Source organism: Abramis brama, assembly GCF_963993115.1.
Source record: "Abramis brama genome assembly, chromosome: 18".
In the NCBI taxonomy this organism is placed as follows: Eukaryota; Metazoa; Chordata; class Actinopteri; order Cypriniformes; family Leuciscidae; genus Abramis; species Abramis brama.
The window spans coordinates 10820989-10965167 of NC_139980.1; the positions used below are offsets into that span (position 1 = coordinate 10820989).

The 144179-nt window shown below is 38.6% G+C and overlaps 3 protein-coding genes across 12 annotated transcripts; 2 read left to right on the top strand and 1 right to left on the bottom strand.

The window, feature by feature from the left end:
- The first annotated feature begins 18599 nt into the window (after positions 1 to 18599).
- daam1b (dishevelled associated activator of morphogenesis 1b) lies at positions 18600 to 97803 on the top strand. Of its 5 annotated transcripts, none has more exons than XM_084091743.1 (26): positions 18600 to 18741; positions 54384 to 54656; positions 60054 to 60143; positions 74111 to 74182; positions 74494 to 74588; positions 76330 to 76663; positions 76755 to 76865; positions 77063 to 77166; positions 77268 to 77334; positions 77556 to 77673; positions 79217 to 79355; positions 79547 to 79605; positions 80386 to 80573; positions 80663 to 80974; positions 81519 to 81626; positions 82683 to 82712; positions 83764 to 83861; positions 86807 to 86891; positions 87731 to 87837; positions 89825 to 89913; positions 90388 to 90556; positions 90648 to 90755; positions 92739 to 92799; positions 92875 to 93006; positions 95188 to 95358; positions 96495 to 97803. In XM_084091743.1, exons 2-26 carry the CDS (start codon positions 54474 to 54476, stop codon positions 96705 to 96707), a joined length of 3243 nt encoding a protein of 1080 aa, XP_083947869.1. In that variant the 5' UTR covers positions 18600 to 18741; positions 54384 to 54473; the 3' UTR covers positions 96708 to 97803. The 5 variants fall into 5 exon arrangements, with proteins under 5 accessions (XP_083947869.1, XP_083947872.1, XP_083947870.1 ...); XM_084091744.1 differs by lacking the exon at positions 18600 to 18741 and adding an exon at positions 32669 to 32686; XM_084091742.1 differs by lacking the exon at positions 18600 to 18741 and adding an exon at positions 41304 to 41618.
- LOC311068906 (trans-L-3-hydroxyproline dehydratase-like) lies at positions 83857 to 102680 on the bottom strand. 6 transcript variants are annotated; one of them, XM_084091748.1, is made up of 7 exons: positions 102571 to 102680; positions 100743 to 101231; positions 100465 to 100634; positions 99255 to 99377; positions 98974 to 99111; positions 98081 to 98239; positions 83857 to 84021 (listed from the first exon to the last, which is right to left on the bottom strand). In XM_084091748.1, exons 2-6 carry the CDS (start codon positions 101221 to 101223, stop codon positions 98114 to 98116), a joined length of 1038 nt encoding a protein of 345 aa, XP_083947874.1. In that variant the 5' UTR covers positions 101224 to 101231; positions 102571 to 102680; the 3' UTR covers positions 83857 to 84021; positions 98081 to 98113. The 6 variants fall into 6 exon arrangements, with proteins under 6 accessions (XP_083947874.1, XP_083947877.1, XP_083947876.1 ...); XM_084091751.1 differs by lacking the exon at positions 83857 to 84021 and adding an exon at positions 93313 to 93330; XM_084091750.1 differs by lacking the exons at positions 83857 to 84021; positions 102571 to 102680 and adding exons at positions 102242 to 102267; positions 102363 to 102489 and having other exon boundaries at positions 97946 to 98239.
- A 6094-nt stretch (positions 102681 to 108774) lies between these two features.
- Positions 108775 to 121517, top strand: LOC311067984 (uncharacterized protein; the record flags this gene model as incomplete). Its single annotated transcript, XM_084090129.1, has 13 exons — positions 108775 to 108924; positions 109020 to 109118; positions 111331 to 111429; positions 111540 to 111638; positions 111773 to 111874; positions 112132 to 112230; positions 112403 to 112579; positions 112681 to 112779; positions 120327 to 120425; positions 120507 to 120605; positions 120697 to 120874; positions 121145 to 121307; positions 121490 to 121517. Exons 1-13 carry the CDS (start codon positions 108793 to 108795, stop codon positions 121515 to 121517), a joined length of 1473 nt encoding a protein of 490 aa, XP_083946255.1. The 5' UTR covers positions 108775 to 108792.
- Between the last annotated feature and the right edge of the window lie 22662 nt (positions 121518 to 144179).

Sequence of the window (144179 nt, forward strand, 5' to 3'; positions counted from 1 at the left end):
TCAGATAAAGTTAGGAGAATATGGGAAACTGATCTTGGGGTAGAAATACACAAAGCGGATTGGGGAATGGTATGTGTACACCTTATTTAGCAGACAATGCATCCTGGGAAATGTAGTTTAAAATACTGCACAGATTACATATCATTCCGGTTCGCAGACACAAAATGAACCCAATTGCATAGACCAATTTATCCAGTCTATGCAATAAATGCAAGATTGCAGAGGGAACCCTTATGCACTGCTTCTGGGGATGTTTTAAGGTTCAGCAATTCTGGGTGGGGGTTTGTCTAGAAGTGGGTAAAATCTTTTCCTGTTCTTTACAATTAGAGCCTAAGATCTGTTTACTGGGACTTACAGAGGAACTCCCTCATGGTTTTAAGGGTGATCATCTCTTGCAAATATTATTACATTGTGCCCGCAAAAGTATTTTGTTACAATAGATAACTGACATAACCCCATCAGTGGCTCAGTGGATAAATATTGTTAAGGGCTTTATTCCTAATGAAGCCTTTTCCACTGCACTAAGAGATAAACCCTTTAAATTCTACAGGATCTAGGGCCCTTTTCTAAAATACCTAGGTGTAGATGCGGAACATATGCTATCCTTGGGAATTAAAAATTTTGCTTGGAAGGGGTAGAGGTAAAGTTGGGTTGGCTGTAATTTTTCTTTTTTTTTATCTGTGTTTGTATACTTTACAGGTTAAAGACTTAAAGACTTCTTTGACAATTGTGATGTATTCTGTAATGTACCCTGTTTTTTCTTCTTTTTTTTTTCTTTCCAGAGTTTGATGTGCATATGAACAGACTTCCAAGTCAAGGATAACAAATAAGGGATTTAGATGGAGGTTTCATGTTTTGCTTGCATGTTTGACTTGTGATGTGTTCCTCCCTTTGTTCTTTTCTATTTATGTGTTTTGAGAAATCCCTGTAAAGCCTAAAATTGCAATAACATTTTTTTTAAAAACAAGGACGGTGGCTTGAGGCCCTGCATTGATTACCTGATATTAAACCAGATCACATTGAAATTCCAGTATCCACTTCCCCTCATCCCAGCAGCCCTGGAACATCTTAGAGGCGCTAACATCTGTACCAAGCTGGAGTAGGAGTGGTGCTTTCTCAGCAGTTGGGGATGCCTCCTAAACTCTATCTATGTGCCTTTTTAAAAAAAAAAAAAACTTGAAAAGAAATGACATTGGAAACCGAGAACTGCTGGCCATCAAAATGGCACTAGAACAATGGCATCATTGGCTAGAGGGAGCTCATCAACCTTTCATTGTTTATAATGACCATAAGAATTTTGAGAGAAATCTTTGAGAGGCAAAATGCCTGAATCCTCGCCAAACTGGATGGGCACTATTCTTCACCAGATTTAACTTTACCATCTCATACAGACCCTGCTCCAAGAACATCAAGGCAGCGCTCTGTCCCGTCAGTTCACTCCCGATGAGTCCAAGGAATCACCAGAGCCCATTGTTCCCTCTAGCCTGATCATCAGCCCCATCCAGGGGTCTCTTGAGGATCAGCTAGCCGAGACCAAGGCCAATGCTCCGCCGGGGTGTCCCCCAAACCGTACCTATTCCCAGAACTCGCTGTACTCCATTGATCCTCTCAGTTCACTCCTCCCTGGGCACTAGCCACCCAGGGACCTCTCAAACTCTCTCATTGCTGAAAGATCGCTTCTGGTGGCCAGGAATGGCAGGTGACGTAAGAAGGATCATCCAAGGATGCCAGGAATGCGGCATCTTCCAGCAGGTAAACTCCTACCTCTGCCCGTACCTCAATGCTCAAGGTCATACCTAGGAGTGGATTTTATAATGATCGTTCAATCATTTTTTTTCAAGGCATGCATTGTTGAAGAAACTTCCCACAGCCATGGAAACTGCTGAAATTATGTTTAACCACGTGTTTCACAACTTTGGCCTACCTGAAGATATTGTATCAGACCGAGGCCCTCAGTTCATCTCCCGTGTCTGGAAATCCTTCTTCCTCCTAGGTGTAACTGTCAGCCTCTCCTCTGGATACCAGACCAACGGGCAGACGGAGAAGAAGATACAAGAGATTGGTAGCTTCCTGAGAACCTTCTGTCACAGCCACCAGCCTGGAACAGGTTCCTCGCCTGGGCAGAGTATGCCCAGAAATCCATTAGACAACCCACCAACGACCTTATACCTTTTCAATGCATATTCGGCTTCCAGCCCCCTCTGTTCCCGTGGTCTGGGGAACACTCGGACGTCCCCGAAGTCGATTACTGGTTCCGGGAGAGTGAGAGAGTCTGGGACTCAGCTCATCACCATGTCCAACGGGCAGTCTGACGCCAGAAGAGTCATGCTGATGCCCGGTCGACCGGAGCTCCCATCTACCAGCCTGGGCAGAATGTATGGCTCTCCACTAGAGACATCAGTTTTCGACTGCCGTGTAGGAAGCTGAGTCCCAGGTACATTGGTCCCTTCACCATCTGTGAGGTCAACCCGGTCACCTACGAACTTAAGTTACCTTCACACTACAGGATTCACCCCACATTTCATGTATCACTTACCATATCAAAGCCACATCACTCACCTGTGTCTCCCTCTCCGTGGAGAATCCCCCCCTTCCTATGATCGTCGAGGAAGGCACCATCTACGTGGTGCGATAAATACTGGACTCCCGATGGCGTGGCGGCCAACTGGAGTGCCTAGTCGATTGGGAGGGCTATGGACCAGAAAAACGTTCCTGGGTACATAGAGAAGACATTCTAGATCCCACTCTACTCACGTCTTTCCATACCTCACATCCAGATCGTCCAGCCCCCCGATGGAAGAGGCCGACCGCCTCGTCGTCGGGGTCCTCGGCCCTCAGGGCCAAACTGCCTGTTTTGACTCTCTGCTGCATCAATAAACTCGTGTTTAACTATTCTCCCGTTGTCCTCTCTGAGTCTGCATATCATTACAGCCTGAAGCAGAGAATTTGCTTATTTATAAAAGTCAATTTTTCAAATTTCTGCCATACTGCAGTGCTTGTTGTTCCATGTATAATTATTATTATAAGGCATACAGAATTCCTCTCTAATCATCCTGTGGCCACTAATGCACACACTAATTACACTAGTGGCCATTTTTGCTGTGTGCAATTTTGATCTGATTTTAGTCTCTACGAATTGCTTTTCATCTTCCTCATTAATTTTCTGTTTACCACTCACCTCAGTTTTCATTTTTACCAGACATGAAAATTTAGTGGGTTTTACCTGTTAGCTTTGCTTATGATAATGCATTAGAGGAGTAAAAGTTACAAAGTAGGGAAAATAACCCAGTCATTAAAGTTATTATCCAGCCAGTACAAGTGGTTATGATTCTCTCAGTGTCTTTTTCAACATTTCATCACTCAAGCTGAGCCCAGGGGCTTTCTTTGAAATTGCATAACTTACTCAATGTGACAAGTGTCACAGTGTTAGCCATTAAAAAGAATGTTGTCACTTATTTCCCAAGTGGCTACTTCACATCCCTCACCATGAGGTTTTTGTAGGAAAAACCCCACATCTGTTTTCTAAATGATTGTGAAAATAAAGTGTTCTCAGTTTAGTCTGAAATGTAAAATATATATATTCATAAGCTGCTGTGTACTGTAGGTCTCATCAAGATATGTTACACTTTCTTTTGAGGAAGCCACATAAATGAAAATAGCTGCAAGCCACAAAATTGGTACACAAAAGTCTAATATCCTGTCAGTGACCAAACTTCCAAAAGAAATATGAAATAGCTTTTAAAATGGCACTACTTGGTAGAATACCTGTCAAAAATTAGATAAGATAAGATTTTTGTTATAGGTGAGTGTCCATCTCAAACTGAACTAGCAAAAGGTTGTTTGTGTTATTAGTTAAAGGTGCAGTAAACACTATTGAATTTTGTATTCATCAAAACAAACATGCCCCTACCCAAAAGGATCTCACCCCCTATGTTGATACCCCCACCCCCACATTCACATATATGCTATGCAATACAGGCAATGACTATGGTGGAATCTGCTGTGCTTGCCGCTCGAGGGTATGATGTCATCAATTAGTGAAAGCAATTTGTGTTACTATGATAATTCTGGTCAAATGTCTAATTGTTATTTAGCTCCTCTACTTCTTCGATAGCAAAGTCATCCCTTCTTTCCAAAAAAAAAACAGTTTTCATTAAGAGCTCCCTACATAACACGATAGTCCAAGTAACTAAAATATTACAAATGTGACAAGATTAAAGGGCACCTATTATGCCCCTTTTTACAAGATGTAAAATAAGTATTTGATGTCCCCAGAGTGTGTATGTGAAGTTTTAGCACAAAATTCCCCACAGATATTTTTTATAGAATGTTAAAATTGCCACTTTTTGTGTGTGTCCCTTTAAATGCAAATGAGCTGCTGAAGCTCATGCAACAAACAAACAGGACAATGTCATGCACTGAAATGTCAGCGGTGTTCAGTTCGAGTTCAGAGTCGGACAATAATGCCTACAGAGCCAGAGAATTTATGCTGCATGGAGATAGAACAGGTATAGTTTAGTTTAATTCCGGTTATAACTTATGTTGTCACCTTGCTTTTACAGTTCGCAAATATATACAGACTTTATGTCTTTTCGGGGGTGCTTAATAAACTGGTCAACTTTATATACGTAAAACAACTCTGATGAACTGTAATAAAGTGCGCGTTACTGCCGTGACCAGTAACGTTAGGCCTATCACTCCGGAGACTGTAAACTGGATCATAAACATTTTGTACTGATCAATCCTTGAGTGGGATAACTTTTTAGCAAAATCTGTTTTGTATTTGTATTGACCCTCATTCACAAAGCAGTCTGGTGTAAAATGATTTGCGCAAACATAAATGTTTATAAGGAGACGCATTCCCTACAAAAATAATATTAATCCACTGCTCTGGCGTTGAAACAATGGCGGACTGTGTACAGCTCACTCAGCGCGGGTCTAAAAACGGCAGTGTCCATCAGCAGTCGTGGGAGGGGCCTGTACAAAGTGACATCACTTTGCCCAGAATCTGTGAACGGCTTGTTCTGAGACAGTGCTTATGATTTTATGGGATTTAAAAAAAAGCACTTGGTGGATTTTTATCATTATAGGGTGGTTGTGTACACACACTGCCAACACAAATTTATGCTCAAACGCATGTAAAAGTGAATTTTGCATAATAGTCACCCTTTAAGGGGTCATAGCGATCACTAAAAGTTGTGATAGTCTTTTCTTCCCTATTGTGATGCATATCAAGGTGAAACGGCTTCTTGAACAATAAAAAAGGTACAGTAGGACAGGACTTTATTTCCATCAGAAATTGACTGGATGATTGGATTATTGTGGTTTGCCATTACTGTGATCTCATGTGACCAGTAAACACGTCATCACAGAAGACAAGATATGTCACTGCAAGAGGGAGGGTAAGTTATTTTGATTAAAGATTACAAGGGCACATGAATAAAAAAAATAATGATGTGCATATATACCATGCTTGAATTCACTGAGTCTTTAGAATGACCCATTTTTTCCACAAAACTTTGTAAATGCAGACTGCATGGTTAGGTGCTGGATTTTATACACCTGTGGCAATGGGTCTGATTGAAAAACCGGAATTCAATAATTAAGAGGTGTGTCTTAATACTTTTGTCCATATAGTGTTTTTACATGAACACTGATGAGCCAAAACATTGTGACCAGTCATGGGTGAAGCGAATATCATAGATAATCTCTTAAGGCCACATATTAAGGTCTGGGTAGATTAGATGGCAAGCATTCAATCAGTTCTCGTAAACAATGTGTTGGATGCAGGAGAAATGGGAAGGAATAAAGATCTGAGTGACTTTGACAAGGGCCAAATTGTTATGGGAATGCGACTGGGTCAGAGTATCTCTGAAATGGCAAGGCCATTCCTGGTCAGCAGTGGTGAGATTTCCTCCTTTAAAAAAAATATAAGCCCTATATTGGGAGTCATGACAGATTACAGATAAAAATATAAATCATTGATGTGTTCATGATAATATATAATGCTGTCAATCTCATAGCATGCTTTACATTCACGGACTCATATCATGACACTTTGTCAAAAAAATCTGATTTATCCAGTTGTCATCAACGGTACAAATGTCAGCATGCATTATGAAGACACTTTCAATCCTCTATGATGCACATATTCCAGTGTGAAAAGCCATTTAGGAAGATGATGTCGTATGGTCTGACACCTTTCATTTTTGGCCTGTAGACTCCTCACCAGAACAGTTTTTTTGAGTGTTAATTTGAATGCTTTTAAAAAAATTTATTCATAATATCCCAACTACCAAAAGCAAGTCAAGGTATATAGGCCACTGAAGTGATGGATTAGCAATGTGTTTACTTGCCCAAGGGCAGGTGATGCTATGTATCGATTGCAGTAAAGAGTGTTTGCGCTTGGATTTTTTACGACACTTTTTCAACTCCATTGACATGGTGTTGGTGTGTGAATATGACTTTTAATATCCAGCTTATGTTCTCGTAAACAGTCCAAGGGAGAGCAGTATTAAGCAGCAAAAATATCTGTCATTTTTAAAGACAGTTATTTCATAGTTCAAGAGTTTATAAGCAGGTATGCCTCCGAAGTTACCCACAGTCACATGCATATGGTAAAATAACTCATTCAATAAATAAACTCAATAAATTCACTCAACAACCATTTTCTGTCTCTTAACCAGAATGACGATACGGTACACTGAAGAAAAACACAATATAAAAAAACAAAACCATGGTGGAAAAAAAACGTTGAAACCATGAAAACTGATTTATGTCTTCAAATGCGAAACCTGATGTTCATTTTAGGACATATGAAAACAGGCAGAGCAGTGGTTAGAAGAAATTTGATAGATCATGAACAACAATCTTATTTAGCATAATTATAAAAAACTTTTATAACAATAAAAGCACCTACATCTTGAGCATCACTTTAAAATCTTCTGTGCTTAGTCAGTTTTCCTGTGTAAGAAATTAAGCGACATTATTAAATACAGTAATATTTAATACAGTATAAAATTGTATTAATTTAAAAGCTATATTTTATAAATAGAAGTAAGAGGTTCCGGTTAATAAATATTAACAATGTGATCATTCTTCATACATGAAAAAAAGAAAGAATGCTGTCTAAACACATATGCAAACAACAAACTATACAATATACAATACGGTTATCTACATTTGCCTGTACAACAATTGTTGTCATCTGAACATCAACAAGGACTCAAGGGAACACCCTAAAATTTTAAGATTCAGGCTGTACAATTACAAATTTGTTGAGCCTTCTTTTCATCAATTGTGCTTGTAGCATTTGCTCATTTGTTCATAAGAAGAGATGGTCAGCTTTGTAATACAAGCCTTTTCAATGGTTATAACATTATCTAACTGACCCAGCCTCATTACATCCTTATGTTGGTTAAATGACTCTTCATTTTCCTACGCAAATAACCTGGATATTGTATTCAACTATTGTAGCCATCTGCATAATAAGATAAATGTTTTCATGGGCTGTGACAAAACAGCTAAAAACAGCTATTAACTTATGATCTGTCTACAAATGTGGACATAGTACAAAGCATGAAAATAAGCTAAGTAAAATGAAAATGGAAGGAAGACATTAAGTTAATAATGTGGCCAAAAAAAAAAAGCAGCATGCTACATGAACACCATATGTAAACGTTAAAATATTTTATATTGCATTGTATATTATAAAATATTAAAAGTGGCATAATAGTATAGGCCTTAGTTAATTAAAACATTTAAGTTGCTTTTATAAATGTGCCTTAAAAAAAAAAAAACATTACTGGTGTGCATCTTGAGACAAAACAATGGCACTGACACATTTTAAGATATGTTAGAGGAAGTTCAGTTTTAGTTAAGACAACTCAAACAACATGCATTTTAGTCTCTGAAACCGGGCACAAGAGTAAATGATTGAATTATAACAGTAGCTGCTAAATGGCGCCTCTTAGTGGTTGGAGAAATGTACAGCAAGAGTTCGCAAATAAGATGTTTTCAGATCATGTGGAGACCAAACGAATCATCAGAGAAAAGTCAGACGCACTATATTCACTAGAAATCAGTTTTTAACTGTTTATTTAGTTCAAGATGAAATTAAAGAATACTTAAAGTTGTATACTTAAAGCAGTGGTTCTCAATTCCAGTCCTCGGGACCCACTGCTCTGCACATTTTGTATGTCTCCCTTATTTAACACACCTGAACCAGATCATCAGCTCATTTGGAGAGACTCCATGAACTGAACTGAGTGTGTCAGATAAGAGAGACATACAAAATGTGCAGAGCAAGGGGTCCCGAGGACTGGAATTGAGAACCACTGACTTAAAGTAATCTGCTGCCATCAAGAAGTCATAACGTTGTAACGATGGGAATTCGGCTAGCTCGCACATGGTGTTAAAGGCTAATTATTGATAAGATATTGATGGTTAAATCCTCCATATCTGTAAAGATCGTGTAACCATAACTTAGTTGGTAGATAATAGACACAAAAAACACCACACATTTTTAAGTCTCTTGCCCTTTTCTGAAACAAATAGGAATATTCTCTCTCTCTCTCTCTCTCTCTCTCTCTCTCTCTCTCTCTCTCTCTCTCTCTCTCTCACCAGTTTGGTTCTTCCAAATAAATCCATAGCTACATACTCACTTAAAGGGTTAGTTCACCCAAAAATGAAAATTCTGTCATCAATTTCTTACCCTTATGTCATTTCAAACCTGTAAGACTTTCGTTCATCTTCGGAACACAAATGAAGATCTCAGAATGAAATTGAGATATTTCTGTCCCTTCATTGACTGCTACGCAACTGAAACTTTGAGGCTTGAAAATGTTCATAAAGAGATCGCGAAACTAATCCATATGAATAGATTGAGCTGTTTTGTCCAAATTCTCTGAAGAGACCTGATCGCTTTGATGAACAGATCAAATTTTGGCTTTTATTCACATAAACATTTATCAACTCACACATCAGTTGTGGTAAACGCTTGACGTGTGAGCACCAATGAGGTTTATTCTCGTGTTACGCAGCACGTTTGAGCTTCCACAAGAACCAATGAGGTAGGGGTGTGCGATATCACAATTTTTTATCGTGGGTGATTAAAATGTCTCCACGATCTGCTTTTGAAGAAATGTCGTAGTGTCGTGATACAGTGCATTCTATCAGTTGTAGTTCTGGCGCCTCCGTCCCAACATACTGCACAATGCGACGTACATTCACATCACGGTCGAGTTACACTCACGGGATACTGCAATTCACAAAAGTTCATTATTTGCATGTGTTTTAAAGCCTTGCCGGTTACAATTTTCATTTGCGTGTTGATGCTCTGTTCTAACATGGGCTTTTCTGAGCACACATGCACTTAAAGGCCTCTCAAACAGCGCCTGGTTACTGGACTAAGTTATCTTTCGAGTCTTATTTGGTTAATACTGTCAAATACACACAAGGTTTACATAAACACAGTTGGTTGTCTAAAGTGAAAGCAAATATTTGAGAGAAAATGGGGTGCGTGTCATATGCGTGTATGCATGCCGGTCTTAAGTGACAGTAGCCTAATGGTAAACATGCTGCCACTTGTCCTTAAAGGGATAGTTCACCCAAAAATGAAAAGTTTAAACTTTAACATAATATAGGAGCACTTTAACATGCTACAGTATGTGACAGACATTCCAGGTCATGCAGTACCCAATATGACCACAAGAGTGCAATAAAGCATAATTCATTACAGCTTGATAGGGAAAGGAAGTTGCTTAGAAACACGAGCTGGTCTTCAGAAGCAGAATTTTCTCCAAAATTATGTTTATGTCATTATATGCCTTTTCAAACCCATATTCTGTATTTTTCTGTGTAACGCAACTATTTTAGAATAATTATTATGGCGATCTTGCCATAGGCCTACAGTCATAGTTCATAATGACCAAGGGCCATCATGCTCCAAAAAAATACAAAACCCCCCAGAACATGGACTATTTTCCATGGGGAAAAATAACAGCATACAGGTTTTGGATGTCATGAGGGTGATAAAATTATGACAGAATTTTCATTTTTGGGAAAACTTTTCCTTAAGATATTCAGATCTCCATTGGAAATGAATAGCACTATTCCCAATATGTACATTTGTCTTTATAAATAAGTTAAGTGAGCATATGCTTTTTGTAATTTATTTGTAAAAAACAAAAATGCATTCCAGTGGAAGGTGTGGAAGTCTAGGGGCCCTGTCATACACCCTGAGCAATGCGGCGCGATGCAAGTGTTTTTTTTGCTAGTTTCAGCCTGACGCAGTTATCATTTTCACGTCCTTCGCCACATGTTTAAATAGCAAATACATTTTGCGCCCATTTGTGTGCCCATGGGCGCGCTGGTCTGAAACCAATGTGTGTTCAGGCACATTGTTGGTGCGTTGCTATTTTGAGGCAACTGAAATAGACTGCGCCATATTTTTTTGTTTGTTTTATTTAAAGGGCGTATTAGTAATATACGCCTATAGGCGGGTGCACAACGCACGTACACTCAGCTTATTACATACACAGGGCAGCACACAAACATGCCAAATATTAAAAGTAAAAGGATTACAATGTAAAAGATTATTATGTACATCAAGATATGATGGAATCCGCCTTGTCCCGTAGATGGTCTGTTTGCACGCTTTAAGCATGAGCAGATCCGTTTCCTCTCTGGAGAAGCGTTCAGTCTTTCCGCTTGCAAATTCTGCCAATGTAAATAGCAATGCACCATGGCACGAGCGCAACTGGCTTTTTAAAGGGAATGGGAGATGAGACTCTGATTGGTTTATTGCACATTACGCCCAAAACACACCCATTACTATACCCTACAAGAGAATAGGGACAACCGACCATTTTTCCTGTTGTTAAACTAGCAAAAGTGGATTCGGACACGCCCTAACTGCACTTGCGCTGTTCTCTTTAGACCTTGTGCTTATATCTTTAAAATAGGCCCTAGATCTTGTATGTGGGGAACTGGGCATCGGGAAGGATTGGACTTTCCTTAAAGGGGACCCATTATGCAAATTACACTTTTACATGGTGTTTGAACATAAATGTGTGTCAGCAGTGTGTGTACACAACCACCCTAAAATGGTAAAAATCCACCCACTCCTTTTTTTTTAAATCGCCATATATCATAAGCAGCAGTGTCTCAGAACAAGCCATTTGCAGACTGATAGCTTTTTCGACGTCACAAATGCTTAGGCTCCACCCATGCCTGCTGACAGACTTTGAGCCCTGAGTGAGCTGTACACAGTCCGCTATTTTTATCTCCTCACCAGAGCATTTAACAACAGCATTCAAGTAAGAAATGTATTCTTATTAAAGCTGCTAAAGTTAATTCAGTCAAGAGCAGTGAGTGATTTTCTGTTTTTCGTTTGCTGTTTGATTCATATTAAAAGCATAGCAGTAGGTGCTGTATTTTATGCTGCTTTCACTTTAATACAGAGATCTAATATACAAATGCAATTTCTTTACTTACTGTTTACGGACATAACCGACTGTGTTTGTGAACTTTTGACATAACCTTGTGTGTATTTGACAGTTTAAGTGCAATAAGACATGAAAGAGAACTTCGTTTAATACTCACGGGATGCGCCGTCTTACATCCAGCTGTGCTCATACTTCAGATGTGTGTGCTCAGAAAATATTTTATCAGAAGTTTAGAATGATATGGCTTTAAAACAAGCAGAGTATCTGGAAAGCAGTGTGAGGAGCAGCAATTCATTTGCTTTTAAGGATACAAAAAGCAAACACATATTATACATGGTATAATAAATGATCTGTGGGGTATTTTGAGCTGAAACTTTACAGACACATTCTGGGTACACTTAAGACTTATATTACATCTTGTAAAATTGGCAGAATAAGTCCCCTTTAATGGAAGATCCAGTGTGTGCTAGAGAGTACAAACATTCTATACATTTATTCCAATTAATTCCATCAATTAAGCATCTGTTTTTGAGATTTAAATGAAAATAACCATATGCTGGGTGTAACCAAATCTGGCCGTACTCATCATTGAATGTTGCGCTTCAGAGGGATGGAGAAGGCAGATGAATGATTTCTCCAGGGTGGGATGTCCAGCAAGGGGGTGTGGGGCAGAGCGACAGCTGCAGGGAGAGAGTAAATGTGCTTCCCCACCAGTCCATGGCCATCCCTCCAGATGGCCCCATCTTCATGAGCCTCAGAGGTTTACTAATATGTAAAGAGGGGGTTGAATTTGAGGGAAAAATCTGAAGAGATACTGCTGAAAGTCAATTCAGGTGTAACAAAATAGTATAGAGTATAAGAAAATACAATTGATATTTGAGCAAATCAATTTATTACATCCACTACTGTTCAAAAGTTTATGGTCAGTAAGATTTTTTTTATATTTGTGTCTCCTAATAAGCAGTATTTGGTGTAATGCATTAATTACAGTAATTTAATCACTTTTGCCTTGAAATTTTTTCTGCAATTTAATTATAGTTAGCTACTTCTGATGTAATTATGAAATTACCTTCTCCTTTTAAATAATTTAGTCAGTTCAAGAAAAATTGATGCAATTTTATGCAATTTATTTGAAAGAATTAAAAGAGCAGGTTCATGTATCCTTATATTGTTCAATTGGTCGAGGTTGAAATGGGATTTAGAAAGTAATTAGTAATAAGCAATGCATTACTTTTTAGAGAGATCAATTAGTACAGTAATATAATAGCACCATTGAAGATGTAATTAGTAGCTAGTAATTAATTACTTTTTTTAGAGTAACTTACCCAACAATGCTAATAAGTCTCGTATGCTCACCAAGGCTGCATTTATTTGATAAAAAATAAAAAATAAAAATCAGTAATAAAGTTAAATCAGTAATATTGTGATTCATTATTACAATTTTAAAAGTACCATTACTATTTGTGTTTCATAATGGAGCTTAAAACACTCCTTTCCTATGGCAGCTCACTATAACGGAGCAGCAGGGCTTGAACTGCATTTGTGAGCATTCCAGGCCATGGACCGCCTAGAAACATCAATTTCCCAGGAATGACCAGCCTGGGCGATCAGCAGCTGGTGAACAGGGCAGTGTCTTTGTTGTGCATCTCATAGAGATTCACATTACACCCATCGGCAATCAGCCACACCTCAATCACGGAAAGCGCCCTGGGCTGCAAAACTAAATGGTCTGGTGAGTTGTAATTGTACAATCATGCTGCGAATCCCCCCAGCCCTCCTTGAAAGCATGCAGGGCAGTGCATTAAATCCTGCAGAAACTCTTTGCTATAGTGCAAGTCAAGTCACCTTCATTTATATAGCGCTTTTAACAATAGATTTCAAAGCAGCTTTACAGTGATAATAAGAAATTTAAGTCACATAGATCGTTTTGCCTTTACAGCAGCTCTAGAATAAAGTTATTGTCCAGCTAAAGTTCATATTGATTGATTCACTTCCATTGCAAAGATCATTAGTTATTAACTTAGGGGCCGCTTACATGACAACGTTCTAAAAGAAAACCCTTAATGCTCTCCAGCTAAAAAATAGCATCTCCGTGTAAACTTCAAAAACGCAAATCTGTGAAAACGCTGACAGCGTGCACATGCAAATTACATGTTTAGTCTATAAGTATGCGCGTTTGAATATAGCCTATATGTGTGCAAGCATGTTGTCTTTCTTTACAAATTGACCTCACCAAATTACTTGTCTGGCTTTAAAAATTCATAATTTGTCGCTTCCGTTTATACATGTGAACCGGAATCATTTTGACAACATTTTATCTGTACAGAGGTAAAGGGAAGGGAAGGAAGCCTTCACAGGGGAGAGCCTAGTTGACACTTCAGGACTGCGTTGTTGTCGTGTCCAGGCACAGGTCCTTCATCAGATCTGGATACGGCTTGGATCCGGCGGACTGCGGTAAACCTCGGGATAAACAGAGAGACTAATATTAGTGTAGATGTTATGCAATTAGGTTACATCACAGTTATAGCAGAGAAATAATACAGAAGTGTAATCCTAATTCATCTTTAATTTATTGTAATATGACAGATGTGAATATTGAGTTGTGCACAGTTATTTTACAAGAAATTGTACAAATATATTAAATAACAATATTAATATAATATTTCACAGGATGTTTTTGGCACCTGTATATTTTACACAATTATATACAGTATATAATTAACTAATAATGTTATATCAACATAAACACATAAACAATATATATAGACAACTCACCAGGCTTACACAAATGACACAGAAATAATGCAGTAAATACACACAGAAGTGTCAAAACATCCCATTGTACATTAAAAAAAAAAAATATATATTCTTAAAATTAAGGTGAAAAAATTCCAAAATTCTCTGCATGATGAATGATAATTGGATATGTTCTAGTTACTATATAAATATTTAATGTATAATGTATTGTATTGCATTTTCACTATAAATTATACAAGTAGGCTACTTTAAGTAGTTTAATACTTTCACTTTTTAAAGATAAATTAAAGTCATTCACAATTAAGAAATTATTTTTGCATTATTATTATTATTATTATTATTTTTACAGCTTAGTATATAGTTTGATAACCGTGAAGGGATAAGAAATAGGGAGAGAGTTGTTTTAAGACATGCGAGAAATGAGTCCAAATCCTCAGCTCAGCCTGAGAACTGACAGAATGCAGATCACCAATCCAAACGCGCGCGCACACACACACACACACACACACACACACACACACACACACACACACACACACACACACACACACACACACACACACACACACACACACATGAGTGTCCTCCTCATTGGTGAGTGAATGATAACTCAGTCCAGCAGAGGTGGAAAGGTCTCTCTCTGTCTCCCACAAACCCTCTTATCAGTGACCTCTCACACAAGCTATTGCACAAGACTAAAACGTTCATGGAGAAATACAACACATGGAACGGTATGTTAAGTATGTGTCCAACACTCTTTGAGAACACAAGGTGTGGTTTAAACACATGAAATGCCACGTTCAATGAGACTGGGTTGTTCAGCTTGGACTCTAGTTATTTTGGACATTGGCAAAAAACAAACAAAAAAAAACCACACACTGTATATCCGATTACCAGCAGGTCACAACAACTCAATATTTGCAAAGACAAAATTACATTTAAGAGATTGGATGTTTTTAAATCACGTTATGGCAATCACTGCTTTAATTCATGGGTTTTCAAACATAATATTTGTAAAATAGTATTATACATATATATACAGTGTAAATTAACTGCAGACGTGTTTCATTAATATGTACAAAATTCAAATATTGAGCTACAGTAGTAAAATCTGTGGTCACTCTGATTTACAGTGGTAAACATACAATATCAGCTCATATTTTGAGTGATATGGGTCAGGTTTGTTTCATGCAACTTTTATTATTTATGATTAACGATTACACAGAAGGAAATATTTCTTCTTTATATAAGTGCAATGAACATTAAATAAAAGTAGTAATATGGGTCAAGTTTAATTTCACCTTGGAATTAACAGTGGCTTGTCTCGTGGTTGTGAAATATCAGACTCAGATGGATGGCTGGTGGAAATATCAATAAACTTTACTGCAGCAGATTGTAAAAACAGGCAAGCAATTCAGAATATAGCAGTTTGTGAAGATGGTAATAGATCTGATTGTATTGCAGGTGATGGTAAAGTGTTGTCCAATATAGCACACACCTCCTCTTGATGACGGTAAGTAGACTGGTAATCTATTGACTCACACAAATGAACAAACTGAAGACACTAAGGAGGAGAGGAGAAACGCAGGAGCTTTGGGAATGCAGGTAAGTGAGGGTAGGCGAGGTGTTAGCTTATATGTGTGTCTTGATGTGTCGATGACCAATAGCAGGTGTGGTTGATGGCTGAATGAGGGCAGGTGAGAACCAGGAGGGATGCTGGGAAGTGTAGTCCAGAGTGTGAGTGAGGGAGTGTAGCAGGGAAGGAGGACCGGTGCGCTTGTGATAGTGGTAAGCACAATTTCAACACAGCGTTCCTGATGCTAGTATTTATGTGCGCTAATCTTGTTTTTTTCTTCGTCTCTGCTGTGCGCAAACACCTGTCCACAGTGCTGTGAAATGATGGTTTTGGTTCTGTAGTGAGATCCTGCTCTTTGATCTCTCAGACAGGTGTTCTGCCGCACAGATGTGTCTGCTGAAATAGTTTTACTGACAGAAGCACGGCTCGTTTCACATAAACATGCCTCAATTCTTTGAGACATGTAATATTTATTCTATGTCTATTCTGCCGAGTTCTGTTAATAATTTAAATAAAATGAACAATGAGGCAACAGTGCTGTCTGAACAGCTAATACATTATTTGCCTCAAGATTACAGGCTATTACTAAACTCATCATAATTTAATAAACCTGAATCAACAAATCCCATCTGGTGTTTGTGAGTTATTAGCTATTTCCCAGGCCTCACGCTGTTGTAAAAGTTTTGGTTTTGTGTTTAGTCAAAGATTTGACCAATAAACCTTACAAAAGTGTCATGCCACCTAGAGTACAAGCCATAAATCATTCAGTGTATGATGTTAAACTGTCACTGCTAATACATTGTGATTTATTACAACAACTTCTTGACCTCTCGACCTCAGTTCTTCTGGGATTTGACAAACGCGGACTTTTGAGACCCAACGTGAGACCCGGTGTGACTCTGCTTGATGCTGATGGGGAAACACTTAACTGTTGGAACAACCTCAGGGGGGATCTGGTCCATTTAAAGGCAGGTAGGTCTTTTCTTTCTCTCTATATTATATTCCACTAAAGGAGGTAAACACAGCTGCTCAGCGGTCTGAACTGTCAAGTGGACGGCAACAAAAGATACACATCCTCTTTAAATGTAGATCCATCAATTCAATCCATCGATTTAAAGCAGTGCCCTAAACAGCTGACTTTTGGTAATGGAGCCGCTCCCAAGAAATCATAAATTTAGTCCCATCCCTCCTCCTCTCAGTCAGAACTCTGAACCATTCCACTGTAAATATGAGTTTGAACGTCTATACCCAATATACAGTATTTTCCTGTTTTATTCTATGACATAAAATACATCAGTAATACTCTCTTGTAATTTTGATGTTTTTTTTTAGGACTTCAGAGGTTTTCAGGGCTAAATTCCACATGATAATGCTAAAATATCAGCAAGAAAAACTCTACATCTTTACTCTGACTTTTACTCTACCATCTCCATATGCATTGTTTTTCATTCCCTTTTATACTTCATGTGCTGTTCAAGAGAAACCAGGTCCACAAGCCATGACGCTTGATCTGATCTGGGATTTATAAATCAAATAAACATGATAGCCTCTAACTGACTGATTCACTTCATCAACTCATTATCAAAGACCATTAACCTGATAAAAATCTCTCCTTGAACTTTTCATGAAGGCCCTCCTTTAATGTTTGTATTTTAAGAAAAAGCCGAAGACATTCACTGTCTCCTCGGTGTCCTTCTTTTAATATGTGGAAAACCCCTGGCTCCCACGTGTCTTCTTCATGGATTTATCCTGTCCTGAATGCACAAAGGCTGGGATGCGTTGAAGCTCTGGGTGCCTGCATGTCTGGGAGCCATTATCCTTCTGGCCATAAAGAACACAGAAAATAAGAAAAACTATTTAAAGTGTCACATTACTTACACACCAAACTGTGAATGATATGAAAGTGCCTCAAGCATCTGCTTTGTACAATGCATGTGAGAGAGACCATCTTCTTACAGCATCCAGTGATTCACCCTGTAGTGTCTTGTGACCCTGAGAAACAACAGCTCCCTTCCAGTTGAAAATACCCACAACTTCACCCCTTAATTTAATATGGTGAAGGAAGAGGCAGAGCAACAGGAAGGAAAGCCATGGCAAACAAGGTAATCTTGTAGTTAAGAAACAGCCAGGGAAAGAAGAGAGGCATAATTTAATAACAAATGACAAAAAAGAGCTTGTTTCTGACCTTTGCTCATAGAATATGCTCCTAAAGAATGTAACCAAATATTCAGAATATAAATGTTAAAAAATCGATCATCGAAAGGCCATACTGATTGACCCTAATCTGAATATTTATTTCCCATTGACCATGTCTTCCTCACTGGCTATGACAATAACCGTCCTGTATGCTACTTCTTAAAAAGATTAAGCATAGAGTGATGTAAACAATGACTGGAAATGGAATGGAAACGTTTAATGAAATTTATAAGTAAGCCTACTTTTTTTGTACTGTTTTTTTCTGATATAGGCTATACATCACAAAGATAGCCTTTCATTTTTTTATTTATTTTTTAGCATCTGATATTATATATTATAATACATTATAATATAATAATACTGCTAACAGTAACTTTTAAAAGATTTAAATAAAAAAGTTTGCTTTTTTAATGTTTGATTTTATTGTCATAGAGACCATTAAGATATCATTCATTATAGTTTTACATTTTCAAGTGTTTCCTATGAATATATAAATCATACGAAAACTATAAACGTTTACACACTCCAACCAAACTCATCTGACTCGTAGTACCTGACATCACCCATAGCCTACATCTCCCGTTAGACATCAGTACATCTACCTTGTGTGATCATGCGCACTCGCTCGCTCTGGTCGAGTGGAAATAAATGATGACGTCAACTGACTATAGGGTCTGTGCAGTGCTGAGATAAAGCGCATTCATATGTCCAGTCTACCCAAACAGAACAGTGGAGTTTGAATGAATAATGAGAACCACATACGAGGTAAGAACAGACTTTCAGCGGACTTTGTTGATGAATGTGTAAATTGCGCATATGCGCGTGCTTATGGATTATGTTGTGACACGAGATGCGTATTATCACCGCTGTCCGATCAGTGTACGGAAGGGTAATGGTGACTGATGGTTGTATGTACGGTAAACCGTTTATTCAAATGACCCAGTGTCATACAAGACAGGGATGGAGCTGTAATAGGAATCAATGGCTGATCGCACAGACCGGCAGATCTTTAAAACTAATGCGAAACAAAGAGTTGCACACACTTTTACATGTGCTTTTACTTGATTTTTTTTTTCGTTGCTTAGCTTCGAGGATTAAAACGAACGATTTGCATATTATTTGCTTGTGATGTTCTTTCCTCTTAAATAATGACGCCGGTTGGGTTTTTGTCATGTCACTTGTGCTTGATAGTCCAGACAGAGCACAGTGTGCGCGCGTTCATGTAACCGGCTTCCCAACAATGTTTCACCATCAGTGCTTCTTCAGAGCCATTAATTGTCTAGCTATAGACAAAAAACATTTAAGCCATAAAGCTTTTTGCAATTCTTTATTTATATTCTACATCATTATTTATGGCAGATTTTAATGAATAACGGTAGAGTATTTTAATGTAACTTATATTAAGTAATTTTAAGTAATCATGAGGCCCCCTACTGGGCCCTGGACCACTGAGTTATAATTACGAACTTGAAGTTATATATATATATATATATATATATATATATATATATATATATTCTATAAAAATGAAAATCCTCATCCTCATGGTATGCAGATATATATGCTTTTTTTTTCTTCAGCTATACAATGTGCTTAGATCATATATGGGACTCATCATAGAGTCATATAGGTTATCATTGTGATCGCTTTTTGAAGCATCAACTTATGGGTTACTATACCCTTGCATATTATATTATGGACTCACATAGATTTGTTTTGTCTAAAAATATTTGTGTTCATCTGAAGTAACGTTATACTACATCTGGGACGGCATGAGGGAGAGTAAATGATGAGAGAATTTTCATTTTTGGGTGGACTATCCTTCCAATCCCTCCTGATAATGCTGATAATGGATATTGAGGAAATGAGGCTGCAGTCTATTGTTTGGTCACTGTCTTTCACTAATCATGCATTCAAGTGCAAACTAGACCTAAAAGCCTTTTTTTATTTGTCCATCAGCTGACAACCATGTACTGAGTACACATATTCAGTTCTCTTGAGTTCGAAAGCCCATGTCACTCCACATTTTCATCAGTCTCGGCCGGTTCTCTATTACTAGGGCAATATACCCTGTGCGCACTGCGGGGGCATCATGAGTGATGGATTTCCACACTTGACTCGACTTGTTTTCCTCTCAGACTGAGCATATTGTGCCCTCATATGGGGTAGAGGTCCTGCTTTGACTCTTAATATAAGGTGTTTTAACAACAGTTAAATAACAACAGTTGTGCATGATTTCCCTAACAAACAAAGCCTTGATTGCATTTTATGATATTGTAACTGAGATTGTTGTATTAGTCATGTTAGGTATCCCTTTAAGACTGAGGTGAACCTGAACTTTTGCTATTAATATTCTTTCCTGATTTTATTCAGATATCATAACTATGACAATAAATTCAGCCTCACGAGAAACATCTTGTGATTTGGGGATCACCCAACTCTGGGGTCTTAGCAACTGCACATTATGACAAGTTACATGCCACCCCTGTTAGGATCAAACTGCTTAGACTTAAGTATAAATGGATAGTTCACCCAAGAATGAAAATTCTGTCATCATGACCTTATTTCTAGTGTGGAACATAAAAGAAGATATTTTAAAAAAAATTTTGGTCCATATAATATAAGGCAACGGTTACCAAAACGTTTTGGTAACCAACGTTCTTCAAAATATTCTTGTTTATGTTCCACAGACAAAAGAAAGTCATACAAGGTTTGGAATGACATGAGGGTGAGTAAATGATGATAGAATATTTTTGGGTGAACTAAATAAACAACTTAAAATGAAGTCTCAGATTGTAGATTGTTAGGTTTTGTAAGTTGAACTTAAACATGTATTTGTTTGTTATGTTTAATTTTTAAAGAGCTTTGTGATTTAGGAATAGGAGTTACATTGACTGGGATTGAATGAACACAATTCCGGGTAAATAGAGTCTAGCGATAAAGTTCCCATTATTAAGTCTATTGAGCTCTCAGTGAGCATTCAGTAATTGTCCTTAGTGCATAAAACCAGACTGTTTTAAGAGAATAAGTGCCTTCCAGTGCTTCATTTCATTTGTATTTTATCACTGACAGTGTACATTTGTTTTGGCTCTACGGCTCTTGAGTCCAGTCAGGTTTACAGGACTGTCACTCATGTGATGTGTACCCTTAGTAACCACACGAGTGAAAGGTTTGACTTTCTCTTTGTGCTGTATTGTGAATGAAGCATTTCTTTATGTAGTTCGAGATCAGGCTTGGAAATGGCAAAGACATTGAGGGATAATAAACAAGACGTGTGTTAAGCCGTGCTCTGTCCTTCTGTTTATGGTATTCATGGGTGGGTGTGTGTGGCATGTGTTCCCTTTTGTCTGACTGTGCCACAAACAAACCGCCTCTTTTGCAGAGCCACGTGCCTGGGTGCAGGTGAAGGGTGTGTGTGTGTGTGTGTGTGGTGTTTGGCGCAGGGTTACTCCAGCCAGCCAATCAGATGATTGCGGCTGCTGTTTCCTCCACAGCTCATGTTTGTTAACGAGTAGAAAGCTGAGACACAGCTGGGAGTCGTAATTGTTTCCGCTGGTAAAAGGGTGGTCCCGGGACAGCTGGGGGTTACCCCACACCAGCACTGCACATCACACTAGACTGTGTTACTCTGATGCACAATGCAGATCAGTGTTGCCATTTATAAACACTATACCGCTCAAAAGTTTGGAATTGGTAAGATTTTATAATGTTTTTGAAAAAAGTCACTTTTGCTCAACCAAGGCTGCATTTATTGGGTCAAAGGTCATAAAAGATTATTACAATTTAAAATAACCGTTTTCTCTTTTCATTTCATATTCATATTTTAAAATGTGATTAATTCCTGTGATGGCAAAGGAATAATATGCTGAATTGGAACTAAAGAAATGTTATTATCAATGTTGAAAACAGTTGTGCTTCATCATTTAAACCAGGATACTTATTTTCCAGGATTCTTTGATAAAAAGAAACTTTAAAAAAACAGCATTTATCTAAAAAATACAAATCTTGTGAAACATTATAAATGTCTGTTCTGTTCTGTCAATTTAATGCATCCTTGCTGAATAAAAGTAAGTATTTACTAAAAAAAAACAGTAGTGTACAACACCTATGAATTAATGCAGTGAAATTTGTTGAGTTGTTTTATAATAATGTCCATATATAAAATCCATTTTTAAATATTCTAACTGCTGCAATCTTGTTGCAAACCACATCTGATGCAGGTCTAAACATAGTCTGCACTGCAGTCTACATTTCTGGCTTCCCTCCCAGTGTTTCTTCCTCAAAGTTGGGTCATAAACATTGAAGTATTTTCTGTCGTTTTTGTCATGCATCAAAACCAGTTTGCTTCAAACTTTCTAGTCCCCTTCCCATCCTTCCTTTTGGCATATGAACATGGTAACAGTCCAATAACTAGAACTTAAATGCAAGGTTGCTGCACTTCAGAAGATGCTTTTCACCAAAAGATTTGTAAAATACTAAAAACATTTAGCTACCATCATGCCAGATATTTATGTGACAAATAAAACCTTCAAATTTGTCTCTTTATATAAATTCACAGCTGAGGTGCTCAAGCTCAGTGCTAAACCTCAGCATTCGGAAATGTATTGCACACAACTTGGATCTCTGTTGTCTTTTGCAGAATTGGATGAACACTTGGTTAATGGGGCTCGAGAGAGATCGCAGCATGGCAATGCTCTACGAGCCTTTCGGCTCCTGCCAGACCTTGTGAGATTGGACCCCACTCAGCTTGGCCGTAACAATGGGCCTGTGTGACAGTTTGAATGTCCTATTCTCCGAGTGGTGTGGTTCACTTGGATCAGACAATGGCTTCACTTTGCATCGTTTATTTCCAGAGGCCCTGCATGTCACTAGGCCACTCCTGTTCGCTCCGTTCTGAACCAATTGTGCTGCATCTACACACCTTCAGCAATTTTGGATCTGAGATTTGTTTGTTCTGTTGTCAGCCACGCTAAAATGGAAATGACTTGAGTTCGCTTGTAATATGAGCTCTTATTGTCTTTTTGCCACTCAAGTCAGGTATAATCCAGTTTGTATCCTCAAGCTGTCCTTTATCTTGATTCAAAGAAGATTATGTGAATAATAGGGTGACTGTAATTACTTTTGATCTCTTCCGTGCTTCACTTTCATTCCCCTCGGTTTTCTTTTGTGCTTCTCACTCCTTCTGCCCTAAACCCTACTTTGCACAGATAAGGACTTTACATGCTCTTCTTGGTTGGTTAGTGTAGGGTTAAACCTACCTGATAGATCTCTTACTCTTCTCCATGATCCACATAAAGCCGCTTTCCAGGCAACCAAACAAATTTCACTAAAACCTTAATCACAATCACTTGCCGTATTCAGGCCTGGTGAGTTTAAGGGAAAGTTCACTGAAAATGAAAACTCATGTTGTTCCAAACCTGTATGGCTTTCTTCTGCAGAACACAGAAAAAAGAAGATATTTTGTAGAATGTTTCTGTTTTTGTCCGTACAGTGAAAGTCAATAGGGTCCAAAACAACACTAAACCCTGTTGACTTTCACTGTATAGGCAAAATCTTATTTTGCGTTCCAAAAAATTCAGGGTGACATGAGTGACGTGAGTAAATGATGATAGAATTACAATTTTTGGGTAAATAATCCCTTTAAGAGATTGACTTTCTGGAAGCTTTTAACATACTTGCACTCTAGCTGAGAGATGTTGCTGAGGTAAAATCAGTGGCCTTTCTTCAGGGCCTCGGAGCCATGAGGTCTTTCTCCTCTTGAAGGGCCCCTTGACCTTCTTTATTCCCCCCTGAGTTAAGGAACAGGTCATCCTCAGGGTGCCTTTGAATAGTTGTAGTTTTCTTAATTCATTGAGGGTTGCTTGCTGGTGCATTCCACAACTTTGCTCCCAGGATATTGAGAATCTGGACGGTTGGTTGGTGTTTTATTAACTCTTGCTGAGACAAGAAAGCGTGTCCTAAGTTCACTGACATTCTCAAAAAGAGCTCTTTTTAAGTTAAAGGAATATTCCGGCATCAACAAGTCAATCTCAATCACCAGCATTTGTGGCATAATATTGATAACCACAAAAGGGATTTCACCTGGTCCCTCCTTTTCTTTAAAAATGCAAAAATTGTCAGATGTTTAAATCCACTCCTCTTGAATTTATTGTTGATGTTATTATATAAAGTTGGCAGCTCACAGGACTTGTCATTGAGTTCTATGAATTCTGGTGTTGTTACACCGACTGGGTGTAGACAGGTGGTCAACGTTGAAATGCCCTTTTCATATCCTTTCAATAACTCAGCAATTCTCTGAATTCTGTGGCTTCCTGGTAAAGTAAATATTTTAGTAACATTACACCAAGTGCCTCACACCCTTAAGAAATGTGCACTTTTTTTAATTGCTGCCATATACATTTAGCCTCACATGGAAAATCGCACATGCGTAAGGATCAAGATTTTGTGTAAATAAGAACCGTGTTTTTTGTTCTTCGGTGAGCTCGGCATTTATATAAATGCAGTTGTCTACAAGAAGTTTCCTCGTTTGATAGTTTCCCGCTGTTTGACCTCCCTAAAGCAGTTTGATTTGTTGCAGAGATGTCCAGCAGTGTCTATGTTTGGGCCTGTGGTTTAAGTGGCGGTGTGTGCTCTCTCTACAGCGTTGATGTGCTGTTGCTGTCTTTAATGCACTGTAATCTGAGAGTCACAATCTAACTGTGGGAAGGCATATAGACATGGTGCTTCCTCGCCCCCACACTGCTGGCTGGAACAATAAAACAAGGCCAACAGCCAAAACAAACCTTAGCATCATCCTCCCTCACGGCTCTTTAGGGAGGTGAAGTGTGGCTGAGGGTGCTCTGGCCCCCCTTATAATCATTTGAGATGTAAAGAGATTGAGAATGGGGGCAGAGGATAGAAACATGTTTATTACACAGGTATGATTAACGCAGACAGCCTGCTGGCGACACCTGAGTTGTAAAGTTACTTGGTTAGCATTCCTTCCACAAAGAGCTCCTTTAGTGAACTTCTTGTGTAAGTTAAGAGTTAAGTGCACTGCCTTTCTTAAAGGGATAGTGAGTTGAAAACTGAACATTCTGTCATTATTTACACATTTGTGATTCAACATATTATTTAACACCACATTCCACGTCTTCTGAAGTCATACATTAGCTTTGTATGAAGAACAGACCAAAATGTAACTTAGGTAGAGTAGTGCATAGAGTAGTGCATAGAGTAAAATGTGATTTTCTCATGGGGCTGTAGTTTTGATGTGTAATTCATGAATGAATCATTTTGGAGCCAGATTTTTTCAATAAATCGAATGATCTTGTTCACAAGAGTATATGACTCAGTCTGTTCCAAACACAACACTGTTGTTTCTCCAGAAGACGTGTAATAGCACACAAGTCATATGGACCACTTTCAGGTGGTACTTGTCATTTTGGAGCTTGACAACCTCAGTTCTCATTGATTATAGTTAACTTTTTTGTTTTGTTTTGAATGAACAAAGAAAGGGTGGCATATCCCTAACAGTTGTGTTTGTAAAGTAATCTTAAGCCTTGTGCTCACCGGGACGATTATCACGAGTGCTTATCCCCAGTATTTTTCGACGCGCCTTTGCGTTCATACCCAAGTGATTTTCACGGGTGATGCGCTGAGTGAACGTGCAAATTCACTCCCTGAAAGTAGATGTTGCTTATTGAAAAACAGAAATACCTCGGCACATGTGGCGCTGCCCAACTTTACGCTTCTGACACTCGCTTGTCACACAGAAGAAGAGAGACAGTATTTATGTCAATAGAAACTATCTGCAGCCTGCAAGACTTCAAGTTACGCCCCTTCAAGTTACGCCCCTTCAAGTTACGCCCCTTCAAGTTACGCCCCTTCAAGTTACGCCCCTTCAAGTTACGCCCCTTCAAGTTACGCCCCTTCAAGTTACGCCCCTTCAAGTTACGCCCCTTCAAGTTAAGGCCCCTTCAAGTTAAGCCCACTTCAGGTTGCTCACTGTTTTTTTCGACTTAAAGCAGCGCTGCACAGACCGGTCGGTGTATGACATCAAAGTACCGCGATAGCGATTAGAGAACGGACAGTTTCCGTATGCTTTTGAATCGCTCTCGCATGAGTTTAACATAAACTGAACATACTAGAGTTGATTAAACTGACTCTTAGCTGTTCAAGAACCAAAATGCTTATTTTGGTATACAGTAAAGCAAGCTGCAATCTGCATTACTGCCAGGGTACTGATAATGTATTTCAAGAAACCATATTGCAATGTATTGTTTTATCAATTATTCATCCCACCTCAACCAGAGTGTGGAGCATATAATATATCCTTTTGGAATTGGGCTTTATTTCTATTTTTAAATAAATAATTTTAAACATCTTATGATTTCTTTTTGAATGCCTGATTTGCTGATGATTAAACATTTTGACTGATATCAACATCACTAATGAACAGCTAAATGCAGCGTTGACAAACAAATCTTATGATACTTTTGAGACAAATGAACAACAAGCACACCCATAACAAAATCTTTTAATTGAAAGGCAACACAATGAGGGTTTATGCAAACCCAATCTAATATGTTCTGGGCTACTGCTGCAGCATTACATCCAATAGAAAATCTCAGAAAGTGCCCCCAGCCACATAAAAACAGTAGAATCTAATCCTTGTAGTTTTCCCCTCTGTACACATCCCCTGTAGGCTTCACAGTCTTTGTAGAGAGAATTGCATTGAATGCAACAGGAGATTAGATACAGAGTTTTGTAGGTCCTTCTATGCTCCTCTGAAAATATGTTCCAGTTTACCACACCTGTTGACAAAAGAAGAGACGGGTTTATGTGTAAAACATGTTCATTTTTTTTTTTTTATACGAAATTTTCTGGTAGCAGTGTTTCCTCAGTATTCATTTTAGTAGTGGTGTGCCACCACAGCAAGAAAAATGTGAAATTAAAAGAAACACTTATTGTCTAAAACAAGTCTATTGTAAAAGAAAATTAAAGAGGAAACAGTCGTAAACTGGTATAGAAGACAAAAAATTAGACAACATCTATGCATTTACATCTATTAGGTGACATCTTACCCATGCATTTACATAGTGGCAAGTGACCACTCCAGGGCGATCTATACTGTGTTGTGGTGCTAGCATTTGTGGGACACTCAGCGAGACAGATTGACAAGCTCAAAGTTCCAAACTGCCCTTGCTGCAATGTAAAAAGCGGCAATATGACTTATACACTTTGATTTACACGGTTATCTCAGGAAAATATTCTTACCGTTTTCTCTATACGAGCTGGCATCTTGCCGACAACATCTCGTTTTGAGTTTGACATATCGTGTGGTTCTGTGTGATTTGGACAACTTCAAGTTACGCCCCCTTCCTGTCACACCCCTCTCTTGCAGTCCGCAGACAGACCCATTTCATTTATGTGCTTGCCAAAACCATTCACACACTTTTTGCTAACATATTTTTGTAATCGCTGTGGCGTTTGTCATGAATTTCTTTGTGTTCAGACACCAAAGAGACCAGCAGCTCTACATTCATCTTGCCCATAGACAGTATAAGAAATGGACACAGCGACCCCATAGACTTCAACGGAGAAAAGTGAAGTCAATTAGAAGCATTCACTTCCTGATGGCTGAGCGTACTGCGTAGCCTCAAACTGAGCTTGACGACGTAGATGTGACGTGAGCAACTCGTCTGTCTTCTAGTAGCTGTGCCAAGAGAAATCTGAATCATTCCCTTCCGAATCTTGCAGAGACGGAGAGCGTGAGTAGGAGCTGTCCAAGAGCTAGGAGCAGGAGCAACTTTTGGTAAGTATTCTGATTAATTATTTTGTCATTTTGCCTCCACGTCCCCCCGATTGCCTGCGAGCTTCTCCTCCTGTCTATACGGTAATGTCTCTACTGTGCGACAGAGAGTCGCGTGGTTATGACGCAATCATTAGCCTATTTTTAAAAAAACGGCTTCTATGGGGCCATAACGTAAGATACAAGGTAATGGAGCCTTTTATACATTGTCGTGTGTCTTTAGAAATAAACAGTGGTTAAACAGAGTCTTTAAACGCCTCAGAGGTAAAGTTATTCACTGTCAAAGTGACGCCAAAATGAATGGGATTCAATGGAATGCTAACAGCAGGTGATGGCTTGCTAACCAATGGCGGCCCCCAGGGAAGGTACGCTTTCTGGGTGCTGGATTACCCCCTTGATCTTGCCCTGTTGCATCTTCTTCTTCGTCTACTTACTTCCTCTTCTTCTATCAATGTCTATCAACAAAACCGTTTTGTGCTCAAGTTGAGCGCCACCAAGTACTGTAACTTCAGCAGCTCCATGCATGTGACCAAAAGCGGCAATCTCATTGGTCGGCCAGTTTTTAATGCGGCGCGTCAAAGCGGATGATTATTGCGCTCGCTTTTCGTCGACGTTTAACACCTCGTGACTAAACAAAGGGCGCCAATGTGAGCATGCACACCGACGCGCAAAACGCCAAAGACAGCCAAGGAAAAACAGCAAGACTTGCCACACACTTCCATTCCATTCCCTGTGTCAGAACCACTGAAAGGGCTTCAATTAAGTATTTTGTTCTGTGGTGACTGAGTTCTTGTTAGATTCCATCATCGTCCTGTCTGAAAAACACATCCTCCTCATTCATCAGAGAGGCTAAATTTCTGTTTTTAACACGCTGCCGTTCATACACGTTCTTTTGTTACCTGCACAGTCATCCCTGTTTCCATGATGTAGCTTGATCTGGAGGCAAAGAACAGCTGACGCTCCAGGTGTGCTGATAGTGGGTGGGCTAAAACAATAGTATTGCTGCAAAAAAAAAGAACATCAGGAGTATTATCTTAAAAGGCTTACATGGGTACTAAATAAACAACCATCCATAGTGGTGTGGGGTAGAAGCAAAGACAAACTCTAGAGTTGTGTATCTGAGAAGCTTTCAGAAGATGTGTAGAAAGAAATGTTAAAATTTCTAATTGTATCGAGATATATGTGGCACCATGGTGTCTTTTCCTAAATGATGCAGTGCTGGGGTGATCTCGAATATTTAGAGCTCCCTAAGGGTGAAAAAGGGACATTTTAGAGTCAATATGGGCTCGTAAATTGTCATTATGTCTCCTTAACTCAAAGAATGTGTTATAGTGAAGTGAAAAAGTAGACCATAATTCCAATCTTAAAGGGCTAGTTACCCCAACAATGAGGTATGTCATAATTTAAATTTACTCACACTCATGTTCCACCATACAATGTAAGCGAATGGTGACCATGGGCTTTGAAGCTACAGAAAGGGGAAAAAATCACCATAAAATATGACTATGATTTTCTAAGTGTTCTGAAGTCATACAATAGCTTTGAGAACAGACCAAATTGAAGTTGTTATTCACTGGAACATCTCAAAAATCTTGTATCACAGTCAATCGCAGTGTCATTTTAGTATTATTTATATACTTACAGAATTAGTTAACATTTTGAATTTGCTTTTATTTTTATATTTTCAGTTTTCATTTAAGTTTTTGTGTGTTTGTCATTTTATTAGCTTTTCTAATATTTCTATTTTGCTTTATTTTATTTTTATTTCATTTTAGTACTTCAACTTATATGCATTTCAGTTAGTTCCCAAGGCTACATTTTCTAATTTTTGTTTAGTTTTTTTTTTAAGTTCTTTTTTTCATATAATATTTATATTTAATTGTATTATTTCATCTTTATTTCATATGCTCCTTTCAGCCTTTTTGAATAGGATACTGTCTCAAACTTCCCTTATGGAGCCTGGATAGGGCTGTGCTTGTACAGTGACTTGCAAAAGTATATTCATATTCTTATAAGAATATCACAGCATGTCATATTCTTATATTATAATAAGAATATTCATATTCAGATCCTTAATCACTTCCTTTAGGTCTGAAAATGTTTTCAAGGTACTGTTTTACAAGCCTCCTTATGGTCTTAGAAAAATGATAAGTTTACAAATGAATGATAATAACACAAATTTAACAGATTTGCAGATTCGACCATCAGGAGCAATATCTTCTCTCACATGATTACATGCTGTTTGCATAGCCATTCCAGGTTTGACATGTATGTGCATGTATTTTATAAACTGTCTTGTGGTAAGTGCCTGTTTTTGCAGTTGTGGTGTTTACTTCACCTTCACTGAAAATGAATGTCTTCAGACCCAGGTGTACGCAAAAGTTCTGTGTCTTTCTCCTAACTTCTAATACAGATGCAGAACTGGGTTGCTTCTGACCCAGAATCTGTGCTGGATGGAACTCATTGCTGATGTCCCCTGGAGTGTCAGCACTGCCTGTTCTAGTTCTTCAAAATAAGGCCATTTTCTGAGGTTTCACTCCAAGCATCTGCAATGCAAGTTGTTTAGAATAAGGACTTTGAAGGACAAGGTCTTTGGCATGCTTGTTCATTAAAAAGACGCCAATGTGTTTGCAAGTTTTCCAAGGGTCTGTTCAATGTTTTTGTCAAATCCTGCTTTTGTTTTATCCACTTCCTTCCACAATGTGTTTAAGTCCTTTTCTAATTAAATGAATGTGAGCAAAATCTTTAGATCTACTTGTGTGTTTAAGTTTAAGACATTGGGGACCAACCTCTTTGCTTTCTGCCCAATGACAAGCAATGACCTATTTTCCTCAGTCTCCAAACAGCACTGCTAAAACAATATCCTAACCAGATGCAATGCACTACATCGATAAAGAAAACAATGAATTCTATTTTTATATGCAATTAAGAACCACAACGAGCTGCATGACATTTTGTTTATCACTTGGCTTACTGTACTTCCACTGCGTCACACTGTGGAATCTTATTGGTCCCAAATCCTGCTCCACATAACTTTATATCAAACATTAATTATGTTCTGGTTGACTCTGATTGCGTCACATGTGATTTCACTTTAAAGGTGCTGTATGTATTTTTTTATTAATTTTTTTACTGTACTAAAGCATAAAAATAATTGCAGATATTTAGGAAACATGCTAGTTCACATACTTGTTTCTCCGAAAAACAGTGCTAAAGCCAGTTATTCTACTTTGTAATGTGTATTTTTTCCATACTACATTCTGCCTAACATCTTATTTATGTTTCGTGGCATAAAGAAAATAACATAGGGTTGGAAAAACCTTTCTGAGCCAAGGTTCTCCAGACTTGTCAAGTTGGGCTGGTTCTAAATTACTTTGTGTGCTTAATGAACAAGGTGGAGATGGTTGAAACCTGTACAAGCAATACTGCCTCTAAGTGAAACCATATTTAGAAAGGGCGACGCTGCAGTTATTATCAGCTTGAGCGTTTTTTCTCTACTCTACTTTGGCTGGCTTCACCATGTTAGTCTGACTAAGACTCTTCTAAAGACCTCGGCTTGTGTACTTGGCTTTGTGCAGCGGGTCTGGTCTGGTTTAGAGTGAGCAGGCATGGTTATGTGTGTTTCTTGTTTTAAGGTGCATACCTATAAGACAACAAAATGTCCTGTTTCTCACAAACAGGTCAGCTTGTTCAGGCATGTTGATATGGCAGAGGAAGATTCTCTCCTGCTGTGCTTTGCTCTGCAGCCAAGTTCAGTCCACAGGTCATGTTCAGTAGGTGGTCTTGAATGAGCTGATTTGCTTTGATGTTAATACAAAAAAGGGACATAGGTAATTTTCTACCTTGAATTAAATCTTTAAAACTGTAAATGTAAAATAATATGAATTTTTTTTTTTTTTTTTGGTAACTTTAATTTTAGGATAATTTAATTGTGTTGAAATAAAGTCTTGAACTTTATTTCATTTTAGAAATTTCATTTAATTTTAGAAATATTTAATTCATTTTAAGAAATATTTAATTTCTTAAAATAAAATAATTTAAAAATAAATGTCTTAATAAAGACATGTTTAATTTAATTTTAAGATATTTAATGTAATTGCATTAAATGTAATTTGTTGAAAATGTTTTAAGGAGTATGTTTGCAGTGTTATACAAGTTTTTTTTGTGCTTTTGTTGGTATAGGCTACAACACTGTGAAGCATAAGTGACTGTCACACTTTAGTCTCACTAACATCACATGACATTTCTTTACAGTAATCATGACTAGCTGAAGGCTGATCGTCTTACTCAGCAGATGGGTGGAGGAGCATCTGCGTTGTTCACTCGTCTCACCTGGGTTTATCACCACACCTGTTAATATATTATTACAAATTGTTATTGCTGCATTTACCTACTAATTTGTGTGCATTCAGAGGTGTTTTTTCTCCATGTTTTGAGTTAACCATGTGCAGCTGAGCAGGTTTTAAACGCGTAAGAGGATAACCGGATTAGGCAGCACTTTGTGAGTCAGCGGTGGCCAATATGTCTGGGTTAGTTTTCTTTCTCCCAACAGTCACATGATTCTTTTTTTGCCGCACTATGTCTCTCGGCGCTCTTAACAACACACAATCAGAAGCATGCGGTTCTGGTTTGAGATTGGACATGCGAGTGCTAATGGACTTCCCATCACCGTTTGTCGTCACCCGTCCAAGCCTACCACAATCCTGGGATGTTTCAGGCTTTATGAAAAATGCAGGACAGTGTTGGGAATACTGATGCTGATGTTTCACATGGATGGCAGAATAAGAAACCTCTGATCCCCTCATCAGCACAGCCTTTTATTGGCTCTCAGTCCTATCTGAGGATAACGTAGCATGACTGAGCCTTTAGCAGGCCGTTCCCAGCACGAGAACACCAGGGGCGCGTGAGATTGCTGCGGTAAGGTTTCACCGTCAAAAAGAACAGCACACATCTGGGATCAACAAGTTAAACCAGAGTTGTTAACCTTCAGATTCCAGTAATCTGGCGTAAGCATGATTCCAGCTTTCACAACAGCTGCAGAGCAGTGCAGCGAAGAGTTCAAAGTTCCAGAATTTGGCACCATTTGAGTAAAAGTTCTTTTGATAGTTTATCATTAACCCTTTTAAAGCACTGTTCTTAACTTAGACCTAAACTGATTCTGGTCTGTTTTTTTTTTTTTTTTTTTTTTTTTTTTTAAACGGTACCCATAGGCAATTTAGAGTAATGATGATAATGCCAAGTGCTTTCCAGATAGCAGAAACAAGCTTGGGTCAACGTCATTGGCTTGGAATGCACATTGGAAAATGCCTGTCCCTTGTAAACCTAGCAGACCGGAGCTTAGTGAAGTGCTTGATCCCAAATTATGCTTTGGTTTTTACGTGTATGGTTGCTAGTATACGCGTACGGTGCGTGTGATGGGAATTTTGTAATCTGCACGTGAATAGGCCAGTTTTTCTAACTGTACATACTCACATATGTTCTGAGTTTTGCTGCGGCAAAACTGGCCCATTTCGTTATTTCAAAGTTGGCAATAGTTTAAGGTTAGCATATTGCTAAGCAACAAAAAAATCGCACACAAATATTGGGTAAAACAAACAATTTAAGTTACACAAACTAATTTAATTGATACTTCTCAGTAATTAATAAAAAATGAGCAATTATCTTGCCATCTTGAATTTGACTATAGAGTCCTGCAAGGATGAAGTATTTTTGTAGACCAGTCTGAAATTTAGCATCACAGTGTTCCCTCAAAAAAAGTTTTTTTTCCAATGGCTTTTGTATAATTGCAGAGAATAAGCTCTGTGAGCAAGAAAAGTGTATGACTCTGAATATGTTTTATTCATAATGATATGAATTTATCCATAATTTACTTCACTAATGAACACAACTTTTATGATCTTTGAAGCCTAAGATTAAATTGACAGAAGTAAAAATCTAAAGTTAGATACTATAAATGAACCACACCACGGTCGCATGACTTCAATGTCACCATCACTAAGCTTCCGACAACTGTCAGGTTTTATTTAAAGTCTACAAGTTGGATATTTTGAATATTTTGCAAGAGCGTGCACTTAAATACAACGTGCTGTAAAAGCAAACTAGATGACTTTATCTGTTCAGAATCATGACGTTTAATGTCCCTAAGAACTGAGTCTTGCGTAAAAAAAAAAAAAAATAAATAAAAGTCATGTACACAAAAAAATCACAAGGAGTGTTAATGATGTATTTTATGTCATTGAATATAACATGAACATTTCTTGAGCTTGTGTTCACCACAGACCTTATTTCAGACATTTAACCAAAAACCCCATTTAAAAAACTGTTCAACTTAAAGATGATGGAACCGAAAGTGCTAAAATGCTAACTTGTTTCCAGGTTTTAGGACCCATTTCTGCTGCACTCTGTCACTTACTTGATATCCATCTCATTGCGTATTCTGACTAAAATTTGTGTGGTAGCTCAATTTTAAAACTATTCCCTTGTTCTGGTGAGTGAGAGTGATGCTGTAGTTCTTGTAGTAGGACTGGAGGACAGAAGATTACAGGACTGAGTGATCGAGAACAGTCCATGAGAGGTTGATATGATGATGCCACAAGTAATTAGAAGCTTGTTGAGGGTGGGTAGAGCCTTTCTCCAAACATTTAATTTGTGATATGAAGGGGTCTCTCAAGGCAGGGAGAACTGGATCTGCGGTGTCTGTGGGAATAACACATTTTAAATTCGCCATGCCTCTAGAAGATGTGGTTGTCGTGTGTGAGTGTAATTGGTGGGCTGAAACAGCAGCATGCATGCACGGTTTTTCTTAGAGTTTAGATATACTAAAATGTATTCAGAATGAGATTTGCGGCATAAAATGTAAAAAAAATGCCACGTTAAACATTCACAGTACAAAAAAACATTCTGTTCTTGGAGCTCATTATTTTAGAACAGTTTTTGATTTTTATTGGTGGTAGTAGAGGCTGTGTCCGAAAGCTTAAAAATGCTGCCTTCGGAGGCTCCATTCCAATGTAGGAAGGCATCAAGGCATGTCCGAATCCAAGGATAGCTTCACTTCCTGTCTCCTGCGATACCTTCATTAATAAATTTTTTAAGCAAGCATAGATGTGCATAGATGTAGGCAGTCTTCGCTGCCTTTGACATCCCACAATCCTGTACTATTCATTCTGTGAGAGTTGAGCTAAAAGAAGTTGAAATAACAAATACAAACTGAAATTAAATTAAACTTATTTCAACTAGTTGCCAAGGAAACATTTGTCTTCATTTATTTTAACTTGACGTGATAAAATAACTAAAACTGAAACTGAAGTAAAATGAATAAAAACTATACACATTTTTTTTTAAAACTGAATGAAAAACGACAAAAAACATGCAAAAAAATTACTAAAATGAAAATGAAAATGAAAAATATAATGATAAAAACTAATTTGAAATATTAATGAAAATGAATAGTATCTTAAAGAGATACTTCACCGATTAGCATAAAGCTTTGTATCAGTAGAAACCCGGTAGTATTTTCGAATGACCGTGCTTCCCTCCCTCATGTCCCCCTGAGACGAGAGATTTCTGTATTGTGTGTCTGGAAAAAAACTCAGATGACGCAAAAATCTTAATTTTTTCGTCATCGGAGGCTTTTTTGTCCAGAGACTACAGCCAGTAGGAGGAGCTAGTTCCACATGTTTTCAACCCGCCCATAGGGGGTGGGATCTCACGATAAAACGGCGTCTTTTCAGTTTCGAGCCAACTAGTAGCCTAGTTGTATCATTTCTTCCGATACTGTCCTCTGTAACCGGTAGGCGTGGCTTGGGAGTGGCCTCGTAGGGCAGCGAAGCAAGTGCATTCTGGGAGTTGTTGTCTTTCATCCACATGAGCCAAAAATACATTTTCTGGCTTTTCTCAGTCTAGAAGGCACCAACTTCTAAAATAATTTCACATTTCTACTACATAAATGACCCAATTTAAATACACATTCATCTTTCCAGTGAAATATCCCTTTAATGGTGCTAAAATAACTGGTATGATAGCCTTTCGTTATCCATTTGTTTCACATTTTGTGAAAACATAGCTGTGTCTGTGAATAGTGAATAGGCCTTTATCTGCCACATGCAACCACATTTAAATGGTTTTACCACCTTATGAAGTATATTACTCCCAGAGGTCACAAGGTATTACCAGACAGGGTAAAAAAAGTGGTTTGTGCACAGCTCCATCAGATAACTTTTATTCAGCTCACTTACAGGCGGAAACAACTCCATAAAAGTGAAACCGAACGACCCCTCTGTGTCTGCACAGCTGCGGCCCAGACATGGCATTGTGCTGCAGGCGTGCGGGGTGTTCAGATGTCGTCTATCTCTGAGAGAGGAGATTGAGATCTCGTTACGGCTTTGACGGCAAGTCTCCGAGCCTGTTCGGCAGCAAATTTGGCAAAACATGCCACAGATTTTGGCAGCGAACTAGGAACTGAGCTAAATTATCCTTTTCGCTACACTAAATAGACTGTGGTGCATGTTACTATTTGTAATATTAAAATTTTCTGTAGGTGTTCCACTATAATTAAATTGGCCACAGATCTTTAAACCTGAATTCCAAAAGAACCATGGCTATTTCTCCTAGATATTTTGAATTAAAGCGTTATCCTGAATCACATGCTGAATTTTTATGAGGTACAGTGACTTCATCTGAACAAGACAGCAATCCAGCTGTTTGAGGTTATCATGATGATGTGTTTTGTCATCGTTGATAACAGTGTAGTCAACCATGTCGGTCACATAAAATGTATTGTGAAGTGGTTCTGCAACGAGTGCCTCATAATCATATCAGATGGAGCTTGGAGGCATGCACAGGCATCAAGTGCAAGTTGCCCTTCTCTTGGTTGGCTGATTTAAGCAGATTTCCAAAAACAAATCCTTTTCATAGCCACAATAACAGATAATATTCTAAAGTAGCTTAAAATGGGCAGCTTCCTGCTTATTTCAGTGGCTTGATTTAGACCTTACAGTTTTCATCTATAAAATAATTTTCCACTATTCTTGGGTTGCTCAATGTAACCACATTGGTTAATGGACAATATTAGATCTTTTTTTGTGATCATATTTATTGTAAAAATTAATAACTTTTATTTGTTATAAAAAGTAAAAAAAAAAAAAAAAAAAACGAAGCAAAATGTTAAATGGAATCTTTTACAAATCGTAACATTAATATCCATTTTTATTTTAGTATTATGTATATTAATATTACATTTTTATTAATTTTAAATTAGCTTTTATTTTATATTTTCAGGTTTTCAATTTTAGTTACTTCTTAGTAATTTAATGGGTTTTTTATACATTTTATTAGTTTTGTTTTTAAAAGTGTTTCTAAATGGTTTTAATTTATTTTATTTCACTTATTAAAATTAAACTTATTTTAGTTTGTAATATTAGTACTTCAAATTAAACTTAAGTTAGTTGTATTGTTTACTTCAAATAAAACTTTAGTTAAGTTAGTATACACACACACACACACACACATATATATATATATATGAAGAGTTCAGATGCAAAAGCCTCTAAGTGCCATCTGAGATTTTCTTCTAGAATGATCATTTTTATCAAGCTCGTATATTTAAGTTCAATAATTTCACTTAAATGGCAATGCAAATTACCTATTAATTGTCATTTCAGTGAAATTACTTAACTTAAATATACAAGCTTTATACAAATGATCATTCTAGAAGAAAATTTCAGATGGCACTTAGAGGCTTTTGCATCTGAACTCTTCATATATATATATATATATATATATATATATATATATATATATATATATATATATATATATATATATATATATATATATATATATATATATATATATATATATATATATATATATATATATATATATATATATATATATATAATTTTTTTTTTTTTTTTTTAAGCTTTATTTCAATTAAAAACATTTTTTATAATTTGTTTTATTTAACAATAACAACACAATAATGGCTTATTTGTACTAAGCAGAATTTGTAATAATGGTGCATCCCTAGATATCTGTATTGGCCAACATTGTATTCTGTTTTGGGTGGGTTTGTCATGTGTCATTGCACCTGTCATTAATTTCATTGATTAGTTGTCATCTGTATTTAAGCCCTGTGTTTTGTTCAGTTCATATGTCCATTCATACATCACTTCCACATTAAAAGATCTGCACCCTGGCTCAAAAGCTACCAGCCCGATAGCCCATCCTCTCCTCGTCAAGCTTTCTTCCAGTCTCTCTCATGGCTATTCCGATGGGAATGGGGTTCGTCTGTTATTGCAGCTGCCGGCAGTACTTTTGCGAGGGAAGCAGATGCCTGCCATGTTACCGTGTAGTTGATTAAACAGGTGAACTGAGTCTAGCTATTAGCATATTCCTTACACATTGTCAGTTATTAACCAAGCCTTATGAAGTGGAAATAAACAGTAGAGTAAAAGCTTTGCCGGAGGGACCAAATACAATCGTATAAAGTAGGCTGTCTACACTTCCAAAGCCTTGTATGTCTGCAAGTTATATTGTTTAGCAGTGTGTGTTTGTGAATTTCTAGCTTAGAGACTCCTGAACATGTCATGCTTAACTGCCGTAAAAACAGTACTAGCACAGACGGGTAGAGCGCACGATCTTAATTATTAGTTGATTGACAGCTACCACACTCGCTCCACTGTTTTACAGGCTGTCGTCAGTTGATTATCGAGGGTCAGCAGAGGTTGTGGGTACTTCCAGACAAGCTTTCCACAAGCTCCATGGGAGGGTGGCTTCAGTGTTTTGTTCCCTGCTCTCCACTTTTAGTATGTTTGCAGCTGCCACATGGTCTTCTCTGCCAAACACCAACAAAAGATATTATACCCCCTACCATCAGATATTCCCCAATTTGCTATTTAAGCTATTAATCCAATTTTCTGCTTATTGAAGAAGAAAATTGTTGAAGCGTTTGGCATTAAGCTGCAAAGTAGGACAAGTCCGGTCAATAATGGATGCTAGACATGGTGAACTTCACAAAAATTCAAATGCAAGGAGGAGAAAAATTTTGTTTGACGGAGAACTTGAAATTCAGAGCGATTGCTCTGTTAGTGCGGTTAATTTGAACAAGCGTAAACGCTGCCATCTGAACCCTGGTGTGCACCAAACAAGTGGACCAAGACTGCTGAAGAGATGGATCTCAGTCCGCTTCCAAAAGAACTCTGGTGCAGTTCGAATGAAATATGAACGCAACACGGACCAAAGACATGTTAATGAACCAAAATCGGGACATGATGTCACAAAATGCGACCCTAAAAAGGAGAGAATGCTCAAGTATACCTGTTTTTTCTCATGTTGCCCATCACATTTCGGTACAGGCATCAGAACCGCGTTGTCTCACAGCAGATCTTCGTTGACTCCTTTACACATTTTATAAGCTCTTCACAAGTTCTCAGCTGGTCGAAATACCATCATGTATAGGCTATGCACATACAATGAGCACATTTAGCCCAGCACACAGCATTGTTTTGGATGTTCGGCAAGTTCCATCACGAAATATAAATAATAAAAGCCGACCAATCATGTTGTGAACGTATCCTATGCCTTTAGGTTCGGTGTTAAAATGCCAATGTGAACGCTAAACGGACCAGGACTAAATGGTTTTTATTTGTGTACCTGTGTGTGTATATGTGGATATATAAATATATATATAAAAATAAGTTTGTTTTTATTTTGTTTTGCTCCAGTCCAGTACGTCACAGCCTGGGAAACCAAGATGCAACTTGCTAATGCAGTGGCAGGTGGTATTAGGGGGAGGGGACATTGATATTTCCCCTACTTCCTATTTTTGGTCCCTTTCTCTAGAAGAGATTGATTAATTGATACTTTTCCCCTACATAATGTTTTTGTCAGTTCTCTATTTTTCCCCTTTAGCTTGAGTCCTCTGGACACATCTGTTAACATACTCTGAACAAAAGAGTTAAGATGATGCTCAGCCTGCTAAAACCACAGATTCATTGACTCTTTCACTCTCTCTTAAACCGCTCCCCCAGACCCCCACATAGACTCTCTCTCACACTGTTACGTCCCCCTAACCGTCTAGGGGTCGGGAGGGGAGGTAACAAAGGAAAAAAAACATAACATTAAAAAAAAAGAGGAAGGCAAGAACACACTTCAATCCTCTGTCCCAGAGTGAAGATGACACCAGATGATATATATCAAAGAAAGGATTTTATTTACAAAAAAAGGACAGAACATACGTTACTAGGGAGCAATGGCTCAGGGGAGAACAAGGTCTAAAATAACAAACAAAACAGCCCACTAACTAATTTTGGGAGGAGTCCTAACTAACCTAAGAAAAGTTAAAAAGAAATAAACAACATAAAGTTCCCTCAACTCCCTTGCTATACAAAAACAGGGACAAAAACAGTAATAAAAGAAAAAGGCACTCACCACCTACAGCTTCCCTCACAACAGTATATAAACAGGTTAACAAGAACACAATACCTTCTGCTTAATTTTTAGTTGAAGTGAGATCAAGATCACTTAACACAGGTCACTGCTAAACTCAGTTAGCCACTGCTAACTCACAACTGAATGTCAGAAGCAAACATTTCACAACAGAGGTCAATCAGCAGGGGAGAAGTGCGTCTCACTGCTGCAAACACTGGACTGCCCCATTATACTCTAGTCTCAGGCACACTCACAAACCAGTTACAGGTGCTGATGATTAGGCCTGAGAGCGAGTAGAGAGAGAAAGAGAGACCGCAAGCAAACAAAAACACAGGCACACAGCCACGTCCACCCTTTCAGAAGTAAAGTAAATCAAAGAATTTCAGAAGAAAATAATCAATAATAATAATAATAATAATAAATAAATAAATGAATACGTCCTTGGACGTAACACACACTCACACTCACACTCTCTCTCACACACACGTTGTGTTTTCATGTTTTATGGGGACTTTCCATAGACATAATGATTTTTATACTGTACAATCTGTATATTCTATCCCCTGTCGCTAACCCTACCCCTAAACCTACCCATCACACAAAACTTAATGCATTTTTGCATTTTCAAAAATCATCACCTGGTATGATTTATAAGCTTTTTTTCTCATGGGGACCAAAAAATGTCCCCACAAGGATTTCGGATATTATCATCTTTTTGGGGATATTTTGTCTCCATAACTTAGGATTTACCTGAGACACACATACAATCACACACACACAACAAACAAGCTAATCTAAATGGGCACATTCCATAGACATCTATTGTTTTTTATATAGAACTAGTTATAAATAGTAATACTATACTATATAACCTATCCCTAACCCTGACAGAAAACTCTATAAGTAGGCACACACACACACCTGGGCTGTCCATTTCACAGCCCTTCTCTAAACAAACTGTAAACAGTGCTGCAGCAGAACACAAGAAAGAGGGGGGAAGAAGTGAAAAGCAGTGGGTGGAGTCTAAACTCTGTGTCCTATGAGAGGCCTGGGTGTTGAAAAGAGGCATGGCTTGTTGATAGTAACATCTGTGCCTGTGTTCTCAGAGAGAGAGAGAGAAAGGAAAAGACAAGGGGGTGGTGGAGCATTTGTATGAGATAGGCTGTTGAACAGCAGGGAGACGCCGCATGTGTGTTTACCGGTGAGCCGAGGAGGATCGCTCTCGCTGTCTGATATGGAGGCATTCTGGGACTGATCTACAGCACGTTTATGTTCAGAATGACTCCGGTTACCAAAGTGACAACCTTGAATTGACATGCTTTTCAAGCCTTTTAGAGAAGATCCTTTGCTCTCCTGGAGCCAGTCTTGTTTCCTCTTGAGGGATGTAACATTAAACGGACCGTAAGCGAAGGCATAAAGGGTAAGTCAACACAAGCAGAGGTCTTTCCGTCTCATGACATTCTAAATGAACGGTTGTGGTTTGATTTTTGTGATTTTTATTTCCCTGTGTTGTTCTTTAGCTGTGACGGCAGCTGAGCTGTTTTAATAGCTCGTAAAGCCTTGAAGGGCAGGTGTGCGTTTGCTCACTGAGCGGTGTGGACGTGGACGGCTCTGCAGTGCTGATAACATGCTAGCTTGTCCACTGGCTTCAGCCCTTGAGCTCTGGCTGATGTGACAAGGCATGTGGCTGTCCTTTAATCATGCAAATTATACATAAAAATAATAAATGAGGGTCGTAGGCATCCATTTTAATGTGACTGGACTGGGTGAGTGGCGATAAGGAGATTGGTGAGAACAGAGATCACCTTGAAAGCAAACTGCTCTCGTCGCCTTATCACAAATTGTTGAGATTTCCTCACTGTATTGCTTGTCTTGAGTGTGTCTGGCTGCGTACTCTCTCAAGGGTTGTGCTGAAAGGAGAACCAGTTGGTTTTATGCTTTAGTACAGCATAAGTGATACATTTTTACTGTATCTTTTGGTTTAAAATTCTGTTTGGAGCACTACCCCACCCTCAGAGGTATCTAGGTTAAGATTGAGGCTAAGATTATGGTTTCAATGCAGCAGCCTCTGAAGCTTTCTCTCTCGTCCTTTCTTTCACCTTTTTATTCTTTGATAAATTGCCATATTTTGGCTGTAGAGATCTGAGGGGTGTCGTTCGTAATTAATGTGAACATTCGGGCTGATTTCTGCTGACCTATCAACTGTCTCATATGCTAATGGCTCGTTTAAATATTAAATGGTTTTTAATAAGAAGGTGTGGCTCACACTAGGGATTGCTGGATTTCGTTTAATTAAGCTGACAGATTCTTATTTCACTGGCTCATATGAACATTGCTAGGTAGAAGTCATCAGATGTAAATTTATATTGTTTTGTGGTTGTCCTTGGATTAGTGCAAGAAAAAAGGGGTTTAATGCCGGCCGGTAATACATGTGCTGGTTGCCATGGCAACAGCAGGGCAAGGGAGGGACGGATAGCATCCTCAGCGCAACGTTTGTTACACGTGTCAGCTCTGTAACATAATTCTTTGTCATTACTAAATTTATGATTATTTTGTGTCTGTCTTGTGTTGTATTTATGTTGAAAGCGTATAGTGATTTAGTTTTTGGCAAATGGAAGAAGATGGCTAGTAAGTGCATAAAACATTTTTCTCATCATATATCAGAGTGCTTAACTCATCTGTTTCAGCGAAAATTGTGTTTCGTTAAGGATGTCTCTAGTCTTGAGGGAAGTGTACTAGGATCAAATTAATATTCACAGTGGTCAATGGAGTCAGCGAGCCACCATACATCTGAGTCAGGTGTCATATCCTGTCATTCAGTGTTTCAGAGGTCACCGGTATCTCTCTGCTGAACTCCTTCCTTCTCTTATCCAGGACCAACGCAACTCTCATGGCCCCCAGGCCGAGGCAAGTTCAGACTTCCATCTGGAAACATATTGCCTGCTGTTGTTGAGCTCATTGTGGTTGGTTTACATTGACTCACCATTTCAGGGTTTTATGCGTTTAAACCAGAACAGTGAAACATAAAGGGCCCTATTTTAACGATCTGAAACGCAAGTGTCAAGCGCAAAGCGCAAGTAACTTTGTGGGCGGGTCTTGGGCGCTGTTGCTATTTTCCCAGCGGGATAAATGACTCTTGCGCCAGGCGCAAATCTAAAATGGGTTGGTCTGAAGTAGCTTCATTATTCATAGGTTTGGGCGTAACGTGAAATAAACCAATCAGAGCGTCATCTCACATTCCCTTTAAGAGCAGATGCGCTTTTTCCATAGCGGATTGCTATTGTAACGGCGGATTTGCCAGGCGCACGCCAGGAGCGGTTCACAGCCGAGGAGAGCAACGCTCTCGTCACGGCCGTAAAAGAGAGAAGTTACATTGAAATGGAGAAACCCACCCAAATTAACTTCGGTTAAACAGGCGTATGATAATTTGGGTAAATGTGTAAGCTAGATGTATGCTTTTATAATCATTCTTTTATCTATCGTAATAATGTATGATTTGCAAAAATGAAAACTGCTGCTTCTGTGTAGATGAGAGAATCAAAGTGTATGCGTGTTGTGCACACGCTACATTGATTATGGCCAAGCATGCGCCCTTAAAACAGCATATGAATAACATGCGCAACGCGCCACTGACTTTAAACTATTTTTTCCTGGTTAGTGGCGCAATTGTTTTCTAAACCTGCAAAATAGCATGAAGGAACGTTTGCGCCGGAACACGCCTCCTTTTTTGCGCTGAACCGCCCAGGGAGCGCAAGTTCATTCCCTAGTTTAGCGACGTGCTTCTGTGGAGGGAAAGCGCGCTTTGCGCGGGTGCAAAATAGGAATGATACATGCGTCGGTGTACAAAGTCAATTGCGCTGGGTGCAAGATAGGGCCCAAAATCTGAATTTCTCGAAAATGCAAGGTGGGGCATAGGCCTATCAAGGTGGGCTGTTTGGTACCAACAAAAGTGCTAAAAAGTACCACAGTATTTTATCTAAAATTCTGGTCTATACTGATATTTATTTATCAATAACAACACTGCTGATAACCAATAAGTGAATTAAAAATAAAACACTAAAAAATTTAATTGTGAAGTATGAAAAATTGATTTGTTTTGAGATCTGCTAAAGATTGCTTTGTACAGAGTTATTAAATTATAAGTGTTTTAACTTTAAGTATGTAACTTATAGGGTTAGTTCACCCAAAAATGAAAATTTTATCATCAGTTACTCGCCCTCATGTCGTTCCAAATCCGTAAGGCTTTCGGTCAACCTCGGAACACAAATGAAGATATTTTAATGAAATACGAGATATTTCTCTCCCTCCATTGACAGTCTATGCAACTACCAATTTGACGATTCAAAAAGTTCATAAAGAGATCGTAAAACGAATCCATATGAATGGAGAGGTTTAGTCCAAATTTTCTGAAGAGACACAATCACTTTATATGATGAACAGATTTAATTTGGTCTAATCCTTTAAGATTAACTTTAACTGCCTTTACATGACAGTTATCTAAATGGTAAGATAGGAGAAATAAGCATACATCAAATATTGAGTATCAGCATATTAGGGCTGCACAATTAATCGCAATGAAACCGCACGCGATTTGGCAAAGGCTGCGATTATTTTATGCGCAGCTTGTCAGTGCAGCACGGCTGATCGGTAGTAAACGCTGCTCCATCTGAACACCAGAGAGCGCTCTCGCGCAGACACGCCAAATATGCCCCGCTGCAGAAGTACGATAAATGCACATCTTTCCAGGAAATCCCTATCAGGCATCATACTATCTGTAGCTGAATAAACAGAAGATTAAAACGATTTGATTAAACATGACTAATAAACACACAACTGCCTTATTCTGTATAAGAAGCCACATCATCTCACAGAAGGATGCTCAACTGTCGTTATGAAGTGTGTTTGGAGTTTATTAGATATTGTCGTTTGTTGGATAAGAGGTTTGTAAATGCTTCTCATGTTTGGAAAGATGTTAGACGCGTGTTGCTTTTTCAAATGCACGTTATAAGTGACTCAAACTCACAGTGCTTTCAGATGGAGCAACGTTTACAGAACCGTACATCAATGACAAGCTGCGCATAAAAAATAATCACAGCCTTTGCGATTTCAAAATCGCGATAAGCCAAATCGGTTTAAATGTGATTACATGTAAATTGCGATTAATCGTGTAGCCCTACAGCATACATTTTATATCCAATAGTTTATCCAAAACCAATAAATAAATAAAAAACTTTAATTTTGGCCAATAACAGATATTGTGCATCCCGAGGAAAAATAAATATCTAAATTAATATGACCTAGATGCCAGTACATTGAATTTAACTGGTTTTACATAGTTAAGGATTGGTTTTTGGCCAGGGTATAGATAGAGAACCCCTGATAGAATGATCACCATTCTGTTAAACCCAGTTTAGCCTGGTCTCTCAGATGGGAGTGTCGGTGTGGAGAGGAATGCTCATGCTTTTGACTGTTGTGTGTGTGTGTGTGTGTGTGTGTTCTTGTGTATGCCGTTTGTGCAAGTGTCGAGAGGGGGGATGGTGGTCTCATTGTCTGTAGAACATGTTTGACAGGCTGTCTGCAAGGGGGAGCAGCTATTCAACCTCTTCATCTTCTCCTCCTGTTTTTCCTTCTAAATTACCCCTGACAGGAGGGAGTGTGGAATCTGAACCCCAGCTTTAGGTTCAATTCGAAGGAATCCCTGCCTGGCCAACGCCATGAAGCTCTCTCCGCTCTTCCATCCAGATACCGTGTTTATTAAAACATGAGGGGGAGACATAGCAGTTAGCCTGATAGCTACCACCACCCTCATGATTAATAAAGGGCTTTTCTCACAAACGCAATTACTCAACACCTCTTTAGAAAGCTTCAGTCTATATCTCACTCTCAGGTCTGAGAGTCCTCATGCTGGGGAAGCACTCAATGCCAGTCCCCAGTGCTCCTCTCCACAATGTTGATTTAAGAAGCTATTTTAGGTGCGATCAGCATTACGAACTTATCGGTGTGTGAGATGTGTGTTGGACTGAGAAACGTTTTCCACATCCCAAATGACACACTTGATGTGGACTGGCTTCGTGACCTTCACTTTTGCTCATTCATGAAATGCACAAGACCATAGTCTGTTCCATTTGTCATTTTATCTTTCAGAAAAGTGCTCCATTGTGACCCTATTGCTAACTTTTGTGGACTTCACAGCGGAATATTACCCAGCAATCCCATTCATCATAGTGTAGACTTGGAGGATGGCAAGAATTGACATTGTAATTTGGGACATGCCCATTATTTCTCGATTTCTAGGCTTGGTTTGACCTCTTTTCTTTTAATTGAGAATTGTATACAGTATTTATTGACGACAAAAGCTTTTATCAATGATGCATCACTGCTCAATTTGCTGCTCAATAATATCAAGGCATAGTGGCCATTAATGGCTGTTCACACTTACATTGATTTGCAGCAACAAATTGAGTGGAAGCTATTCTTTTTCAATGACAGTGGGTGATTTGTAGTGACATTAGCAACATCAATCATTGACAATGCATCTAAGTTGAGCGGAGGATAACATTATGCAAAATTGCAAATGGCCAATGAATGCAATGACTATTCAGAAATTAATAGGCAATGAAATCAGAAATTGTGTAGCAACTCCTGCTAGCAACCAACAGTATAGCGATCCTGTGACCTTTGCGATTTAATCAGTGTGAATACTCTTTAGTTGTAGAATTGCATTAATAATAACTAAATGCTTCAGACAAGTGAATTGGCATTCTTACAGCCATTAAACCGATTAACACATGGCCAGTACATAGTAAAAAGCTGCTATAACCCTGGATGCCCTGGTGTCAGCATTCTGAGAGAAAATCTGATTTGCTAGTCACTCCCAGAACTGTCCCAGGCCAGGACACAGTGATATCTGCACCCCAGAAATGATCTTGATTATGCTATCTTGACTATAAGTTGGATACAGTGATGTACAGCATCCAGGCAACTGAATGTAAACATTGCCTACAATAATTCACATCTGTGAATTGGTGCAGACACTGTTGGACTGGAATTGCAAGTGCGTATTGTGCTTTAACTGCCACTGCGGCAGTTATTGCAGTGTGTAGTTAATATTTACTATTTTATTTTTTAAAAATTATTCTTATTTTTATAAGAACTGTAAATTGTGGCAGACGTGTCCTCTACTGCATCCTTTGTGTATGATATAGTCTTCCCTAGCTAATCTGGGCATCACTCCAGCCAAGTTATCTGATAAAGTACACTTAGTTTTTGCTGAGTAGGAGGTGAGAAAATAAATGAAAAGATGGATGGAGAGAGAGAGAAAATAGAATGCTGAAACAGTGGGACAGAAATGTTTTTGTTTTGTACAGGCCTTCCTGATGAGGGGAAGACAATCCAGCCTGTCACAGTGGATAAATTAACACCTGATATGTGTATGTGTATATACACATGGCTCTCATTCCTGTCATTCAACTTTTTTTCTTTCATTTCCCTTTAATCCTGATGACCTGGCTGACTGGAAGGATGTTAATGTTGATCTCCAAACCAACAACAGACACTAAATGTCACTGTATCTCCTCCTCCCTTTGTCTGCAGGTGTAGTGTTGCTATAGTTGGTTTAGAATGACTTGGGTGTGTGTGATAATCTCTTTAAGTTAAGTCACAGTACATACAGCAGTATGTAATGAAATATGTAAACGGATACATACAAATAAGAGGCACAAAAACAGCCCTTTTCAGTAAATCTGACTGAACCCAGATGATTTAAGCTGTTTACAGCTAGATTCTATTTTGTGTAGATTAAATGTCGTGTGTATGTATGTACATGCAATCTCCTTCCTCATGTAAATTAGAGAAAATAATTCTCAGTGGGCATTCCTGATAACCATTTTTTATTTATGGCAGTTCAGACTCAATGTAATAGCCAAAATATATCTCTTTTTTTTCATAGAAAGTGCAAAGTAAACTTTCTGTTGCTGTTCTTCTTGTGTGTGTGGTGTGAAACAGCCTTTGTTAAAACAGTATTGTCTTTTACAAGGAAGATGTGACATAAAAACAACAGAGGCAGTCTAATGGGTGTTTGATTCGAACGCAGGCTTGAACCCAATTACCATTAGTGCCCTGAGGACACAGGAAGAGTGACAAGAGTGTGCATGATGAGATGGCAGTGGCGCTGTGCTGAGTTCGGCTGACAATGTGCGGAATGTGGCCTGTCAGGACAGGCCCACGGGGAAGTTAAACCCTCAGCAGGGCCAAAGGTGATCCGAGTTGGAAGATAAATGCAGTTACTGTACCGATCCGAACACCAGTGGGCTTACAGTGGCGATCAACACTAAACTCCTTTGTATAAATCCCTTGATATACCACTCCCCATTTTAATTGTCACAAACAAACAAAAGGTCTGAATTCTTGTGAAAAATGCTTAGTAACATCACACATACTTGTACGTTTTGTCCACTGAAAATGTGCTTTTTGATGATGACAAAGAAAATTATATTTGTTTGATCAGTAATTCAAGTACTTGTGAAATGCTTAAACTTCCTTCTCTGGACAGTGTTGTCAAGAGTTGGGGAAGCTACTGTGAAACTGTAACCTCGCAAGCTATGAGCTATGTGTCACTTTCATTCACAGACCTTTACCTTGACTGTTCCATGCTGGTCTAACTTTTTAAGTGCTCTAACAGGCACTTTTTTATTACTAAATAAAACTAGAAAAAAACTTGAGTCAAAAACAAATAGTCAGACAGCACTTTGCAAAATATTACACTTCAAAGAACATGTAGGCAATGCACAGGGACTCGGGAATTGAATTGGTGAATCATTTATTTGAACCCTTTTCTTGTTAACAAACAAACCGATTCCGAGTGCTGTTTAGCCTAGCTGTGCTTAGCCTTGCTATGTGTGCATGATGAAAAACAGTGAAAAGGTAACTTGGAAAAGCAATATATGTCTGGAGCGTAACAGTAGCTACGCTCATTTTAAAATAGTCTAGCAGTAATAACACTATACTTTTAGCTGTAGTTACTCCTCAAACCATGGTTCAGAGAGCTGTGACGTCATAAAAGTGTTTTTCTCTCTTCACCGACTTCCTGTTTATCTTCTTTGGACTGACTAATTTTTTCTGGTGGCTCATTTATTGTTGACATTCTTTCCATTTAGTTTGAGACATAACAATAGGGTTAATGTTTGAAGGACAAGGTAATCAGATTTTGATTATATTTCTTTTTGAGCTCTGTGTTTTAAGATTACTAAATGGAACAATTAGAGTCAGTCAGTAGATCATTTCTGATTCTCCTGATAGTACCTGTGTGTGAAGTCTCAAATATGTCTCAGTAAATTCTTCAGACTGCTTGTTCCTGCTCATATGTCTTCCAGCTAAGTACACCTTGCACCTCTATGGTAACAACAAGGAAGTGATTTACAGTAACCTCTTGACCCTACTGTACTTCGCTCTAATGCTGCAGGCACATACTATAGGCACATAAATGCAGCCTTTATCGCGTTTTTAGTCTTTTGCATCAGCAGTAATTACTTATTGCTTAATCATTATCCGCCTGTAAAAGATTAAGCGGCGACCCCTGTGGCAGTCACATGGCGGAGTGGTTTGTTTTTTATTTTATGCAAAGCAGTCAGGTCACATGATCGCCTCTGTTTGTTGTGTCAGCTGAATAGGAAGAAAGAAGAGATTATATTGTGTGTCAAGTCATAACTCCTTCGGTTTTAGTTTGTAATCTGGACTGTGAAATTTGGGCTGCTTAAATGGATGCCAAATGTTAAACAGTGATGGAATCAAATATCATATTAGGATGTATGATGACAGGTTATAGCCTCTAGGTTAGATGGTTTGTAGTTTAGGCAAATGCTTTGCAGTTTAGTTCATTTACAGTAATCTAGCATAAAAAGCATATAAGCTCTCTGTTTGTTTCTGTCAGTTTTCTTAATAGTTTGTGACTTTGCACAGATAGAACTAGAAACATGGATTAAAAAATGTTTGTCTTAGTGCTTGTCTGATGACTGTGAGAATGTCAGACTTTGTAACGGTTATCTATTCCACTTTGGTGAAAATGAAGGTAATTTGTATGTGCATTGAATCCTCATTCATTTCATTGTCTCTTACTGTTGCAGTTCCAGCCATAACTACCTTTCTCTGGTCAGGGCCAATTGCAATGCAGCTCTCCAATCACCACTTTGGAATAAACCACAGCATAGATTTCCAAAGACTGGGGAAGACAAAAAACAAAGACAGGCTGGATTGGCCATATCTGACTCGAAAATTCAAAATCCACCCAGTCTGTGTTGACCTACAACACACCACAGTACACACAGACACTTAGGGCCGAGACACACCAAGCCGACAGTCGGCCATTAGCCAATATCGGGCAGTCGGTGAGCGTTGGTTGGCTGATTGAGCATGTTAAATCGCCGTCGGGAAAAGGGATCACTCTGGTTGGCTGTCAGCTTTGTAAACCAGTGCATGAAAAGAAAAAGTGACTAAGCAAGCAAATGACAAAGACGAGGGCACACAAAGAAGGCACTTATAAATTGACCTACATCTTCATCTTTTCGGAGCATTCCAATACGCAAATATTTTCATAACAACATGGTCATATGTAGCCTAAATATTATAAGACAAACTGATCAGCATGATTTATATTCAAAATGGTAAATGAGCACTGCTTTTTTATGGTTTATATATTTGCATTCCTAGTTCAAATTCCCTTTTTTGAATGACGAACACAGACTACTGTCATCTGCTGTTGTGGACAGTTATTATCATTCACACAGGTGCAGAATGTACATGCTTTTGGCCGTCGCTATAGTTTTTGCGGTGTTCAAGTGCAACTTTTTGCAGACTCCGCCTTTCGTCGCCGCTAGTTCTTTGATGTCGGTTTGTTGTCTACCGGCCTTTTTAGAGTTATGGCACAGAGAGGTTTCTCATTTTACAGAGCAATAAATAAATAAATAAATTCTTAATCAGCATTTTTGTAGAAAGTAATATTTAATATTTATTTTAATATTTAACTTATTTTAATAGCATAATCAATTAAATAAATGTAATATTGTATGATACTTTTAAAAAATATTTAAGATTTTTTATATTTATAATTTCTTTAGTAATTTCTTGATGAAATTTGTAAACAACAACTAAAAATACACATAACCCTCATTGCATGAAGCTAGATTCTGTTTAAACAAGAAAAACAATGTTGCTGTGGTAAGAAAAAAATAAGCGTAATTAAACTATAATAAAAATGAATATTAATAAAAAACATTCTCAGAAATAAATTTTTACTGGAAAAAATACAAAATTACTTTAAGTGTGTGAACACAAACCATGTCGATAACTGCGCCTCGATGGCATTCCTCTTATCAGAGACACTGATTACTCACGAGTCCAAATTGTTTTGATGCTAACCTTATGGTCGAATGCTGTTAAAGGTTATTTTATTATCAGCTTGGAGTCAGCCAGAGGTTAGACAAGAATCTGAGCTAGCGCTGTAGCATCGAGTTTCCGGACAGCAGGTTAAAGGAGTCTCGGTGTACTCCAGGGCTACAGGTTTCTAGCACAGGGCACATGTTGTGATATCACACCACAGAGGGGAAGGAATGCGGGGTCTTTCATGGAGTGAGGGATGATCTCAGAGTTCACCCAACCAGATCGCTCCTGTTGGTATGCAGGATGTTAGTAAGTGCAACCAGACGTTGACTGCTGGGTGAGGCGAGTAACGGATCAGCTGGATGAGCTGCTGATGTTCATGGTTGGTCAGTAAGATTTTTAAAAAAAATAATGTTTTTGAAAGAAGTCTAATGCTCGCCAAGGCTGCATTTATCTGATCAAAAATACAGTAAGAACAGTAATGTTGTGAAATAATATTTCAATATTATTTTTTTATTTTAATATATTAGAAAATGTCATTTATTTCTGTGATGGCAAAGCTGAATTTTCAGCAGCCATTACTCCTGTCTTCAGTGTCACATGATCCATATCCAGATTCATACGGTCACTTTTGAACAATTTAATGCATCCTTGCTGAATAGAAGTATTAATTTCTTCTTCTTCAAACTGCATCTTGCATGTTTACCTCCGTTGCATTGCTAAAGTTTTCCTGAGGACGAAACATATAGTATTAACATGTAAAACCGATAGAGATTTAAGTTGTAGTTGGGATTGGAGCGACGCTAATTCCAGGGAGGGGCAGCTGGGAATTCCACTGTGGCAACGGACTGGCGGAGGGGCGTTACGTTCAGCTGTACTCCAGCTGTGTCGATTTATATTGGTGACCGACAGGCGGTGAAGGGGCATCTGTGCCAGACTCGCCCACTCAATGGAAGACTTGGCTAGGAGCATCTATATCTCCACCGAAGTTATTTGAAAACACTTTCTCTCATTCACTTTATTTTTTCTCCTATGTTCCTCATTCCTCGTTTCTTATTTTTTCCTAGAATAATACTAAATCTTCTGTCAGGTTTTTATCTGGAATTGCTGGACCGTTTTCCCACAATACATTTCGCAGTGACCTCAGGGCAGCCATCTGTGATCAGAATCATCTTCCCTGGCCCACAGCCACAGGGCAAACTCACTTTATCTGCGCTGAAATGCCTCACAGGTGTTTGCACACACCTGCACGCCTGTATGCCTCTCGAAGGCGGAGAGTCTTGCTGGTTTAGCTGATTCAAAGTTGTGAGCGTTGTGAATTCGTTGTTCAAACCATGTGTTGTTTATGTTTCCACAAATGCAAAGCCGTTAGGACAGCTGATGGCCCTTCTGCTGCTGGGCTTGAGTGGCAGATGTTGCTACACAGTGGTTCTGTCGTACACACATGGTTCTTATAGCAGTTGTTCATACTGCATTTTTGGAAAGTATGTCAAACATGAGAGGCTAGTCTTGGATTATTGAGTTTATTATAGAATGACAATAGGGTCAATGATATGAAAGTCTTTTCTGGTTTAAATTGATCAATGCATTTAAAAAATACATGTTACTCATGCTGTGTACATATATGACTTGAATACACCTCTTCTTTGATGAGCATGTTCTGAATTAAAATACAGTTAAGTGCAACATGTGCTGTCATATAGGCTATATACATTTATTCTGAGAGTATAATATAAAGAGAGGTGATACTTTTGTTTTTGTAATCAGGCTCTCAAAAATTATATAAAAAATTGGATTTAGATTTATCGGCCAATACATCAGTTATCGGCTTTCAAATATAAAGAATTATCGGTTATCGGTATCGGCCAAAATTTTCATATCGGTGCATCCCTAGCATAAAATCAAAATGTCAGAATGATACATAGGCTACAACTTTCCTGATATCATAATGAAAAAGAAAGGTTGTTAATTTTAATTTTTAAAAAGAAAACCATAATGAATAATTTGTAGAAATTAATAGTAATAATAGTTTATTATTATCAATAGACTGTTGTTGTTGTTGTTGTTGTTATTGTTATTGTTATTGTTATTGTTATATATTTTTTCAAATTCTTTATTAATATTTGGAAAATATATTAGAAATTTGAAATAAAAAGGTTGTCATACAAAGTCATGTGCTCTGACAAACATGCAATAACATGGAAAATATGTTTTCACATATACAATTTTAATATATTATAATAAATCTATTTTTTGTTTTGTTTTTACATTTTACAAAACGATACAAAGATTGCATTTCCAAGATATTTTACATCTTTTAACACTTTTTTTTCTTCTTCATATTATTTATTATAAACACCCATTGACCCAATAAAGTAATTTAACTTGCAGTCTTTGTCCTCTTATTTGTCAAGTTTGGATCTTATGAAAAGCTTTTTATGAAAAGCCCAGGATTGCTTTCTATTGTCCTAAATTTAGATGTGGCCCTACACATGTGGATGCAAGATGTGTTAATTTGCACAGCCTCTATAATCCAATGTAGGGAGTGATGCATTGTGGTCCATAGTCACTCCTGTGATGTGGTTAGTTGGAATGAGCCAATCAGATGATTACATGCACGTTATGAGACTACTTGTGGTGTTGACTAGGCATAGTGGAATCATTCTGTGCTGACGTCTTCATTCAGAGTTTTAGATTAAGCTGTTAGATCATTGGTTTGTTGCCTGGACTTTTTATCAGGGCTAATGATAGTCTTTGTGCTGAGAAAAGATCTCATGGCTTGACCGAAGTTTCTCTTTTTGTCTTCTAACAGGGCTGAGTGACCCAAGCTTTGCTCTCACCTGGGGGAGGACCAGCACTCCCTCATTCCCATCATCCCTTAATCCCCCGCTCTGAAGCAGCCATGGCGCCACGGAAACGCGGAGGCGGAGGGCATGGCGCGTCCTTCTTCTTCTGCTGCTTCCAGAGCAGTGACCACCCAGAGATCACCTACCGTCTGCGGGAGGACTTCGCCCTGCAGGCCATGGAGCCCGCGCTGCCCATCCCCAACTATGACGAGCTGGACGCCATGTTCTCAGAGCTGGTGGTAGGTGCAAACTTTTAACATTTCTGTACAGTTTTTTTCTCTTCAGATTTCTGTCAGTGAAGACCAATGAATCTGACATTTGTTAATTATAATAACAAACTTTAACAAACCTTAATAACAAAAGTTTATTAATTTATTAATAACTTGTTTATTAATCTGCCAGAACTTATCATTTATATTATATTATATTATATTATATTATATTATATTATATTATATTATATTATATTATATTATATTATATTATATTATATTATATTATATTTATATTATATTATATTATATTATATTATATTACCATTTTTTAGGTTTTTGAAAGACGTTACTTAAGCTCTCCAAGGCTGCATTTATCTGATCAAAAATACAGCTAAAAAAAATATGGTAAAATATTCAAATTAAAATAAATCGAGAACTCTGTATAAAATGCCTCCATTTGTTAACTTTAATTAACTTAATTGGTGAACTAACAATGAATAATACATCTTAAGCATTTAATAATCTTAGTTTATGTTCATTTCAGTATTTATTTACTAATACATAATTAAATTCAAAAGTTGTATCTGATAGTATTTTTATTGGACCATTCCTGAGCTAACAATAAAGTCTAAAAGTTCAAAAGTTCAAAAGAACAGCATTTATTTGAAATAGAAATCTTTGTCTTTACTTTCACTTTTGAACAATTTAATGTATTTAATTTAATTTTTTTTAAGTATTGTAAAAATATTATATATTATATTAAATTATATTATTGTCCCATTAATAATAATGATAATAATATATATTTATTTATTTAAGCTGCTATGGATATCATTTTTATATGTTGCAAGTATAGCTAATTAATGAAGAAACAAACCATTATTTTCCATATACTAAGTCCTTCTTTGTTTGCTCTCTAATTTAGGGTAACTAAAGAGCTGTAATTGATTAATCAAAAGTGTCTCTCTCTCTCTCTCTCTCTCTCTCTCTCTCTCTCTCTCTCTCTCTCTCTCTCTCTCTCTCTCTCTCTCTCTCTCTCTCTCTCTCTCTCTCTCTCTCTCTCTCTCTCTCTCTCTCTCTCTCTCTCTCTCGTCTCTTCATCTCTGCCAGCTTCCACTTTGCACATCAATGGGCCCCATTGAGCGGCCTTGTGTCTTGGACTGCACTGCAGAGTAATTGCTTGTTTTTGGTCTGACCCGTTCTTAACCTCTCTTTCCCTGTACTTGGGTTCAAATTGATGTACAACACAAAGCAGCAGCAGTTGCTCTTTTTTTCACAGCCCTCACAGAAAGATTTCATGCTCTCAGCACGTGCCGTTCTGGCAAGTTATTGTTGAATTTGTAAACCGTTGTTGCGTAACTGGCAACCTGCCCTTATTCACATAGTTTTGCATGAAAGTAATATTGTTTTAGTAGAAGATACCTGGCTAATTATTTGAAGTACTGTAGCTGACATTTATTAAGTTTTTTTGGAGGTTATTATGCAAATTTTGCTTCATGTCAGAGCTTGGCGAAGTCTTCTTACAGATTTATCATATTCAGCCCACTGAGGACATTAGAATTACAAAAATACACTCAGAACAAAGGGGCTTTTCAGGATAAAGTGAAAATAATGAGGTACATGGAGGGAGTTTCCATGCGATTTAGCTATGATATGTGTCTTTTTTCAGGAGATTAGATTAGGTCTGTTGTGTTAGAATTGGCCCCAGATACATCATTTGAGTCTCTTCCAAAAATATTGCATTATAATCCTTTTATGACATAGAATTAAAGGGATAGGCTTAGTTCACCCAAAAATGAAAATTCTGTCATCATTTACTCATTCTCAAGTTTTTCTAAACCTGCATGACTTACTTTCTTCTGAACAAAAAAGAGAATTTTAACAGAATGTAGCCTAATGGTAGCTCTTTTCCACACAATTATTATTCCATCAAAAGTTGCGAATTATCTCAATGTACAAAAAATGTAAACATCGCATAAAAAATCTGTGAAAAAGCACCGTTTCCATCTCAAGGAATCGATATCCCAAAATGTGCGTAAAAATAAGTGTATGGACTCAGCTTGTGTAATTGCTTGGAAAAGAGGGACCAGCACATTTTTCCAAAATTCTACTTTTGTGTTCTTTGGATCCAAGAAAGTCATACAGGTTTGGAGTGTAAATAATGACTGACCTTTCATTTTCAGTTGAACTATCCCTTTAACATCTGTTTAAACCATGAAGACAGATAATGAAGTTTATGGCTTCAGTACACCATTATAGTGTAAATTGTATAATAAATGACCCCTTTTACTTAAACTCTTTTCATTGGTGTAATCTGAGAGTTATCCTACTGTATTCTCCATTATAGTGCAAGTTTATTTTAATCAAGAGTTGATTTGACAGCTCAATAACTTACTGTATAGTCTACACTAGAGAGTTCCTGTTCTACAGTGGACGTTTTCTTCATTTTGAGTGCTGAAAGGATTGGTATAGAGCATTGATGGATTGATGCACGTGGCCCAGGCTTTAATGTTTGTTCTGTGACTGGATGCTGGGGCTTGATGTGGCGTGTTGGGTTCAGATAAGGCAAGGTGTGGTTTTCTGCATGAATGGAACATCCTGGTTATAGTCTGGCTGCCCTTGACAGTAATGAGACACTGTATGCGTATTTTCTTCATGCTTATGTGCCGGGGATGTCTAGACTTCTGCTGACTGTGCAGCTCGTTTCCGTTAAAAGCAGGGGGATTCTCAGGAACACGAGAGATAGAAGAGACACCAGGCCGGATGAGAGGAACAGCAGCTCTTCCTCTCTCCTGCATCCCTGTGGAGCATCAGGGACATCACTGTCACCAAGAGCTGCCAGACAGGAAGCCATTACCAGTTTTGGCAGGCAGATCTCTGAGTAGCATTACATGCAGGGATTTACAGTGAGAGATGTCCGCTGAGCAGACTCTTTATTAGCTTCTGCTGCTGAAATGGACTGATCAATGGTGGATCTGTTCCTTGAACGTGGTCCACTTCAGATTGGAGAGCTCAAATTCAATCAACTTTGACTGTTGAAGCTATGTCCTTTTCCACTATAATGTGTGCAGTTGTTGATGTGTGATAGGATTTATATGATAATAAAAATCGCTTTGTAAGTACAGTTCTGTTGGCATCCGTTTTTTTACAATAATTGATCATTCATTTATAATGTTACTAGTGATTCCCAGTTCAAATAAATACGGCTTTCTATTCATCAAAGAATCCTGAAACAATGCATCACGATTTTCTCAAAAATATTAAGCTGTTTTCAACATTGATTATAAGAAATAATTTTCTTGAGCAGTAAATCAACATATTAGAATGATTTCTGAAGGATCATGTGACACTGAAGACTCGAGTAATGATGCTGAAAATTCAGCTTCACAGGAATAAATTACATTATAAAATATATTAAAACAGCAAACAGTCCCTAGTGAAAAAAATGTATACCAAAATATTATTTGAAATACATTTATTTCATACTAAGTATACTACAAATCCATTACAATATTTACTGACATATCTCTGAGACTTGAAAACTTTACATTTCTTAATATTAAGCCTTAAAATGTGATTAATATCATTATTAGTAAGGACAGTATGATCACTGCATAATATTAGTCTTTAAATGCAAGATATTTAAAGTGAACCTAAAGTGTTCCACTTTAGCACAAACAAATATACTTAAGTAAATCTTTAGTTATGCCACTATTTCCGGAAATCTAAAGTGCATTAAGTACAAAATTAGTTGTTCCAATTTAGCAGACTTTAAGTATACCAAGAGTACAATTGCAGGGTATTTATAATAAGTACATAAATATTAAATGTATTTGTAGTATACTTAGCATAAAATAAAGTATTTCAGATACATTTTACATTAGGGGTTATTTTAAAATATGTACAATATTACCGTTCTTACTGTATTTTTGATCAAATAAATGCAACCTTGGTGAAATATAACAGGCTTTTTTCAAAAACATGAATGCACTAATTGTTTTACCTATAACCTTTAATAATTATTTTACATTCACTATAGGAGACTATGGGAAAATCTTGCCATTTGTGTCCCTGGAGGACAAGAGAATGGTGCTTTATGATGGAAACACCCTCATGTCATGAAAGACATGATTGTGTCATGAAAGTGTCTGATTGTACACTGATTCAGTTGCATGTTTCAGTGAATGGATTGCTCTCCTGTATACATTGTAATATGAATATTTTCGTTTGTGTGTGTGTGTGTGTGCAAGTGGAAAATCACAGTGGAATCGTAAGTTCGCATGGGACTCCCATGTCAAGAGCAGCTAACAAACAAACCAGGGCTTTCTTTGTGGAAACCTACACCAACTGTGGAGGACAAACCACAACACAGTGATTGTTGTGGTGTACTGCTATTTCAAGGACAAAACAAAAAGGAAATTACAAGTGGCAGAAGTTTATATGTAGTACTTTCATTGCCAAAGCCGTTGATTGTTCAATCGTCAGTCCTTTAGTATTTCCAACAGGATTGAGCAGAATTCACAATACATTTTGATGAATTTTAATGAAATCAGAGTCCATGACAGAGGAATTTACTGAATTACAATTTACATAAATTCAACAAAATCACAGACTTAAAAAATATAGTAATATTGTGAAATATTATTACAATTTCACATAATTGTTCTCTATTAAAATATGTATTAAAATGTGATTTATTCCTGTGACGGCAAGGCTGAATTTTCAGCATCTTTACTCCAGTCTTCAGTGTCACATGATCCTTCAGAAATCATTCTAATATGATTTGCTGCCAAAGAATTTGTTATTATTATCAATGTTGAAAACAGTTGTGTTGCTTAATATTTTTGTGGAAACGGTGATTCATTTTGTTTTCACAAGAACAAAGAGACGTTAGTGTGTGTACAAATGACTCACAACCCTGGAATGCATGACTATATATAATTTGATTATAAAACAAGCATTGACATTTTCATTAGTTAAGAAAAAACTTCTATTAACTGAGATATATCCAGTGTAATCCATATGATACATATCCTTTGTGTTTTTCAAACTCAAGTCAAGCAAAGTTCAAGTCAACTTTGATTTATTATCATTCCAACCATATACAAGTATACAGTGGAAAGAAATGTCATTTCACCAGGTCTGCAGTGCAAATCACCACTTAGTTTCTATCACAGACGTTTTCTTCTTTTTCTGTCAGTTTCCTCTGTGTCCTCTCTGCTGGAGGATGGGAAGAAAGTATTTGTGGGTAGGGAGAAAGTTGAAAAAAAAAAAACATTCTGTGGTTTCCACATGCTGTTATCATTGGTTTGTGGGTGGATATTGACCCTGCCTCGAGGGATTTACAGTTTGTTTTTGCCATGTCCAGGTTCAAAAATATCTAATCTGTCTTCTCTCTTTCTGTCTTTTTCTTTCATTCAGGATGAGCTGGACCTCACAGAGAAGCACAGAGAGGCCATGTTTGCCTTACCAGCAGAAAAGAAATGGCAGATATACTGCAGCAAGAAGAAGGTTAGACTTCCAACATTAGGCCATTTTGTGTGAGTGTGAGTGTGTGTGTGTTTTCCCAATCATCCTCAGTTGAAAGTTCAGTGCACCAGATTACACTGTCATCCTGTCAGAACGGTGTTTAAACATCTCATATATCAAATAGCTTGACGTAATCACCCCTCTGTCTGAAAGAGAAAGGATTCTGACTTAATGCCCCTTATCTTCACTTTCCCTGCTTTAAAAACGGCTAATCTATTAAATGTTTCCATTTATCTCTTCATTAATTACATGCCAGCAGAACTTTAGGATAAGTGGACATTTAGACTTCTTAAAGACAAGATGAAGAGACTTTCTCTTACGTTAAGTTCTTAGCAGATTCTTTCTTACCAAAGCGACCTGAAACAAAGTACATGCTGCACTTCAGGATATCCAGTTTCACTGTAAAAAATTAAACCGTGATTTTTACGGTAAAAAAACGGCAGCTGTGGTTGCCAGTACTTTACCGTAAAAAATTTGGTAGCAACGTTATTGGTTTTACAGACTTAACTTAAAATTTACAGTAATAAACCGTATTTTATTATCTGATATAATGTGAATTTACCGTCCTATTGAAGTATTAATATCTGTTTTGTACCATTGTAATACACTGATAACCACCAATCACAGCAGTGATGAGTCACATGATCAATCAAAGCTCATCACAAGCAGCTCTTCCACAAGAAAGATAGAAGCTGCACAGTGTCATTCACACACACACACACACACACTAAACACCATCACGGAAACACAAATTAAATTTTAAAAATGCAATAAACATTAATTTAACAACATTAAATGTAACATAAAACGTACTCGGTTACTAACGTAACCTCGGTTCTCTCTAGAAGAGGGAACGAGTACTGCGTTTTATCAAAACGCTACGGGAAAAGTCTCTTTTCACGAAACACTGAAGCAAAAATTATCCTTTAATTTTCATATATGTAAAACGCGTTGCGGCAGCAGCAGACAGCTGAAGCAAGACGGCTTGTCCGCTCATTGGCTGCTCTGCGGCAACTGCATAAGCCTATCGAGCGCAGGCTGATGCAACATCAGACCAATGAGGGCGCTTCGCGCCCTCCTCGCCACTTCCCGCCGAGACAGGCGTGGCTTACCTCTATAAAAGGAGCTCGAGAAGGCTGATTCACTTGATTTTGATCACCGAAGCGAACCAGAGTGAACCAAACGCACGGCAAGGGAACGCAGTACTCGTTCCCTCTTCTAGAGAGAACCGAGGTTACGTTAGTAACCGAGTACGTTCTCTTACGAGAGTTCTCTCGTACTGCGTTTTATCAAAACGCTACGGGAACCCCTTGCAAAACGCCGTGCGTGCTGGGATAAAAACACTGATCACCGGAAGCTATTTCAGGCATACAGTGCATAATCACCAGATAGACTCACACAGAGTCAGGGAATAAGGGGGGGAGCCTTAATTCCCTATACTGTAGCGTCCGCAGGCTTAACATGACCTCACAGGGAGAGTCTAAAGACAGGAGGGGTTTCCTCCGTCCTTATATAGACATGTCCACAGACGCGAATATGACATCACATAGCCAGGGTAGGGAGCCTGCACTAATGTGGGAAAACGTGGGTCTTACACAGTTCTGCCCAGTATAGTCGGTAGCGCGTTGCGCCTGTAAATAGATTACACCGACAAAAGCTTAGCCTGTAAGGCGGGAACCTCTAGGTATAAAACCTGATAAATGTAGACGGAGAGGCCCAGCCTGCCGCCGTACATATATCCTGTAAGGAAATCCCGCTGGACCAAGCCCACGAGGAGGCAACGCCTCTCGTAGAGTGCGCTCTGACTCCCAACGGGCATTGAATGCCCTTGGCAGTATAAGCCAGCGCTATGGCGTCAACTATCCATCTGGATAGACTCTGTTTCGAAACAGCCGTTCCTTTGGAACGTCCGCTGAACGAGACAAAGAGCTGCTCTGTCTGTCTGAAGGCAGCAGAGCGGAACATATAAGTTCTTAAAGCCCTAACAGGGCAAAGAAAACTCGAGTCCCCTTCCTCACTCGACGCCGGCAGGGCAGCCAGGGAAATAACCTGAGCCCGAAAAGGCGTGTTGAGGGATTTCGGCACATAGCCGTGCTTAGGTTTGAGTATGACTTTAGAGTCATTAGGACCAAACTCCAAGCACGTCGGGCTCACAGAGAGCGCGTGCAGATCGCCTATGCGCTTCACTGAAGCGAGAGCCATCAAAAACACTGTTTTGAAAGACAAATGTTTGAGGCTGATAGACTGGATAGGCTCGAAAGGGGCACCTTTCATGGCCGCCAGGACCGTAGAAAGGTCCCACATAGGGACTGAAGGAGGTCTGGGTGGATTCAGTCTCCTAGCTCCCCTGAGGAAGCGGATGACTAAATCATTCCTTCCCAGTGACTGACCCAGCGTTGAACCGGAGAACGCTGAAATAGCCGCCACATACACTTTGAGCGTGGAAGGGAATCTGCCCTTATCCAACAGCTCTTGTAGGAAGGAGAGAACCTCCGCTACCTCACATTCGAGGGGTGAAAGGCTCCGAGCTGTACACCAGCTGGAGAAAACCGACCACTTTGAAGCGTAGAGCCGCCTGGTCGACGGCGCTCTAGCCTCAGTGATGGTATTCATGACTCCCTCTGCGAGACCAACGGGTATCCGTTGAGCGCCCACACATGAAGGGACCACAGTTCCGGGTGTGGGTGCCAAATCGAGCCCCTGGCCTGCGAGAGGAGATCTCTCCTCAACGGCACTGGCCATGGAGCGATGTCTGCTAACTGCATCAGAACTGGGAACCATGCCTGGTTCTTCCAGAACGGTGCTACAAGCAGCACTGGGCATTTTGTTTTCCTGACCCGTTCCAACACCTGTGGCAGGAGGGAAACGGGGGGAAAAGCGTATAGCGGGCAGCGCGGCCACCTTTGGGACAGCGCGCTGTCGGTCTTTGAAAAGAATGCGGGGCAGTGAGCGTTTTCGTGGGACGCGAATAGGTCCACCTCCGCTTTGCCGAATCTCTCCCACAACAGCCGGACTGTTTGTGGGTGTAGAGACCATTCGCCTGTAGGAACGTTGTTCCTGGACAGTCTGTCCGGGCCCACATTCAGAAGCCCGGGTACATGCACTGCTCTCAGCGAGCGTAAGTTGTGCTGAGCCCATAGTAGGAGGCGTTTCGCCAGCCTGTACAGGGATATGGAATTCAGACCGCCCTGGCGATTTATGTAGGACACCACAGCCATGTTGTCCGAACGGACTATGACGTGTTGGTCCTTGATGTGGGGACAAAAACGCGTCAGCGCATTGTGCACTGCCAGCATTTCTAGGCAGTTTATGTGTTGGAGCTTTTCTCGTTCCGACCATAGGCCGAAGAACGGTCTGCCCTCGAGCAGCGCTCCCCATCCCGAGGTGGATGCGTCCGTCGACACCATCCTAACCCTCGAGGAAGTCCCCAGGCTTACACCTGATTGGTACCAGTCGTTCGCCATCCAAGGCACCAGGGCTGTGACACAGTCCTGATTGACCTTGAGGCGTAATTGACCGGACACCCACGCTCTGCGCGGTACCCGCGCTTTCAACCAGAACTGCAGCGGGCGCATGCGGAGCAAGCCCAGCCGGAGAACTGACGATGCTGAGGCCATGAGACCCAGCATCCTTTGAAATTTCCTGAGCGGGGTGAAAGCGCCGCGGCGGAAAGACGCTGAATGTTCAGCACACGCTGTGGCGACAGCTGCGCTGTCATAGACTGTGAGTCCAGAACTATACCCAGAAACGAAATCGTTTGACTGGGGTTCAGTGAACTCTTCGCCCAATTGACCGTGATACCAAGATTCTCGAGGTGATCGAGTAAAATGGCTCTGTGCTCTACGAGCTGAGATCGTGATTGGGCTAGGATCAACCAGTCGTCCAAGTAGTTCAGCACTCGCATGCCTCTGAGTCTGAGAGGAGCGAGCGCTGCATCCATGCATTTCGTAAATGTACGAGGTGCCAGGGACAAGCCGAAAGGCAGGACTGTATACTGGTATGTCTGACCCTCGAAGGCGAATCTCAAGAATCGCCTGTGATGTGACGCTATCTGTATTTGAAAATACGCGTCCTTCAGATCTATCGACATGAACCAGTCTTCCCGGCGAACATGCGCGAGAATTTTGCTGGTCGTGAGCATTTTGAAACGGCGTTTCACTAACACTCTGTTCAGTCGTCTTAGATCCAGAATGGGTCTGATACCGCCGTCCTTTTTGGGGACTAGAAAGTATCTGCTGTATATCCCCTGTTCGCTTTGATCTCGGGGAATAAGCTCTATCGCCCCTTTGCTTATCAGTTTTGATATTTCGGCGCGAAGTAGGTGTGCTACTTTCAGCGGTACCGAAGTTTCGACGCGCGCTGTGAAGCGCGGAGGGCGTCGAAAAAACTGTAGCGAGAAGCCTCTCTTTATAATGCCTAAGACCCAGTCCGAAACCCCTGGAAGCGCTGCCCATGCATCTGCATGGTTGGCTAAGGGCCGGATACAGAGCGCGCTCTGTTCGCCGTGCGACAGAGGTGCTACGGGGCTCACAAACGTAGGCGTTATGCCTGCGGCATTTGAGGCGGGGGGCGCGCTTAATACAGCGGGCGGAGCGCTCGTCCTCGACCTTACAACAGTGCTTGGCTGAGTGAGGGAGGGCTGCGCGAGTCCCGTGGGACTCATGTGTGCGAGTAGATGTGGGCTGGGAGCGGACACATTTACTGCTTTGGGCGCGCTGCCTGTGTAAGCAGCGCGCGCGCTCATAGGTCTCGTTTTTACAGAGAGCCTGTGATCTGATAGACATAGTGTTCGTGGGCACTGAGTAGTGGGCACTTTTACTATGTGGGGAGCGCAATCGACCTGAGTCGATTTTATTTGCGCGAGCCCTAAGTGCAGGGCTGTGCTTGTGTGTAGGGATGGGCACTGAGAAGTGGGCATCGACACTACATTTATAGCACCATCGGCCGTGGCCGGGACACCAGAAATACCGTGAGTAAGTGTGGGCGCGGGAGAGCGGGCACAGTTACTGCAATGAGTGCACTGTCTGTCTGAGCAGAGTGAATGCACACAGGTTTCGTCTTTACAGAAACCACAAGGCATGCAGAACATAGTGTTTGTGGGCACTAGGCAGTGGGCACGTTCACTATGTTGCGTGCGTGATCGACCCGAGTCGAATATATGAGCGCGGGCCCTGTGTGAAGGGCTGTGCTAGTGTGTAGGGATGGGCACTAGCAGTGGGCATCTTCTCTACACATATAGCATCATCGGCCGTGCTCGTGGGCAGCAAAAAACACGTCTGCAGTTGTCTCTCGGGGAACAAACAGAGTGATTTGCATTCGGCGGCATAAATATTTTCTGCCGGCCGGCCTGGGGTTCGAACCTCCAATCCCCGCGCGCAAGTCTAAGAATCTACCACTGGACCACAGTGAAGATACATAGACACGGTCAGCGCGAGTATTATCCGCACTGGCGTTTGCTTGCAGGCATGTACCACGTGCTCGTGGCCAGCAAAAAACACGTCTGCAGTTGCCTCTCGGGGAACAAACAGAGTGATTTGCATTCGGCGGCATAAATATTTTCTGCCGGCCGGCCTGGGGTTCGAACCTCCGATCACCCGCGCGCAAGTCTAAGAATCTACCACTGGACCACAGTAAAGATACATAGACAAAGTCAGCGCGAGTATTATCCACACTGGCGTTTGCTTGCAGGCATGTACCACGTGCTCGTGGCCAGCAAAAAACACGTCTGCAGTTGCCTCTCGGGGAACAGACAGAGTGATTTGCATTTTCAGACGCCTGCAAAATGCCAGAATGTGAGAAGAGTGGAAATCGCCCAGTTTCAGCGGGGCTGAAAACACTCCATTCTCCTTTCGCCAGTGACGCGCGGGAACCGTAGAAACGGTGTTCGGTTGCAGGCAAGCGGGTACTACGCGCTCGCTGGCTGCAAAATGCATCTCTGCAGTCGCCTTCAGGGGACTTACAGAGCAAGCATTGGCGGCATAAATATATATGCCGCTAGACCGGGATCCGAACCCCGGTCTCCCGCGTGGAGAGCCTATAATTCCACCACTGAGCCACAGGGGGATACAGGCTTTGAAAGCGGCGTCAACATGTATTCTTCGGCGTTTGCTGGCAGGCAAGCGTGTAACAGACTCACTTGCTGCAATAATATTTCCAGTCGCCGAACAGGGAACTGAGAAATGTGAGAGAAAAGAGGTCAGACCGACCAACGGTGGGACTAAGAACACTCTTTTCTCCTTCGCCGGTGAATGACGCGTGCAGAGGCAGGGTAGCTTTTCTTGTAACGTAAAGAAAAACTAATCCCGCCATCCGCTTCCAGGAAGGGCAGCCTCGGAAGGATGCCCGGTGAGTCCTCAGAGTCACCTTAGGCAATTGGCTCGGAGTGAAGGCGTTCGCCGTCAGCGAGCGCGAGCGCTGCATGAGAAGGCATCTTGAAAAAGACGCAGCTCTTTTAGGGGTGTGTGTTGCAAAGCGAACACACACACACACACAAACACAAGAACAAGAATGTAAAGGATATGGCGTCGGAAAGCGCAGCAGGTACGGCGGTAGAAGGCGGCGTTGGCCAGCGGCTTCAAGGGCTCGTCCCGCTGAAGTGCTTGCATCAGACGACGCGTGCTTCCTCGTGATCCAGCGATGCGTGCGCTTCGCTGAAGAGATTAAAATCAAGTGAATCAGCCTTCTCGAGCTCCTTTTATAGAGGTAAGCCACGCCTGTCTCGGCGGGAAGTGGCGAGGAGGGCGCGAAGCGCCCTCATTGGTCTGATGTTGCATCAGCCTGCGCTCGATAGGCTTATGCAGTTGCCGCAGAGCAGCCAATGAGCGGACAAGCCGTCTTGCTTCAGCTGTCTGCTGCTGCCGCAACGCGTTTTACATATATGAAAATTAAAGGATAATTTTTGCTTCAGTGTTTCGTGAAAAGAGACTTTTCCCGTAGCGTTTTGATAAAACGCAGTACGAGAGAACTCTCGTAAGAGAACCCTAATGTACATAACTGATTAGAAAAAACGAAGAAAACTATGAAGAAACATAGTTATTTCAACAAAAATACATCAAATGTGAAGTGTCACAGGGAATTGTGGGAATGTCAATTTACGGTTTTCACTGTAAATTATACAATGAGTTGTTCTTTTTCACTTCCAAAAACTATAAATTTAACGGTATTTTACAGTAAAATTACATTAAATGTACCATTAGATCTATCACAGTTATTTACCGTATATAGTACGGTCTTTTACCGTTAAAATTACGATAATTTTTTACAGTGTTGTTACTGCGGAGAGAATTTGGCAGTGTATCAGTCAGTCTGTTTATTTAGGCGTTACTTTCATCATCTGAGAACTAAAAAAAATGGTGACTCACGAGCATTTAAGGTAAATGAGGAGGTATTTTCTGCTTGAGAAATACTTTGTTTTGTTTTGTTAGCCTGGTTTGGCCAGTAAAGCTACCACAATTTGCATTTTAGATGAACGTGCATTTCATTTAACTTTCTTTTCTCAAATGTTATTTACATTATTAGCCTTTTTTATTAAATGCCCAGCCTTCTTTATAAAATAAAGTTAGAACAAATACTATTAGGTTTTTGATTTGCAATAATAGCTGGACATTTTTTTCTGCTGTGTTAATAGATAACTATGATCAACAAAATACTGGTTAACACTAGACATTGGCCTTATGCCATTGAGTCACTGTTAAGCCATGCAAGATGAGTTCACCAACTTCAAGAAAAGGCGTTAGACTTGATTAGTTTGTGATGGGAATGGAGGAATTTACTATGTCCTTGTTGTATTTTGAACATTTGCCATAAACGAGGTCATCACATGGGTCTGCTGTTCCCACCACTTGATTCTGTCAGCTAATGTTTTGTTAAAAAGCAAATCCTATTTTATGAAATCACACTTATTCATTTATACTGGACATCGCTGCGTGTTTAGGAATGCTCGATACGGTGAGGCCAAGTCATACCATTTATCCTCCATGACCTAATGGAGCGCAGAGAGCAGTGAAACGCTGGAGGGATGGGTGGTGTTTAAAATGACATCAAACCCTCCATGATGCCACAAACATAAGTCCTGCCAGCCTGTTCTTCTGATGTGAATCCATGTGTTTAACTGAAGACAGCATGAGCACTGAAACCTGGCGCACATACACAGCCAAAGACAGTGGGTGGTCGGTGGTTACCTGCCAGTGATGTGACAGCAATACAGTCAGGGTGATAGAAAGCACACTGAAGTGGCGAAATCCTGCAGGTCTATAAACTGTTTGTTCTTAGTTAAATGTTCACACTGAAGCGTAAAGACCCATTGCAACTCAGTAAGCAGACTGTAGCTGCATTTGAAACGGGCTATTTTGTGCTGTATTTAATAAAACTGTTTCTAACATCTGTTCTTTAATTATGCGCGTGTAATGAATACACTTAGGACGCACTGTGTTCATGCTGGCATTGTAAATTTCAATGAACAGCAATGTGGCTGACGACATTGTAGGTCACATGACAAATATGACACCTCGACTTGGTTAGTACAGTCACGGTGTTGGTCAGATGTGCACAAGTGTAGAATTATTTAAAGGAATTACATTTAAGGGATAAAAAAAAAAAAAAATTCTAGGTCTAATTGTAGTCGTGAAGAAATCAATTTATTAAATGTTTGGCTACTTGCATCTTACCATGCACTTTTTCACTGTTAAAACTAAAGCATTGCGTTGGAATTAACACTCAGTAAGGGGGAACAGTAAGGCCCCTCGTTTGAGCTGGTTGTCAATTTGTCAATCTCAATCATTTTGACATTGACGAGCACTGTTTGACCTCTGAGGAGACCAGCTTACTTTTAAACCTTTTTTTTTTCATCCAAACAACAAATAGAGCAGTGTGTAATGGAGCGCCGAAGAGCAGCATCAAGAATATTAAATATTGGGTTGGACAATCTGGACATTTATTGTAATGCTGTAATTCTACTATGTGCATGATTTTTTTCTGTTCTCTAGATATGTGATTCTGAGAGATTTTTCTTTTTTCTTTTTTGCTTCAATAAACCATATGATGCATTAAAAGAAAGTGCCCCACTGGGATTTTTCTTAGACGTCCATATCTATGAATTGTAGTGGTTCAAAAGCTGGTATTGGTTACAGGTTGACCATCTGTCTGGCCATTACATCTATTCCTGTATAGCCACATATGCTGTGTCCCAATTACAGACCTAATTCCTCATTGTCATGGGACACTGAGCCGAAAGAGGCCATGACGTGAAGTAGGGCGCTCAAAATTGTCTTTTGACTTCTAGTTATTAAGTGGCGAGAAGGATTTTTATAAATGTTTTGTAAATGACCTGCTTTCTGATCCTGTTTTTTGGAAGCGCAGCAGTTGGCCCGATTGGGATGCCGTTTCTGTGTTTTGATAAGTGTCTGTCAGCCACATTTGATTTAGCTCTACTTGCATCAGGAGGTCATGCTCCACGATCCAACACATGGAACTAATGAAAAAGATTTAAGACGGTGAGCGGATGGATGAGATTAAGGAAGAATATGTCTGTCGTGAGACTGCCCGTGGCTGTGCAGCAGCATTCATGCAGACTCAGCACAGTGCCCAGTCTGGGACTAGTAAAACAGGGACTTGGCGCTCTTCCCCAGGGCTTCGGTCTGGGATAGGAGGGTGGACGGATAAGGGAAGCCGTGGTTGGTCCAAAGCAAACAGGAAGGCCTCCATTTGCAGGTGCAGATTATGTTATCTGCAAAAGCCGGGAGCTTTTGATGGGTCTGTCAACCCTGGGAAATTCACACCAGTCATCTCTTTCATTACCTTCTCTTTCCATGTATAAATAAGGTGTAGACATCTTGATTTTGACACAAACTAGATGTAATTTTAATGTGTTAATACATGACTCATATCTTAAATATTAATTTATGCAGTTAATTCCATAATAAACAATTAATTTATAGAAAATAATTTAGTCTTCGAATCATCTTAGTATAATTTTTTTTTCTCATCAAATAATGATATTAATATTAAAATCAATAAATGTATACCAGCTTTATTACATATTAGTGTTAATTAACACTAGGCTGCATTTATTTGATCAAAGATCCAGTAGTATTGTGAAACATTATTACAATTTAAAATGACTTTTCTATTTAAAATGTAATTTATTCCTGTGGTGGCAGAGCGGAATGTCATTACTCCAGTAATTCAGTGTAACAACATGATCTTTCAGAAGATTTGGTTCTCAAGAAACATTTCTTATTTTTAGCAATGTTGAAAACAGTTGTGCTGCTTAATTTTTTTAAACCACAATATATATTTTTCAGGATTCTTTGATTAATAGAAGAAAAAAACCCAGCAATTTTTGAAATATTTGACTTGTTTGACAGCTCATACTGTATAGGACGTTTATTGGTAGTTATCAGCCAGAGCTGCTAAACCAGTTGCAATCTGATCACAGGTTCAACACTGAGCTTAAAAAGGTGAGTCAGAGGTGACTGTCTGACATCTCTCATATGATATCACATGACGTGACGGAGCACAAACCAGAAAATGTGTTGCAGGACGGGGCTGTAAAAAAAACAAAACATTTTTGTCAAGACAGCAAACCCACATTCCAGGCCAGAGAGCATGTGCGGTTGCTCATTTCAAAACAAATAGTCTGTGTACAGTCTAAGTGTCAGGTTGAGAATGAAAAACCAAATTATGACGCAAAAATCTCCCGGCAACATCAGAGATCATTTACATTTAGTCTTAAAGATAAACCATCATTTAAAAGTTTGGTGTCAAAGTAGCAAATGTTCAAAGTAGCAAACGTATTCAATTCTGAGGGTCAGAGGGATGGCTTAAAAATGGCCGTGCAAATCTATGACTGTGCACTTCAAGGAAAACACAAAATTTATAACTAAAAATGTGTACAAAATGGCCTCTAAGTCATGAAAGTAATTTTTTTTTGTCTCTTAGTGCTTCTGGAAGGGAAGGGTAACAGAAGTATAGGGCTCTTATAACCCCTGTGAAGGGCGAGGACTATTTTAACTTTGATTCCCAAACTGTTTTGCTGACATCTCCTTCTGTACGGTGTGTTGAGTACAGTGATTATTCACCTGCGCCCTGATCTCAATGTCTCAATGCACTCAGGTGCAAGCTCTCCTGGCTCAAGACCAAAGCTCCAGGTACAGTATCAGCTGTCCTGCTCCTGGCAAAGGATCATTAAGAATAGTCAGTGTGGATATTAATCCGAGTTGCCTCAATTGTCCCCATTGTGGAGAAATAAACATTAGTAATCAGAGCTTTCTGATCACTACAAAATAAATGGATGCCATTGTAATCTTACTCTCTTTCTCTTTGCTGAAGCATTCAGTGTTTTTATTTAAAAAAAAATAGTTAATGGTGGATGGACAGAAGAGGAAGAGTCTTGATCTTGTTTTGTTTTTTCTAAGTCAGGGGCTATCAAGCTTTTCGCCTGAGTTCCTTGGGCGGTGATCCAACAAATACATAGACAAGTGGGTTCAAATGAGCAGAGTTAATCTCTGACCCATCGCTGTCTGGCAGATGTGAAAGATTAGACCTGTAGGGCTGAAGTCAACATTGACAGTTTCCCTCTGAATTGTGAATTTAGTCAACAAATCAGAATATTGCAAAAAATGATTTACCAATAAAGCAGCATTTCTATCAAAATTTCCATTTTAATTCACACACACACACTTGCATGCACACATATATGCATGTCTTCTTATCATTGAATAAAATATGTATTTATATTTTTAACTGCATTTTGGATTTGTTTGTGTATTTGGCCTGTGCATATGTTCAGTGCGAAAATTAGTGCAATAAACATTTTCATTTCAATGAATCGCTGTTAATTTGCTTTCAGGCCGACTTTAGTGCTTTTCAACACACTGTGAAAAATCTGGCCAGCCAATAAGATTTGCGCTTTTAGTCACATGCACACACTACTGCTGCTGTTACATAAAACTACAACTTGGTGGCGCTCACGGACAGACTTTTTTTTAAGTGACAGTAAATAGCAGAGGAAGAATCCCGATCTGACTCTCTTGTCTCTATAATTTTGTATTTGGTGGTGTTTGAGGAACACTGTAGTGAATAAAAAAATATAGGGTAATCGGGGTATTTCTACTTTTTTAAAAGCGCCACCTACTGTCAGAGAGTGAAACTTCGCCCGTCTGCTGAATTTTGTACACATTGATCTGAGCAGACAAATTCCTTGCAAAAATCTGACCGAATTTTCATGCAGAACATAATTTTTGGTGGGAGCAGGCCTTTTTTTTGCTGTTTTTATCCAGTATGTGATATCCCAAAATATATGCAGATAACAACCTGGCAATTCTCACTTGAAAGCTATGCAAAAATTGAACAATTCTTGTTCAGGTAATTGTTGGTGCTTATTTTTAGCAATGCAGTTTAAATGCAATCTCACTCAGTTTGTTGATCATTTTTATCTGTTGATATTTGCAGATCTTTACGCTGATTCATCTTCCTCTTAACATATTTCGTGAAATAGTAATTATCTGAACTGAACACATTGAAGCATCGATGGTTCTTAGAAAGAGCGCCTCTCCGAACCGTCCTCAGCCAACAATATCACAGTCGTTATGACATGTCTGTCTGAGAATGAAGTGCTCATGGGAAGAGGGCAGAGGGAAGTCCTTCACAGCATGAGAATGAGTCCTGCCAAAGATCCACGTTGATGCTTTGCTCATTAAGGCCAAATGGTGAGTGGGGAGTTGAGGAGAAATATGCAGGACGGTGGAAGTTCACCGGTCTCCAGGCCGGCATTCAAGACTCCCCGTTTATCCCAACAGATGCCCGTTTGTGAGGTGCCATCATCTCCCAAAAGGCTTGGCAGAGCCGGGTGTAAAACATCCCACGCAGTTGCTGCAAGAAGCTCATTGCTATGCCAGATTTTTTTCCTTTCCAGTGTGTTCGGTGAACACGATATACAATTAAACTACTTATTAGTGGCTGTGCGGGCAGCCCGTGCTTGTTTTGAGAGGGAAGCTGTCACACTTCACAAGTTCCACTCGTTTTTGATTCATTACTCCCTGCGTAGCTCTCTGCTTTCCTGCTTTTCTTCTGAATCTTACTGCGTTTCAGCTATTGTGGCATTGGCTCAATCTGGGAGCTGTGTTGTTTCTCTAGCGTCTGTGATTCTCTGCTGGCCTACTTAAAGCCTGTGCTATTTCTGCCAGTGCTTTGAGCGTGATGTTCTGTTTCAGATCTGCTTTTTCTGAGTCGGTATGTTTGGGAAAGTGTGTACGTGTCGGGGGGAGGTGAGGTTCACCTGGGAATATATGCAGTGTGAATCTTATTGCATGTTTTATCTGCTTTGGTTACATATAATAGTAAGCAATGAATATACAGATACTTTGGTTAAATACCAGCTTCAAACTACAAAGAGAAATTATGCAAAGAAAAAGAAACCAAAGAAATAAGAGGTATTGTCATTGAAAAAAGGTTTAAAAAAATAGCAACATCTAAATGCAGAAGGAACGATAGACTAAATAAATGCCTCGCAGATAAGCCAATTCACACTTTTGTCAGCTGAATATTTGGTTTCACTCAACTGGCCGGTATCAAAATAAGATCATTTTCAAGATAAAGATAATTTTTCATTGCCGCAGAGTTAGGAACGTCTCATTCCCACTGAAGCGTCCAAATTATGTCATTCCCAATAACATTCCGAAACCACGTTTTCCTTCCCAGCTCATTCCCGATATGCTGTTTCACATTCCTCTATTCCCAGTGTCATGTTCCTGTTGTGTGCACTCTGATAGGCATCATGCAGAAGACAGTGTGGATTAATGGTGTGTGCTTGAAGTGAAAACAAGAGCCGTGTTGACGTTGTTTTTCAATAAACTCATGCTGACATGCTTACATAAATGTTTTGAAGACATAATTTAAAGGTAAAGTTTGTTATTTCTGTGCCTTTTAATACATTTGTATTTCTCTCTCAGGAAACAGAGGAGAATAAAGGTGCTACTAGCTGGCCAGAGTACTACATTGACCAGCTCAATTCAATGGCAGCTGTAAGTATGTCATTTTTGACTTTTTCTTTTCTTAAAACAATGGTTATTGGTGCTCTTAGTGGTTACCCTAAGGCTGTGTGTCCACTAAAGTGCTTTAGCCAGCTTGAAAACAATTGTAAAAAAATATGCTAGCCTCGAAAAAAAATAAAATACTTTGGTGGACACACAGCCTAATTATATATTATACATGTTACATTCCAATTCGGCATTGTGGCCTTAAAACACGACATGTATCAGTGCTTAGAGATGTACGTCTTATCTGGCTAACATGTGCTTCTAGTGTAAGCATGGCTTCTCATTTTATTTTGCAGAGGAAGACTCTGTTGGCCTTGGAGAAGGAAGAAGAGGAGGAACGCAACAAGACCATTGAAAGCCTTAAAACGGCACTGCGAACACAACCCATGAGGTCTGCTATGTTTTTTATAATGTCAAGACATTTATATTTACATATGGTTTTAAGTGTAACACTACGGTTTAAAAGTGTGGGGTCAGAAAGAATGAATACTTTTTATTCAGCAAGGATGCATTAAATTGGTCAAAAAGTACATTAAAGATAAAATGTTACAAAATGCTGTTTTCAATTTTGATAACAATAAGAAATGTTTCTTAAGCACAAAATCAGCATGTTAGAATGATTTCTGAAGGATCATGTGACACTGAAGACTGGAGTTATGATGCTGAAAATTCAGATTTAGCATTTAGATTTAGCAGAAATAAATTACCGGTACATTTTAAAATATATTGAAATAGAAAATCGTTATTTTTAATTGTAATAATATTTCACAATATTACTGTTTTTACTGTAATGCAAATTTTATCAAATAAATGCAGCCTTGGTGAGCATAATAAATCTTACAAACCCCACATTTTGAACAGAAGTGTAAATATAAATTTTTGTCCACTTTGTATCTTAAATGGTCCATATTCAATTTCTAAATACATTTTTTTTTTTTTTGGACATTATTGACTTTACTTGAAGCTATGCACAGCTGTCTTAAGGCAATATTTTATTTAACACTTCATTAATTTTTCCATTGGCAAGTACCTCACTCTCTTATTAAACAAACGCTTCCCTTATGGTGTTTTGGTTCTCATTATGCAAATGAGATTACTTTCACCAAACACACATGCTCACAGGCACTTGCGTTTGATCAGTGGTTCCTGCTCTGCCCATTTGATCCGAAGGTCAGGTCATCAGCACTGACCTCTGCAGGGCTCGGGTCAAAACACTCCAGCCCTCTTTGTGCCTAATAACGTTCAGGCTACATATCAAGTCATTCCTTTCACAGTTTTGGCAATTGTATTTAAAGTCAAGTGTTTTATAGGGGCCATAAATCAGTCTAGTTACTGATGTGATATATTTTTTCGCATTCATCACCTCCCTGTGGAGTTGATCATTTTCACATGTACTAATTGTTTTTGAAGACATGGCCTAGCGGTTAGCACACATACTCCAGTCACATTGAGTTGTGGTGTTCATGTTGCAAATTTAATGAGGGTTTGAATCCAGCCCATGTTGTGTGGCAATCCTATTGCACCATCTTCTCCCCATCATTTCCTGTCGCCTCTTTACTTTTGCTTATAAAAAAACAAACAAAAAAACAATATATATTGCAGGTAGCTACAGGTTTTTTTTTTACTGTGCAAAAAATGCATAGAAAAACTAAAAGCTCGCAGGAAAAAGCATACATTGACTAGAGCACAATTATCAGGTATTAATATTTCGTTGTTTCTCTGTTGTTTTTCCATGTGTTAATAATTTCTTTGACTTCCCAAAAATGACGTCTGTACAGTTTTGCATGTTTCATTGTCATATCACAAACAAAACAATTGACTCCAAGCACAACTACGCAATATCACCATATAGGGTGAAGATGTCCATTTTTCTTGGCCAGACATTACTTTTGGTCACTACTTGTTGTTCATAGATCTTTTATAAGTGAAAAACATTACAAATTAAAAAACATTATTAACTTTTGAAAATATTATAAATTGAAAACATAAGTTGACATCTGGGAAAATAAATACATTTTGAAAACATGTATGATATGACACCTTTAAAATGAAAGCGCTTTTTTGTCATTGCTTATAAAATTGAATATGAGTGAGAAAGATCCTTAACGAACAGCTGAATTTATTCCTCATAGGTTTGTAACAAGGTTCATTGATCTGGACGGCCTGACGTGCATCCTGAACTTTTTGAAGAGCATGGATTACGAGACCACCGAGTCTCAGATCCACACTTCCCTCATCGGCTGCATCAAAGCCCTGATGAACAACTCCCAGGGTCGCGCACACGTGCTTTCTCACACCGAGAGCATCAACATCATCGCTCAGAGTCTGGCCACCGAGAACATCAAGACCAAAGTGGCGGTGCTGGAGATCATGGGTGCTGTGTGTTTAGTGCCGGGAGGCCACAAGAAGATTCTGGAGGCCATGCTGCACTATCAGAAGTTCTCTTGTGAGCGCACACGATTTCAGGTGGGCTACTTTGTTTACAACCTTAAAGCCAAGTATCAAGAGAGTACGTATCAGGATAAATGCTAATCCCATGATGTATTTTTTGTCACAGACATTGCTGAATGATCTGGACAAGAGTACAGGGCGGTATAGGGACGAGGTCAGCCTGAAAACGGCCATTATGTCCTTCATCAACGCTGTGTTAAGCCAAGGAGCTGGAGAAGTAAGAGTTTCCACACTCGCCAGTTTTTAACCAATCTTAATTTACTCTTTGACCAGATCTGTGCTTTCCTCTGTAAACATCTACCGAAATAACTCCTATTTGTTCTTAAAGGAATATTTCACCCAATAGTTCACCTTTAAGAAAGTGTTGTGTATAAAAACCCAAGTTCATCAAGTGGTTCTTCAATTATCCTGTAGGCCAGCCTTGAGTTCCGGGTTCATTTGCGATACGAGTTCCTCATGTTGGGGATTCAGCCCATCATTGATAAACTCAGGTCACATGAAAACTCCACATTAGACAGGTAAAGTCCACATTGCTAACTTTACATTTGTTGTTGAGTCTTATCCAGCAAATTTGAGATTTTTGACTTTGCTGCATCTCTTTTTTTGTGTGTGTCCTCAGGCATTTAGATTACTTTGAGATGCTGAGAAATGATGATGAGCTCACGTTATCCAGGCGCTTTGAGTCTGTGAGTAGATCAAAACATAAAAAAAAATAAAAATAAAAAAAAAATATATATATATATAATTTGTTTTATTATATATTATGTATAAATATGATCATTTGTATATTTCTATAATATAATTATTTTTAATAATTATGTATTATTTTAATTCAAAGATGTATATTTAAAATAAAATATCCTGTGACTTAACACTATTGTATGGAATTTGTCTATTTTTTTTCCAGATGCATATAGACACGAAAAGTGCAACACAGGTTTTTGAGCTTGTACGGAAGAAGCTGGCCCACACAGATGCATATCCGCACTTTATGTCTATTCTTCATCATTGCCTGCTCATGCCTCGTGAGTGCTTACCTGTCCCTCCTAATATCATCTCTTTCCCCATTGTGACATAGTGACCGCATTTGTCTTTCATCCTATATTTTTCAAATAGGTCCTATAGCTTACCCACTCTTTCTTGCTGGGAATTTATTGTTTAGACTTATTTAGTTTATGGACCCTATCTTGCACCCAGCGCAATTGACTTTGTACACCGACGCATGTATCATTCCTATTTTGCACCCGCGCACAGTGGACTTTTCCCTCCACAGACGCACGTCGGTAAACTAGGAAATGCATTTGCGCTCCCGGGGGTGGTTCAGCACAAAGAGGAGGCGTGTTCCAGCGCAAACGTCCCCTGGTGCTATTTTGCAGGTTTAGAAAACAATTCCGCCACAGACCAGGAAAAACCTAGTCTAAAGTCAGTGGCTATTCATATGCTATTTTAAGGGCGTATGCTTGGCCATAATCAATGTAGCGTGTGCACAACGCGCATACACTTTGCTTATCTCATCTACACACAGACCCAGCAGTTCTCATTTTTAGAAAACCATACATTATTACAAGGAAAAATATTAACATACGAGGGAAATCATTGTGGTGTCCATGAAGATGTGAAAAAATAGGCATAAATCTAGCTTACACATTTACCCCAATTTTTATACGCCTGTTTAACCGAAGCTAATTTGGGTGGGTTTCTCCCATCCCCATACAATGTCACTTCTCCATCTTTTACGGCCCTGAAGAGAACGTCTCCTCGGCTGTGAACCGCTCCTGGCGTGCGCCTGGCAAATCCGCCGTTATAATAGCAATCCGCCTTGGAACAAGCGTGCCTGCTCTTAAAGGGAATGTGAGATGTCGCTCTGATTGGATTATTTCACGTTACACCCAAACCACACCTATGAATAATGAAGCTACTTCAGACCCATTTTAGATTTGCGTCGGGCGCAAGAGTCATTTATCCAGCCGGTATAATAGCAACAGCGCCCAAGACCCGTCCACAAAGTTACTTGCGTTTCGCGCTTGATACTTGCGTTCGTTACAGATCGTTAAAATAGGGCCCTATAAGTGAAACAATAAGCTATACAGACTTTTTCCACCAAATATTAAATGATATCATATAGGATAATGTACAGCTCGTCATTGATGCAAAAACTGTTTGGTTTTTGGTACAAAATTACAGTATTTGACCGCGGAATGCCACAATTGACCAATAAGAATCAAGTATATATTTAACCATTGTTTTAATGTTCAAAACATTTGTTCAAATGATTTTAAAGGAACACACTGACTTTTTGGGACTTTAGCTTATTCACCGTATCCCCCAGAGTTAGATAAGTCCATACATACCCTTTTCATCTCCGTGCGTGCCGTAACTCTGTCTGACGCACTATTTTGTCACTTATTGGGAGCAGTATGCTAGCTTGAGCCGTTTACCTCCAGTCTTTGTGCTAAGCTAGGCTAGCTGTGGGTGCGTCAGACAGAGTTACGGTAAAGTCCCAAAAAGTCGGCGTGTTCCCTTAAGTGTTCTGCATGCAGGAATGTTTAAATATGCACTTTGTTTTAGATAAGAGAAGTGGGAACACAGTGCAGTATTGGCTGCTCCTGGACCGCATCGTCCAACAGATGGTCCTGCAGAATGACAAAGGTCACGACCCTGACGTCACGCCATTAGAAAACTTCAATGTAAAGAATGTGGTTCGAATGTGAGTTTGCTTTTTTGTTTCAGACAACTTTTTTTTAAACGATTTTCTTTGGCTTTCAAATGTTGCTGTGGTGTATTTATAGGAAGCGTGCTTTTTTTAATACCCTCATTAAGTCTCTGCCAAATAAACCAAGATTATCTGTACTGGAATAATGAGTTTTTCCTTTAATCACATCGCTTAACCTTCTTCAGGCTTGTCAACGAAAATGAGGTGAAACAGTGGAAGGAACAGGCGGAAAAAATGCGTAAAGGTCAGCATATGTTCTACACATTGATGTTTCTTTTACAGCAGGCTGTTTTTCCATCCAGATTTATTGCTCTGTAACTATTGGTGCGTTCACATCATGTAGGAATTACCATTCTAACTAAACAATAATGGAAAATGTCTGTTAAACTTATAAATTGCAACTTGAAATTTTGTATTATATATTAATTTTAATAACTAGGAGATTGACATCATGAAACTGTTTTTAAATATACTTTTTAGCATTGAATAAAATGTTTGTTTATTTGTTTATATTTTTAATTTCATGAAACTATTTTTATCTATACTTTTTTAACATTGAATAAAATGTTTAATCATTTTTTAAGCTTATGTATTTATTTTGCTGATTATTTGTATACATTGTTTTCTTGTTTTCATAAATTAATTTAGGAATTACCATTTTGATTTAACAACAATAGAAAACGTCTTTGTGAAACTTATAAATTACAACTTAAATGTTATTGTAATTTTTATGCCTTCGCCATCATGACAACATGCAAAACGTACCAGCATGTAGTGAATTAATGTAAAACTCTAACAACAACATGCATATGGGATCTATTTGGCTTTGTAAGCATTGCCATATTAAATAATACTAACTGAAAATGAGAATGTCATCAGCTCCGAATTGATTCTCTGAGATGTCATCTCATAATTATGGTAATTCTGACACCGCCTGAATGCAGCCTATTTATAGATTCAGTTGGCTGGAAAGCAGCGTCTTCATTGTAGAGACATTTTGACCGTTGACCTCTTTGTCCTGCAGACCACCATGAGCTTCAACAGAAGATGGAGAAGAAGGAGCGAGAGTGTGATGCGAAAACACAGGAGAAGGAGGAGATGATGCAGACGCTCAATAAGATGAAAGAGAAGTTAGAGAGAGAAATAGGCGAACACAAACTAGTCAAGCAGCAGGTGACGGAAATGACTGCCAGACTACATGACCTCAGCACGGTAGGCTGATGATGTCACAATACAGAACAATATAAATGTCTTTTTACAGAAGCAAACATGAATTAAGACATCACTTTTTGCATATCTAGAGACAGATAGCCAGTGTTCCTGGAGGTCCTCCCATCCCTGGCCCTCCAGGTGGACCTCTGCTACCCCCTCCGCCTCCTCCACCTCCACCTGGTGGCATGATGCCTCCTCCACCACCTCCTCCACCGGGCAGCGCTATGATGCCGCCACCTCCACCACCGCCCCCTGGCGGCCCCCCGCCACCACCTGGACGCCCTCCTTTCGGTGGAGCTCCGCCTCCGCCAGGAGGTCCAATGGGACCATCCCTGAAGAAGAAAAATATTCCTCAGCCGTCCAATCCACTCAAGTCCTTCAACTGGGCCAAGCTCTCTGAGGTGAGACTGGCATGGTTTACAGGAGCAGACTGGGTCAGAGAAGAAAATCTTGTTTCTTAAGCCTCTGCTTTTAATCAAGAAACACTTTTGGAAGTCCAGTGACACAAATTAGTGTTAAAATTGTCCTAAATTTTCAGCATTTGTCATAGATTGTAGTGGACTAGATTTAAAAATTGTATTTTAATGAGAAAAGTATATTTCATGATGTATATTTCTATATACTTTTTAGTGTTTATTTATTTATTTAAATATCATGAAACTATATTTATCTATACATTTTAGCATTGAAAAAGTTTATTTATTTAAAATTTCATGAATCTGTTTTTTTTCTATACATTTTAGCATTTAATAAAATGTTGATTTATTTATTTTCCTGATTATTAATATGCATTTTTTTTCTCGTCTTCATTTTAGATTTATTTTTGAACTTCTCAATGCATTATTTACTTCAGATTTAGAGTTTAACAATGAACAAAATATACCATGTGACTTACAACAAGTGACTTTAAAGTGGATGGTGATTGAGTTAAAATCTCTCCAACAGAACAAGCTTGAGGGGACAGTCTGGACAGACGTTGACGACAGCAAAGTTTTTAAAATCCTAGACTTGGCGGACATTGAGAAGACCTTCTCTGCCTATCAGAGGCAACAGGTCACTAAACAATGCTTCTTTCTCTGGTTTTCATTTTTTATTTTTTTCCTATCCAGGATGATCTCACAAAGCATTTACTGTTTCTCATGCATGGTATTCATACGTTTACCCATGGTAATTCTGCATCACAGAGCATGGGGTTTGAATTAGCAGACTGTAAAATGCATTGATATCACCAGCAGCTTTCTATAAAAAGCAGACATTGGCAAACCGTCCTCATTACGCCTGGTAAACCACACACTTAGTTGCATTATAAAGCGATTACATACATTTCTTATGGCTTTACAGTCAAATTAGAGGGTGGGAAAAAGGTTGGGACCTCATTGGGTTTGTATGATCATAAACGTAATTTTAAACAATGCATTAAGTACTGTAAGCTGCTTTTAAAATAACTTTTTGAAGGCATGCTTAATACAATAAAAAGTATATTCATTATACCTCTCCAATTTCATCAAATTCTCACAACTTTATAGATTTAATTGACTTTTGAAGCATTATGGTATGGAAGTGTATTTCTCACAGTAAAAGAAATTAAAAGATAACTGTGATTTATATCTAATAATTGTAATTGCATTTTTATTTCTCGCAATTGCAACTTTATTTCTCATCTTTATGTATCAAATTATATCAAATTTATTTTCTTTCTAACTTTATGTGACTATATCTCACAATCACGATACTTTGTTGTAACTGTGATTTTATTTCCTTCAGTAGTGGCTATTTCTCATAATTACTGCTACCATTGCGGAGCATGTAGATTTGATACACTTGTCAAGGTGGAATTGGAGAGGTACAGTAACTTGTGATGTTAAGCTTTAACCTTTCATTCATGATCAACTAGCATGCATCTTATAGTGCGCACACACATTTACACTGCATTTACAGACCTCCCATAAGGCTCTGTTTTGATGCACACTCACGCTCACCATTCACCACCCATGTAATGTCATCATTATGCACATCATGCCTGTTTGAGTTTGTCTTGGCTGAATTCACTAGACTACTCTGTCTCTCTAACATGTGCTGCATCTTCCTTGCTTCTTGCCTGCATTTTAGGACTTCTTTATGGTCAATAACAGCAAGCAGGTAAGTGGTTGAACATATCTTAATAGTCTTTGCATCATCTCTACCCCTCTCACTCTTTCTGTGTCATTCATTTTGCATTCTCGATGCATTATTTACTTTAGATTCAAAGTTTAACAATGAACAAAATATACCATCTGACTTACAACATGTGACTTTAAACTGGATGGTATTTCTGGGTAATTGCGATTTTCTTTTTTTCCTCAGTTTTTACTTTTTTCTCACAATTGCGAGTTTATGTCTTAAAATTAGGACTTTTTTTCAGAATTGCAAGTTTATATCTTTCAGTTTGGAATATAACTCGCTATTGCGCGTTTATATCTCACAATTCTGAGAAAAAAGTGAGTTATAAATTCACAAATCTGACTTAGATCTCGTAATTGCGAGGAATAAAGTCAGAATTGCAAGATATAAACTCACAATTGTGAAGAGAAAATAGTGAGATAAGAAGTTGCAATTAACTTTTTTTCTTCTTCATGGCAGAAACAAGCTTCTATATTATCTAGACAATATATAAATGTGGAAATTGTTTTTATTTTGTTCCAAATCAATCTAATGTGACTACTTTATATGAATTATGACTAGTTAATATAAACTTTCCATTGCGACTTCTTATCTCACAATTTTTTTCCTCATTATTGTGAGTTTGAAACTCACAACTCAGACAATTGCGAGTTTAGATCCCGCTATTGTGAGAAATAATGTCAGAATTACAAAATATACAGGTAAGCTTGCAATAATGAGGAAAAAAATTCTGAAATAAGAAGTCGCTAGTAACTTTTTAAATTGTATTACAAATTTTATCATTACAATTTAATTTATTTTTTCTTCCAGAATCAAGCTTCCATAGTATCTAGATGGTATATAAATGTGGAAATTGTTTTTCTTTTGTTCCAAATCAATCTAATGTGACTTTATTGGTAGAGTTCATATAAACTTTCCATGTAAGTTTAAAATTCAGATTTCGGAATAGTCTGAGTGTATTGATTCTTTTATTTGAATTCTCATCTTTAAAGTTGTTCTTGAGTGAAATGTATCTCCTTTTTGACTGCAGAAAGAGACTGAGGAAGATGTGTTGAGCTCAAAGAAAGTCAAGGAGCTCTCTGTGATCGATGGCCGCCGGGCTCAAAACTGCAACATCCTTCTCTCACGGTGAGTGATGTGTCTGACCAGGCTTTGAGTTCACCACCGGCTGCCAAGTGTGTGTGGAACTCACTGACCACCAGATGTAATGTCATATCCTGTGGGTTAAACCTTGTGGTTCCTCCGTCCTGGTTTGGTACTGTAACCTCCACCTTGGTTATTGTATTTCCTATCAATGAAAGAAATACCACTCTTTAGTTTCTTCATATATGTAGGAGGTGGCTTCCTTGAATTCTTTATAAATCAATGCAGCGTGTGTCTCTAAACATTTACAGGAACCATTCCTCATTAATTAAAGTAATATTTTTTCACTCTTGAAAACATGGTTGTCAATGCCAGGAAGGATATTTGACTTACACACAAGGAACCCCCAAGGATTCTGTGCTTGCAGAAGCTCCACAGATTATCATTTATAGCTTTATACGTACAGTAGGTGACTGAAGTATGAAAAGAGAGCTTAACACTTTAATTATCCAGGGTTCCAACTGAGTTTCTCTTCTCAGTGGTGATGTTGTCTTTATACATAGTTTTACTAGAGGATCAAATTCTTATTTTAGGTTAAAATATCTGTTTTTTACCTCAGGACTGCCCTTTTAGTATGAAACGAATCCCACAAAGCAAACTGTAACAGTTGGTGACAGCTGCCAATCCAGACGGTCTCGGATATATGACGGCTCACTGACTGACTGTGGTTTGGCATTGGACCCAAACACCAAAGGTTCTTGTAAAGCGAAACTTCAAACTACATGAAAAAAAACCCCCAGACCAATTCCAAAATCTCTAGATTCACTAAAAAAAAAAAATTTAATAAAATAAATCCCCACTGCAAACTTGTATTAATGACAGTTTGTGAATAACCGACATTGAGACCCTCTTTAGCGCACATTAACAGCTGTCTTCAGCACCATCTGTAGATCACGGCCTGTGGTTCTATTACACTCTCATCCTCCCTAAATGGTCTCTTAGGATTCTCCACAAGCAGAGATTGGGGTGTAATCCATTGTACAGCCACCGAACGGACCACCCAAGCTGAGATTCACAGGGATTTAAATAGTTTCGCTTGTAGCCTGTAGAGTCATTAGTGTTGGTTTGAGAATGGTAAATGTGGTGCTGGACGACGAGGCGGCGGAGGGTGAGATGGTGGTCTGGAAATAGAGGGAGATGATACTGGGAAGTAACATATGTTCAATAATTGCTAATTAGAGCTCAGTTCATATTAATCTACTCAGTATTGAAAGTTTTCATTTAGAGGAGGAATTGAAACCTACTAAGCCAGTTCCGATAGGTCAGAAAGGACAATTTCAGTTTTCAAAAATTCAGTTTTGTCGTAACAGGAATAAATTACATTTTAAAATATATCAAAATGGAAAACAGCAATTTTAATTTGTAATAATATTTGACAATATTACTGTTTTACTGTATTGTTGATCAAATACATGCAGCCTGAGAATAGAAAACAATTCAAAAACTCGTAGTCAGGTTTTTGGTTTGTAAATAACAAAAATATTTCCATCATTAAAGGACACTTCTTGACAGATCTGATGTATGCTATTGAAACTTTTGTCGGTTTTATTTTAGATAGCCAATAACTTTGCTTTTAGATTGCACGTGGCATTAGAGCATCATTCTCATTCTAGAGAGCATTTCATTGGACAAAAATCTATAGTATGTAGTGCAAGATGAGTCATAAATACTTTTGTCTGTTTTCCTGGATGAGGAAAATGCCTATATATCTGCTAAAAGTGAATTTTGTCAGCATCGTCACTAGCATACAGATGGCCTCAAAGCCAACACACATGGACTAAAGGTTAAAAAGCTTTGATTTTGATTTCATTGGGTTGGATAATGGCATCTCGCAATCCTGTTAAAGTATCTGTGACCACAAGAAATGGAACGTCCTCTGCAAGATTTTTCCACGACTGTGTCTCCGGCTTATTATTCGCTGATTAAATAATAAACCAGGGAGTCCTGCGGTTACGCTAATGACCTCCTAATAATGACGTTGGGTTGCCTCTGAATGAACTGAGGCTGCCATTATTTCATTATTTTCCTTCCTGAGTTCAACTTCACTGACTCCTCTAAGCATGTGAACTTTTGTTAGAAAGTACTTGGTAACACAGAATGCTAGGAATTGGAAGCGCTGCTTGGCACAAACACCTAGACTCGAACATGGAAAGTGCTCTGGCCGTGTTTCACGTCAGCGCTGTGGTTTGCAGTCTCTCTGGATCCTGGCAGGGGAACGAAGGCTGCTCTCCAGCGCTGATCTCAGACCCGTCAAACACCTGTTCTTCTTGGCCTAAAGTCCGCACATAGCTATCCCTGGATTAGATGCATCTCTCTATCATTCATTTGCTATCTAGGATGGTGGGCTTGACTGGTGGATTTTCCCCTGGGCTGTTTGAGGGCTATTAAAAAGATCTGCAGATATTTATCTTCCTTAGATTTTCAACATGTTTTAACAGCATACTTCTCATAAATAGTTCAAACAAATTGGTTGAAAGAGCAGGAACTCATATACGACAAACTGACCACAAATGTAATGTTACTGTCGAGACGTAACCAGTGATGATCACAGATTATTTAAAGCAGGCAAATGCTGGGTTAACTTATATGAGTCATGCTATAATATCACTTCTTCACTCCAGTAATGATATATAGTGTTAGCCAGGAAATTCCTGGTAACTGGAACAAACACACGGGTTCAACATCGGGCCGCAAAATTAATAGCTCTTCTAAATAACATACACTAATTTATTTATACTGTATGCCAAAGGAAAATTGATGCAAGCAGAGGAAATTCCCTAGCAATTTCCTTTTCTCTATGTGATTAATTTGAGTTCACTGAGTTCTGTGCTGATGTGGATCTATCACTCAAATTTAATTTGTGAATTCATTTCAAATGAATTTATTTGTCCCAGGTTGCTTGATCTGTATATCCTGTGCTTGTGTTTCAGGTTGAAACTTTCCAATGAGGAAATAAAGAGAGCCATTCTGACCATGGATGAACAGGAAGACCTGCCCAAAGACATGCTGGAGCAGGTGAGTGTCCAGGCATGAGCAGACTGCAATGTGAGGGACAAAAGGAAAAGCATAGTGACACTGAGTTTAAAATGAGAAATAACGTCACATTATGAGATACAGTATAAAGTCACAGTTATGGAAAAACTGTCACAATTGCGTCGTCAACTGTGAGATCTGCAAGTCACAATTATGGGAAATAAACAATTACGGAAAAGTCACAATTACAAGATATAGCTGCATTTGTAAGATAAAGTTTCACTTGTGAGCAATAAAATCACAATTGTGAGATAGAAAAAAAGTTGCGTTTGTGAGATGTGAAGTCACACTTATGGAAACAGTTGCAATTTTGAGATTTGGAATTGTGAGACATAAAGTTGCACTTGTGAGAAATAAAGTTGCAATTATGAGATTTTTTTTAAATTGACAATTGTGAGATGAATTTGCATTTAAGGAAAAAAGTCGCATTTGTGAGATATAAATTTGGAATTGTGAAGTACAAAGTTGCACTTGTGAGAATTAGTCGCTATTTTGTGAGATATAAAGTTGCATTTGTGAAATATAAAGTTGCTCTTGTGAGGAATAAAGTCACAATTATGGATGAAAGTTGCAATTGTGAGATATAAAGTCCTAAATGTAATTGTGAGATATACTGTAAAATTGCAATTATGGAATAATTGTGAGATATAAAGTCGCATTTATGAGATAAATTATGTAATTCTATGAAGGAAGTTACAGTTACTTTTTTTAATACTCTGAAACAGAAACGGCCTTTCAAAATAATGTCACATGAGACTGGTGGAGGATTATTCTCTATTATTAGTTCTGTTGTAATTAATGGTGTTTCTTCACTGCTCCAGATGCTGAAGTTTGTCCCAGAGAAGAGTGATGTGGACCTATTAGAGGAGCACAAACATGAGTTGGACCGCATGGCAAAGGCAGATCGTTTCCTCTATGAAATGAGCAGGTATGACAGCTAATCAAACATGGGGTTTTCAAATATAAACTGTCATTGTTGTGACAGTTAATGGGGACGTTCATATATTGGTCTAATTTGAATCTGAAAAGTATGACTGATTACCCAACTGCTAGTTGGTTGGACTAGTTCTTAAGACACAGTCTTAACATTGTGGCTATGTTTATGCACCTGGTCCTTGTTGGTCTATGTAAACATACACTAGTTGGCCGTCTTTGACCATTACGATGCACCTTGAGTAAAACTAAGTTTAAAAAAAATAAATGTGTGGCAAGTGTGAATAGTTTAATTTCAGATAAAACTGGACAAGTGTAAATGCATATGGCTGTTGAAGCCACATACGCAAATTTTACTCCTCCCAAAATGGTAAAAAAAAATAAACGTGTGAGAGCATGTTATAGGCTACAGGCTCCCGGTAGTCACATATGACAGCGCTACTGTAACACAGATATAACCTGCCACAGATAAGTAGCCTTTCTCTTCAGCAAGCTGACGCACAAACTGCCGCAAATGAGTTTGGCGACACATCCTGAAGCTCAGCACACAATCCTCTTCATTAAAAGACTAAATTATCTTACCAGTGCTGATGCTGCTGTCTCTCCTATTGCGGTCTTTGAAATTAGTTGATGATAAATTAATTGCAGCTCATATTTGTTGCTTTCATTGACTTGTACCAAAGCCCCTTTAAGACAAGTCATTTAATTCAGCGGCCATCTTTGAAATTCCTCTCGGACATGCAAGTGCAGCTCCTTTCCCTTTGAATGGGGAAACATCAAATTCTCCAAAACTGTTCGCCAAGCTTATGATTAAATTTCATATTTGAAATTACCAATGAAATCTGACAACAACTGTCTCATTTTGTTTCTACACACGCTAATGCACAATGCGCAGTCTGACTGTTTCTATTGGAACCGGAGCTTCTAACTGCTGCTGCAGTGACGAGATTCCGCCATATTGAGCGTTGTACTTTTCCCCATTCAAAACAATACGAGTGACGAGTCTTGTGTAATTCTATAGTCTTTGGTTATACTCTGTTAAATTTGCATACAGCACAGGAATTGAAGATTGGGTTTATATTCGTTTTGTGACACATTTATGTGGTCATGTGTAAATGGAAGAGATTTAAAAAAAATATATATATATATAGCTATCCCATAATTAAAAAACTGCATGAAGTGACCGATACCCAGAAAGGCCCCGTTGCTGATTGGCATGGATTCTTTCATGATGTTGGTCTAGTACGTTGTGTGTGAGGAGTATCTGATCCATGAAGGCCACCCACCACTGTACATTGACTTATTCAGAACTGTTTAGTTTTTTCCACACAAACACACAGTGTCAGGAGCAAATGCGATTTCCTGCAGGAAGGAAGGAAAAGGGTTATGAATCCTGGGTGACACATTGATCTGGTCAGGCTGAGGATCCTATTCAGCATCAATATTTGCTGTAACTAAATAAGTACTATCTCATCGTAGCTATGCAGCTGCCTTACACTTTCTAACAGAGGAGCTGAGCCAAACAAAGCACAGGTGCCTTGGCTTGCTTTGCTTGCTTTTTCCCTGGTGAATTTTTCACTCCGCTGTGGCTGATGTTTGTAGTATATAGAGGGTGGAAGAGAAATCTTTCAAAGAATCAACTTGGTCGTCAGATTTTAGTCCCTAGGCTGTGTTTGGGCCCTCGGCAAGTGCGGTCACCAAGGTTATTGTCCCCGGCACAAGTTTGCTGAATGTAACACAGCAGCGTCAGTTTCAGATCACTGGTTCAGGCTGTTTGTTCTTTATTCGGTGGAACCATTAATGCTGTGTATACAGATCATATCCGTTTTATCGTGTCCTGAGCGGGACAATAAAGTTCTACAGCTCATTTAGAATCTATTATGGGTGATGTAGTGTGCAGTCTTTTTAATGGGCCTTTCTTTTATATTTGATGTATTCTCCCTTTTTCCCTGACCCAATCCTTTTCTATGTCCTTCCAACAGAATAAACCATTATCAGCAGAGGTTACAGTCTTTGTACTTCAAGAAGAAATTTGCTGAAAGGATTGCAGAAATTAAACCTAAAGTTGAAGGTGTGTTCATGTGCTCTTTAAATGCATTTGCATTGCAAAAAATAGGGCTGTTAGTAGATTAGTACATTTTCTAAAGTTTAGTTTAAACGGTCCCATTTTTAGCTTAAGAAAATACTGTATTCAAGTGAAGAATATTCAGATTAATTATAATACCGTAATATATGTAAATTATAATGTTAAAAAATAAGTTGATGAAAAATTACGTTTCATGCATATTATTTTTAGTTTCAGTTTATTGTGAAATATTATCATAAAGTATTATCATAAAATGCATGTCAAATAGGTATTATCAATTATATATATACATATAAAATTACATTTGTAATACAAATCTATTAAAATTATAATATATATGTATACATGTATAGTGTATATATAATGCTGATAAGTATTATTTACAGTATAGTTCATGAACATGAAACATTTAGGATTTTTTTTCCCCCCTTGCGTGACTATTTGTATTTCACTTTGCAGCACTGATCAAGGCCTCAAAAGAGGTGCTGCACAGTCGAAATCTCAAGCAGCTGCTGGAGGTGGTGCTGGCGTTTGGCAACTACATGAACAAAGGACAGAGAGGCAACGCATATGGCTTCAAAATCTCTTCGCTCAACAAGATTGCAGACACCAAGTCCAGCATTGACAAGTGAGAAAATCTATCTTCGTGTTTATAGAAGAATAAAGAACAGACAGTGATTTATATTCAAACTTTTATTGTTGCCTTTGTCCCGTTGCAGGAATATCACTCTCCTACACTACCTGATCACTATTCTGGAAAAGAAGTACTCAAAAGTCATGCTCTTCTCAGAGGAGCTGCAGAATGTGCCGGAAGCTGCAAAAGTCAAGTAGGTATAGCTGCGGATGGGCTATATCGTGCGCTTCTTTCGTCAGCTTTACGATTTACAGGCCTGTAGGGTCTACTTGTGCTAAATGGATTTTGGAAATAGTTTTTGCGGTGTCACTCCCCCCCACCACTGGGCTTAAATCCATGCTGTGGGTCATACAAGCTTTTGGTTACTCGCATATGCAGAGGAAAACCCTAAGTTATAGTCGGAAGAAATGGGGCCCTCGGCTCTCCTGGCTCTAGGTGCTGAAATATATAAGTGGTAGAGAGATACATGGCCACCATAGCAAAGAGAGTGTGAATACAGCTCCACTCCATGACCTCTCGAGTTCTGCGTGCCAACAAATATGGGCCAAGATGTGAGTGATACACTTGTGACACTTTCCCCCTTGGAAGATAGTTTCTAATTTTGAGTCATTCCTCATTACTTTGCCTTAAAGGGACCGTCCAAATGTACAGTAGAATGTCCACTAAACTACTTTTTAGTCGCGCCAGCGAGACTAATGTGATCATGATCGGTCCACAAGTGAAGTCACAAGACAAATTCTGCCCTTGATCTCATTTGACGGGGTAGAAAGAATTAAATGAAGAACTCTTTTTGGCTCAGGCAAATCGGTCAGTGTCATTTATTCAGACTACAAATGAAAAATATGTTGAAAGGGTCACAAGCTACAATGAGTGGACAGGTTTTTCCATAACCACACAAGTATGTCTCTGTGTACTTTGATAGTTCAGTCTGTTGTGTGTAGGGAGGAATAAAGGCGGCACAGATTGAAGACAAGCAGCTATCAGTCCCACAGAGAGGTCATTTCTGCAGCTATGAATAGCTCAGCTCAAAACAGAGCCTTTCACACACATTATATTATTAATGGAGTCACTTTAGTGCTATCACAAGGGTTGAAGTTCAGATGAATGGCTGTTATATATATCTGTGGTTCTTATCAGTGTGACCGGTTTGGAACTTGGAACGGTTTGAAGGTTAGCCTGTATGGCATATGAATATAATTGTGTTAAATGGCATAGGGGAGAATGGGGTAAGATGTGTCACCCCTTAATATAGCAAACTTTGAATTGTTTCTGTTACATGACCATATACTTAAAAAGGGCCCATCATATGCAGCTGACTGTGATTGAGAGATGTACATATGAAAAATATTGAAATACAAAATGCCACGTTTGTATAAAATATTTCAAAATGTTTTATTTAAAAATATATATAAAACGTTTAGAATATGTGTTAATTCATATTTAATATAACTGTTTAAATTTTAAAGTAATTTGCATTTTATATGGCAGGTACAATGAATTTTATGGTAATATAAAATAATAAAAATACTTTTACATTTAATTTATATAAAATATAATCATTAAAAACATTTATAAAAATATGTCATACTTGTTGGTATATTTTAAGATTGTTTTAAAATAACAATCTTAAAAAAGATTAAATTATAGGAAATTGTCATGAATGATTAAATGAAGCATTTCCAAAATGGTAACTGTGGGGTAAAGTGTCAGATGCTGCATTAACTAATAATACTAAGTGTAAGCTTTCTCCCATATTGTTTAACCATTAAATAAAAACAATATTACAAAATGTTGAAAACTGTTTCACAACACATCTATTATTAGTATTGAACTTATTTTACTGAAAATATGAAAAATGTGCTGCAGAATGGGATTGGGCATTTAGAATGATATTGTTCACATTTTCCTCAATTATTCAATCCACTTGACCACAACTAACCCCTAATTAGTTATATATTAACCCCTAATTATATATTTTTTAATATACCATCATATATCATATATTTCAGTTTATAGCAGACATCCTAACTAAAATATTAGTTTACATCTAATTTTCCTTACCTAGAGAACAAGTCAAAAGTGGCACAGCTTACCCCACTCTCCCCTTAGAGGATATTCTTGACTACACATAAAATAAAATGATTGTGGTGTTTATGACTGTGTTTTTTTTCTATAGCATGACTGAACTGGAGAAGGAGATCAATAATCTTCGCAGTGGCTTGAAGAGCGTAGAGAGTGTAAGTGCTGCATGAATCCTCTTTGTTCACAAGCTTAAAAGCAAATCATCTACACTGGCTCTCTCTCTCATGCAGGAGTTAGAATACCAGAAGAAGAGTCCTCAGCAGTTTGGGGATAAGTTTGTGTCTGTAGTCAGCCAGTTCATCACAGTGGCCAGTTTCAGCTTCTCTGATGTCGAGGACTCCCTCGGTGAGGCCAAAGAACTGGTGAGTGTGTGTGCGTGTGTGCCGGACTGCATGTGTTTGTTTGTGTGTTTATCTTTAAGGTGCACATCCTGGTGCTCGCTGAGCTTCTTTCAAAGGCCAGCTGGAGAAACAGGCTGCAGTTACCCTGGATGTCCTGCTGCACGCAGGAGCTGACCTTCAACCTCTTACTGCGAACGCTTCCTATGTAGTGACCCTGGCACTTTCACTGGCCCCTGGGGGCCCTACAGGACGTCGAGGAGGAAAAGGACATACAACTGTTACTGCTTTCGCAAGCCCCATCTGTGCAGAGGGAGGCACACTCCCACCTTATATTATCTTCCAGTCCTGTGAGGGGAAATGAGTATATGAAATGTGAAGGTTTTTGAAAGCCAAAATGCAGCAAATTCATGATATATTGTGCTTTTATGACAGGATTGTGAATGTTTTGTATGTACAAATCTTGGATAAATGGGACAGCCCACCTCAAAGTTCTTAGAAATGCACTATTTGTATTCATGTTGGTTTCATATTTCATAATATCTGAATGGTTACTTTTATTATTTATATATATATATGGTCAAATTACTAAAATGTTAACCAGGATAATAACTCTTTTATTTTAGTATTATTTATATACTATTGGAGTAATAATTCATCATTTGAATTGACTTTTATTCTTCAATTATTTAGTTTTAAGTTTAGTTTAAGTTTTAGTAATTTTATGTGCTTTTGTCATATATTTTTTATATTTTTATTTCACTTTCAGTAATTTAATTTAAATTATTTCAGTTAGTTGCCAAGGTTGCATTTTTGCTTAATTCCTTTTGACATTTTAAAATTTTCAACTAATATATTTTTTATTTCAGATTCATTTTAAAATGAATACTAGTTGTAGTTAACAATAACAACACTGCAAATCATTTGACATTTTAAGTCTTATTGACCTTGATACACAGCCATGAGGGTATGCAGGGTTCGTCTATGATTTCATTTTCTGATTTGTTTTGAGGGTTTTTTTCCCCTGCATGTTGGTCACAGCAGACAAAAGTTCAAGTTTTTCAAATATTAATTAGCAATGAAACAGTTTTCTTTTGTCTTGATTATTCCATCATGACAGTTGATTTTTTTTTTTTATGCTTATGTATGAACTGCATTTGATATAAAGGTCACAATAACATGCCGTATGCACTCTATAGCAAAAAGTCTTTACCTCCAACCTAACCTAGGCCTCCTGCCTGAAGTCTGAGACAGATAAGAAGAGAATGTAAAAGCAGGGCAAAGGAGAAATAAAAATATGCCCCTTGGCTCTCAGGCACGTACAGGCCCAAAGAGGAGCTGTTCCATATGGCAGTGATAAAGGCACATCAAAGGCATTGTGGGAAGGCTAGGCCTCCTCCCCTGTGGTGAGACGGCACGAGGCAACAGCAGTGCCATGGCAAGACTCCAGTCCCCTGTGTTTAGGCTGTAATCAGTCACTGGAGAAACCTTGGTTAACAAGACCACTTTATGCTTTGCTACCGGTGACCGGATAACTAGCAGCGCGTCACACAGTTCATTTACTAGAACTTCATTAGACCCCCACAGTTTGTTATGCTACTGTTTGCCCATTCCACTGCAATTTGTTTTTCCTCTCAGTTTGCCCTTTTTTGCAATGTAAAAAAAAGAAAAAAATGTATGGGTTTGCCACTTGAATACTCTGTTGTCAACTACATCATTGTTTTTATGACATAAGTAAAAATATGGCTTTTTGTGACAAATTGAATATTGTTGTTGAAAACTGTGCTGTTCATTATTTAGCAACATTATTCAGTGACATGTAAATTATTTAATAAGTGTATTTAACATGTTACTTGTACAATTTTTCTTCTAAATAATATCTTTGGTACTTTTTTTTTTTTATAGAAAATTGTCTCTGCATTATGGAGCAGTAACCACAATTTCATTTTCTTTCAAGTCTTAGAAACCACTAATGGTCTGGAAATTATAAACAAGCTAGTCATTTATAGCTATTATTTTACAAACAGTGCAAAGAAATACTGTATGTTGCAAGAAAAAAAATCTATTGTTGTGCCACAGTAGGTTTGTGCTTAGTGTTTAAGTGTTTTTTCTGGATTTTCTTGAGGGATTCATGTTCATGTCACTACTCTGAAAGTAAAGAGAGCAGGAAATGGCTTTCATATGACCAGTGCTTCTGTTCACCAGTTCTTAAAGGTAGTCAAGCACTTTGGGGAGGATGCTGATAAGATGCAGCCTGACGAGTTCTTTGGGATATTCGACCAGTTCTTGCAGTCGTTTGCAGATGCCCGTCAAGAGAACGAGAACATGCGCCGACGCAAAGAGGAGGAGGAGCGCAGGGCACGAATGGAGGCTCAGGTCAGTGAACCTTATACATGAAGTTTTATATAAATATACTCACCGGCCACTTTATTAGGTGCACCTTGCTAGTACAGTGTTAGACCCCTTTTGTCTTCATTTTCATGGCATATATTCAACAAGATGCTGGAAACATTCCTCAGAGATTTTTGTCCATATTGACATGATCACATCATGCAGTTGCTGCAGATTTGTCAGCTGCACATTCATGATGCAAATTAATTTTCCCATTCCACCACATCCCAAAGGTGCTTTATTGGACTGAGATCTTGTGAATGTGGAGGCCATTTGAGTTTAGTGAACGCATTGTCATGTTCAAGAAACCAGTTTGAGGTGATTTGAGCTGATTGAGTGATTGAGCCAGGTAGGCTGTGGCATTTCAACGATGCTCAATTGGACCAAATTGTGCCAACAGAATATCCAACAGCAGAAATCGAGACTCATCAGACCCTGCAATGTTTTTTTCAGTTTTTTTTTCAATCTTCTAGCTGACAGGATTGGCACTGGTGTGTCTTCTGCTGCTGTAGCCCATCTGCTTTAAGGTTTGACGTGTTGAGCGTTCAGAGATTCTCTTCTGCAGACCTCGGTTGTAATGATATAATAATATTTGAGTTACTGTTGTTTTTTTATCAGCTCGAACCAGTCTGGCCATTCTCCTTTAACCTCTGGCATCAACAAGGCATTTTTGCCCACAGAACTGGCGCTCACTGGATATTTCTTTTTTTCAGTCCATTCTCTGTAAACCCTAGAGATGGTTGTGCGTGACAATCCCAGTAGATCAGCAGTTTCTGAAATACTCAGACCGGCCGTCTGGCACCCAACAACCATGCCATGTTCAAAGTTACTTAAATCACATTTCTCCCCCATTCTGATGCCCAGTTTGAACTCGTCTTGACCATGCCCGCATGCCTACATGCATTGAGTTGCTGCCATGTGAAATTGTTAATGGCAGTTGAACAGGTGTACCTAATAAAATAGCCTGTGTGTGTATATATATTTAACTTGAAAAGTTAAGTAACTGACAGCCTCTGCTCGAGCCAAACCACTTAACTCATCTCATCAGGTCCATATCTCATCTCTTCATTCTTCACCCATTTACTGATAAATATGATGTCCTCTTTTTTGATGTCTTTCAGCTCAAAGAGCAGAGGGAGAAAGAAAGGAAGGCTCGAAAAGCCAAAGAGAACGGAGAGGACGACGGGGGGGAGTTTGACGATCTGGTGTCCGCTTTGCGTTCTGGAGAGGTTTTTGATAAAGACCTGTCAAAGATGAAGCGCAATCGCAAACGCATAAACAGCCAGACATCAGACACTGGCAGGGAGCGTCCAATTACCAAACTTAACTTCTAAATGGCAGTCATGCTGATCAACCACTGAGACGCATTTCATTGCAACCAAATAACCTCCTTGCAGTGGTGAATGTCTGGAGGACACTCATTAGCTCCTCTCCTCATATTAAACACCATCACTGGTAGCAGAGGAAACCATGCTTACCCAAAGACAGTCAGTTTATCTTGTGTCATGTGACTGTAATGGGCCACCTGTCTAAATGCAGAGAATATTGCTTCAAAATGAACCTAATTTAATGATTCATTTCATCAAGTGTGCTGGAGCACCAGGATTATTATCAGAGATTTTGATAAATGTGAGTTTACTGACTGGTTATGAGTCAGAAGCTCACATTCATTTGACCACATAAACTTGCAATTCTTGTCAACCCCTTTTTTCTTACTGTAACAAGACAAATCGTCAGAAGCGTCAATGGCTCTTGGCACCCATGTGAACTACTCCATTTCTTGCTTTTCTGACTGCTTTTCTCTCAAAGTGGGAACAGATGGTTATTTAAAGAGGTTTAATGACAAGTGTCTGTATATAGGTCACTGAAAAGCTGTAAAGTGACTGTACCCCTTTAAGAGAGGGTTTTGCCCTTTCTACTAAGGGTGTTTTTTTTTTTTCGTTTTTTTTATACATATAGAGTGTTTTTAAGGAATATTACTGATATCAATAACCAGGGCTGTGGGTTGCTTATTTCAGAAAGTTGACTGCATTGTGATATCCGGTACAGGCTGACTGGGAATGATTTTTTAAAGGTGTGATTTTTAGGGGCCTCTGGTGCCCATGTTGTGTCTTAAACACTGTGGACGGTCATTGTACAGACTCTATGACTCTCTGATGTCAAGTGTTGGACTCTCTGTTTGAGGATGTGAAATGTAGTCATATTTAAAATGATCTGCAAGTAATCAGATCAAGGCAATACTCTTCTTCCCTTACATTCTTCCTTCCTGTCTGGAGTCTCTCCTGGTTTTTTTATGATCAGCCTAGTTGTATGACAAAGTTTCCTTTTTCAGTGCAAGATACCTCCATTGGACTTTTATAATTTAAGGAAAACTCAGCCTTCCATTGTAAGATGAACCGTAAGAGAATAAATGGAAGAATCTGAAAAGTATTTACTGTTACATGCTGTCAATTTAAGTCGCAATAGGATTTTATGATAAAGGAAAAACAGAGACAATACTTGTTTTTAGTAAAAACTGTCACCACACTGTTCATTCAGTTTTTGCTGGATCAAATATAGTCAGACGATGCCTCCTGGTGGCCATTATTCACAGTTCAAACAATGTCAAAAAGCACAATGTTTATTCAATGTCTGAAAGTGTTTATGATTTCCTTTACAAATCATCTACATCAGAAGATTGATGTGCTCCCACGCTCAGAAACCGTACCTGAAATCAGGCAGAAATTGATAGATGATTAAATCAGCGCAGAAGGAAGCCTCCACAGAGGGGGTCGTCGCTCTCCTGGGTGAAGCTGGCCACACCGCTGTAGTGAGCATGACCTCTGACCTCTACTACCACAGCCTTGAAGTCCCCACACATGGTCTCCTTTAACAACAGAACAGCTGCAAATGACTGATTTTGTTAAAGAATCAAGCATATAAAATTCAGTTCTAGGACTAGTAACATATACAGTGCAATGCATAAGTGAATACACCCATGCTAAAGTTGACTAAAAAGAGGAATAAAAAATCATATTTTGGAAATTGAACTTAATGCCTTAATTTAAAAAATTAGGAAAAATCCAACCTTTAAGGACTAGAGACTGGCATGGGGTACTTTCCATAAGATCATCTCTCAATGCAAATCAAACTAGCTTTTAGGCTAACTGAAATAAAATCATGCCAATCTCTAGGTATGGTGAAGGCTATGTGATGATGTGGGGCTATTTTAATTCCAAAGGCCAAGGGAACTTTATCAGGATGCATAGTATCCTAAAAAAAAAAAAAAAAAAAATACTTAAAAAAAAAAATCTGCCTGCCTCTATGGGAATTTAACATAGGGGTGTACTCACTTATGCACCATGTATTTTAAGGAAGAACATTTATTTATTTACGATACATTATTCATTCACAAAGAAAATTGGTGTCCTTAAAGGTTGGATTTTTCCTAATTTTTTAAATTAAGGCATTAAGTTCAATTTCCAAAATATGATTTTTTATTCCTCTTTTTAGTCAACTTTAGCATGGGTGTATTCACTTATGCATTGCACTGTATATAATACCTCACTTATTTACAACAATAAACAGATATGAAAATCTGTTTTTATTTGCTACAGGTACCTCTACTGCTGTTCCTGTAAATACTGATCCTGTAGCTCCACTCTGGAAGCTTCTGGCCTGGTTCAGTGCGATCAGGCCTTTATGGTACTGAAGAGCGATACGAGCGGTGACGCCAGACCCAGTAGGGCTTCTATCCACCTGACAACCCATATAACAGACATCTGTCACATAGACTGAAGAGCAAAAGAGTTGATATCATTTTAGGAGGAACAGTATTTAAGGGCAGAACTTCCTGTTTATGGATTGATATAAACATGTCAGCCGGTCACTGCTGGTTTTACCTGCGCGTCAGCAAACACACACACATTAGTCGTGGGCTCTTCAGAATAACCATCTTTGCCGTCAGTAAGGATTGTGCCATAGAGGAAGGCCAGATCCTCACTGACTGGATGGTACAGCTTTACCTAGGGTCAACAATAATTAGTCCACTAAATTATGCAAATTATAGATTAATAAAACACAATGTGGAATAAAGTAGGTTTGTGTTTCTTTCTTTAGAAAAAAAAACCCCTTAAATTTTAATGAAAGAATCAAATAAGGTCTTATTTGAAACCAAACCGAAATAAATAAATAATTTCATCCAGTATCACCATATTCAATTAATAGATTAATCTTGTTTGATCCCATTGGGATTAGTTAGAAAAGGTGATTCTTTAAAGTCCCCCTTGTAGTCAATAATTTTATAACTAATATTTGATCACCAAAATTACATATTTAAATGTTTTTTTCCTGTGAAAATTTCTATTCATGCCTTCAAATAGCTTGAATGTAATTCCACACCATTGCTTCATTAAGTACATGCAGATCCATGAATACGCAAATTAGTACCGCCTCCACTCACTCACAGCAGCTCAGAGATCCACTCGCTCAACTTTACTGTAGTAAACACTGCACAATGCCAAGTGGAAATACTGGTTTAATCCAGCCGTATATGTTTGAACCAGAAACAGATTCAGAAGAAGAAGTGGAAGAGTGAATTACACTAGCTCGTCTACAAGTCGATCGATGTATCAGAATGGTTATGTACAGCTCTCTGCAACGTCGGACACATAACAGTAATTAATATGATTAACCTTTGGCTTGACTATGTTGTCAAACAGATAATAATGTGTTGCTAATGTTACAAAAACCATGTTCTCGTTCACCATCTCAGAGTCGGACAGCTGCCTTCTAAAAATCAGCATCCTTAGAAAAGCTTTGAACAACTCAGAACGTCAGTGGAGAAAGTCAAATTGTTTATAACATCATAATATACATCTTATACATAATTAACCCGCTATATTGCTAAATGTGCCCGATTTTTTATATCAACAGAAAAATATACCGGCATAACCTGGCTTGTCTTAAGACTCCCCTGCTTCACAGCATAGTAATGATGATAGGCTAAAGCTCCTGCACGTTGATGTGATTGGATTCATTTGACCAGTTCTCTTTATTAAACACTTTTATATTTTTAGTCTTAGTTAAGAATAACAACACTGGGTCAGTTACCTGGGATTTGACAGCATCACTCACAGCAGTGGCTGCATCCACCAAATCTCTAGTTTTGGACTTGTTGACATCCAATCCAAACTTCTCAGCACTCACAAAAGCATAAAGAGCTCCACCATAACTGATGTCCACAGTGATGGACTCATATCCTGGTACAGAGACACTCACATCTAGAAAAACAAGGATAGCAAAGAATTAAATTGACTAATATAATAATAAAATTCAAACTTGCAATTTCTTTTATGATCGCATTGCCATGCTCTGATCATAGTTGTCACCTGTAGCGAAAGCAAAGGCTGGCACACTGAGAAATCTGACAGCTCCGGTTTTCCCATTGGAATATTGTGTGAAGGCCTTCACTAAGCCACAGGGACAGTGTATGTTTATCTGCGTCTCAGGTGAAGTGGGCTCTTTAATCAAACCATAATCCACCGCAAAGCGCCCGAGCGCAATGACAGCGTGGCCGCACATAGTGCTGTACCCTTCATTGTGCATGAACAAGACGCCGAGATCAGCCTCTGCTAACTCACTTCTGACCAGAAGGGCTCCGTACATATCATAGTGACCACGGGGCTCAAACATTAAGACCTTGCGAAGATGATCGAGATGCTCTCTCACATAACGTCGTTTGGCAAGGATGGTGTCCCCCTTCACTTCTGGAAACCCGCTCAGGATAATGCGCAGCGGCTCTCCACCTGTGTGCATGTCCACTACTGATAAAACAGACCCGGAGTGAGGGGGCAGCTTTGGGAACTCCATAGATCACTCTGTAGTAAAAATAAATTCATGAATACATAAATAATGAAAAACAGATTTGCAATAGTCTCAAAACAACTGTATCTTTCTGATCCATCTTTTTTAGGGTACTTTGATTTAACATGCAATGATTTTTAAAATGTTGCAGATTTATGCTAATGAGAACTGTCACATGAAATTTAGGACAAAAGACAGTGCACGTTTTTTTTTGTGCCACCAAGTATATATAAAAAACTTAATAAATAAAGTCAAAGTAAAGTAAATTAAATAAAGTCTTCAAATATGACATAATTGTACATAAATAATAATAATAAAAATGCTCAAACATGCGTAAATAGTTTATTAGCTTAAAAAATAAATTATTAAAGTAAAGCTGACGGGTGACATTGTAAAGATAGCTCATAATACTGAAGAGGTACATTAACCAAAAAGATTTTATGATGTTCATTGTAATGGACTCTCAACGTACAGTAATCAAAACTGTACTGTCAAACTGCTAAATGTGATTTTAGTAATAATCCTCCTACAACTGTTGTCCAATCATCACAGTTATTATCTCAATTATTATCAGACCATTATTGACAAAAGTGGTCAAATGTAAAAGTTTTACATTCGGCAAACTATATAACAAGAAGCTATTGCGATGCTTTGAATCTGCATTGACACTCAACCTTAGGCTATGTCTTTCTGGTAACATCAAAGCTGTCAGTGGAATATGGTACTATGATTAAAATCCCTGAGATCTAAGAAGGCCATACGATTTTAGTACCGTAGCTCTATTATTGATGCATGGACAAAAGGATTGTCCACATGCATCATTAAAAAACAAAAAAAACAAACAAACATGTTTAATCTTAATGATTTTTTTGGTACCATAAACAAACAGATTTTCCTAAAAGGGGAACTTAGCCCCATTGTACCCTTATCCCAAAGCCTTTATGCAGAAATATAACACAGTAGTCAGAATTGTGTCCAGCGCTAGTTTTACTGAAATAATTTGAGATATGAAGCAGCATCTTACCGTCACAGCTTTGCACTGTTGATATGCTACTTATGAGAAAGACAGAAAGTTTAATAAACACGTCATCGGAAATATTATCGAATGTTTTATGTTTTTACGATTAAAAAAACTGTTTATTTACGACTGTTTATTTCAATGTGCAGTGGCTCTTTATGGATGTCCCTGCATGTTTTCTGTTGTACTGAAGGGTTCATTCTAAAACCTGTAGAAATTTCAATGTATTCAGATTGTAAAAACCTGCAAATATCCTGCAGCAAAAAAAAAAAAAAAAAAAATTATCATACTATGATAAAACCATAAATTTCCACATCTTATTGCATATTACATACCTCTCAAACATTTGCACATCAAGAACACCAAATGCTGCCACGCATCGAGATAAACAGACTCGCGTCGCGTGTAGTGGTTTCTTCTCTTTCAGCATTGGCTTATTGGCGACTCGCATATATCGCCACCTATGGGTTGTTGAATATTATATTATGTTATGTATATTTTCATATTTTCCCATCCCTTCCAGGTACCCAACACTGACTGCACAACTGATTAATTTTAATTTCGTTAATCTAGCCAATTTAGTTAATATTTTTATTTTCTAAAGTTTATATATATAACTTAGATCTCTTTATTTTATTATTTATTTTGACTTATACTTTTATCACTTTTTGACAAGGTAACGCAAGGTATCATCATATAAATGTGTGTATATATATATATATATATATATATATATATATATATATATATATAAATATATATATATATATATATATATATATATATATATATATATATATAATCTTATGTCACGCGTGCCAAGCCCGCGAAACCTGCCAGCGGGTATATAAGCAGGGGTATTGTGACCAGCTCGCGTAGAACCTGGTTTTCATTTTGAGTGGACATCGCACCAGCTTTTCTGAATCTGAGGTAAAGTACTTTTCATTTCTGAGGTACATTACTTTTAAAACATACGAGCCCACTACAAAGGTAAATGATACTTGAAACTTTGAAGAAAGTAAATAATAAAATCTAATCACAGCATAACGTTACTATATTAACTATTGGTAGCAGCTAGGCCTAACTTTACTCGGTAACGTTAGCCAGATAAATAACTGCCACCTTCCTAATGAACATATAAACATTTTAAATTGTCATAAAATTGATTAACTGTCATTTCCAGGAAATTTACCTCTACTTTTCACGTAAACAATGGTTTTCCAGGGTTTTTTCCCCACAGTCCACTGTCACCACAATTAAATAACGTTACCGTTAAATGCCGTTAAGTCTGTGTGACGTCATTGAAAGAAACTTTTTTGTTTCATCAGTCATGTCTATTATGTTAACGTTTATTTCAGTCATTTCTGTTATGTTATATCGTTACTTTAAAATAAATAAATAAATTATATAATTGTTAATAATAATATCGTTACTTTGTATGGAAAGGGCGTTGTCTCACAGGCTTGGCTGCGAGTGCGTGAGCGCGCGAGTGCTGGCGCGTAAGTTACACCTAAAGAGAGCGAGAGACTGTCTTGTAAAGATGAGATCAGATTTATAATGAAATCATATTATTAATATTATTAATACCACTACATTTAATACAATTTAAATATGTAATAATATTAATATTGTTTTTTGATAACAATAATATTAATAATTATTATTTTATTATTATTGTTAACAGTGTTAATAATTATTATTATTAATAGTATTACTACAACTTCTACTATTAGCAATAAATAAACTCAAATAATAACAAATGAAATACAAATAAAAGTTATTAGTATTATTAATACTATTCATAATAATGATAATAATAACAATTACTAGTATTATTATTATTATCTTTTATTATTAGCCTACTGTTAACAGTATTAAGAATAATAATACTAATTAATAGTAGTAGTATATTTTCAAGAATGAAAATATATTTTACTGACTTAATATGGTTTCTTATTTGTATTGGTATCAGATGCATTGGTGCATTCTTCTCATGCATTTTTAGATTCTATTAATATATTAATAAATCAAGAGCCTTTATTGACTTTTGGAATTTATACCATGAAAATAATTATTCAGTAGATGATATAATTTTCATTTATGGGTGAAGTGAACTATCCTTAATGTGAACTCATAGCTTATTTGTTCTTATTTTCAGATGTTATACAATTTATATATTTGAACCTTTTTATGATTTATAAAATAATTATTCTCTTCTCTCTTTTTCAGCTTCTTCGATTACCATCTGCTTGTTGTAAGTCATACATACCAGTCATCCTACATCTCAGCTTTGCCCCAGCTAACAGACTTTTGTTATACGTTCTCCAAATATTCAGTGTTGGTTCTGGGAACGTGAAAAATGTCCAGTTTTCTTGACGTTAGAGGAACGTTCTTTCAACTTAATTTTGATTTAAAATTCAACATTATAGGAACGTTGATTTCTAACATTCCAAGAACATAAAAATATCCAGTTTCTTTAATGTTAAAGGTTAGTGTGATGTTCCTGAAACATTCTTTCAATCATCTTTCTAAAGAGTAATAAGAACACAAACTGCAACTATATTCAGACACAGCCTTAGATAAACTGAAGATAAAAGACATTAACTCTCTGAAGATCTGATTAAACAACTCCACAAACAGCATTACCAGCTTCACTTATTACTAACCAGACTGACTTTATTTCTGTCACACGTCTACAGAAGATCTTATTGAGAATTAACAGAGGTTTAGATGTTGATGTCTTATTGAAAATGTTTCATTTGAGGTTACCATTATAGAGATCGGGGTTTGCTTGTTGGGCTCTTGGCCCTTGACTTTAATTAGGTTTGTGCTTTATCAGCAATTGCAGGTGTTCATGGAGAACATTTCTGCATTGATAAAGCAGATCAACATGTCTGTTAAAATAATATTATATTATTATAATATTATTATTATATTATAAGATATATATTACTGTCATAAATATATATTTTATGTGTTTATTAATTTTTATCACGTCTGTTGTACATCTGTAAAGTTACTTCCACTCACACACCCAATTACACTTGCACACACGCACACATGCACGCACACAAACCATGCTGGTTGTTATGTATGTTTTTTTAATTATTATTGTATCTGTCACCTGCTGTTATGTATGTTTTGTTTTTGTTGCATATTGTTTAAAAAATGAACACTGACATAACACACTGTTAACGATTTTCTTGTATTTTTACAGTACAGTACTGGCAGCAAGGTTGCCAGCAAGTTACTGTATTTTGATTTACAGTAACTGTACTGTAATTTACTTTACAGTACACAAGATCAGTACTGTAACCTACAAAACAGTACTTTACTGTATTTTTACTGTATTTTTGTAATGTTTCTGCTTCTGCTGTAATTAATTATACAGTATTGTACTGTAATATCTATATTGATACATTATTGCTAAATATTATAATTTTCAAATTACTCATAATAATAATAATATTATATTTATATAATATGTAGTTATTACAGTATATAAATTTACAGGTAATAATATTATAATGCAACTTTAGAATAACTGCAAATCAATCAATCCAAACAAGGTTATTGTCAAAAAAAATTTTTTTATTACCGGTAATCAATTACACTATTGTGCATTTGTGAAAAGAAAAAAAACATTTCATTTAGGAACATTGCATGTCCAGTACACCAGCACTTTACTGGTAAACAGCTTTTAAAGGGATAGTTAAAAGAACACGCTGACTTTTTGGGACTTTAGCTTATTCACCGTATCCCCCAGAGTTAGATAAGTGAAGTCCATACATACCCTTTTCATCTCTGTGTGTGCCGTAACTCTGTGCATGCCGTGACTATACAAATCACAACATGTATATTGGAAAATGTTGACGTTATTATTGTCTCTTATTGGGAGCAGTATGCTAGCTGGAGCCGTTTACCTCCAGTCTTTGTGCTAAGTTAGGCTAGCGGTTGGTACGTCAGATAGAGTTACAGCACGCACGGAGATGAAAAGGGTATGTATGGACTTATATAACTCTGGGGGATACGGTGAATAAGCTGAAGTTCCAAAAAGTCAGTGTGAGAGGTTGAGAGACTTCATGACTTGCAGCTGTAGCTGGACATACTTTAAAATTTGGCTGGGACTTTGAGGTGGTACTGGAACCTGGCGGTGACCAAAACTGAAAAAGACATGACACACAAAAACACGTATGACAAAACCTGTTATCCACAGCACCAATAAAGATGAGCAGACAGTGTAAGAGAGAAATTGTAAAAGAAAATTATGTAGAAATAACAAAAATTTTATAAAAAAAACAGCCAATAAAAAAAAATAAAAAAAATATAACCTTTAGATTTTAAACCTTTAAGTTTAAAACATTGTATTAACATGGCTAATGCTTACAGAAAACTCCTTCCCAGGCTGCAAATAAAATTGTCCCACAATGTAGAGCTGTAAGAAATCAAAATACATATTATTCAGTTAACTGTTATGTTTCTTGTTGAGGACATATATTTCATACATCTGCTTACAATACATCTAGGTTAATAAAAATAAGCTTCACTTTACCCCTCTAAATATTCTAACTTGCTTTTTTGGCATGTATTTTACTTGTCTTTGTTGCCTAATTGATCATTATTAACTCTGATAGTTTTTTTTTGAACAATGTACACCTTTATTCATATTTTTAATTATTATAATAATCATTAGGCTATTTGTCATTACAAATCACAATGCTACAGAACTGGGTCTCCCGCCTAAATAGAAATGAAATAAAAGGCTAAACTGGTACCAATAGCCAATCTCTCTTAGCCCAAATCACCCATTTTGCGATGCAAATGAAAGTGCAGCATTTTTCCATCCGAGAAACGGACTGCAAATATAGCAGTTTGAGCAAAATAACGTGCTTGTTTTTACCACTGACGGGCTCGGATGTTATGGAAAGGATCCCTAGATAACAGTTAACGTTAGACATTTTTGTTATCATAAGATCCTTCAAACGTAACATGTCAAATGCAGTAATTTTATCTCACAGACCATCGTATAACACATTTAACGTTAATTAACCACTTCGATTTGTCCTTCCACCGTTCCAACAATCACCAAGTCTGTTTTCGTCGAAATAAACCGTAAGGTAATGTTAATTCAATGTTCAAAACTCGAGTTAGATTTGAAAATGTCGCGACAAGCAACGGGGTGAAAGAGCAGATCTAACTAGCTGCTAACGGTGTTTTTCGCTGGCTAAACTTCCACTGTCATTTGTACACTATAGTGTAAAATCCTAAAACCTTATTATAAAATTCAAAATTAACTTACCAAATTTCCAGATATCCGCAGAGTGAGATCCATTCATCCAGCGAGTGATCTGCATCTGCCTGCAGTTGTGCTCTGACGTCAGTCGGGCGGCGCGCGCGCTCTCTGTTTACAGCAACCCTGTATTATTGCCAGGCATATTACAGCCAGGTTACAGCCAGGTTACAGCAACACTGAAATTTACTGTAAAATGTTCCCGCTCAAACAAAATTACCCACAATACAATGCAAATTACGGTACTTTACTGTAATATAGAAATGCAGTATTGTACTGTAGGTTATTACAGTACTGTGCTGCTAAATCTACAGCGACATTTAACAGTGCACTGAAAAAAAAAAAGTTTAATATTTGAAAAACAACAAATAAAACAAGCAGCTCAATGCACTTTTTTAAGCAAGATTATATTTTGTGGCATTTCCTTCCTTATAATGACAGTCGTCAATAGCAACGCATTATAACACATGTATCGCAATGGACGAGCTCTCTCGTTCACCTCAGATTTGGTCCTCTTAAAAGCAGTGCAGTTTCGCGCTTCAATCTATAGCCGTTGCGGAGACTTTCTATTCGTTGAAATCTTACAAAACAAAATGCACACAAAAGCCCTGCTTGATATACAACCACTGATGAACATATTCGGTTTTGATAAAAAAAAAAAAAAAAAAAGTATACGAGTGCGGATTAGAACCCAGAACCTCTGACACGCATGGCAAAAGTCATACCACTAGACCATTACAATACACGATTTTTGGATTAAGTATCAATGGATTTAGTCACGTAGAAATTCTCAAACGTACCCAAAATGACCCAATGTAGGCTACTGAAATTGATTTCTGGACATCGTAATGTTATTTTTCCTGGAAATTGTTATTGTACACATGTATTCTATCTGATTTAACATTATATAGCAACCTAAAGTTCATTATATATTATTTTTGACCGACAAGCTACAATTTTGTAAAAAAAAAAAAATTATAATTTTTTTCTTAAATCTTAATTTTTTTTTTGTTGGTAGCATTGATTTTGGGTGAATTGCATGGAAACCAATTAGGGTAAATTTGACCCGCAACTCAAAAGGCGTACCTAGATTTTCAACATAACTCTGGGAAATGGGAAAACCTATTAGTGAGTGTGTCTGTGGAGATGTTGGACAAAATTAATGTTACAACCTATTGTGATATGCAGTTTAGGTCTCTGTTCACAATTTTTGTACTGAAAGTGACTAAATGAGTTTCTACTCAGGGTGTCCTAGGTACTGGCAATCATGGACACCCCAACCTCCATCAAGATGACCACTCTGGCCATCCAGAACCTCTTCAGCTACGTGGAAGAAGAAAATCTGGCTGCTGTAAAAGCCCATCTAGATAAGTTCAAAGGGGTAGATGGTCGAAGCGATGTAAGTTGCATTGAAAAAAGTCAAACATGATTTAAGATGTTCAGCTAAATTGTTAAGATATCAAATATATGTCTTTCTCGTTGTGTCGTTGACAGAATGGACAGACTCCTCTGATGTTGGCCTCGGAGCAGGGCAGTCTTGAGATTGTTCAAGAGCTTATCCGAAGGGGAGCAGACGTCAACTTGCAAGATGAGGTGAGAAAATGGCCACGTAACTGCTTTACATATATATATATGAAGAGTTCAGATGCAAAAGCCTCTAAGTGCCATCTGAAATTTTCATCTAGAATGATGATTTTTATCAAGCTTGTATATTTATGTTCAGTAATTTCACTTAAATGGCAATGAAAATTACCTATTAATTGTCATTTAAGTGAAATTACTGAACTTAAATATACGAGCTTGATAAAAATGATCATTCTACAAGAAAATTTCAGATGGCACTTAGAGGCTTTTGCATCTGAACTCTTCATATATATATATACAGTGAGGAAAATAAGTATTTTAACACCCTGCTATTTTGCAAGTTCTCCCACTTGGAAATCATGGAGGGGTCTGAAATTGTCATCGTAGGTGCATGTCCACTGTGAAAAATCCAGAAATCACAATATATGATTTTTTAACTATTTATTTGTATGATACAGCTGCAAATAAGTATTTGAACACCTGTCTATCAGCTAGAATTCTGACCCTCAAAGACCTGTTAGTCTGCCTTTAAAATGTCCACCTCCACTCCATTTATTATCCTAAATTAGATGCACCTGTTTGAGGTCGTTAGCTGCATAAAGACACCTGTCCACCCCATACAATCAGTAAGAATCCAACTACTAACATAGCCAAGACCAAAGAGCTGTCCAAAGACACTAGAGACAAAATTGTACACCTCCACAAGGCTGGAAAGGGCTACGGGGAAATTGCCAAGCAGCTTGGTGAAAAAAGGTCCACTGTTGGAGACATCATTAGAAAATGGAAGAAGCTAAACATGACTGTCAATCTCCCTCGGACTGGGGCTCCATGCAAGATCTCACCTCGTGGGGTCTCAATGATCCTAAGAAAGGTGAGAAATCAGCCCAGAACTACACGGGAGGAGCCGGTCAATGACCTGAAAAGAGCTGGGACCACCGTTTCCAAGGTTACTGTTGGTAATACACTAAGACGTCATGGTTTGAAATCATGCATGGCACGGAAGTTTCCCCTGCTTAAACCAGCACATGTCAAGGCCCGTCTTAAGTTTGCCTTAAGTATGGGAGAAAGTCATGTGGTCAGATGAGACCAAAATAGAACTTTTTGGTCATAATTCCACTAAACGTGTTTGGAGGAAGAAGAATGATGAGTACCATCCCAAGAACACCATCCCTACTGTGAAGCGTGGGGGTGGTAGCATCATGCTTTGGGGGTGTTTTTCTGCACATGGGACAGGGCGACTGCACTATATTAAGGAGAGGATGACCGGGGCCATGTATTGCGAGATTTTGGGGAACAACCTCCTTCCCTCAGTTAGAGCATTGAAGATGGGTCGAGGCTGGGTCTTCCAACATGACAATGACCCAAAGCACACAGCCAGGATAACCAAGGAGTGGCTCTGTAAGAAGCATATCAAGGTTCTGGCGTGGCCTAGCCAGTCTCCAGACCTAAACCCAATAGAGAATCTTTGGAGGGAGCTCAAACTCCGTGTTTCTCAGCGACAGCCCAGAAACCTGACTGATCTAGAGAAGATCTGTGTGGAGGATTGGGCCAAAATCCCTCCTGCAGTGTGTGCAAACCTGGTGAAAAACTACAGGAAACGTTTGACCTCTGTAATTGCAAACAAAGGCTACTGTACCAGATATTAACATTGATTTTCTCAGGTGTTCAAATACTTATTTGCAGCTGTATCATACAAATAAATAGTTAAAAAATCATACTTTTTTTTTTTTAGATTATGTCTCTCACAGTGGACATGCACCTACGATGACAATTTCAGACCCCTCCATGATTTCTAAGTGGGAGAACGTGCAAAATAGCAGGGTGTTCAAATACTTATTTTCCTCACTGTATATATATTTATATGTATGTATTATTTATATATTTATTATAGTAAACTAGTCTTGTGAATTGTAAAATTCACATGAATTTCTGATTTTCTTTGGTAAAATTTGTCCCTTTTTTCTTTATTGACTCCAGCAGTCATCTTCATAGCATTTCCCTTTATTATTTATTCAATATCCTGAAATATCCTGAAGCCTGTTTATATCCTTATTTTATTTTCAGACTTTTCAGATTTATAATCTGTATAAGGTGAAGTGCCCATTATAACTGTGCCATAGGGCTGTTTTTTGTAGTGTAGCTCCATCACTGTTCCCATGGCGACATTGCCAGTGGTTCAATAGTTTCCATAGCGGCCCATCTTTGTGCCTTTCCCTGATAGGACTGCTGGTCCGCGCTGATCTCTGCAGCTAAAGAGGGGCATGTGGAGGTGGTGAAAGAGCTGCTGGAAAACAGTGCCTATATTGAGCACAGAGACATGGTGAGAAAATCAAAAAGGAATACATCTGCTTTATCTAGTACCATAATCACATTTAAAAAAGAACACATTCTTACGTTATCAACTTAATGAGGTGGCTTTGTGTCGTGCAGGGGAATTGGACCACCCTTACTTGGGCGTCATATAAAAATAGAGTTGAGGTGGCCAAGATCCTGCTGGACACTGGGGCAAACCCAAACACCACTGGAGTGGTAAAGATGGAAAAACTTATCAATTGCCTTTCCACATATGAGAAGCACAGAAATACAAATCATATTATGAATCCAAATGTAATATATGCAATCATCGATTAAAACTGATCATACTTTTGATGTGGTTACCTTAGCAATACGGAGTCTACCCCATTATCTGGGCAGCCGGTAGAGGCCATTCAGAGATTGTGAAACTCTTGCTGGAGCATGGAGCTGAAGTCAACTGCTCTGATGAGGTGAGCTAAACCAATCCTGTTTAAACCAAACCGATTAAATGAATATTCTGAGTTGAAAACAAGCTTCTATTGTAAGTGCATTGTTCTGTTTTTCAAGCTGAAGTCAACATTACTTTCTCTGGTAATCGACAGCATGCCACAGTTGCTGTTGATAGATTTAATTTGTGTTAAAATTGTGTTACTGCTAAAAATATTAAAGATAAAGACCAGCATATTTAACTTTAAACCAGCATTTTTTTTACTTTTTGTACTTTTAGTTTGGCACCACCCCACTGATCTGGGCTGCTAGAAAGGGCCACTACGACTGCGTGATGCACCTGTTGGAGAACGGAGCTGATGTTGACCGGCAGGGGGCGGTATGTGCTCATCATTCACTCAGCCTTAAAAAAATTTTACCCTTAATTTCTACCATATAAAACATTTTAGAGCTTCTGTTTTAACTAGAAAAACTGATGTACTGCTGATTTAGAAGCATTACATCAGTGGCCAGATGGACTGTTTCTTATTTTGTTAATCTTTCTCACTCAGAACTTCATGACGGCACTGATCGTAGCTTTGAAGGGAGAATACACAGAGGTGGTTAAAGAGCTTCTGAAGAGGAAACCCAATGTAAACTTGACTGATAAGGATGGAAACACAGCTCTCATGATCGCAGATAAAGAGGGCTACACTGAGATTGTGCAGGACCTGCTCGATGCCGGCAGGGTGGGTTGAACCTCACAATAAACCTTACAAACGGATATTTGTAAAACGGATATACTGGATGAGAAAGTATTTTTATTGTGTGTTGTGTTTTAAACCTCTAGAGTGGAGACACTGTGCTGATTACAGCTGTGAGAGGTGGGCAAGTTGAGATTGTGAGGGCACTACTGCATAAGTATGCAGACATCAACATTAGAGACCAGGTAACATGCCTTTTACATCATATGCATTAAAATACTTTAAACTAGGGCTGCATGGTTAAACAAATAATCACAATTATTTTGCTCAAAAATGATAAATCGTAATTATTGAGAAATTTCCTTTTACATTTCATCAGAATTATTGCACTTTAATGAAAGTACAAAACAAGAGAGTATGGCAAAAATATCATATCAATTTTTTCAGGAAAATCACAATTCATGATTTTATCACAATTCTTTTTCATGTTGGTTTTACTACTTTGCAAGTGACTGAGCATTACAGCCAAACTAATGTCCCTATTTAAACATAGTCCCTATTTAGACATTTAGGCCAAAGTGGGGAAGATAAAAATCTTTGTCATTATTTTCTTTGTTATTAAAAGATAAGAACAAAAATACACATTACATATACACAACATATAATATACAAATGAAATAAACAGTGCTTTATTTTTTCAGCCACAGTAGGTGTATTTAACAGAAGCATTCAAGAAAGAAATTAAATGAACAAATATACAAACAAAACACTACATAGACTTCACTGTATAAATTATACATTGATACTTATTAAAGCTACTATTAAAGTTCTCTGAGCAGTGAGTGATTTTCTCTTTGTGTTTGGTTGTTTTATTAACATTAAAGGGAACAGACCGGAACAGAGATAGGTCCAAAAAAATAAAAATGTCCGGTTGCCGATCATGTGTTTGGAGCAAAAACTGTCCAGTTTCAATTACGACAGATACATCTCTAATTTTACCTAGTTTGCTTTAATATATTTATCATAAACATTAACACACTCTTTACATTTATTTATTTTTTATTCATTCCAATAATTACAAACTATGTTAATGTCTTTATTATTAAGACAACAAAAACTATTTTGTAGCACAGAGGACGCATAAGAGCATTTATTCAGCAAACACATTTGCAAACTATGTAGTCGAGGCCTTGTGAGGAAATACTGACTATATTAAACTTTTATTTGAGCAGAATATTGCTGTGGAGATCAGTAAACGCCAACATAATTGTTTGTTGATGTTTCAGATGATCAAAGACTGTTTGGAAAATGTACAATAATCCATTTAATTTCAAGTGAAAAGCTCTGATTGGGGATTCAAACAATTGACATCTGGCAACCCCAAGTTTAAAAGTGTTACGAACCCTTTTGTTAAAAGTGGCTACGTAAGGGTTTCACAACATAAAGGACACGTGAAACACGAGTACGCTGCGTTGACGTTTATTAGGCTACTCACAAACATGTAAAAACTCACGAAACGCGTATCACAGATAAAGAAACATAACAACCTTCAAATAATATGAAGGTAACAAATATTAACAAGACGAACAGCAAAGTAATTTAACTAAAAGAAAAGGAAAAGAAAAAAAACTTAAGAAAAGAAAAGCTTGTTTGCTGGTTCTCCTCTCTCCTGCCATGCTCCACTTCAGCATCCTTATTATAGTGAATCAGAAACAACTCCAACGAGACGCAGGTGTATAATGATACACAGGTGCGGACCTAATAATAAACTCAGAGTCATGACGTCATCACAAGGAGAGGAAAACACGAGACACAAACCGTAACACTCCCCCACTTAAAGAAAGAACCAGTCTTCTTTTTAGACAGGTTCTGGATGAAGCGAACAGTAAAAGCAACCAAGAACATAGTTACAATAATACAAACTTACACACCTACATATAGATTAAATTATACATTTACCTAGCCCCGAGAAAGGGCATCTGCCACGATGTTGTCAGTTCCTTTCTTGTGGTGGATCTCAAGATTATAACATTGAGCCATTAGCGCCTAGCGCATCAAACGTTGGTTATGATTGTACATTTTATTTTAAAAAACCAACGGATTATGGTCCGTGTAGACGATGACGGGAGTAGAGCTGTATCCAACGTACACATCGAAGTGCTGCAAAGCAAGCAACATAGCTAGAGTCTCTTTTTCGATAGTAGAATAATTCAACTGGTGACGGTTGAATTTAGCTGAGAAATAAGATACTGGATGGGATATTCCATCAGCACCACTCTGAAGTAGGACTCTCAAGCTTGAACGGACGAGCCAGGTCAGGAGCAGACAACATCGGAACACTGCAAAGGAGAGACTTTGCACACAGAAAGGCACTTTGACATTCATCAGTCCAATTAAAAACAACTTTAGAGCTGCACATCTTCGTTAAGGGAGCGACCACAGTCGAGAAATTTTTACAAAAACACCTGTAATAGCCAGCCATGCCTAAAAATCGTCGCAACTCTCTCCTCGTAGTGGGCACAGGGTATGCAAGAATAGCGGTCACTTTTGCGTCGACCGGACGTACTTGACCGTTTCCGACCTGTTTCCCCAAGTATGTAACGGAGGCTTTCGCAAAATCGCATTTAGTCAAATTTAAAGTTAAAGAGGCGGCTGTTAATCGGCTAAAAACATTGTGCAAAGTAGAGATGTGCTCAGTCCACGTAGAAGAATAAATAACATCATCAAGATAAATATTACAGTTTGGAACGTCACTCAACACTGTAGACATTAACCTTTGAAAGGTAGCAGGCGCGTTCCGAAGACCGAACGCCATACGCGTATATTGAAAGAAAGAATCGGGAGTCACAAATGCGGAGATCTCAGAAGCACGTTCAGTCAATGGCACCTGCCAATAGCCTTTTAAAAGATCTAATTTCGTAATGTACCGAGCAGTACCAAGGTTGTCAATACAATCCTCTATTCGAGGCAACGGAAATGCATCCGGCACAGTAACAGAATTCACCTTGCGAAAATCGGTACAGAAATGGAATGAACCGTCCGCTTTAGGTACTAAAATGCACGGTGAACTCCACGGGCTATTACTCTTTTTGGCGAAACCATTTGTAACCAGATAGTTCACTTCACATTTCATGATCTCCCGTTTACCTACTGGAGAACGATACGCATGCCGTTTTATGGGAAGTGCGTTACCCACCTCAATATCATGTTGGATGACAGACGGAACATCACTAAACAAGTTAGGATAATCTTCTATTAAGTCAATCACATCCTGACGCTGGTCGCTAGATAAATAAGACAAATGAGATGGTAAAACTCTTAAAATCTCTGAATTCTTTAGAGGACCACCACTGAACATCTCCGTTGACATTTTCAACCCATCATCTACATCTTCAGCACCCATGGTACTGGACAGCAAAGATACTCGTTCCACATTTGACACCGGCTGTACCTCACTCTGGGACACGTCAGTCCCCTCATCAGTCTTCTCAGTTTGTGCTACATATTGTTTCAGCATATTTACATGACACAAACGTGTCTTCCGTCGTCGTTCTGGGGTATGGACTATATAATCAGTGTCAATCAGCTTGCTCTTAATTACATAAGGACCTGCAAATCGCGCAGCTAAAGCAGAACCAGGCAAAGGAAGCAACACTAGTACTTTTTCTCCAGGCGTAAAATTACGCACAACCGCGATCTTGTCAAAATGACACTTCATTTTCTTCTGTGAACGAGAAAGAGCTTCTTCACGGGTCGTTCACGGGTACGAGAAACGAAATCAAGCACATTATGTTTCTCAGTCACACCAGTAGAGAAAAATTCATCTTTCAGTACTTTAAAGGACCCCGTACATTATGTCCAAAGACCAATTCCGACGGACTAAAACCAAGTGACTCTTGTCGCGCTTCACGCAGTGCAAATAAAACCAAAGGGACTCCCTCATCCCACTCATTCCCTGCCTCCAGGCAATATTTTCGCAAACTGGACTTCAGCGTCTGATGCCACCTCTCCAGTGCCCCCTGCGATTCAGGATGGTAGGCACTGGATGTGACACGCTCAAACCTTTCAACACATTTCAGAATATTTTTGACAAGAAATTAGTTCCTTGGTCGGTTTGAACAGTTCTCGGCAATCCGAATGTTGTGAAAAATTTTATTAGAGCTTTAGTGACGCTTTTGGCAGTTATATTCCGTAACGGAATTGCTTCTGGAAACCGTGTGACAGCGCACATAATTGTTAAAATATACTGAGAACCGGATTTAGTTCGCGGCAGCGGCCCGACACAATCTACCAAGACGCGTTCAAACGGTTCACCTACAGCCGGAATAGGTCGAAGTGGAGCAGGTGGCACAATCTGATTGGGCTTTCCTACTACTTGACATACATGACAAGACTTACAATATCGAGACACATCAGCCTTCAACCCAGGCCAAAAGAAATGCTGGAGCACCCGATGGTAAGTTTTATTTATTCCAAGGTGCCCAGACCAAGGATGATCATGTGCCAAGCTCAGAATATGCTGTCGAAATTTCGAGGGTACCACAATCTGATGGACCACGTTCCAATCATCCGAATTTTCATCATTCGATAATCGAGCATTCCAGCTACGCATTAACACAGTGTTGTTCCAATAGAACTGATGGTTATACGAAGGTGACTTTTTAGTGTCAGCACTTAAACGACATTTCTCTAACGTATGATCACTTTTCTGTGCTGCAGTAAGAACATCACACGAAATAGGCAAAAATACGTCAGGATCGGGACAAACAGATTTTTGGATCGAATTAACATCCACATGCTCTGTCACAGCATTTTTCTCAAAAATCTCTGCAAAGATAGCCTCACCTAAATTCACTTCATTCTCCTTACCGAAACTTTTCCCCTGAGCGCGTGTCGTAACTGCACTAGAAGCAAAAACATTTGGGAAATGTTGTGCGAGCGCATCTGGTTGCTGGTCAGTAACTGGGATTTTGGTAACATGCACAACTGGCATCACTTTTCCTCCAGCCAGATCATTTCCCATGATAAAATCAATACCTTTCACAGGTAGGGAAGAACGAGCCGCTACATTAAAACATCCAGAAACTAACTCAGACGTCACCCAGACGCGATGAAGAGGGACAGTGATGAAACCCATTTCTATACCCTGCACGATGGTGCTAGTATCACATTCAGAGCTTGCACAAAAAGGCAAAATGTCAGACAGTATAAAAGACTGAGATCCTCCCGTATCACGCAAGATCTTCACAGCTTTCTGATCCTCAACACAACCAGTCAATGATACATAACCGTCAAACACGAAAGGCTGAAAACACTCATCAGGAGCTACTGAAATCATGGTCTGTGGAGACACAATTTTTACTAAAACTGAACCGCGAGGTTGAGCTGAAAAATCCTGACGTTCATGCTTTCGTTTTAAAATTCGACACTCCGCAATAATATGTCCAACCTTGTGACAATAGCCACACTCTTTACGCATTTTCGGGCTAGATGGACTAGGCCTGACTTTAAAGTCAGAAGAATTAACTTCATTCTCTCTTTGTGAAGCGTATCCTAAATCACTCGCACGCTTCACAAACACAGGTTTATGAATGAGTGCATACTCGTCTGCTAAAACAGCTGCTTGCTGCACAGTAGTAACCTTTTGTTCGTTTAAATATAAAGCAGTACGCTCAGGAACACAATTCTTAAACTCTTCAATGAGCAAAAGTTCGCACAAAGATTGATAATCCGCGACTTTACACGCCTTTATCCATCGATCAAAAAGAATACCCTTCTCACGGGCAAATTCGACATATGTCTGAGAAGCAGATTTTTTCGTTGAGCGAAAACGTTGTCGGTAATGTTCAGGTACTAACTCATAGGCACGGAGAATCGCATTTTTTACCGTCTCATATTGAACACTTTCCTCTAATGGAAGAGATGCACAAACTTCTTGCGCTTTCCCTGTTAACTTACATTGTAACATTAATGACCAAACCTCTGTTGGCCACTTTAAAGCAGATGCTATCCTTTCAAATGCCTGAAAATAAGCTTCAACCTCTTTCTCCCGAAAAGGTGGAACAATTACAATATTTTTCGCTACATTAAACGAAGTCGAATGATCAAGAGAATCCGTTAACACAGGTAAAGAGTTAACTATAGGTATCGCAGGAATATTTGGCACTAATGCAGCAGCTTCAACCTCAGAAGAACTAGGTCAATCTTTGAAAGCAAATTTTTTAGATCTTTTTGGATCATCTCGACCAGACTCTAACTGGCGCATTTTAATTTTCATCTCCGCATCAATACGGTGCAATTCCAGCTGATGCTGCAACTCATCCTTCCGTGCTTGAGCTCTGTCTTGCGTCTCAAGCTGTAAACGAGCTAAACATACTTTTAAACGCAAACCTCCCTGATGTACAGGTGATTCTTCGGTAGAGAGGGATAAAGGCTCAAATTTAGGCAAAGAAAGAGGGGGTGGTCCTACCTTCGCCCCACCACCGGCACCCGGCGTAACTGGATTGCCAGCGAGAGAACGCAATGAGGTAGAAGAATGCAATGGGGGTTGTTCCTCATCCATAACAGCTGCAACTGATTCCGCTGATTCAGGAACATCCTCCAATAAAGACAACACCCCATCATTAATTAAACCAGTTAACAAACAAGCTTTCAAGTCTTTCTTAAGCAATGTTTTAGAAACAGGTATTTCAAAATGTCGAGCAATAAGGAACAAATCGTCCTTTCTACATGTTTCCAACACTGCAATGCTAGGTTGACTTACAAACTCATTTAAATCAAACGTCGCCATAATAAATTGATGAGCAAAAAACAAACATAATAAATTAGCAGGCTACGAACGACTCCGGACCTACCTACCTAACCGAGACTTTACTAAGACCTCTCTAGTCTTCAGAGGGTACCAGTTAAGAGGCGAGCCTCTCCCCCGGAATACCTCCAAAAACAACAAACTAAAATAATAAAGAAAACAATAAATAGTAAACCGTAGTGAGAACCGGCGCTAAGCACGGCCCCCCTGGTTTACTCTACCTACCCGGAGATCGCCCAGCACCACTAACCTTTATCTGCTCATTAAACAAAATTAAAGTAATCCAATATCTCGACGAGCCCCCAATTTATGTTACGAACCCTTTTGTTAAAAGTGGCTACGTAAGGGTTTCACAACATAAAGAAGGACACGTGAAACACGAGTACGCTGCGTTAACGTTTATTAGGCTACTCACAAACATGTAAAAACTCACGAAACACGTATCACAGATAAAGAAACATAACAACCTTCAAATAATATGAAGGTAACAAATATTAACAAGACGAACAGCAAAGTAATTTAACTAAAAGAAAAGGAAAAGAAAAAAAACTAAAGAAAAGAAAAGCTTGTTTGCTGGTTCTCCTCTCTCCTGCCATGCTCCACTTCAGCGTCCTTATTATAGTGAATCAGAAACAACTCCAACGAGACGCAGGTGTATAATGATACACAGGTGCGGACCTAATAATAAACTCAGACACAGAAAAAAAAAACACAGAGTCATGACGTCATCACAAGGAGAGGAAAACACTAGACACAAACCGTAAAAAAAAGCTTGTGTAGGCTTGGTTCCAGTGCAAGATAATTGAAATGCTCATTACCAGTGGTTCAATATCGCAAATTATGCTTAATTAATCGAGAAAAGCAGAAATTGTGATCAGGATTTAAATGATTAATCGTGCAGCGCTACTATAGACAACAAATGAGAGATGTATAAAAGTTATGGGAAATTGAAATGACTGTACTGTTGTTGTTGTTTTTTTACAGGAGAATAAGACTGCTCTCTATTGGGCAGTAGAGAAAGGCAATGCAACCATGGTTAGAGACATACTGCAGTGCAATCCAGACACAGAGATCACCACTAAAGTAAAGAACATCAAGACTCGTGTTCAAGAGATTGTTTTACTGTTATGAGCTAGTCTTGAGTCTGTATTTTTGTGTATTTAGGATTCTGAGACACCACTAATTAAAGCCACCAAGATGAGAAACAGAGATATAGTGGAGCTGTTGCTGGACAAAGGGGCCAAAGTCTTTGCAGTGGACAAGGTAAAACATCAGTCACAACTTCATGTACATAATTTACATTAACATGATGAGACTATATTGCACTTGAAGTCTCTGCTCTCTTTGGCTACAGAAAGGGGACACCCCTCTTCATTTCGCCATACGTGGACGGAGCCGCAGGCTGACTGAGCTCCTCCTCCGTAACCCTAAAGATGTCCATCTCCTCTACACGACCAACCAGGCTGGAGAGACACCCTTCAAAATCGACTGCCGTTACCAGAAGAGCATCCTCACCCAGATTTTTGAAGCCCGTAAGTCTGGGACTAGATTAATACTCATCATTGGGAATGGGTATCAATACAGGTTTCCTGATTCAGTTACATTCTGATTCACAAGATTCTATTTAATTCCATTCTGATTCATTTGAGTTTATTCTGTTTGATTAAATTCTCATACATTTGGGTTTATTTCAGTTAACATGTTTATTTTGCTTGCATATAAATTCTCTCTCTGCAAATTCACGGCAGTGTTTCAGACTGATTCAAATCATTAACTCATCTTTTTAAACTGTTCATTTAAAGAACCGCAGGTAATGAGGTGTAGTCGTTGTTCCAGTTTTCCTGGCTGGTTGTTATTATCTGTCCTGCTGTGCAGCTTTCTAGCGCTTGTGCTCGGCTTCACTGTGGATCCCAAGCTGGCTATCTCCATTTCTCTCTGCATCCTAGCACTACTTTGTGTTCTTTGGTAAGAAAAACTGGTCCATTATTCAGTGTTTCATCATTCTTTAAAAAATCTGTTCTTAAAGAATCTGTACTTTTGGTCATAATTAAGTTATGATTGATAACAAATGAAACAAAATTCAATTAATAACCCTTGAAAGGTATTGTGAATGAGTGAATGTGTGTATATTCTGTATCTCTACACAGTGGTTGTGTACTTAGGGAGCAGGCGTGAGGGCGAGAGTTGGAACTGGGCATGGGTCATTAGCACCCGTCTGGCCCTACATATTTGATACCTGGAGCTTCTGCTCACCCGTGCACTACCAGTCAATTGCCCACATTCTGCATAAAACTGTAAAACCATTAAAATGAGGTCCTGTGACCTGTCCTAAAGAGTGGATGTGGTGTGTCCTTGATTTCCACAAGAGGGCTGTAAGGGTGGAATTCCTGCAGTGGTTCAAGCTGCAAGAAATGCCAACGCATTCTCATCCTAGGGCGTCATATACTGACGCTTTTGACATTTCGTTTACATCCAACGCACATGGCACCCTTTAGCGTCAATATGACACGCACAGAGCTTTGTTCGGTTATGGGTAGGTTTAGGTCTGGGTTAGGGACCGCTAGGAGGCGCCTTCTGGCCCATATCTATCTGCGTCTCATATTGACGCTAAAGGGTGCCATGTGCGTTGGATGTAGACGCGAATGACTAAAGAAACGTCATTAGCAAGATGGTAGAAAACTGCACATTTCTTGTCTATTCCACCCACTGACACTTATACCAACGACGGAAATAAGCGCAGTTACAATAGCTTAATATTTGTGGGAGAGCGTTGCTATAGACTAGAGTGACGATATTGTATTGCAATAGGTAGCACTTCAAAGTCAATACCAAATCAAAACTAGTTAGCACGTTAGTTGTAATTGAAAAGGTTTAATGACAAAATATGGTTTTATGGTTACACTTAAAATAGTTAAAAATAGATGTATGAGATGATGATAACTTATACCATTAATTGTACCCAGCATATATGAAAAAATTTTACCAGAGAGAGAGAGAGAGAGAGAGAGAGTCCAAAGGTGACACAATCCATGAAGACCTGCTTTCTGTTGCGTGTAGTTGTATCTTCAGTCTTTTCGTCCAGGCAATAGCAGTTGGTCAGTAGGGGTGGAACGGTACATGTATTCGTATTGAACCGAAACGGTACGGGCGTCACGGTTCGGTACATAAATTTACACGGAGAATACACGGTATAAAAATAAATAAAACTCGCGTGCAAATTAATTAATGTAATGCGGAACTACTGTTAGATACGCGGGTTCTTTAGGGACACCTAATCTGTAGCCCCGCCTTAGCTCTGAAGCAGGCTGCGATGTAAAGATTGCAATTTGCAATTCTGGAATAGGCTATGTTGTGTGAGAGTCAGTGGCGGAACTAGAGTTTTATACATGGGGTGGCCAGGGGGTGGCCACTGCTACTTTCGGGGGTACACAGTGCACACACACACAGTGGAAAAGCTTGTGGAAGGAATTGGGTCACTCTGTTTGTGTCTATAAGTGTTGAACATCCAAAATATTTGCAGAAAACAAAGCTGAAGCACCAAGGAGATAAGATACCGCATGTGTCTGTTATGAACTGCTGCGTTTATTTACAATTTTTTTTTTTTTAATTAGATAAAGCAGGCATCAAGCAGACATGTCCTTGAAAAATGGAAACAATTTTATTGCCCATCAATATAAAATCTTATCCTAGGAAGATTTAATACAACATAATTCTTTCTTTATAATAATTTGTAATAATTCTTTATAATTATAATGATTTAATTTATAATTATTTTTTTGTGTTCATTTTTGGGTGAACTATCCTTTTAATCTGGCAAAATCATCTCAACTTAAATTCCTGAATTGGGTATGTGATTGACTGCCTGTGTCTGGTAGATGCTCTGACCTGTTGCTGGTTCTGAAGTCTGACCACACTGACTCTGACTAGCAGAAGACAAAAAGGCAGGTAAAATAAAAACTGAATCCCCAGAAACAGTTTTCAAAACTTTCCCCTAATGGGATTCTTCTGGACTTTTTTTCCTTACTCAGGACATAATGAGGATACAAAATTATTTGAGTTGGCTTCTGTTGCAATTTGTTCAACCTTTTTTCATAAAATGACTGGACTATGTTTGTGCTTATTTAAAAAGAACTCTGATATCTCTCCCTTTCTTTTCATGTTTAATTGACCCTGTTCAAAAATATGACAAATTTAAAATATGATTCCAATCATATTCATATTCTAATCATCATCCAATTGCCAACATTTTTATCTTAACTATTCTCGCCAGTGTAAAAAAAAAAGAAGAAAAAAAGTGTTTTTGGTCATTTTCACAATTTCATGGTGTTCAACAATTTCAATAATGTTTTATTCTAGCTTCGTGCGTCTTTTTTTATCAACACTTGAATGTTGGCAAGTTTCATAAAAAGCAACATGAGCAAAAAGCTGAGAAAATCGCATTTTTATCAAAGACTACATCTAGATCAGATTCATAATGATGATCAAAACACAGTAGATCGAGTCCATCAACACCCTACACCCATAACGCTTCATAGTCATATAGTGATCGCATTATGATATCACTTGTTTCTGCTCTTCTTTGCCTGCGTTTTGATCTCCTATCCTCACATTAGCTAGAACATTTGTATACTGTAACGTACACACACGGCAAGTACTGTATATGCATGTATTAGGCCTAATGTAGGCTATTCGGAGCAAACCACCCTGATGCTAAACCTTACAAACTTACTTCAAATATGATGTTTTCTTATTCGGTGAAGTTCGGTAGCCTATCTTGCAACCATCTTTCGTCCTCTGCTCGTCCGTTTGAAAACTGCGCGCGCGCCGCGCTGCCGGCGAACGTAATTTTTTTTTTTTTTTAAATCAGCATCAGCAACTGCCAGTAGCAAATAAAATTTTGGGGTGGCACCCGGGGTGGCCAATCACATGTCAGGGGTGTACAGTGCCACCCCGGACCCCCCTCTGGCTCCGCCACTGTGTGAGAGAGAGAGAGATAAAGAGAGAGAGAGTCGCGATCGAAAAGTGTGTGTAAACATAAAAACATACTCCGTCATTTTGTTTATGCAGGACATCATTCAAACTGCAAAGTGTTTAAGTTACTGTTAATTAAAATTTTAAGGAAAACAAATATATTAATCTGAAATGTAGCAAATTAATTTTCAATTCATTCAGGTACAATTACCAAACATATCTCAATGTATTTTTGTCTTTTTAGTAATTGAATTAATAAACTAATTATATAAAACTATTGTCAGTGCACTACAAATAAACTGGTTCTATGCCTTTACTTTATTAATAAATCTTATTTAAAAAATACAAGGCTTACGACATTCATTTTCCTTTGGTGGTACAGCCTGAGACATGCACAAGCCTTCTGCATTTTTGTTTTGCTTTTCCCTCCATTGTACCGAACTCGTACCGAACCGTGATGTCTGAACCGAGGTATGAACTGAACCGTGACTTCTGTGTACCGTTCCACCCCTATTGGTCAGTGTTTAGTCTTTGTTCTCCTTCAGCCCTGCATGAGGAGGCTCCATCAAATGGTGTTGCACCGTTCATAGAAATGCAAATCATCCATCGAACACTTCACACCTCCACAAGAACAGGCACTGAATCTGGGAGCAAACGCTGGTTCCTCTTTCTGAGACGGGACACAGGATGTGAACTTTGGTTGCACCCAGGATCCTGTGATCTTAAAAGAGCAAATAGCACAACAAACAGCAAAAGCAGACACATGACATTTGTCATTGGTCAGAGGATTGACATGGTCAGAATAAAATTAGTCTCTGGCAAAAAGCCCTTAAATTGATGTACTTAAAAAGATGGTCAAGGGAGAATAAAAGAAGATCTTACAAGCTCTTACACTGTTTCTGGAAACATTTCAATAAACTGCATTACAACAAAACAAATGCTGGTTTAAAACCCCATTTCATGAAGAATATCGGCTAAATATTCAGTGTAACCAAACAAAGAGATTTAATTGAATTAATGTCCAAAAACATTGTTGCAAGTAAAATGGACAAAATACAAATAAGCAGAAATCAAATCAGCTTCAGAAATGTTTCAAATGCATTAATGAGAATACAAATATTTGTACTTGGGTTTTATTCAATTTTATATTAAAATTGAACTTGGTGAGACCAATAATTACTTAAGTGATAAAGTAAATTCAAAGAAAAACAAAACAAAACAAACAATTACTGGATGCAATTCAGTTATAATTCAGTCTAGATGTAAAGACTTAAATAACATTGTATGCACTAATTTTGTAAGGCAGAATCTGATAGATGCAGATTTGACTTTGTGTGGAGATCAAATTATGTGGCTGCATTTAGCTGTGGCTATGTGTAAATTCATCATGCCCCAAAACAAAGGTGAGGAGGTTTTACAATTGTGATGCAAATTTGGTCCTGTTGTAACAGGCAGCCAGCATGAGAATGTGAGTATGAGGTGTGATTTGGCTCAAAATCTTTAAACACCAAAGTTTCAGTTAAGGAGCATGAGAAAAGTGCAAAGTACAGAGTTACTGAATCCTGTTGTGAGGAAAGCATTTTCATGGTTAATGCAAATTGTGATTAACATTGTGGCCACATGGCAATTCTATGCTCCTTCAAATTCAGTATAGTCACACGTGCAACTTGAAATTGCTATGCAATTCCAGTGCAACACCTATTCAGTTTACACAAGATACATGGTCTAGAATTCATATCATCGACTACAACCTTTTAATCTAAGTGTTTCATACAACACTTACAGTAAAGCAATCATGTGTTTTAAAGAATACACTTAATTAGCCTATGTGCACATGTAGTAGCACAAACAACTATAACGTGTGTTCTATTAGCACAATGTGTTTTGCACAATTACAAATTTGAAAATACAAACAGGATCATTGGAATTTGGATATTAAACTTGTTGCTATTGGGCTACTAACCCACTAGCAAGTGAAGTTAATAGCTGAAGGCCTTGCATGAACAAAGCAGTTAACTCACTAAGAGTTTTCATTAGAGCAAGTCACCTCCTCTAAGAAGTGAACATGCTTTTTAGTCCCATCACTGTTTAGTGCGATGGATAACTTTTTAGCATTTAGCTTAGCCTTGAGTTCTGCAATGATTTCCTTGTGATATTTACACTTTTCAGTCACTGGGGCTAACTGCTCAGCTAGCAATTTATCTAGCTGTATTTGAAGATCTTGAATCTTTGCCTCAGACTTTTGTGCCTCTGCATTTTTAGATCGCACTTCTTTACATTTAGCATCTATACTTGAAGATAGACATGTTGTTAACTCATGTAGCCGTGTAAAACTCATGAAGTTTAAAGCCTCAATTATTTCACCATGTTTTGATTTCTTTTGATGTTTGCCAACTGTGTCCCACCATTGGAGCATTTCCTTATCTGGACATTTAATTCCAATGTACTCTTTCTTGAGTTTACACAAGGTAGGCTCAACTTTTTTGCTCCATAAAGCAAACAATACATCACTGTTATCAGAATTTTTCCCTTCCATCCCTGAGGAGATCTGAATATTCATAATATTCACAAATTATACAGTAATGGGACTATTAAATACTCAAAACCTTCTAAATTCTGTTTCATACAATTCATGCAAATAGAGACTTTTCCTGTCATACCATTAAACAATGAAAACAGACTTACCCATTCCATGGTCAGAAGGTCAGCTTTAATCCATTCACAAAATCAACTGTGAAAAAATGTCCTCATTCTGATGACCGATCAAAGTAAATTTTTAGAAAACTCACAGCAAGGGATCCCGGGTTTTGGCACCATCTGTAAGGGTGGACTTCCTGCAGTGGTTCAAGCTGCAAGAAAGGCAGAATGACTAAAGAAACGTTATTAGCAAGATGGTAGAAAACTGCACATTTCTTGTCTATTCCACCCACTGACACTTATACCAACGACGGAAATAAGCGCAGTTACAATAGCTTAATATTTGTGGGAGAGCGTTGCTATAGAGTGACGATATTGTATTGCAGAATAGGTAGCACTTCAAAGTCAATACCAAATCAAAACTAGTTAGCACGTTAGTTGTAATTGAAAAGGTTTAAATGTGCCTTGTGTAATGTCCGCCAAAAAATCAATTCATACTCCACATTCCATACCAGATGGGGGCAGTATACCTCCAGAAAGTGGTCTAGAGTAACAACCGAGAAACGCATAGTCTCTATGCTCCGCCCCTACCTTCACAGTGATTTTGAAATATTCAATTCAATTCAATTCAAATTTATTTGTATAGCGCTTTTCACAATACATATTGTTTCAAAGCAGCTTTACAGAAAGTGCATTTCAGAAATGTACATAGAAAAATACAGTTAGTTAATCATGTATTAATTTTAGGGCATAAACATATCGCCAGCGTCGAGTCGTCTCTTCACTAGTCTCGCGTAGCCAGACCTTCAGACTGACGGCTGAAGGTCTGGAATTCATAGCAGCTTTCTTTGGCCAAGGCCCGCCCATAAGGCCGTTTGACCGACATGTCAAACAACCAATTACAGTTCGTTTCGTTCAGTGTCACGTTTCGTTGCGTGGAAATGTCCCCACAACAACAGATCGGCGTGCAACCATAGACTGCAACAAGTCAGTCAGCATAGAAAATCAAAGAAGGAGAAGAAAACAAGCAGTAAGTCATTGATCTGTTTGTGCACGTATAACAACAATTGCGTCTGCATTACCACATCTGATCAAAACACCGAGTAAATCAGTAGGAAACGCAATTACACGTCTGCGCTTTGTTTCCAGGCGGACCGAAAATAAACGCGACACTCGCGCCCCCCGGAAATCCGATAAAATTCAACCAATCAGATGACGACTTCGACATTCCTGAAGTGTTTCCAGTTAAGTGTACCATATGCATCAGACGTTTAGCCAACGTTCCGTGGGCGTGACGTCTGAGGCTGAGACTATCTCTTCACAGGCTTCGAGTCGTCTCTGCACGGGTGTTGGGGCATCTGTAGTTTCAATGGGAGGCTGGATACAAACTGGAGCTGACGATCTGTATTTACCTTGGGACTAGCGTCCCGAGATAACAACAGAAAAGCAGATGGGAAATAATTAGCGTAGCTGCTGTTCATAATATTAATGCATTCAATCTGATTCAACTGTAGTAGGTTATAAAAGGTAAAATATGACATCTTCAAGCTACTCCCCTTCACCAGTGAATATGTTCATATTCGTTTTGTTCAGATTACATTTTTATTGTTAGTTTGAATTATATTAATTTGACAGACAGCATTCGCTGATGTTGACCAAGCTAGCGCCAACATAACCAGAGCTGCCAACTCTCACGCATTCACCGTGAGACACACGCAATTGACACTTTTCACACGCTCTCACGCCACACATCAATTTTCTCACGCACAGAAAAATCGCGAAGCAAAGAGGACACGGAGACCGACAGACTAGACAGAGCAGGTTAGTTATGATATAAAAAAAATATCAGCTCTCAGATTCTGTCAATTTTATTACGTTTTGGTGCTTGTAAATGTTACATGACAGATCCCTAGCACACGTGAACCAATCATCTCTACTAATAGTAAAAAAACATGAACACTGTTGAAAGATACAGTAGGCTAGGCTACGACTTACCAAAATGTATTCCATAATATCGACCAATCAGTGTTTTTTATCAGCGTGAAGAGGTCAATAACATAGCTGGAGAACAATTATGTCAGATTTACCTCAGGAAAGCCATTTAATAAACATAATATAGGTCACGTAGTTGGCAAGAAAAAATCTCTCTATAGAGATTGTGCTATATATGTGTACTATATTACAATACTATATTTATGTACGTTATATATACGTTTATCGAACAGCCTTCGATACATTTCTATGTTATAACTTCCCGAAAAAACTACACAAACATATAAAACAAACTTCTAACGAAATACTAACAGCATCTTACTTACCAATCCAAAAGAAATGTTGCAAGTTCAGAGTCGAACCTCATTTCTTTCATGTCCATTAGTTGTCTGGTTCTGTTCCTTTTTTTATCAGATTTTATTTGAATGTAGTAGTGGGCTGTACTTTCCACACCACTGACATCAGGTTCAAGTACGCCCACAAGCCGTGCGAGTTATTCGTGTATTGCATGTTTGGCTGGTGGTTATGTTGCCCGCATACCGCCTCCCATGGCCGAAACTGGTATTACGACACCTGTCGGGCCGTGGCTAGTAATGCTAATGCTAATTCAGGTTGATATCTCTGCAGCACTATAACTTGTCATTTTTTTAATGACATCATCGCCCTTATTTCTTCTTTCTTTTGATGCGTGTAGCTCATTTTTGGGATATGTTTAACTCAATTCTGACACATGGCACCTTTAATGACAAAATATGGCTTTATGGTTACACTTAAAATAGTTACAAAATAGATGTATGAGATGATGATAACTTATACCATTAATTGTACCCAGCATATATGAAAAAATTTTACCTGAGAGAGAGAGAGAGAGAGAGTCAAAGAAAAGAGGAGGCAAAATGAGAGAGCCCCAAGAAAGGGACCCAGAGAAGAAGAGAGCCAGAGCATCCAAGAGCCAGAACAACAGTTTCAATCTTCTTTTATCCTTTCCCTGACCATGTGACTAAAACCCAACTGTGAGACATTCAAACTGACCAATCAGATAATTACACTTCCACCACCGTACTAAAGGTGTGACAATTCATCGACCCCCAAAGTACAAACAGTTTGGCTACAGGCCTTGATCACTATCTGTGTCTTTGGGAACTCCAAATGGTCATTGTGGTAGAAAGGGAGTAGAAAAACAGTCAAGCAAATATCTTTGTTCATTTAAAATATCTTGGATTATTTTCAATTCTACAGGGCAGGGGTACAGAACTCAGTTCCTGGAGGGCCACAGTACAGCAGATTTTAGCTTCAACCCTAGTTAAACACACCTCAAAGCTAGTCATTCAGGATTCTTTGAAAACTACAGGTGTGCGTGTTGGAGCAGGGTTGGGACTAAACTCTGCAGGACTGTGGACCTCCAGGAACAAGCGCGCGTTCAGAATGATAACACTGAAACAGATCTTGGCACAGATACGGCCCGGGGACTGGTTCGCCTCAGTGGATCTAAAAGACGCGTACTTTCATATTCAAATAGCGACGCTACAGGCGCTTACTGAGATTTGCTTTCGAAGGCACGGCTTATCAGTATTCAGTGCTTCCGATCGGCCTGGCCCTGGCCCCCCGCACCTTTTCAAAGTGTGTGGACGCAGCACTTTCTCCCCTTAGATCGAGCGGAATGCGCATCTTGAATTATCTGGACGATTGGCTGATTTTAGCCCACTCAAGAGATGTGCTAATCAGTCACGTGGAAACACTGCTTCGCCATTTGAATACGCTGGGACTACATGTGAATATGCAGAAAAGCGTGTTTTTACCGAGCCGGACTATAACATATCTGGGGGTATGTTTGGACTCGATGGCGATGCGAGCCCATCTCTCTCAAGAGCGCATAGAGGCAATTTCATCGCTCTGCGCCGTTTCAGACCGGGCAGGTCTGTTTCACTGAGGGAATTTCAGAGGCTTCTGGGACTGATGGCGGCGGCTTCTTCAGAGTGCCATCTGGGTCTGCTGCATATGCGGCCGCTGCAGTTTTGGCTGAAAACTCGAGTTCCGCCGAGGGTGTGGTCTTCGGGCCACAAGCGCATTACGGTTACTCACAGTTGCGTCAGCACTCTTAAGACCGTGGAACAGCCCGGATATGTTCAGCCCAGGAGTTCCTTTGGGTATAGTGACGCAGCGCGTTTCTGTTTCTGCTTTTTTTGTCTCGACGGACGCGTCAACTTCAGGCTGGGGAGCAGTGTGCCCGGGCGTACCTGCCTCAGGCCTGTGGTCAGAGTCATAGGGAAGGTGGCGCATAAACCGTTTGGAATTGGAAGCGGTGTCCTTAGCCCTACAAGCCTTTCGGTCGAAATTGGAGCGGCAACATGTACTGATTCGAACCGACAACACGTCTGTGGTCTCGTACATAAATCGCCAGGGCAGCGTGCGCTCCAGATCTCTATTCAAACAGGCAGCGAGTCTCCTGTTTTGGGCGGACCGACACTTTCTCTCCATAAGAGCGGCGCACATCCCCTGTATCCTGAACTGTGGAGCAGACATGCTTTCGAGGAACGGGATTCCTCAAGGAGAGTGGAGGCTTCACCCAGGATCAGTTCAAATGATTTGGGATCGATTCGGGATGGCGGAAGTGGATCTGTTTGCCACAAGCGAGAACATGCACTGTCAGACGTTCTTCTTGCTATCTCACTCCCCGCTGCAGGGAGATGCTCTGACATCGCATTGACCGGAAGCCAGGCTTTACGTGTTCCCTCCGGCAAAGATTCTGCCTATGGTGTTGTGCAAAATCAGGGAGGAGACTGCGTCAGTGATACTCATGGCCTCGAACTGGCCGAATCAGCCCTGGTTCGCGGACCTGAGAGAGTTAGTGGTGGCTCCCCCATGGCAAATCCCCCTCAGGAAGGACCTGCTGTCTCAGGCAAACGGCACGATTTGGCACCCCAGCCCCGAGCTGTGGAACCTTCATGCAGATTCTGTAAATCTGTAAAGTTCTGTAAATCTGGGGGCCCTAAGCAGGATAATTTTGGGGCCCTGCCTTGCAGTGAATAATGGAGTATTGCCACTGCAAACCAGCAACTGTATACAATCTAACCCTTACACATTTCATCTGTACCTCTTTTAACATGTTTGCCCACAATTATTTTACTGCTTATTAAAGTACACTCACTGAAACAGTGAAAGTAAAGATTACAGATTTGCCAAATTTCTACATCTACTTAATTACTGTCTGAATGCTTTGTAAATTTTAAAACAGCACTAACTGTTTTTGTCTACTAGGCGGCTTAAAACCTTTAGTATTAAAAAATCTTCAATAAAGTTGTTGCATATACACTACAGGTGTTGCTGGAGTCTCGATCTTTGAACTTCTTTTCCCTATTCCACACTTTAAAAAGAGGGAGAAGTTGGACCAGTAATTTCTTTGCTTCCTTCTAAAGTGATTTATACATATTCTTCTATATTGATGTATCAAAGAGATTAAAAATTCTACAAAAGATTCTAGCTTGAGTTGGTATTTATTTTTTATATATTCCAACTACAAAAACCCTACTTCAGCGAACAATCATTAGCCAAATGTGTATATAAAATGTTTAGTTATAAAATATATACATAAATCTAATAAAAACTCTAGGTAACACTTTTTACATTTTACAGTGTCATTGTTACACGTTACATGTAGTTCATACAAAAAGAATTATACAGAAAAAAAAACTGCTTAAAATGTGGATTTTGTTGGAGTAGTGCCTCTACTATAATGGGATAATGTCCACTTCAACGCACCCTCTGAGGCTGCTGTGAAATAGCACCGGGAATTGTGCAGAAAATGCAATAGGCGGCTCTTTGTGCATTGTGTAATGTGCCAAGTTCAAAAATTCATACAAAAATAATTATAGGCTACAGTAAAAACTGCTTAAAATTTGGATTTCGTTAGAGTAGTAGCTCTACTATAATGGGATTTTTTCCCCCCTTTTTTCTGCACCCGATGGATAGACTTGTTTCATTTTTGCAGTCAAATTTCCAAGTCCAGGGAAGACAACGATTTTACACGGTTGGTTGACTGTTAAACTGCGCGACACCGGCGAGTACCATCTGTAGTTAGGGGGCCCCCCCTAGTGGCGGCAGGGCCCTAAGCAGCCACTTAGTTCGCTTATAGGGAGAACAGGTGTTGTGCCGAATTTCGACCCCCGCCAAATTATTACCCCCCTAGTATTGGTAGGTTTAGGATTAGTTGTGGGGGAGGGGTTAGGATTAGGGGTGGGGTTAGGATTAGGCAATCAGGTAGGCTACTGACTTCAACAAGGGGGGTAATAATTTGGCAGGGGGTCGAAATTCGGCACAACACCGGTAAATATCACTAGGCCTACTACGAAACTACCACCAGTAGCCAATAAAGACAATGCATCGATACAACAGCCAATTAAAAGGAAACTCTTAAATCCTGCAATTATTAAGCGCAAGAAGTGGAAATTCGTACAAACTGTAAATCAGGCTCGAATGCTGTGGGATCCATGAGCATAAACATTCGTAGTATCACAGGGAAAAGTGAACAAATTCAACATCTTATTGTAAACTCTAATTTGGATTATCTGTGTCTATCGGAGACCTGGCTACATAAAAACTCTCCAAGTGCAGCATTGAGTGTCCCAGGCTACAATATCTTTAGGAGGGACAAGCCTGAAGGAAGAGGAGGGGGGGTTAATGTTTTATGTCAGCGATAACATCAACTGCCGTCAAATCCAGTGGAAACATGACAATGGGCTTGAATGTATCGGACTTAATATTACATGTCTCCACAAATGTCCTTCAGCCTTACTGGCTTGTATAGACCACCCTCTTCCACATTAGTTTTGTTTTTAGACCAACTAAAGAGTATACTAAAAGAATGTAATTCTGGAAAAGAGGTAATTTTAATGGGGGGTTTTAACATAAACTGGGAAGATAAATGTAATAGAAGTGCCCTTAAACGAATTACAGATATTTTTGACATGACACAGCTAATTAAGGGACCAACAAGAATAACACAGAGGTCAAAAACACTGATAGACCTGATATTCAGTAATAAACCAGAGAGAATTTTTTAAACATTCAATTTGATCACTGGGTTATCCGATCATAATTTAACACCTGGAGTTAGGAAATTGACAAAAATGCGTTTTAACTATTGTGTAAAAAAGCATAGCTCAGAATACCCAAGGGACAACAAAATGACTTTGAAAATGCAATTAAAGAAATTGAATGGAATAATATATTGTCTTACTCTGATGTTGACTCTGACTGTCAGATTTTTTTCTCCACAATCCAACGTACAATTAATCATTTTTTAAGGAGAACTAAATCTGACCGCAGGAAAAAAAAAATTTTTTTTCATGGTTAAGTAGTGATATACACAAACTGATGAAAGAACGAGATTCGGCATTGAAAGCAGCCCTAAAATCAAAACTAGTTACTGATAGATTAAAGTTTGTAGGCCTACGAAATAAGGTAACAAAAGAGATTAGGAAAGCAAAAGCAAAATTCTTTCTTAATGTCATTGACCAAGCAAAGGGAAATACCAAACTGATTTGGGAGAACATAAAGAGGTTGACAGGAAAACATCATAATGGTAATGAACAGCGCCTGGAAATCTGTGTTAATAATAGTATTACACAGGACGAAGCTCAAATAGTAGCAACTTTTAATTCATACTTTGTAGAATCAGTATCGACACTGACACATAACCTATCCACCAATCCACTAAATATGATGCCTGTAAACTACAATTAACCTGTATTGGAGATCCAGGAAATTTCCGAAGCCAAAGTGAGAATGATAATAAGTTCCCTAAAGAATTCCAAAGCTAAAGATGTGTATGGACTGGACACAATGTTTCTGAAAGTGTTTAATGAGTGTTTGTCTAGTCCATTAACACATATTATTAATAGATCCATCAATGAAGGAATTTATCCAAAAGCATGGAAGACAGCTATAATAACACCGATCCACAAAACATGTGATACATCTAAGGTCTGTAACTACAGACCAATTAGAATAGTACCCATAGTGTCAAAGGAAATTGAAAGTTATGTAGTAGAACAACTTACTAGCCACCTCAACAACAGCCCTTTCAGATTACATCCTATGCAGTTTGGTTTTAGATCTAATCATTCAACGGAAACGGCAAGCTGCTTTTTCCTGGAGAATGTGAAATTTAATTAGATAAAGGAGGAGTTGTTGGGGCCATATTCTTAGATCTAAAGAAAGCTTTTGACACTGTGGATCATGGTGTCCTACTCAAAAAGCTTTCATGGTTCAATGTCGCCCCCAATGTTATTAAGTGGATGCAGTCCTATCTGGAAGATCGAGAACAAAAAAAGTCAAGAAAAATGATGAGGTATCATCGGCCATCAGTTGTAATATTGGTGTACCTCAGGGATCAATTTTAGGGCCCCTGTTGTTTAGCATATACATAAATGATCTTCCCACTGTATGCAATGAGTCTGAGATTCAAATGTATGCTGATGACACTGTCATTTATGTACATGCACCGACCAAACAGCAAGCAGCACTTAAGCTTACAGCAGTGATGGTCATGCAATGGCTTAATAATTCCTGTCTTCATTTAAATATAAAGAAAACCGCTTGTATGTTTTTTACAAAGAGGTCAACAGATAATTTCACACCCAATATTTGTATTGCAGGGGAACAGCTGTCAACAGTATCTGATTTTAAATATCTAGGTATATTAATTGATTCTAATCTAACATTTAAAAAACAAATTAAAAAAGTTATTAATACAGTAAAATTCAAATTGTCAAATTTCTGTCATATCAGAAATTGTTTAACTACAAAGGCAGCTACAATATATTTTAATGCCATGATCATGCCACATCTGTTATACTGTTTGACTAGCTGGGCACAAGCCTCCAGTACAACACTTAAACCTGTGCAGCTACTCTACCATCAAGCTTGCAAGGTGTTTGATAGGAAGCCAAATACCTATCACCACTGTTACTGCTTAAAAAAAAACATAATTTAATGACCTGGGACAATCTTATCAAATTTACAGATGTTTGTCTTGTTTATAAAATTTTACATGGCTTAGCTCCCCCCCACTTACTGCTTTTATAAAGCAGAAAACAACTGTTGTTAGACACACCAGTTCTGTGTCATGAGGTGATTGTGTAATACAAGTGAGGAGAACTGCCTTTGGACAGTCAGCTTTTTCTGTGAGAGCAGCTCGCACCTGGAACAGTTTGCCTACGTCTATCAGAGACTGTGACTCATATTGGTCATTTAAAATTAACTTAAAATCATGGTTAAAAGACAATCAAGTGTGTGCCCATACTTTTTAGTTATTCAAATCACCTGAAACGTGCTTTGCCTTGTTTTATGTTTTGTTGTCCTTGTTTTAATGTACTTTATGTATTTTATGAAATGCGATTTAATGTATTGTAAGACTGAAAATACTGGTTGAGGCCTGGTCTATGAGACAAAAGGGCCCTGCTGGCTAATTAACATTAGACCTCCCCCATACAACCTCACTTCCTCTCAGAAACAACTAAGAACTCACACAAGAACATGGTTTAATGTGAATGTTTATCATTGACTCTTATGTTTTTGGTGTCATTTGAAATGTCTCAAAGTGAGTGGTACAGATATCTCATATCCAGATAGATAAAATAAAAGGAAATAAGGTTTATAGAAGTTTAGAGAAAACTGGTTCAGAGATAAGGCCAGATAAGGCCACCCCTCTTTTGTTGGATAGAAGCCATTTGAGGGTGGTCTCCCCCATCCCCCATGTCACCTGGTCAAACAGGATAAAGGAAGGTGTTCTCCCTCTCTCTGGTTCTCTTCTTTGCTGGACATGAATTGCATAGGTGGTCTCTCCCTTTCCTCTCTATCTCTCAGGTACAAGCTGGGTAAGATTATTTGGTGTAACCAATGTATAACCATGTTCTAGATATTTGAATTAATTGTGGAATTGATCTCTGATATCTGAAATATTAAATTGTTACATGTGATTATTCTAACTGATTTTGACATTGTTCATTTAATGGTTAAAGGAATAGTCAAACATTCGCTCACTTTTAGTGAGGCACAGATATTATTAAAACCTTTCATTTATGGAGTCAGATGAAATAACGAGTAAATATATATGATTAATGTATTGCAAATTTAACCAACCAATACTTTGCATGAGTGAGGATAGAACACGTGATAACCTTCCTCGTGTATTGGTGAACCGGCATTGGACCAATATATCGGTATGTATAAGTATTGTTGATTGTTTTAATGTATTTTATCTGACATCACACCTGCCCAGGGACTACAGTTGAAAATTAGCCAAGTTGGCTAAACTGGCACATTTACATAAATGTTTATTAATGTGCACTGTCCCTGTAACTTTAAACTGTATAAATAAATAAATAAATTCTGCATGCATCTGTGGTAAAAAGCGACTGTTTCCCAGTGACTGGACTGGACCAGTGTACTCAGGTGGATGATCTTCATGTCCATTTTCTCTGGGGTTTCCAGAATTGCCCTTTTCTACAGCTACAATACAGAAGATCATTTCATTTGGCATTTAGCTTTGATTAATAAAATAATGCATTTTACAGTTTGTTTGTTTTTTCTGATATTTTGACAGAAAAAAAACACAAGCAAGAACAAAATTTAGACTTAGCCCATCTTCTCTCTCTGTGTGCGCGCGTTTGTTAGAGAGAGCTCGCGCAGCACTGAGACAATGGTAGGCTATTTTTAAATCCAGTAATTAAAACGCTAGTTTTCATACTAAATGAATATGTAACATAATTAGGTACTTTAGTTATTATTAACACAATAACATTACACATTCATGCTACATTTCTCAACACTGAGAATGAATAAATAAACGCCTGTTTCTCCAGACTCGCAGCTGTCAGTCATCCACAAGTCAGACAGAGCACTTTCATAATAACTAAGCTAGCCATAGCGATTTCAAATTTATTTAGATTATATTTTTCAGAGTGACCATGAATTTTTAAAGTTAATCCATGCGATCACGCAGAGGATTATGTTAACTCAATTCAATATTTCAACTTTCCACATCTCCCCCAGCCTGTTTACCGTTACTCGCTTGCTATTTGGGGAATGAACCATCGCTATGATCGGTCGAACTCTTCTTCTTCTTCTGCTGTTGCTTGATTTGAGTACAGTGCGTGCACCAGGTTTTTGCGTGGTTTAGAGTGACAAATCGTACCAGCGTACTTTGAGTTCAAAATGCGTACAGGTTGGCAGGTCTGAGCCTGTTCTATCTCAAATAATGTATTTTTGATTTAAAGGCCTGAATTGATTAAACAAAAAAACATCTCTTTTTCTTACTTTTTTGGCTTCTTTCTTCTTCATTCTCTGGGTATCTGCAAACCAGGGATGATCTAACATGTTCTCTAAGGTGTAAAGTTCCCCCAGCTTCCCTCAAGCTGCCGATGAAGCAGCCGACGAAGCTGCTGACATTCTGTGAAAGTTTTCAGAAGAGAGCGGATTAATCACGTTTGACCTTTCTGTAGTACACGTGAGGTGTATGTTACCATGAAATACAAAGCATGTGTTGCTGTTACTATGACATGAACATTTAATCACTGCTAACATTCATTATCAGTCTCCTGTGTTTTACACTTTGCTCATTCATCATCAAGGTTTGACACATAGGGCCCCATCTTGCACCCAGCGCAATTGACTTTGTACACCGACGCATGTCTCATTCCTATTTTGCACCCGACGCACAGCCGACTTTTCCCTCCACAGACGCACGTCAGTAAATTAGGGAATGAACTTGCACTCTCAGGCGGTTCAGCGAAAAGAGGAGGCGTGTTCCGGCGCAAACGTTCAAGCGTGTCTGCTTTTAAAGGGAATGTGAGATGACACCCTGATTGGTTTATTTCACGTTACGCCCAAACCACACCTATGAGTAATGTAGCTACTTCAGACCAAACCATTTTAGATTTGCGTCGGGCGCAAGAGTCATTTACCCCGCCGGTATAAAAGCAACAGTGCCCGAGAACCGCCCCCAAAGTTACTTGCGTTTCGCGTTTGATACTTGCGTTTCAGATCGTTAAAATAGGGCCCTTCTCATTTTACTGTCACTTTATGTGTCAGAGCTTTATATGTTTTCCAAGCAATGTTATTTCCACTTCGTTCTTGTTATCAATCTCACCTCTGGACAGGTTTACTTTTTTCCCAGACGGATGTCTTGTTTGATTGACATCCGTCTAGTCAAGTCAAGTCATCTTCATTTATATAGCGCTTTTAACAATGTAGATTGTTCCAAAGCAGCTTTACATTGAGAATAGGAAATTAAAGTAAAGTGTTTTGGCTTTATAGCAGCTCTAGAATAAAGTTATTGTCCAGCTAAAGTTAGTTTGATTAATTCACTTCCGTCGCAACGATCATTAGTTATTAACTTAGGGGCCACTAACACAACACCGTTTTAACAGAAAACTCTCAAGTTCTTTTTGCGCAAACTTCAAAAACGCGAAGCAGTGAGAACGCCGATGGCGTGCACATGCGTATTACGAGTTCAGTCTATAGGTATGTGCGTTTGAATATATGTGCGCAGGCATGTAGTCCTTCCCTACAAATCAACCCTCAACATACTACTTGTCTGGCCTTAAAATTAATAATACAGAATTTTATCGCTTCCACGTAGCCACACAAACCGGAATTATCCCGACAACGCTTTATCTGTAGATAGGTAAAGGGAGGGGAGGGAGACCTTCACAGGGAAGAGCTTAGTTGACATTTCAGGACTGCACTGTCGTCGTGTCCAAGCGCAGGTCCTACATCAGATCTGGATACAGCCTGGATCCGGCGGACTGCGGTAAACCTCGGGATAAACAGAGAGACTAATATTAGCGTAGACGCCATTCTTCTTATGATGTAACGAGTAAATCAGGATTTATGGGAAGTGTTCCCGGTTCCGGCTGACCTAATCTATGCAGCCTAACATTGAATTATAACAGTCTATAATGTGTTATGTGTATGCTAGGTCAAAGAGATGTGTTTTTAGTCTAGCTTTGAACTGACAGAGTGTGTCTGCTTCCCGGACAATGTTAGGAAGACTGTTCCAAAGTTTTGGTGCTAAATAGGAAAAGGATCTACCGCCAGCAGTTGATTTTGATATTCTAGGTATTATCAACTGGCCGGAATTTTGAGATCACAATAGACGTGAAGGACTATAATGCGTTAAGAGCTCGCTCAAGTACTGCGGAGCTAAACCATTTAGTTCTTTGCAAGTCATCAGCAATATTTTAAAATTCATACAATGTTTAATAGGGAGCCAGTGCAGTGTTGACAGAACTGGGCTAACATGGTCATACTTCCTGGTTCTGGTAAGAACTCGAGCTGCTGCGTTTTGGACCAGCTGTAATTTGTTTATTAAGCGTGCAGGGCAACCACCCATAATAGCATTACAATAATCTAGCCTTGATGTCATGAACACATGGACTAATTGTTCTGCATTTGTCAAAGAGAGCATATGACGTAATTTAGATATATTTTTAAGATGGAAAAATGCGGTTTTACAGATACTAGACACGTGACTTTCAAATGAAAGATTGGTATCAAAGAGCACACCCAGGTTCCTAACCGACGGCAGAACAGTACCGACCGACAGTATTCTAGATTATTACGTGAGGAAGTTTTTTGTCCAATAATTAGAATCTGTTTTTTCAGAATTAAGTAGTAAGAAATCACTAGTCATCCAATTTTTTATATCACCTATACATTCCGTTAATTTAGTGAATCGGTAAGTTCCGTCAGGGCGTGAAGAAATATAGAGCTGAGTATCATCGGCATAACAGTGAAAACTAATTCCATGCTTCCTAATGATATCTCCCAAGGGTAGCATGTACAGAGTGAAAAGCAACGGTCCTAGTACTGAGCCTTGTGGTACGCCATACTGAACTTGTGATCGATAAGACATCTCTTCATTTACTGCTACAAACTGATAACGGTCAGATAAGTATGATTTAAACCATGCTAATGCAATTCCACTAATGCCAACATAATTTTCGAGTCTATGTAAAAGAATGTTGTGGTCAATAGTATCAAAGGCAGCACTAAGATCGAGTAACACTAATAGAGAGATACAACCACGATCGGATGATAAGAGCAAATCATTTGTAACTCTAATGAGAGCAGTCTCAGTACTACGGTACGGTCTAAATCCTGACTGAAAATCCTCACAGATATAATTTCTTTCTAAAAAGGAACACAGTTGTGAGGATACCGCCTTTTCTAGTATCTTTGACAGAAAAGGTGGATTCCAGATCGGCCTGTAATTGACTAATTCTGTACGATCAAGTTGTGGTTTTTTAACAAGCGGTTTAATCATTGCCAGCTTAAAAGTTTTTGGTACGTATCCTAATGACAAAGATGAATTAATGATATTAAGAACAGGATCCATGACCTCTGGAAGCATCTCTTTCAGTAGCTTAGTCGGTATAGGGTCTAACATACATGTTGTCGATTTAGATGATTTAACGAATTCTTCCTCTTCTATAGCAATGAATGAATCAAATTTTTCCTTAGGGACACTACAATGCACTGCCTGATGCGATACTGTAGTAGACGGTTGCATAGTTGCACAGCATAAAGTCATTACTGCTGTGCTGCTTGGAAACTTCTGGGCTTGAAGCTTTATTTTTCGTTAGTTTTAGCCACTGTTTCAAATAAATACCTAGGGTTTTGTTTATTCTCTTCTAATAGGGTTGAAAAATAAGCAGATCTAGCAGCTTTTAAGGCCTCTCTGTATGCAATCGAGCTCTCTTTCCATGAAATGCGAAATACCTCTAGTTTTGTTTTCTTCCAGTTGCGCTCCATTTTTCTGGCTGCTCTCTTAAGGGCCCGAGTGTGCTCGTTGTACCACGGCATTGGACTATTTAGTCTTCTTTAAGCGCAACGGAGCAACTGTGTCTAAAGTGCTGGAAAAAAGAGAGTTCAAAGTTTCTGTCGCAATATCAAGTTCTTCTAAGCTATCTGGGATGCTGAGATGATGAAACTGATCAGGAAGATTATTAATAAAGCAATCTTTAGTGGCAGAAGTGATAGGTCTAACATATTTGTAACACGGAGTCAGCTTTGCAGCCTTGGCTAAATGAAGTTTACACGAGTCAAGATAATGATCTGAGATGTCATCGCTCTGCTGCAGAATTTCAACGCCATCAACATTGATTCCGTGTGATAATATTAGATCTAGGGTATGATTACGACAATGAGTAGGTCCTGACACGTTGTCTAACTCCAACAGAGTTAAGAATGTCTTTAAATGCCAATCCCAATGCATCTTGTTCGTTATCTACATGTATATTAAAATCACCAACAATTATGACTTTATCTGCAACCAGTACTAACTCTGATAGAAAGTCAGCAAATTCTTTGATAAAGTCTGTATGGTGCCCTGGTGGCCTGTATACAGTAGCCAGCACAAATCTCAAACATGATTTATCGTTTACACTATATATTGCTATATTAAGCACCAACACTTCAAAATAATTATATTTGAAACTAGACTTCTTAGTAATTCTAAAAATATTACTATAAATTACAGCAACACCTCCCCCTTTGCCTTTCAGACGAGGTTCATGTTTATAACAGCAATCTTACGGGGTGGTCTCATTTAAAGTAATGTAATCGTTTGGTTTTAGCCAGGTTTCTGTCAAACACAGCACATCTAGATTATAGTCTGTAATCATATCATTAACAATAAGTGCTTTTGAAGTAAGGGATCTAATATTCAGCAACCCAAGCTTTATCATTTGCTCATTTGTATTATATCTGTTTTTTATTTGTTGAACATCAATTAAATTTTTACCCTTAGATGGAAGTTTGGAAGTTTTTTGCATGTCCTAATTCGGGGAACAGACACAGTCTCTATATGATGATATCTAGGTGAAAGAGGCTCTATGTGATGGGATTTATCTGACCTTGGTGACGCGAGATAGCTAGCAGACGGTCGGTTTAGCCAGTCTGTCTGCTTCCTGACCTGAGCCCCAGATTGTCATGTTTGAGCTCTAAGACTATGTGCCATATTACTAGAGAAAAGAGCAACACCATCCCAGGAGGGATGAATACCATCTCTTTTCAACAGGTCAGGTCTGCCCCAAAAACTTTTCCAATTGTCTATGAATTCTATATTATTTTGCAGACACCACTTAGACAACCAGCCATTGAGTGAGGACAATCTACTAAGTATCTCATCACTCCTGCGATCAGGAAGGGGGCCAGAGCAAATTACAGTGCCTAACATCGTACTTGCGAGTTCACACACCTCTTTAACATTAATTTTGGTGATCTCCGACTGGCGGAGTCAAACATCATTTGTGTCGACGTGAATAATAATCTTAGAGAATTTACGATTAGCATTAGCCAGCACTTTTAAATTTGCTTTGATGTCAGGCGCTCTGGCTCCCGGCAAACATGTGACAACATTTAAAGACAATCTAATACTTATATATATATATAGTATATACAGTATATATACAGTATATATATATATATGATCATCTTTGTTCCAGCTGGTCTAGGTCTTCAATAGATGCGAGTGGAAAGACGTCATCCTCTTCATCATTCTGCATGCATCTGCGGTAAAAAGCACCCGTTTCCCACTAGAGACTGGACCAGTGAAGTCAGGTGGTTGATCTTCATGTCCATTTTCTCTGGGGTTTGTAGAATTGCCCCTTTCTTCAGCTGCAATACAGAAGATCATTTCATTTGGCATTTAGCTTTGATGAATAAAATAAAGCATTTTACAGTTTGCTTGTTTTTTCTGATATTTTGACAGAAAAAAAACACAAGCAAGAACAAAATTTAGACTTAGTCCGTCTTCTCTCTCTGTGTGCGCGCGTTTGTTAGAGAGAGCTCGCGCAGCACTGAGACAATGGTAGGCTATTTTTAAATCCAGTAATTAACACGCTAGTTTTCATACTAAATGAATATGTAACATGATTAGGTACTTTAGTTATTATTAACACAATAACATTACACATTCATGCTACATTTCTCAACACTGAGAATGAATAAATAAACGCCTGTTTCTCCAGACTCGCAGTTGCCAGTCATCCACAAGTCAGACAGAGCACTTTCATAATAACTAAGCTAGCCATAGCGATTTCAAGTTTATTTAGATTATATTGTTCAGAGCGATCACGCAGAGGATTATGTTAACTCAATTCAATATTTCAACTTTCCACATCTCCCCCAGCCTGTTTACCGTAAGGAATCAGAAGTACCGAAACTACTGTA

Excerpts from the sequence above, each read along its gene's own strand:
- LOC311068906 (XM_084091748.1), bottom strand. The coding sequence starts at position 101,223 with ATGGAGTTCCCAAAGCTGCCCCCTCACTCCGGGTCTGTTTTATCAGTA. Across the intron at positions 99,112-99,254 it reads GTGTGTTTGCTGACGCGCAG|GTGGATAGAAGCCCTACTGG; the intron begins GTAAAACCAGCA and ends ATGGGTTGTCAG. Across the intron at positions 98,240-98,973 it reads TTACAGGAACAGCAGTAGAG|GAGACCATGTGTGGGGACTT; the intron begins GTACCTGTAGCA and ends CTGTTGTTAAAG.
- daam1b (XM_084091743.1), top strand. The coding sequence starts at position 54,474 with ATGGCGCCACGGAAACGCGGAGGCGGAGGGCATGGCGCGTCCTTCTTC. Across the intron at positions 77,167-77,267 it reads GAAAACTCCACATTAGACAG|GCATTTAGATTACTTTGAGA; the intron begins GTAAAGTCCACA and ends GTGTGTCCTCAG. Across the intron at positions 79,606-80,385 it reads GGCGGAAAAAATGCGTAAAG|ACCACCATGAGCTTCAACAG; the intron begins GTCAGCATATGT and ends TTTGTCCTGCAG.